The 131,732-nt window shown below is 44.7% G+C and overlaps 1 protein-coding gene and 1 long non-coding RNA gene across 5 annotated transcripts; one reads left to right on the top strand and one right to left on the bottom strand.

Moving 5' to 3' along the window:
- Window positions 1–30,413: 30,413 nt before the first annotated feature.
- Window positions 30,414–31,670, bottom strand: POU3F4 (POU class 3 homeobox 4). The gene is given in 3 exon segments (XM_075106618.1): window positions 30,414–30,935; window positions 30,937–31,254; window positions 31,256–31,670. Coding segments are annotated over 3 exon segments (1,107 nt in total). The 5' UTR covers window positions 31,613–31,670; the 3' UTR covers window positions 30,414–30,503.
- A 995-nt stretch (window positions 31,671–32,665) lies between these two features.
- LOC142063193 (uncharacterized) lies at window positions 32,666–121,662 on the top strand. Of its 4 annotated transcripts, XR_012662686.1 has the most exons (9): window positions 32,666–32,973; window positions 58,166–58,303; window positions 76,960–77,072; window positions 83,798–83,873; window positions 85,611–85,696; window positions 113,231–113,294; window positions 115,746–115,829; window positions 119,263–119,462; window positions 120,517–121,662. It is a non-coding gene; the product is annotated as an uncharacterized LOC142063193 (long non-coding RNA). The 4 variants fall into 4 exon arrangements; XR_012662684.1 differs by having other exon boundaries at window positions 115,746–119,462; XR_012662685.1 differs by having other exon boundaries at window positions 85,611–85,700; window positions 115,746–119,462.
- The last annotated feature ends 10,070 nt before the right edge of the window (window positions 121,663–131,732 follow it).

Genomic DNA, 131,732 nt, shown 5'->3' with positions numbered 1-131,732 from the left:
TAAGCCCGGCTCGGCTGGTCCCTGGTGCAGGGTGTCCGGGTGGTGGCACCAGGGCTGTCCCCAGGACACACTGCCAGCGGCCGGCCAGGCGCTCCCTTCGGCTGCTGATCGACTGCGCCAGCACGGGGGAAAGCTGGCGTCACCCGTGCCCTGCGTCGGGCTCCTAAAATCTTATTTCTCAGGTCATGTAGAGCAGTGAAGTCCTAACACGTGTGAGCGGTAGGTAGAAATGTTATCAGTCACCTAACAGAGCCAAACGTGAAGGGAATAGCCTTTGGGCAGTTTTTGCCTCTTATTTAAGTACAACAAAGCTTTAATCTTGAAGAAAGTAAGTTAGAAAAAATAAGGACTTCAGTAGAAAAGAAAGGTCATCGCTTGCAAAGACAAATGATTTCTGGAGTTAACAATGCACTATATTAGAATGACTTCAGTCGAAAGGATGCCTCTGTTGTTAAGCAGAAACAGTGAGGTGTTTTAATGCTTTAACAGCCTTAACTCACCCTTAAAATGACATATTACAGAAATTTATCAAATGTTACCAATAACAATATTAAATTATAATATAATAGAGTCCAAACATTGGTTTTTAATGTGATTGTGCCAACTAGTATGTTTTAATATTTGAATTTATGCTTTTTCGTTGCCACGATATGAGGCTGCTTTGAGGTTATTGGCTGCAGCGACACGACGGCTGCAGCACAGGCAGCATGTAGCACCTCAGATCCTGGCAAAATGCTCCCAAAACAGATTTGTGATTGGCTTGTTTGGTGGTCAGGGCTTACGGGAAAGTTAGTCTGGAGGTTCCAGCAGCCTGGGGAAAATCCCAGCGGGTTTCTGCGCCGCTCTGCGCAGCACTTCAGCAGGCAAAACGGATTATATCATTCAATAGAAATCAGTGCTGAGGGTTATGGTCTGAATTCCTAGCAAGAGGCACTGTGCAGCGGTAACAGGTCTGCCTGAAGTATTCAAACAGGCTTGATTTCTTAGCTTCAAATCAATAAAAGCGAAGTCAAACTTCCAAGGTTGCTCAAAGTTTTCTCTGAGAAAGAGCTGAGTTATAAAGCACAAAACCCAACTGAAATAATGTTAGGTGCAGCTGAGAACCTGATTCCGGGTTTTGTGTGCACCATCCCCACGCCAGCACCAAACACACTTAAAACGTTATCTTTCTTGCCCGTGGCTGGAAAGGGAGCGCGGTCATTGCACGGGGAGAGCGGGGCCTGCCTGCGGCCGTGCAGTGCTGCTCGCAGTGCGGTAGGTGGCAATGCTCCACCGGCGCTGCGCGGTGCCGCCGAGCCCCGCACCCCGGCACCGCGCACCCCAGCACCGCGCACCCCAGCACCGCCGCCGGTGCACCCCTGCACCGCGCACCCCAGCACCGTGCACCCCTGCACCGCGCACCCCAGCACCGCCGCCGGTGCACCCCTGCACCGCGCATCCCAGCACCGCGCACCCCAGCACCGCCGCCGGTGCACCCCTGCACCGCGCACCGCGCACCCCTGCACCGCGCACCCCAGCACCGCCGCCGGTGCACCCCTGCACCGCGCACCCCAGCACCGCCGCCGGTGCACCCCTGCACCGCGCACCCCAGCACCGCGCACCCCAGCACCGCCGCCGGTGCACCCCAGCACCGCGCACCCCAGCACCGCGCACCCCAGCACCGCCGCCGGTGCACCCCAGCACCGCGCATCCCAGCACCGCGCGTCCCAGCACCGCCGCCGGTGCACCCCTGCACCGCGCGTCCCAGCACCGCCGCCGGTGCACCCCAGCACCGCGCATCCCAGCACCGCCGCCGGTGCACCCCAGCACCGCGCACCCCAGCACCGCGCACCCCAGCACCGCCGCCGGTGCACCCCTGCACCGCGCATCCCAGCACCGCCGGTGCACCCCAGCACCGCGCACCCCAGCACCGCCGCCGGTGCACCCCTGCACCGCGCATCCCAGCACCGCCGGTGCACCCCTGCACCGCGCATCCCAGCACCGCCGGTGCACCCCTGCACCGCGCATCCCAGCACCGCCGCCGGTGCACCCCAGCACCGTGCGTCCCAGCACCACCGCCGGTGCACCCCAGCACCGTGCGTCCCAGCACCACCGCCGGTGCACCCCAGCACCGTGCGTCCCAGCACTGCCGGTGCACTCCAGCACCGTGTGTCCCAGCACCGCCGTGGGTGCATCCCTGCACCGCGCACCCCAGCACTGCCGTTGTACCCCAGCACCGCCGCTGCTGAGCCCTATTGCCCTCTCCTGCCACGGCTGCTTGGTCACCGAGGGCTCCACTCCTACACTGGGGGCATGTAGGGCTTGAGGCATTCACCCTGGTCTGGGCGCAGCGGTGACCCCGAGCTCTGGGGAGAGGAGCATTGCTTTCACTGGTGGTGCGGTGTGACAGAGGGGGAGAAGTGCGGTTGTACCTCTGTGCCCACGTATTTTTACTGACAGTGTAACTGTGGTGGTGCTGCTTACCTTTCCGTATGTCCTCTCCGATCCAGTGCAGGGCAGGACCCAAGTGGCACGAGATGCCCCAGAGCCACGCAGTGCGTCACCAGGTCGTGCAGGATATGCCCGCGGCACCGTCCATGGCACTGTCTGACCTTAAATATGGGGCTGTAAAACTCAGTGAAAACCTAGGACAAAACAGGCAAAACCACGCCGAGCCCCAGTAGGAATTTTATTGACAATAACAAAGTCTTTTGGCCTCTCTTACAGGAGAGGGGAACGTGTCAAGCATGGTACTAGTTAACATTGCCTGAGACAACAGTTTGAGAGTACTGAAGGTAAGACCCTGTGGACTGAGCTATATTTCATCACAAATAGAGCCCTTTAACCACCAAACTTGTTCTGGGAAACTTTCCAATTCAGACAATCCCTTGCGTTGTGGGGTGGTGGGATCTCTCATGCTAGGAGCATCAAAGGAGTCTCCGGAGATGTTTTAAAAGAGGACAGGAGCCTGGGAGGGAGACTTCAAAATCCTGGCAAGTGTACAAATAAAACACTTTGGTCCTAAATTAATGTAAAATATTATGAAACTGTCTCTCAGAGATTATTCCCAATGTGGAGTTAAAAACCAACCAAACAAACAAAAACAAAAAAAACCAACCCTGGATTATGTCCATGAAGAACAAGTGCTGTGGTTCCCAACCTCTGAACAATGCTAACCTCCAAAAATCACCTCTCTGGGAAGATTCCACATCACCACGCTTTATCTGCATCCTCTGTTTAAAAAAGCCAAAGACACATCCCAGGTCTCTGCAAAAAAAGAACTTGTCCCTCGACCTAGAACGCCAATTTATGCGAAGGCATCCGCTGGCAAAGCCTGTCTGTGCCCTGCCGGGGCTGTATCCGCTCCCCGGAGCAGCGCCGCTCCTTCAGCAGTTGCGGGGCTCCATCAGAGTGCGGCTTTGCTGCTCCAGGCTCATCCTGAATAGCAAAGCTGAGCTGGGAAACCCGGCTCTCCCCCTCCAGGGCCTCCATATGGCTGGAGAGCAAAGATGGGCTGTGTTTGTCTCAGGAAGCAAGCAAGAAAAGCAAAGGGAGAGAAGAAGAACGACCAACCAGCAAATAGAGCCTGAGCAGAGAAGGAATTAGAAGAAAAGATGATAATAATAATATTAATAATGACAAAATTTAATTAATAGGCCACTAATGAATTTTATAAGCACCATAAAATTGCCATAACAGCCTAATTGCTTTGCTTCTCTTGCCAACAGCCAGTGAGAAGATGAAGTGTTATAATCCCCGGGATTTCGATGTGGGAGGCGGCGATCAAGGGGACCTGCTGGGGTGCGGGGGCCTGCACGGGCAGTGTCACCGTGCCAGGAACTGGCCCGTTCCCCAGCGACGTGGCTTGCTGTCGTCTGAACGGCTGCCGCCGCGGAGGAGCGCAGCTGGGGGCAGCTTCATGGCGTTGGCAAGGGGAAACCAGCGGTGCGGCGGCTTTGCCCAAAGCGTGGATATAGTGACAACAAATGGTTTGTAAATGAATTTCCGCTTTGTCGTAACTCCGGAAAAAATATGGAGGAACCGTGGGTTTATTGCAGCTGTTTTCATGCTCTCCTTCAAGCCCTCTCACCCTCTTATTGCCCTTTGAAAGTAGTTTTTGACTTTAAGCCAGCACAGATAATTTTTTTTTTTCAAATGCTTGCTTGCTCTTTGTAATAACCACGTCCTTACAGAAAATTACTTACAGTAACTCGGGCTGTAGAGTCACCAGTTCCCAAAGTGTGGCAGGTTGTCCCTGGCTGGATGCCGGGTGCCCACCCAGCGGCTCTATCGCTCCTCTCCTCAGCTGGACAGGGGAGAGAAAATACAGCCAAAGGCTTGTGCGTCAAGATAAGGACAGAGAGGGATCGTTCACCAGTTACCATCACGAGCAAAACGGGCTTCGAGATGGACCCGTTCCTGGCCAAGGCTGAGCCCCTCAGCGACGGTGGTAGTGCCTCTGGGGTAACATACTTAAGAAGGGGGGGAAAGAAGCCCTGCACAAAGAAACTGCAGCTGAAGAGAGGATTGAGAATATGAGAGAGAGAAGCAGCTCTGCAGACACCAAGGTCAGCGGAGAAGGGGGGGGAAGAGGTCTTTGAGCCAGCCGGCATTGGCGCTGTCGGACATAGGGGAAGCTTCTAGCAGCTTCTCACACAAGCCACCCCTGTAGCCCCGCCACTACAAAAACCTCGCCGCCGAACCCAACGCACCGAAGTCACAGGAGCTCCCATTCCTCGTCACTGCTTGAGGCCCTTTAGAAAAGCCCCCCAACAGAGAGATACACGATAACTCCTGGGGTTCATTTGGCTGGGGCTGCCTGGTGCGGGTGCGCACCTCTCCTGTCCCAGGGCACTACCCGGGCGGCATCATGGGCACGCTTGAAATAGTTATTCAGCGGGATGGGTGTTCTGCTTGTGCTGTCTCTGGCAGTGGTTCACACTTGCCATCAGTCCTGTGACGAGCAATTTGGATTTATCTGCACTGACCCCTCTTGTTTAGGGATGGGGAAAGGCTGCTGTTATGTGCAGGGTCTGTTTTCAGGAATTAGTCCTTTCTTTTGTAAAAGTGGTGATCAAGCGAGAGCACATCATCGTTTGCCATTATCTCTTTGCTATAACCTCTGGAGAGAAAAATGAATAGCTGTTTGGGGTGGTATGGGTTCTGTATGGTACAGCACAAATTCTTCACCTTTTATTTCACATAATTTGTGCTGCTGACTTTTCTGTCTTTACATATTTATATTCCTTCGTTCTTAACAAACAAGGTTTTTTCAGCAATTCTTTGTCATAAGGATGATGAGGATTAACTAAATGCATCTAAACAAACCATAAAAAAGGGGAAAAACACGCTGCATGAGCAAACCTGATACTCTTCCCAGTTCATTAGAATTTAATGAAGAAATACTCAGTGCCCAACAGGGGAATCCTAATTCATTATGTCTTTTGAATTCTCATTAAGCATATGTACGGTGACTACTAGAAAACTGCACCCTTTAAGCTTGGTTGTCCATTACACTGACTAATAAATATCCATTATACTTAAATACTGATGGTAAGAGAAACTCGTGGAAGTTTTATTCCTGTAATTAGTTTTCACTGGTTAACTTCTGACTTTCCAGTGTTTTACTGGTGGGTGTATCAAAATTATCGCACTGATGAGGTTAGAGAGAAGCTGCTCTAAAAAAATGTTTGAAGATGGAGAAGGAGATGGACCACGGCCAAACCTTCCTGCAACGGCTGCCTTCTCCCTGCCTCAAGGATATCGCTTTAGAGTCGAGGGGCTCTGCTGCTCTGTTATTTAGGGAAAAGCTTGTAATCCGTTTAAATGGTGTCAACCGATTTTGGCCCAGTATCTGAACGATGATAGAAATTTTCTACTCGTATCCAAGAGGTAATGCTTTGCACCGTTTTCCACCACTCTTGGGTGAACACAAAAAGGAAGCCTGTGGCAGAAAACATGATCTTAATAAATGCTTCTGAGTTATTATTTAGCTTAAGGCAACTTAATCACTGAGAGGTATATTTTAGTTGCATTATTGTAAGTGGCAAAGGGGTGGTTCATTCCTATATCTCTTCACAGTTATTAATACTTTTGTCTTTTACCTGTGTTACTAAAAATGGCTAATGGCACTGAAATAAGGCATCTCTTGGGGTGTTAGTCAAGAAATGTCTGATTCTATTACAGCTGCTTTCCAGAGGACTCTTTGCTGCTGCTCCTTGCAGCCCAGCTTTGGTAGTGCGTGAGGAATGTATAGGAGGCTTTTGCCTGTCAGCTGCTCCGTGGGGGATGCCAGCCCCAGCAAAATCCCCAGCTCGTGATGTCTTGATGATGAAACTGTCAGAAATGGTTCACTGGTGTAGGAGAGGGCCTGGGCTCGGGGGTAGGGCAGAGGTTCCTCCACGCGGGAATCAGGATCCGTGCTGACTGAGGTGATCACTGGTGGTTTGGGGTCAGAAAAGCAGCTGATAGACTTGAAATCGGAGTCGGGGTGGTCTTAACCGCACCATCCAGGAGCTACAGCTTCCCTGAAACATGGGATGAACCATCCCTCGCGATCCTGGCCCCAAAAGGAGCGAGGGGTGAGGCGAGGAACGCTTGTGGCGTTATTTACGACCGAAGCGCGGCGCTCCGGCCGCTTGTTTGCAATGACTTGCCTCTTTGGCGCTAGATCAAAGATGATTATTAAAGCAGCACAGCGGGAAAGATCAAAACGGCTGTTGCAGAGGAGCGTTTCAAGCACGCAGGCACCAAGCGCTGGGTTCCTGCTTCGACACCGGTGCTGGAGGTCGGGCCCTCGCCAGGTACGGGTGGCCGGGTGGGAGGGGAGAGCAGGACCCTGCCTCTCCCTGTGACCGTAAGAGCATCTGACGTTCTTCCATCCCTCACTGCCTTTGCAAATGTCTTATGTATACACACGTACATATATATAGTGTAACATTGTTAGTCAAATACTGGAAAATTATAACATACCATTCAAATTACCCTGATTGGAGGCTCACAGAAATTAATAGGATATTCACTGAAATTAAATCCATACTAAGAATTATTTTTTTCTGAAAGAGCCTTTTGTGTATAGCAAGAGTTCTCACAGCAGGTTCCTTACAAATTTTCTCAACAAATTTCTTCCTGATAATCATGTGTTCCCTAATTCCCTTGGGAAGATGACGTCAGCCTCCAGAAATTTTGTTCATGTCTGTTGCAGGATAACTTTTAGTCATTTAATGTTTTTACAGTGGTGTTAACTCTGTCAAAACAAAGTGCTCTTTGTTGCATGTGAAAATATCCTGTGTATCCGATCTGAAATTGATAGGAGTAATTAGAAAGTTGATCCGAAGCACGCTGAAATTAATGGGTGTCTTTCGATCAACCTCAGTGGCTTTCCCAAAGCTTCTCACCAGCCCCGTAAGAAATGCGGTGAGCTGTCTGGTGGCGATGGAGCTGTGTGCCCATTCATTGCCTGGTCCTGTCCGTATATTGTCCAAGGCTGAATTTGCTTTACCGCTTCAAATGATATCTGCTTTCCCAAGACGTGCGAATTCTTCTCAGGATTTTATTGCTTTATATTAGATTTTATTTTCCTTATAAAGGTGAAAGTGAATGGAGTAAATCTTTATATAAAAATAGACTGTATTTGTTGGTGTCTCCGAGCCTACTGACGTGCCCAAACTACACACGCACGCTCTTGCTCTCCCAGGCTTCAGAAATTAGTCATTATTTCTGTCATTCCAATGACAAGTCTCTGCTGTAATGAGGTTTCATCCTCCTAAAACAAAATAACTTTTATTAATTCCTTCAATTAATAAGTGAAGGCTTGACTTTTAAGGGGGGGCAGGTGTTTGTTGTGATTAATAGCACGCGTTCTCTGCGTATCACATAACTTTTTACTAAATCTTAGTCATGGTGTGGAGGTCAGTGTCACTGTTATTAATAGATAATTATATCTTTGGGAAGCTGTCAGAAAAGTATCTTTTGTGCGAGTCAGGGTAGTGTAAACAGACTGTACAGGCAGGCACTACCCTTTCCATCAATAGGTAAACAATCTTTGTTAAGCTCATCTCGATAGTCTTATTTTGTTGCCACATTTTAATTACTCGTCCTGTCTGTTTATATTGCGTTGCGTTTTGCTGAAGATACAAGCTTTAAAAATCATTGGTATTTAGGAAAATCCAAAGCTAGGGTGATGCATGCTCAGGTGCTAATTTATTTACATCAATTAATTTCCAGGCCCCTGATGTAAACCAATTAGTATTCAACACTTAATGGAGTCATTATCTGTCAGATTAGCTTTTAGAAATGCTTGTCACTGCTACAGGACCAGGCAGCAGAACTTTGCTAATAAAACTAGCAGAATTAATGGAGTGAACAGCATAGATAATGACTTAATGTGGAACATACAGTCTAGAAAAGAGACTGAACAACTGTCTTCAAGAAATGAAGATATCATTGAGTTAGCTACTTTATTCCAAAAGTGAACTCAGATGGCGCTCTTCAGAAACGTCAAAGATGTCTAGCTAAGCCTTTGCAAAGTTATGTTTCATAATAAATAGGTTTCGACCTCTGTGCCCTCACGTACACGCAGCCTACCTTTCCGGCTTGATGTGGCGTGCAAATAAATGTTTCACGTTGTGCCGCCCTCCTGTGACTTGAAGCTGTTATTTCCAAAGGATTTAGAGTTAAGGGGAGCGACAGTACCCGGCCTACCGAGCTGCTTCGGCGGGTGACGTCTCCAAACAGCGCGGTGTACAACGTCTCCAGGTGAGACCTGCTTTGTGAAATGCACCCGTCGCCTAACTTCAGGGCTGTGGGACACCGCAAAATAAATTGTACTTGAGAAAGTCAGGCAGGAGATCAAAATTCTCAAGGCAGGCTAGGCTGGCGTCACACCCGCAATCATCTGGCGAGTTCTGCAAACAGCAATAAGCCTCCAAAAAGCAGGGCTACCATTACGTATGTTTGCAGAAGCTTGCCTTGCGGGTGAAAGATGACAGCATTTGCCCGTTGTTTTGTTGTTCTAGGCTAAGTTAACCTTTTTGGTGTTTCACCAAGGCAGTTTCTGCAATTTTCTGTTTGTGGTTTGTGGTTAGCGGGTTATTCTAGCGCCTCAGTGACAGATTACGCCCGGCTCTGTGTCCTTGTATGGAGGGCAATCGCAAAACTTAATTCCGATTTAAGCTTTTAAAGAAGAACACAAGTGCAACTTTAAAAAATCATACATCGTATATTTGCATAGTAATTCCTGGGATTTATGCTTTCCCGAGAGCCGTGGCATGTGCTCGCATATTAGCCTGTGATAATGCTGACCTCGCTTGCTGCGGGGACAGTCCTGCACCTCCGCCCTTTCGCATGTCCAGCTTTCGGGAGTTGAAGGCTGGTTTGGGGACCTGGGAGTCATGAATATGTACTTAATTGCATGAGGAATTCCTCTGCAGTAAATATATATGATTGTATTTGAAGAAAAGAGAGTACAACTGATTATCTAAGCCATGGTGACAATGTCCGTGTTCCCAGGTGCCCTTTGCTTTCAGAGGTTTCCTTGTCACAGTACCAAAACTTGAATGCTACCATAAGAGAAGACGGAACAAAGATATTACTGTGTTATTTACTATCTTACCTAATACAGCATGCAATGTCTCACGAGCTTTTTCCCTGTGCTGCTCATCTGAGCCTGAACAACCCTTGTTCTTGCCACGTAACCAGGTTTGTTCTTATAGTTTCAGGTTATGCGTCATTTAGGTAACACTATGGGATAGTTGTCTTCAACCTCAGAGATGATTCCATGTCATACACATTTTTAAAGTCTGCCTCCTTCAGGCAGCTGCATTAGCACCTTATTCACCTCACCTGTCCTTGTACAGATGTATGTAAGCACCAATAGCCACTTACATACAGTTAATGGTTTGGGCTTTTTTTTGCAGCAGCTCTGGTTGTTCTCAGTGACAGTTTTCCACTGCCCCAGAGGGATGGTGGAAAGTTTGTGCCTGTAAAATCAACATTTATGTTTGATTTTCAGCATGGCACATCGTTAGTGAGAAATAGATAACTGTGCACAACCCTTCTCCAGAAAAACTGCCTTGCTTCAGCTCCGCTGTTCAAGAAATTTGCTCACTTTCTACACCTAAGGCTTCCTCCCAGGAGTGTCCTTCACAGAAGGGAGGCCAACTGGCTTTTTCTTTGACTTTTAGGGCATGTGGGAGGTGATGTAGTACTTTCCTAATTTCCAGTATTTAAAAAAAACAGTTGATGATAGAGCTATTCTTTGCCCATTGTATCCATCCCCCATGAAATCGTGACCAGTTGCTGTCCTAACACCTGTGTGACAGAAATTTTAGAAATATCAGTGACAGAGAATATTTGTGGATTTATTTTTTCAGCAATCACAGCAGAAAATCCTCACACACGTGACTTTCTCCTCCGACTCTTTGTCTATGTGATGCCTGGCGTGGGAGGACTTGGACCACAAGGAAGGAGACGTTTGGCCGGCCGGCCTCGGGAAGGTACCGCTGCTCACAGAGAGACATGCGACGTGTTTGGGTGAACAGGGCATCAGCTCTGGGGGGTGGAGGGCCCACAACAGCCAGAGCATCTGTGTCATTTAAGCAAGACATGGACATGAGAAACAAGCTGAACTTCTGGCTCAGCTGAACTTCATTTTAATATCTGTAAAGGAACTTAAACCCAGATTAACCTCTGCTGGACTCAGATTTCATTGTGAACATCTTTTACAGCTGTTCAGAGTTTTCTGCTGTTCTAAAGAACAATTAATTTTGGTATCAATAACCTGCTCCTTCAAAAAGTACCCATATGGCTATCAAGACAATTTGTATTTCCATAATTGAAATCATATACGACTGCTGCAGGATCCTCGAAGAGGTTGGGTTTGTCTGTGGGGTTTGCTGAATCTTTTTTTTTTCCCCCTACTATTTCACTTAGTCTTTCTTGTCAGTCTAAATAACCGCTGGTCTTACCTCTAACTGGTGATATGACCCCGCTGCCGTGCTTTGTAAATGCACAATACGAGGTGTCACGATTCAGATGCTGCTTTATGGTCCTACCTACTGGAGATGGCCTGGTGAAAGGAGAGGAAATTGCTTTTGGATAACATCACTCTCCCATCACAGCTGGTGTTGGCTGGTGCAGATACGTGTTTACATTTTCAAGCAAAATGTAAACACTAATTAAGCATTAATGTTAATAGGTCCTGGGACTGGCAGGCTGGAGACACCGCTCTGCTGCTGGCTCTGCCCTGGCTGCAGTCCATTTCACCCCACTCGCTATCTGTTTCCTGGCAGAAAATAAGGATAATTATTTATTCCTTTCCAAAGAGGGAGGGAAGGGACACCAGGAAGGGACACCGGGGAGGGTCATGTAAGGACAAAATATTGCGTTACTGTGAATAAAACTGAATCCTTCTACCAGCCCAATGAAAAAGATGGGATTGGTTTGTGATCCCCAGGTTCAGCTGTGGAAGCTGAGCAGAGAGGGGTTGTGATGTGATCCCTGAGCCCCTGGAGTGAGACAGCCTTCAGAGAAAAAAAAACCCTTTATGTTTCCTACCCTTGCTTCTTGCACCCAGACTCAGCTTTCCTAGGCAGTTTGCTGAGAAAAACTCTACGAGGTGCCAAAACCCAGGAGTAAGAGGTATCTTGTAGTTGGTGTAGTGGATATAAAGCAGCATCTGGTCCTGCTGCAGTGAAGGCAGTCCAGATTTCAGCTTTAATTCACTATATAAAAGACTTTTTTTGTTCTTGTTCCTAATGTGTTCCCTTTTTTACGTACCACTGTGGGATGAAATGGTCACTGAGGTGCCTTGCTGTTGTCTGGTCCTGGCGCGGTTTTAGCCGTGGCCATTTCAGGTCTTTGATGGCAGATTTTACACTTTTCCTTTGCTCGGCTTCGGCGTGCCTGCGAGAGCAAACAGAGGCTCTTCTAATTAGGCGAGTGTAATTTCTCACAAACTGGTGCTCTCCCTTTGCGAGCCCCTAGATTTGCAAAAAGAATGAGAGCCCTGATTGTCCTCTCCTTTCAGCCCTTCCCCTGATGAGGAGTGTTGCTACACCTAATAAATTAAAGGACACAAAGTTAATGAATTTTTCATTTGAACTCACAGCTAGGTACGGATTAGCGAGGCTGACGTTACTGAAGAGCTCAGAATTAGGAAGGGTCCTACAGGGACATTTTCCTCTTTACTGAAATCTTTTCATTCACCTTTTCAAGCATTATCTTGCTCGGTAGAAAGAGTTCTTTTCACAACATATAGCCTGTGGGGTCTGCTTTCTGTCCGCGGCACAAATGTGATCATTCATTTTGTTTGTCTAATGGATAAAAAATAAAGGGCAATGTGAGTGACATTCAGACAGCCTTTCTCCTGAAGGAGAAGGGATTCATACGATCCTGCGCAGTACTCCGGAGCAGAGCTTTACGAAGCGTAAATGGTCCCAATTCCTTTAAATTCTAGCTCCGACAGTTTACATCGGCTGAAGGTCGTCTTTCTGCTGTGAGCTGCAGAAGGCTTGGGCTTATAAATAAGACTACAATCAATTTATTTAAAAAATAATTTTAAGTTAATGTCAAAGGGCCTGGAGTATTCAGAATTATTTTCCCTCGGTCTCCCATAAATTTCAAAGGGTTGCAGCTGCTTTTAATGTGCAAACTCATTTCTGGTTCCTGAAGCCGATCCAGTGCAAACCGGCACATACACCCGTTCGAGGGAAGCTGTGCCTGAACAGTTTATCCCTATTTTTCCTGTCCACATTACAGCTTTTCCTATGAACTTCAATTTTAGTATTCGCTTGCCTTTTGAGGCTCTGAAAGAGTCCCATTAAAAGAGTGAGTCAGGTTTTTGTTAAAAATATAAGCTGTTTGAATGCAAAAGGGGCTGAGAAGGGCGGTGGGAGCGGGGCTGCCTGCTGCGGGCGCGGGGTCCCCGCTCCGCCTGGCCGGGCAGCGGGCGGCTGCCCAAAGCCCCGTGGCCGGTGGCTTACGTCCCCTCCCACGCCCGCATCCATGTGGCTGCGTTTCACAAGCTTAACTTCGGCGATTTTTCTGATCGGGTCAGAACCAAGGGGGAATCTCTTGTGATGCTGAAAGACAGGATTGGGAGGAGGGACAGAAATTACTGCCAAAATTAAAAAGAAAAAGGAAAAAAACCCATAACAACTCTCCCAGGCTCCTGTAAAACCCCTGGTGTCTGCAACCCGCGGGGGGCGTCGGCCGGGGGAGCCCGACCACCTGCAGGGAAAGGGCTGGCGGGCAGCGGGGCGGAGGTGGCGAGGGCTGCCTGCAGCAATTCCTTTGTGGGAACTTTCCCCAGTGATCGGTTTCTGGCTCTGGGCTCCCATCACCACTCATTGCTAAAGGTGTTAGTGGGCGCTTCCCCACTGGAAGTGCCGTTTGCCCCAGTCCTCTCGTTGGAATCCCAACGTGACATTATCGCTGCCTCAGTTTCTCTCACTATTCAAATAGCAAACGACATTTTTATTCAGTTTCTGCTCTAAACTTTCAAGTAATTTTGCTGAGTGCTTTTAAAATAGCTTGTATGGTGCACCTACAAGCGCATTTCAGTAGTAGATTCTTTTATGCAAAAAAATGCAAAGGCCTTTAGGAAGAATCTGGGTAAGTAATTTACAGTTATTTCTTTATTGTATGCATCATATGAGTTTGGTATAATACAGCCTGTGTTGCTGCTTTCCTTAAGCACAGCAGAGGAGCAGTTTGTGGACCAAACCTCTCATCTGGGTTCTACTATTTTTTTGTTGTTTGTTGTTGAATAAGTAATGCTGAATGTCTTGCTTTTGTGACAGATTGGAGGAAGGGCAGAGACGCCACAGATCAGCTCATAACGACAGCTACCTAGATTAGTATAAATCAACACTATAAGGCTAAAGATTTGGTTTTCTCTCTTTACTCTGTTTTCATTTCCTTGGGTTAAAAGAGGTTTTTTCCCCCTCGTAAATAACTGCTTTGTTTGGCGTATAGGAGCTTCCTCCAGAGTGTGCCAGCTCTAACGTGTAACTTTGTGGCTCAACTAAGCCCACGATGTACACTGAGGATGCTGAAAGTCTTAACCCCCAGAGATCTTGCTCTTTCTGCTGCTTATTGCACATTTCAAGCAGAAACACTCTGTGCAGGAGAGTTCTCCACTTCCTAAATAATTTGGGATCAAAGATCCTGACGCTGGGTTAGGCGAGGCTGAGCATAAATCTGGCTTTCACTGAGATTCATGCTTTCTATTAAAAAAAGAAGTTGTGAAGAACTAACCATGATTGTCTTAATAAATGATATTAATGCCCCTCAAGCAGCATAACTGATCCATCATTTTATACATGGCTCTAAAAAAGGATTAATACTGCTTATGATAGTACAGCTTTCTGAAGTTAATCAGCTCTTCAGTTAGCGTGCAGGTCCTTCTAGAAAGCACGGGCATGTTTGTACAGAGACTTGCGTTAGCAGACCAGTGCCTGTATACCTCGATTTTCATGATATGCAATGGCGTTTTGCTCACCTCATCCACCTGTTCCCAAGCTCTGCACCAGCCGTGGTGCCAAAACGCCTCCTGCGATACCGGCCAGAGCTGGTCGGAGGTTATGGCGTTCTTGGGCACACTGCAGAGCCCAACCCCGTGCCCACAGGTGTCCTGTGGGGAAAGCAAACATAGACGTTTGGTAGGAAATTACCTAAATGAAAGTTTGTAGCTCAATATTTCCTCACCCTTAGTGTAGATTGTGGAACGGGGGACTGAACGGTCACTGTCTGATGTTTCTAAACAGCTGCTTTTAACCCAGGGCTGGTTTTAGTTTAGAGTCATGAGCTGGGATTTCCGATGGCCACCCGTGCCTGGGAACTCGCTGTGTCGGCAACGACCACACTCGTACTCCAGAAGAAATGAAACCTTTCCATGTCTTCTAGCTTGTGGCAAACACCATGGGACAACTGGTGCTTCCACCAATTTCTGTCGCTCTTCACTTGTCACACAAAGATTTGAAAACCCAGCCAACGGGTAAGGCCAACTGCATGCATCCCTTTTTCCAGTACCGTGCCTACTGTGGTACCCTCCTGCCCTCTGGCTGGGTCTGGCTCTCCTAGAGCCCAGCCTTGGGAAACCCATACAAGTTAGCTGGAATTAGAATCATAGAATCACAGAATCATTAAGGTTGGAAAAGACCTTTTAGATCATCCACTCCAATCCCCAGCCCAACACCCCCAGGCCTCCTGAACCATGTCCCCACGTGCCACGTCAACATGTTTTTCGAACCCCCCCAGGGACGGTGACTCCCCCACCTCTCTGGGCAGCCTGTGCCAGGGCCTGACCGCTCTGGCAGGGAAGGCATTTTCCCTCATCTCCAACCTAAACCTCCCCTGACGCAGCTTGAGGCCGTTTCCTCTCATCCTGTCACTGGTGTCTTGGGAGAAGATTCCCACTCCCAATCACTGGGTATGGGAGAAATTCCCATACCCAATTCACTCCTGACCCATAAGCTAATGTCACCTTTCAATTCAGCCAAGTAAACACTGGAAAATAATCCCAAATAGGGGAAACTTAATTTCTGATTTTATAAACAAGTTTTAAAAAAAACCAACGTGATTGATAATGAACAGTTATTGTGCCTTTGGACTTGACTACGCTTGCAGCATATGAGAGGTGGGAGTATTTTGAAAACTTGGGGATGGAGGAAGGTGATCCCAGAGGGGAATATTTCTCTAAAGATTTATTTTCATCAAATGACACTGTGATACACTACATAATCTGATGCCCTTGTTAGTGGTGGTATAACCAAGGCCTCTCCTGCATCTCTGAGAGCGTAGCTAGCTTTAATGGCAGAGAAGATCCCCCCGGCAGATGCCGTGCCAAGAGGAATGGGCTTCCCCCAGGCTGACAGAGGCGCACACAAAAACTGCACGCCTGTTGAAAGAGGTGCACTGTTTTGCCATCGCAAAGAAATGCTTTTACAGCGAGCACTTTCTCCCAGATGCCATCTGTACACAGCGGAAAATGTTCTTCAGGTATTTGAAGGTTTCTCTCCTTTTAAATGTAAAGTTAGGGAGCAAACCAGGGTTAATTACTAGGATGGAATATCAAGCAGCGCACGGGAGAGGGGAGGCAGGTGAAGCCGGGGTTTGCCACCAGCTTGTCCTCCCTTGGGCTCAGGGAGCTCAGCAGCCCCTCACACCCCGCTTTGTGCCTTTCTTTTTCCGACAGCTTTTTCCCCCGGCATATCTTCCTTGCAGGCGCAGAGTGAAGTGCATTTTTAATCCAGAAATGGATTAAAAGTATTAGTTAAAACTAATTATAAATTATGTATCAGGGATTAAGATTTCTTTGTTTATAGAATAGGTTTAGCATTTCCTTTTGGCTTCCACCTCCCGCCATGAGAAGAAAGTTATTGCAATCTGTTGATAGGCATCAGCACGGGCCGGGACTGATATTCCAGTGTGCGCTTCTCTTGTTAAAATATTTCCAAGTGCTGTTGGTTTCCTCTTTTTCAAGGATGACTGCTCTTGCTGAGCATCTCTGTGCAGTTTTTTTTTTTTTCTGATTTTTTTTTTTAAATGAACATAACTTCTTGGATCAGACAGAATTTCAGTGTATACATTTGCTTCGTGGCACTTTCTAATCTGTCTAGGCTGATTTGCAACTCAAATACTAAGAAAATATATTTATGAATGTACTTCTTAATGGAACCAAAACAGATTTCAGAGGAAATATTCAGAGACAGCCAACATTTTTGCATCGTAAATGTGCTGTGTTTCTTATTTTCTCTATTCATTATTACACTTGCAAACAACTCATTGTTGATAATTAATATTAATTTCATACACTTAATTGTCAGTATTACCAGGGGGTGACTAGATCAGCTTCCCAGTATTAAATAATTTTTACCAATTTGTACTGCTCAGCTTGCTGCTTTGCTGATTTCCCAGTTGCTTCATCTCTTCTGCATCTACAGCCAGACACAGGGGGAATCAGAGCGGTTCAAAATCAATAGATCAGCAGCCAGAGCAAGTAGAAAGATGCGCCTTCGCTGCGTGACCGTGCGTCTCCGACAGAAGAGCGATGAGCCATGCTGTATTTGATCATCCGTCCACGCGATCCGTCTCACCACTGGCACACCAGGTGTTTGCACAATATATTGCTTGGATCCATTGCAGAGATGTTAAGTACCGTTAAGAAAGTACAAGTTTTGTCTAATCATAAGCTTGTGTGCTCAGCTCAACAGCCCTGTGTCTTCAGTACCCTGCCGTATTCTCTTCGTCACCTTGATTCAGACCAGTATATTTGCTGATCTGCTGTGGGAACACATTACATAAATACTTTCACATCCAAGCAGGACGGCAAAAATTAATGGTCAGGCTGCACTTCTCCACACCTTTGTGGAAAAGCTCAGAGACACCCCAAAAAAAGTTATGGAAGAGATTATTTGTGCTCTAGAACTGAGACCAACCATTCTGCTTTGGGTATGGGAAGGAGTGGTAGTTTTGGGGGGAAAAAACCCTCCTACTTTGGGATTTTATTTTATTTTTTTAAACAAATTGGATTTTTAAAGGGCTGGTTTTCTGTCGTACAAGAATAATTGCTCGGTAAAGGGCATTCAACGATGATGATTTTGCTACAGGGGTGGTTCTGGAGCGCAAAGACCTGCCTTAGCATGGCAGAAGCTCAGGAACCACCTGCATTACAGGCAGCAGCTCAGGAACAGCCCCAAAAAGCTGCTGCCTAAAGCCAGCACTGCCGTGCACAGCAGAGCATCCCACCGCGCTTGAGCCCACGCCCCGATTAAAGGTTTTCTGATCCCCCCCCCGTGCGCACGCAGAGCGAGCTGCACAGAAGTACACCCAGCTGAGCGCAGGGGAGGTTGAAACCTTCCCATCTCCCGGTAGACAACCTGTTTGGCTCTCCCGTTTCCCTCTTCCTCCTGCCTTAGTTTTGCAGAGCAGGAGGAATTTCAGGGCAGCGAGGGCTTGTCATCGCGGGGCTGGGATGCCACACGCAGAGCTGCCTCGCGCAAGGCGGCCGCCCGGGGGAAACCCGGCCCTAATTGGGAATTTCATGATATTTCAGCACGAGAGGTAAATGTCGGCCGCGGTCCAAGAAAGAACGTTGAACTCCTGCGACAGGATTTAAATGGCTGTGGAATTTGGTGGGACTATTTTTTTTGTAAAAACCTTGGTTTTCATGAAGCCTTTGGGACGTAAGGTTTATGATGGCCTATTTATCCATGCATCTTTCCTCATCTAACAGCCCGTCCCTCCTGTCCTCTTCCCTGCGTGGGAGTATCTCGGTCCCTCCCAGGGACTGCGTATTGCTTAACTTTAAATCATGTATTTCTATTTAAGTGATACTAATCCTGCTTCGGTGCCTAAACAATGTTTTTAATCCCTTGCAACATATAATATGTTATGTGTATGATCTTTTAATACTCTAATACAAAACAAAGAGTGATACTGCAGAAAGTAAAATAAATATCAATGACATCATTATATTTGATGGCTTTCTTTTAACTTTTCATATACTTGTAATAACTGCCATTTTAATGACCTGTTGTTTTCATTACCAACTATCAGATCAGAAGTGATTTAAAAATGAAAACATAATGCCATTTTCTCAATAAATTTGTTTTAGCTAATAGTAGGGGAAAATACATTTACTGATTTTTTTCATATTTTATTTTCACAGCTCTTTTGAAGCAGTGGTTACTTCAAGTTCAGTTTTTGAGTAGTTCACGAGAGCACAAGGCTTTTGTTTGGGAGTTTTTCTTCCTGAGTGGCTCCCGTCATTGTTTACAGCTGACAGAAAGGAGCATTACCTTTATTATTTTTCCAGGAGACTATATGTGTAAATACAGCGACTCATGGTGACAAGGAGACGTATCACAGGGGGGTAGGGTGAGACATTTAAGGCTGTTTGGCTCCCCGGGTCCTTAGGCAGCAAGACCTTGCTCTGCTGTGGTGATGGGAGCTTTAGCTTTAGCGGAAGGTTGATAGGATTGGTCCCTGCTCAATGAAATATGGGTTTTTCAAGGTTTGGGTTTTTTTTTTCATTTCTGAATGGATTCAAAACCTTGCTTGTAAGTTCATCAACAGTGATGATCCCTTCTTTAAAGAATTCACTGGTATTGCCACGACAAAACTGGGCATTAGCCAGAGGTCTATTAAGCACACTGCCTGGCAAAGAGAAAGTTGAATTTTAGAGGGCATGACTCTTGTATTTCTATGAATTCTTCTATATATTGTTTTGATATATAGGATAAAGGAATCATTAGTTCAGTTATACTTTAATCTGTAGATCTGAGTTGGTAAAATAGATTATAGCTACCTATAAACTGAATCGATTATGAACAGGAACTTGCTAAGTCTTCAAAACTGATGAAATTTCATTTTTACATGAATCTACCAACTGCAGAGTGTCTAGAATGAACAGATCCAAAATGCCCCAGGCATGACGTGATTGGTGTAAATCAGGTATCGCCTCTGATAGGAAAATACAAAGGAAACTTTCAAACAGTCCATAGTCTGGAACAGACCTTGATGGTTCATTACAAAACCACTTCTGGGTATTATTTAGGATAGGATTAAAAAAAAAAAAAGGATCTTTTAAATTAATTATTAATCAAGGGACGAGAGAAATGCATCCGCCGAGAAGTTACTTCACACGACTTGGATTTTCTTGCATCTTTCAAAAAAGGTGACGCTGGCAACTCTTGAAGATGTGGCTTAGTGGAGCGTTGGTCTGAGCTGTTGGGATTTGGTTCATACCAATGGTTTCATTAAATACAAGCACTACTTGAGTTTTGCAAGACCCATGAGTTGGTGAATAAATCCTTCCCCCTCCATCCCATATATCGGTTAGGGGCACCACTGGGGTTGTTACTGTTTGTTCTGTAACACATTCAATGTTTGTGAGCTTATCTGAATGAGGAGGGACAGTAGGGGGTTTTAATCTTTTTCTCAGTCACCAGGCATGCCGTGCTGTTTCTGAAGGGACACTTTAGCAGAATACTGCTAATACTCGTTTTTGGGCCCATCCTAAAGATGTTTTCTCATAACTTATTGGCCAATTGGTTTTTCATTTTGCAACACCACCCCCCCGACCCCCGCCGTTGTTCCATTTTTTGCCCAGTTTCCATCACCTTTCCAGGTTCCAGCAATCATCAGGAGGTCTGCAGTCACCCAGCGTTCTTATTTCTTGGTGGAACATCACCCATGCAAATATCAGGGTCTTCCAGGTAAAGCTAATGTGTGTTGGCTTCTCCTCTCTGTGTTTTAACCCTGGTCTTGCTTTTGTTCTACAGTGCAAGCTGACAGTAGCTGGGGGCAGAATGAATGAACAGATTCACTGTGTACATAGCTTTGTACGCAAAATGGGGGGTTAGAGGCTTTGGAGGTGTTTATAATACATGTAGATAAATTACAAAGATATTGGAGAGGTTGGTCTTTGTGTTCGTAGCTGGTCGTACCACAATAGGCTCCTTTGGGAAGAGCAAGCTGTCTACAGCAGCTCCAGGAGCCACAAAGTTTGTAGTTTCATGGATTTGAGGGACTCCACAATAATACCCACTGCGATTTCTCAGTAGCCCTTCTTGCTTTTCTTCTGCTGAGAGAAACGTTGAAGCATAGACCCCGCTAAAAGGGTGGAAAGTTTGCGTTTGGGTTTTTTTTCCCCTCTCTCCATCAAGGTTTGTGGCTACTCCCGGCCATCAACACCTGGTAATATGTGGGGTGCATTGAACCGAAGCCTGCTGGTATCCCACTTCTAGGGGGGCCTTTCGAAGCACCGTGAGCGCCGGCTGGACGGCCTCCAAGCCCTTCCCAGCTGCGAGCTCTCACTGCCTGTGCTTAGGCTGGTTCCTTTGATCCTCTTTGTGTTTACGTGTGCCTCTGTCTATTTATGATTTGATAGCACCATCCGTTGTAGTTCAAAAAAACTTGGTTCTCTGTTACTTTCTCCCATGTTGCCCCAACACTACCAGCAGCGGTCCTCAGATTTCTCTTTAAATTTCTCCCCTGTGGTGCCTGAGAAGATTGCTGGGGGCTAAGCTGCTGGGACGGTACGGCTGGTGCCTATTGCATCGCCCTGGCCTAAACTGTAGGGTGCTTCATCAACTTGCATGTAAAATTGGTCAGGATTAACGAAGCCTCCAGCGCACCCGCCTCTTTTTGGCTTACCAAAACCCTGCTCATGGTAGGGTAGGTAGGTGGTAAATTGCCCACGTTCATGGGTGCTCGTTAATGTACTGTAGCTGGCTTACGACACGTGGTGAAATTTAGATGCAATATATTTAGAACAGGTAAAAAGGAAAAAATATGCACAGTGTTTAATGGGCCTATAAACCCCACTGTTATGTGTAAAAGCAAAGCAGATGGCTTCTGGTGGTCTGCGCAGGCTTCGAGGAGATCGTGGGAACAGGAGTGCTGTCCCCAGCAGCACGGCTCTGTGCCAGTAGTGTCCAAGAAGTTATATTTTTTTGCACTTTAGCTTAAAAACTCTTAGGACTGAAGGAAACATCTAGTTTCTGTTTAGGTTTCGTGATTTCCACTGCAGCACCCACCGCTGCTCAGTGCTGGAGATGGGAAGCTAGCCGGGATGAGTGGCTGGTACCTGCTGGTCGGGCGATGTGTCGCTTAGTCGTGCTACGTGTGGTTTCGGTTTGTGGAGTCATCTCTTCCTTTTTGACTCTTTCAAAGGAGCGAGTTAGTATTGTGCTGGTTTTGTACTCTCGCTACAAATGTTGCCTTCGGAACAGATTCATACTTTGCCATTTTCTGTTCTCGTTACAGTGTTTGTTATGAGAATGAGATATCATAATTTTAATGCCCGGTATAGCCTGAGAAAGACTATAAACATTTAATAGACTCATAAACATAGACTTTAACCTTTTCAATATTCTGTAGCGGGATTGGCCCCCACTGCACTGCATCCCCACAGGTTACCGCTGCGAACACGAGGGATGGCCGCAGCGAGTGAATCAAACAGCAGAAATCCCGAAAAGGTCAAAGCAGCGCGGTTTACTATTATCTTCCTTAGAATATATGAGGCGTTACAATTCCGATACCACATTTTTGTGGCTGAGGCTGGGGCAAGAGGAAGAAATGGCATGGCATAAATCTCTTCTGAAGACAGTCGTTGTAATGGGGTTGGAAAGGAGCACCCACCGAACTCATCCCTTTTAACTCTCCTATGGCCGTGCTGGGTGTCTGCCCTCCTCTTGCCTGCCTCCTGGCTTGTCCTACCTTTGATATACGTAAGACGTAGCAGCAGCTCAGAACAAATTGTGCATGTGCTTTTGTTAGGAGATTAGGAAACTCCCCCTCAAGACTTTTCGGCTAAAATAGCTGTTTGGTATTCTTTCATTTGATGTGCTTTATTTTCTATAAACTAGCAAAATGTTTCTTATAGCCAAGGATGAAGACTGTTATAGAGCAGGAAATGTTCACAGTGCATTTGAAGCTTCAGACGTGGAGGAGTTGGACATCGTCTGATGTTGGCCTGCAGCACGGTAAAACATATCAGACAATGCGGGCTTGAGTTTTTAATCTGGATTTAGGATGAAGGTATTGTAATAGGTGCTCACTTCTGCTGAATTGGGTTTAAATTGCTCCACACACTATTTTTGCCCAAGGAATGGCATTTGGAGCGATTTGATAGGGCTCGTTCCTTGGAAGGAAAAAGCCCCTGCGCAGAGTTGAGAGCCAATACCAGACGTGCAGATCCCGGGGCGAAGAGCTGTGACCCGAATGAGGAGCTCTGTGGTGCCAGATGCAGGAGAGCGTAGATCGCAGGAGGGAAACACGGGACCTTACCTGGCTGCACGTTGTTCTTGCCTGAATCCAGTCTTGGGACGGCTGCAGGGGGAACAGCAGCCACCAGCCTCCCCGGCGCAGCTGGGACAGGCCCGAGTGATGCTTAGTCACAAAGGTTCTTCACCATTGGGAACTGAAAGCTCAGCAATCCAGGTCTGTAATTTTCTCATATTACCATCTTGAAAAATCTTTGAACTTCAGCTTTGTATTTGAAATCTAATCCTGTTATAACTATCTTACTATGCAACTGCATATTTTTCTGGGAAAACCGCTGCCAGTCACTTTACTGTGTATTCATTTCCGTATAGATCTTGTTACAAAGGCAGATTTTCTTTGGCTTTACTACAGCTTTACTACACTATGAAGAATACACGATAGTGAAACCTGTGCTATTACCTTTTCCATCAAAAAGTTATCATGGCTGTAAAATTCTGGGTGTGCTGCATCCTCTCTCTGCTGCGGTTATGAGAAGTTTTGGCCGAGCAGGGCAGGATTTCGTGTTTGTAAGGTGCCGTGTCGTTCCTGCACTCGTGTTGGGTTCCTTTAGCATCGCCTACAGAGAGATTTGTCTACTCTATTGAAAAGCAGGACTGTACAGAAGGATTCGACCCTGCAAAATCTTTACGTGGATGGAATTCCCACGGATTAATGGTTTCCTCCGTGAAGCAGCTTTATCAAAGGTAATAAAGTTTTAAGTCAATAATCTAAACGTACGCAGGGCTGTAATCTCCCTGTAGATTTAGTAATCCCCTGTGACACTTACAGGACAGTTTCTGCAAAGTTAAAATTCCAGCATTAAATTAGGATTTCTTAGGTCTGAGAGATCCACTATGCCCATACAGTGCGTATGGAGCAAGGAGCAGCAGAGTACCACAAACTCAGGTGTGGCAGCGGTGGTATTGACGTGTTAGCAGCTCCATTTTCTGGATCCTGGCAGGGGGAAAAAAAAAGGCTGTGGCTAATTTTCTCTGCCTGCAACTGTCTTCTGGCAGGACTCTGATTTTTCCCTTTCCCCCGTCCAGTACGGAGCCTCGGAAAGCCCCGCGCAATGCCAGCCCCTGCTTTTCCCCAGTAACTACCCAAAATTTGTGCTGCAGAGTCGGACCCCCAGCACCTGCTGGGCGCCTTTCAAGCTGCTTTAACTGGATCACAAGTTCCTAGTTGTAGATAGATGTAACAGAGACTAATCCCATAATCTAGACAGAAGTACAAGCCCTGAACGGGGAGCAGCTCGTGTTACCTCTGTTTGCGCTCCAGCCGCCACGGCAGGAGGAGTTCAGACCTTGTCGTTCCCCTCCCCGAGCCACTTTCTGGTGAGAAGGATCTGTGGGCTGCTTTGATTTGATTTGATTTTTTCCTTCCCAAAGTCTGAAGATAAATATGCGAAACAAAACTTGGTGCTTTGGCCAGAAAGGAAAACAACTTTGCTTCAGAAATGGCGTTTCAATGTTGGGTAAATATTATTTGTACTTGAGATGCAGAAGTCAAGGACTGGCATCATTTAAAAAAAATTAAAATCCAGCAGCAGAATAATGGAGCAGCATTTTCAATTCCTTAATGGTACCGAAGGGGGTGAGAAGGGCTGCTGCCCAGCTTCTCACAGTCACTGCTTGAAATATCCACATTTTTAAAAGATACTTTTGCAGCAGCAGACTCCTTGGTGTCGTTTCAGCGCTGCTCTGTGCGGGGAGAACATCGATCAGGGGCTGCACGGAGCTGCAGAGCCAGGACCCAGCAATCGATAGCACCGCAAAACCAGAGCCGGCAGAAATGATATTTACCATTAGCTTTTTAACTTCTTGTTGACAGGCTCTTACCAGTGACAGCTCTTCCTCGCTCTTCTCTTTCTATCCCCTTCCAAGATTTAACACTGCTTTACCATTTTAATTAAGGACTTGATTCTACCAATATTTACAAGCCGGCGTAGCATGTAGCGCTCGCTGTGAATCGGCGAGCCACAGACCCACATAAAAACCCCTTCACGAGCTTGTATAAACCGTGGCACCGCTCCCATCACCACCATGTAAAACAGTAGTTTTAAATCCCCTTGCTTACCCTGTTTTCCCGAATCTTAAAAACTCGACTGAAAACCCATTTGGGGGTGAGATTTCACATACCGGTCCCCAACTAGAAGTCTGGCTTTCTTTTCCTTACATTAAACCGAAAGTTATTCAGTTTGACCCTTTCCGTACCTTACAGTGTTAACAAAAATAGATGCTTATTGCTTTAATAAAGGTTTTGATTTGAAAATTATTTACCATCTAGACTTCATACACTCTAATTGCTTTTGATCCTTCAGAATATATATAATGGAAAGCAGCTGAAAGACTGGGGTTTAAAAATGGGCTCTTGCACATTTGAAGTAAACTTTATCCTGCAATCACTCATAAAGATCTTAACTGCAGCTATCGCATATCCTAAATATGTAATTGCTGTGGAGCCTTTCCAGTCTATTGGTTACAGGACGCTAGAAAAAGGGGAAAGTGAGTGCAAATGTAGGCCCTGATCTCTGTGGGCGTTTTCGGGGATACTCGGCCATCACCTGCCTAAAACCTTGCCTATATATTTCTTCTAGGATGGAGCCTCGAATAAGGCTGTGCAGGGACACAAAGGAGTCGTTTCGTTTGCATGGAGGAGCTCACTGAATTAAATAGAAGCTGCTCTGGTGAGTAACATGATGACTCGTGTCTGGGTTTTGGGATCAGACCCTTGGCTGAAGGGCATCCTCCCCCAGCCCCGCATGCTCCCCGGCTCCTGGGCGAAGGACTCGCGTTTTAAACGTGCCTCCACCTACGCGTGGCGCTGCCCTAAAAACCAGCGGCCATCTCGGTACCTTGATGCAGGCCCAATAGGACCGGCTGCTCCGCTCTGCTCCGCCTGAACCTAGGGAATCGCTACCTAAAAACAAAGAAACAAAACTCAAAACACTTAATTTCGAGGGATTTTAAATGTATCTTGGTCAAATGTGGTGTAGGTACAGCCTGACTGGTCCAAATTCTGAATGAGCTATAAAGACCGCTGTGAAGTGAGATAGCATCTCTGCTTACTTGTAGACATTCCTGCTGTCGAGCGAACCCCCGCCTGCGGTCCTGGCCCTCTCTAGAGGGGAGGAGAGCACAGCTTGAGAATACTTGAAATTTAAACCCAAAGGAAGCTTCAGGTTTCATATAACATAAGAAGCAGAGGAGATTCAAAAATTGTTAAAGATGTTTAACACTCTCCATTAAAATCACAAAAGTGGCGTAATTCATCGTTATCAGAGAAATGCTTTCTTTCAACCCTTTCTTCTTTAAAGGATGGCGTGAGATATTTCCGTACTAAATTAGTTTCCTCCATTAGTGTGAACGGCTGCTACGTGCGCACCATAAATTCTGCATAGCGGGAGACACGCGTGTGCAAAGGCTGCAGAGGCAAGGCCGCTTCGCTCCTCGAAGGAGAGCTGAGGGAGAAGCTGCTGTAAGCCCGGAGGTCTGCAGAGCCTGCGAGATAGACACGTGCTGGTGGGCAGCTTATATAAACCTCGGATGTGCTCGTTCTGGATTTACTTTATTAGAACGAAGACCAAATTTGGAGTCTCTCGTTCTTAAGATTATACCCTGTGCTTCTTTCCACCCCGTCTTGAGTTCTTTTTTTAAGAATTTCCTAAATTCAGAAGATAACCTCATCCATGACTGTGATGCTGAAGTTTCTTTCCCTGCCCTTGGTTTGGTGGGACTTTTGGGTGCTGAGCATCGCCAGCTGCCCCGCTCCGCCCGGGTGCGCTCAGCACCCCGCGGCCTCCCCGCGATGCGGCGGGTGACGGGCAGCAAGGACGACAACAGTGATCTGTACTTAACATTAGGTGGCACAAAAGAGTTTCCTTTTGCTCACAGGAATACTGAAATATATGGGCAATAATAGCAGAGATTTTCTTTTCTTTAAATGAAATTCTCCTTCCCTATTTTTTCCAGCTTTCACATGGTGTTTGAAGTACTTCTGTTTATGAACTTACCAGATTTCATTTTTTCATTGCATCTTTTTTGCCTCTTTAACATAGTTTGTTTCAAAATAACACATAACCCAGCCCTCGCTGTGGTTGTATTTACAGAACGGCCAAAGGGCTCTAAAACAGGCTAATTTCAGTGAACCGCCTTCTGTCCTTCCTCCAAACCGCTGCTGGCCGTAAGAGCGTTACCTCTCGGCACCCTGAACATTGAGAGCCAGCGTGACCACGTCGGGGATGTTTTTTAACGTGAAGCTTTTCCTCTGTGCCTTTAGCTGGGGCCGTTTACAAACCGCGGCCATTTACTCCTGGTTTGTACCCGCGCTACTTGGTGCAGCTGACCGAGAAATGTGATTTGGGGGGGTTATATTTCCTTCTCCTGTTGTAATCCTTTCCAAAACAACTTGCAGGCTGTCGTCCCGCTGCGGAGGCTTTGCTGCCCCGGCGCGGGGGCGAGCGCAGGCCGCTCACCCCGACGCCCCGGTGCCCGCGCTGTGCTGCAGCTCGCAAAGGTTTACAAAAAAAATAAATGAGATTTACGGTTAAGAAACAAAGCGTCACCCACTGTTTACGTCCCAGAGCCCTCTTGCTAACAGGTACAGCACCGTGGGTTTGTCGTAACCGGTGTGGGAAGGTGCGTGTCCGCCCGTGCCGGGTTATTACAGAGCGCTCGCTCCTCGCTCGGGTCACTTCTCAGGACTCCTGAAGGTAATTTTATTTTCCCCACCCCTGAACTATGCGCAGAAGGGCTAGTTATTGTTTTCTCCAAGGTTCAGCTTCAGAAAAGGGGAAAGAAAACAACAACAATAACAAAAGGGCCGTTTGGCTGATGATGCGGTCAAGTTTGCTGCTCCCCTACCTCCGCCCCCCCGGTACCCCCCCCCGGCCGGGGTGCGGGGACAGAGCTTCCCCGTTTCACCCCATTAGATGTGATTAACTGTTATTGTTCCTCCCGAACACGCCACTTCCCGCCCGGGGGGGGATGTTGGGGCACAGGAGCCCCCCCCCGCCGCCCCCTCCGCTCCCGCGTGGGGGGGGGAAGGATGGAACAAAAGAAACTTCCTTGGTGCCCCAATCTCTGCGGCTGGGGGGGACGGATGGACAGATGGATGGACACCCCAGCCGGGTCCCCATCGGGGGGTGGGGGGGGGGCGAGGCCAGCGCCCCCCTGCCCCATTCAGTGCTATACGCTCCATAGACACGCACACAAATATTTACATACACCGCATATAGACGCAGCGCTGCCCGTCCCCCCCGCCACCAAACCTCCTTTTTTCACCCCAAAACCGCACTTTCCGCGGCAGGTGACAGTCGGGCACAGGGCTGGGGCCCCCCCTCTTGCCCCAGAGGGCCCCGGCCCTGCCCGCGGGGGGACCCCGGGGGTGGGGGGGCAAGGCCGGGGGGTCCCCGCCGACCCCCCCCCCCCCCGCTGCCCGCACCCCCGCCTCGGCCAGAACACAAACCACGCGAGGGAATTGTTAATCTTTCCTTTTTTTTTTTTTCTTTTTTTTTTTTTTTTTGTAAAAATGTTTATTTAAACCTTTTTTAATTTTCTTTCTTTTTTTTTTACCTTTTACAACAATAAAATATTGCGTCAATATAAACCCCTTGACTAAACCCGGTCAACAACCAAACGTTACAGCGACTCGCGTGTTTCTTTAGTATTTTTTTTCTGACACCCATTTAGGCTTTTTTTTCCTCTTTCTGAAACGTTTTTTTTTTTTTTTCCCTTTTTTTTTTTTTTTAAACATAATGCGGAATTTATTGAAAATAAATAATTGTTGGCAACTGCAATAGGCAATTTTGGATAAAATAGTTGAAAAAAGCAACCTTTAATGAAAATAGCGTTTATTATACATCAGTTACTAAATGAATAAACTAAATGATCTTTCTTTAAATTAATAACTTCCAAAAAACGTTTAATATACAAAACTGTACAGTTATAAAGTTGGCAGAAATAGGCAGGTCCTCAGTGTCGAGTTTATTATTTTTTTCTTTTTTTCCTTTTTTTTTTTTAAGCGCTTACTGCAAAATACTTGAAAAATAGAAATGTCGAAAGGAAAAAAAAAAAAATCTTGAACGCCGGGGAGGGAGAGGGGCGGTGCGGGGGGAGCCGCGGTGCGGGGGGAGCCGCGGTGCGGGGCCGCACCGGGCCCGGCCCGGCCCTGGGGGGGTCCCCGGGTGCGGGGGGGAGCCCCGGGTGCGGGGGGGAGCCCGGCCCGGCGGCCCCGAGCCAGCCCGGCCGCGGGGTGGGTGCGGGTGCAGCGAGTGCGCTTGGCCGCGCAGCCGCACCCCCGCACAGCAATGCCCCCTCCGCGCGTGGGTGCGTGGGCGTTGCACCCCCCCGTCCTTGGGTACCAGGAGGAGAGGGGGCGGCTCACGCTCAGCACTTCCCCGTGCCGAAAAATGGTTACGGTTTTAGCGACTTTTCCTTTGTTTTTCTCCTTATTCGTTTTGGTTTTGTTGGGGTTTTTTTTTTGTTTGTTTTTTAAATAAAAGCTTTTCAACAAATCCAGCATCTCCCTGTGGCGCGGAAATAAGCTCAGCGTGAACCAAATGCGGGCGTTTTCTGTCGCTCTTCCCCCCCCCCCGCCCCCCCCAAATTCATGAGCCACCCCTTTCCTCTTCACCCCCGAAACAAAAATACAGAGAAACCGATTTCCGAAGCCAAAGCGCAGAAGTATCAAGGTGTTTTACTACAGACCTCTCAGTCTGGCGCTGCTCAAAAAGCCCAACTCATCTTCGGAAAGAAAAGGACTGGCCAATGCCACGGGTTTGGTTGTGATGCTTAATTTGGGATAAATCTCTTAGAAATAATTATTTCTATTTTTTTTTTCCTTTGGAAGAAGGGGAGGGGTGTCAGGATTGTACCCCGACCGTTTTACCGTGTTGGGAAGTTGTTGAAAAGGCGGGGGGGGGGGGGGGGGGGGGGGACAAAACAACAACAAACCAGCTGCAACAAATAAGCCTGTTCTTCACGACGGTGCGCGGGGCTCCGCGGGGCTCCGCGGGCGCGGAGGGAGCCCCGTTTCTTCGGGGGGGTGGGGGGCGGAGGAAGGGCCACGGCCACCCTGCCCCGTCCCCGGCGGGTGACATTGCCGGTGCGAGGGGAAGGGAGAACCGTTTGGACTGCTCAATTCGATACAAATTAGGTCACAAATATTGTGTACAGTTTGTAGTAAAACACCTCAGACATTTAAAAACGCTATATAAGTCTTTAAAAATGCAAAACTAGTCTATTGTAAAACAGATTCACCTGAAATACAGCTGATATAACCAAGGCGCTGGAAGGTTATTCATAGGCACACATCTGTCTTTCCTTTTCTGTCGGGTTTTTTTTTTTCCTTATTTTTTTTCTTTTTTTTTTCCGTGGGTTTTCTTTTTTCCTTTTTTTTTTTTTTTTGCTTTTTTTTCTCTTTTTTTTAAAATTTTTTTTCCTTCGTCCTAGCGGAGACCGAAAAAAAACCAAAACAAACCTTGTCTGCGAGTAAACACACCGTGTACCGATCAGCGGAAAGGTCAGAGAGAGGAAGAAAAAAAAAAAAAACCAAATATATATATATATATATATTGCCCAGGCGGCGAGCGGGGAGCCCCCGCTCCACGTCTCCCGCCTCTCGGAAACCATAAGTTAAAGCCCCCGGCGGAAAAAAAAAAAAAAAAAAGAAAAAAAAAAGAAAAAAAAAAAAAAGGAAAAAACCAAAAGGCTATATCCGCGCAGTCCTGCCTGCCGGGGCAGCCCCGGTCAGAGGTCGTGGCAGGCCGTGTCCGTTTTCACGCCGTGGGAGAACACGTCGTGCTGCGGCTGCTCCCCCGGCGGGGTCATGCGCTTCTCCTTCTGCCGCCGGTTGCAGAACCAGACCCGCACCACCTCCTTCTCCAGCTGCAGGCTGTCTGCCAGCGAGGAGATCTCCTGGGCGGCCGGCTTGGGGCACTTGAGAAAGTGCGTTTCCAGCACGCCCTTGACACTCACCTCGATGGAGGTCCGCTTCTTCCTCTTCCTCCCCTGCGCCGCGATCTTATCGATGCTGGTGGGGCTGCCGGTGGAGGAGTCGGCCTCCTCCAGCCACTTGTTCAGCAGCGGCTTCAGCTTGCACATGTTCTTGAAGCTGAGCTGCAGGGCCTCGAAGCGGCAGATGGTGGTCTGCGAGAAGACGTTGCCGTAGAGGGTCCCCAGGGGCCAAGCCCACGTCGGCCTGGGTGAAGCCCAGCTTGATGCGCCGCTGTTTGAACTGCTTGGCGAACTGCTCCAGCTCGTCCGAGGTCGGCGTCTCCTCATCCGAGTGGTCCTGGCAGTGGTGCCCGCCCAGCTCGCCGTGCTCCCCGCCACCCTCGCCCCGCAGCCCCGGGTGCAAGCCCTGCGCGGCGGCGGCGGCGGGCGGCGGGGTCATCCCGCCGTGCTCCAGCATCCCGCCCACCGCGAAACCGGCCTGCGAGTACACGTTGAGGGGTTGCCCGGTGGCGGCGGCGGGGGGGGGCGGCCAGCGAGGCGCTGTGGGCCGGGCTGGCGCCCCAAGCGCTGGGGTGGTTGGCGTGGGGCGAGTGGTGGGAGACGTGGGGCGAGCGGTGGTGGATGATGGCGCCCAGCTGCAGGTCCTCCCGGCCCGGTTTGACGTCGGGCTGCTCCAGCGGGCCGCCGGCCAGCGCCGAGGGCCAGGGCCCGCCGTCGCTGAGGCTGGTCACCCAGTGGTGCCCCAGCGGGTGCCCATTGCCGGGGACGCCCTGCAGGTACTCGCTCTGCAGCAGCTTCTGCGGGTTGCGGAAGGGGCTCCCCTGCTGCATGCCCGCGCCGTCCGCATGGGCGAGCGAGCCGGAGCCGAGGAGGCTGTAGGGGTTGGAGGCGGCTGTGGCCATGGCCGCCGCGCAGCCCCCACGAGTTATACTGTGGCGGCGCCGCCGCTTCAGCCTTTGACATCCACCGGCACGGCGGACCGGGCAGCGGCCCACCGCCGACTGGCAGCCGCGCCGCCCAATGGGGCCGCGCCGCCGGCGGGGCCGCGCCGGGCGGGCCAATGGGAGGGACGAGGAGGCCGGCCGCGGCGGAGGTGGGGCGGGGCGAGGGTGCCGGGCGCGCCGCGCGGGACCGAGGCAGGAAGTGAATCACTCCGCCGGCACCGGGGGCCGGGCGCGAGGCGGCCCCGCCGCTTAACTCCTTCCGCGCCGCGCACGGCGCCGGGCGGGGAGGGGAGCGGAGCGGAGCGGAGCGGGGCGGGGAGGGGGGGGACACACGCGGGGCACGGCTTAAATGGGGAGCGATTAGCGCCGGGGGAGAGCGCGGCAGAGGTTAAACGGCGGCGCCCGGGCGGGACCACCCCGGTGCGGTGCGGTGCGGTGCGGTGTGGAGCAGGGCAGGGCAGCCCGGCCCCCGCCGCGCCCCCGAGACCCCGCCGGTCCGCTCAGGTCCGGGAGGGCTGCGCCGCTCCTCTCCTCTGCCTCGGCGGCTGCCGCTGCTCCGCTGCCCCGAGCCGCGCGTGTCCCGCGGTGCGAGCTGAGGAGCAAAAAAAAAAAAAACCCCAAACAAAACCCCACCAAACCCCCCAAAATAATAATTTAAAAAAGCCCCAAAAGGCGCTGGCCGTCCTCCCCGTCGGTAAATCTCGGTGGTGCCTCCTCAAAGTTTGCAGCCCGAAGCACACGGGCGCCGCCGGTGCGCGCCTGGCGTGCGGTCTGCGGGGGGAGGGGGGGATCACAAAAAGAAAAAGCGGGGGAAAAGGGAAAATCAAGGGGGAAAAGGCGCGTGCGGCCCTCAGGCCCCACCGGGGGGGGGTCGGGGGGAGGAGCGCCGTGCCCCCCCCTCCGGGGCTGCCCGGGGCCCGGCGGGGAGAGCCAGAGCCCCGCACCCGCCCCGCACCCGCCGTGCCCCGCCGGGGCGGCTGCGGGGCTCCGGCGGGGAGAGCCAGAGCCCCGGTACCTCCGAACCGCTCCCGAGTTAAAAAAATGACCTTTCCCTGCATAATTTTGGAGGTAACCTAGCTGCGTAATTATATTTGCACTTACAGAAGACTGCATCAGAGTTCCCTTATTGGTTTGAAATTCCATTAAATATATTGCAAGAGCTCCTAGGTTAAGCTTGATTTAAATTTGCATACATTTTCATATATTTAGCAGAAATAAAAGAAGGCTTGCAGCTACCAGAAAGTCATTAAGGCATTAGTTTCTCTGAGAAGACAGATCTGAAGAAAATTCAAGAAAATGAGAAAATAGATATAAATAAGGTGAGCGCTCCTCTGATTCCTTTATAGCCGGGTGGCAGCGTCGCTTTCCTCATTATAATAATAATAATAATAACAATTATCGCAATAATTTCGGGCCGGGGCTCGGGCAGGGCGCAGCCTGCGAGACGGGGCGAAGGCAGGGCTGGCCGTTCAGCAGCCGAGCGGGGGGGGGGGGGGGGGGTGCGTTGCTGGAGGCAAATCGCGATATATCGGGAGAGGTTGCGGGTCTCCGGGCGCGTCCCCGGGGCGGGCGGCCGCTGCCCTGCGCACCCGCGCCCGCTCCGCGCCTCCCGCAGCCCCCCCTCCCCGCCACCCCGGGGGTGATGGGGGTGGGGGGGGAGATAACTTGGGGAAAGAAATTTTAAAAATCAAGTTTGGGGGTGGAGGGGGAGCGGTGCGTGTGCGGCGGCGGGGAGCGGGGGGGGCAGAGGGAGGTCAGCGCAGGCAAAATGTCTCCGTGAGAGCTGCGGTTCCACCGGCGGGGTCCGGAGCGGGGCCGAGCCCGCCGGCGGCGCGGGGGAAGGCGGGGAGGGCAGGGAAGGAGGTAGATCAGCAGCCCTCTTTTTTTTTTTTTTTTCCCCTTTCTTCCCCTTTTTTTCCACCCCCATGATGCTCCCCCCCCACTCCGCCTTTGCAAGCTTCGCGAAACAAATATCACCCGCGGAAGGTAAAAAAAAAAAATTAAAAAATAAAAAACCCCCCGCACTGTATGAAAACGGAACTAAATTATTTAAAATTAATTTGCACTTTAACTTGCGAAACAATTTTTCAAATCCCATTGCCCGTGAAAATAGCTGTTCAGCTCCGCCGTTTAATTAAGGCAGAGTCTCGAGCAGGGAAATAAAACCCCGAACGTCCCATTTTAATATTTGTTGCAAATGTATCTAAGGCAGAGGCCGGCACTCCGCGGCGCTCCGCTCCTGAGGAGGCGGCTCGCACCTCGCCTATAGGAGAGCATGGTGGATTTTAAAGTGTTTTTATCTGCATATAGTTAAATCTTCTTGCTGTTCTAACTAATCTGCTGGAGAGGGTTTCTTTAGCTCTTTCCTGTCAGTCTAACTTCCCAAGTGTAACAGATGCCGCTCTCAAGCGGTCCTTTCTGCTGCTTTTCTTTATTCAGCCTCGCATATTTCTCCCCATGATCTGGGTTTCCATAGAGAGAGGAATAAAAGGGGGACCATGGCCACAAATCCCCTGCCCCATGCAGAATAAAAGAGCCTTATTCAATAGACGACCCCGTCTGGACATGGGAGAAAAATAAGTACATGCAAAGCTACTGTTGCAAGAATTTGTAACTTATTTTTCATACACTGAAACCCGTTAAAGTTTTTATTTTTTTTGAACAACAACAACAACAAAAGTTTCTGGGTTCGGACGGTGCGCCCCAGCCCTCTGGGTGCCTCCGCACCCCAGGGACCCCCGTTTCCCCAACAAATAACTCGCTTTAACACCGATTTTTTTTTTTTCTTCCTTTCCCCCCCCCCTCCTGCTAAATCTTTGGCATGAGAAAGATGGCACAATAGCCGAAAGCAGCCTACCGTCTTGGGGCAGCTAGAAGTCGCTATAGAGAGAAAAAAAAAAACCGCTTTGAAGTGGAGGAGCTGTAATTGTGTCGAGTCCCCCTCGGCCGGCGGAGGCACGGGAGGGATCCGGGGGGGTGGGGGGTCACCCGGGTGCGCGGCTCCGGCGTTTCCCCTTCGTGGGGAGCGGGACCCACGAGTGGAGCCGGCGGGGCAGGGCTGGAGGGCTGGTTCTCCCCGGCACCAAACCCCCAGGGTCCCCTTTAAGAGCTAGAACTAAAACGCGAACGCGGGGTGCGTCTGTGCGTGGCTGTGTTTCTAAGCCGTTCTATAGGCGCCTCTTTAGGCGTCTCTAAACGTCGGCTCCTCGGAGGAGCGAGCCCAGAAGCGGGAGGAACGGGTTTATTACCGCGGCAGGGCTGATTTTATTATATTTTAGAAATTTTCTCTCTTTTTTTTTTTTTTTTTTTTTTTTTCCTTCTCGTTCTTCATCTGCGGGAGAGTGGGGTGGGTGGGTGGGGGGAAAAGGTCTAAAAGAGGTTCGTTTTGATTGTGTTTAATACAGCATGAAGCTCGGAGCGGTAAGCTGCGGCTCGGTGTCATGACCTCTATATTGAAAACTTCACCTTCAACACAAGTTCACTTTAGAGACAGGACGAGTTAGATTGCGCTTGGTGGGAACAAGTGCAAATTTAAAACCAGAGTCAATCATAACGGGGGTGGGGGTTGGGAAAGGGCAATGTAACCGTTTCTGAAGCCAGGAGTTAAGGTTTTTTGGGTTTGGGGTCTGGTTTTTTTTTTTTTTTTTAAATTTCATTGTGCACATCGAGGCGCCGGTGCTAACGTGGAAGCCCAGGCACCCATCAGCTCAGCCAGCAGGGCTGGGAAACCAGCTCCTGGATCTCCGGAGGTGCCTTGTGAAACCCTAACCTGCATGGGGGAAGGTTAGGAGGAAAAGAGGAATTTACAGAGTATTAGCAGAAATTAGCCAATACCGACACAAGCTCAATCAGGTTTTTTTTTGTGGGTTTTTTTTTTTTTTGGGGGGGGGTGTCTCTGTTGGCTGCTCTTGAACGTGAGTAAATGCTGTGCAGGGAGAGAGGAGGGAGAGCCACAGCCACACACTGCCATCTCAGAGCCATAGCCAGGAGATGGACTGACAGATTGCAAATTAAAATAGTCCTAATGTAAGAATGAATGCAGCCCCCCCAAATCTCTCCCAGCACCAGCCCCCTTAGTAATAAGCCCGGCTCAGAGGGAGCGTTGCTGCGGCTGGGCTGGTCCTGCGCCCGGAGAAAGGCTAGGGAGGGACAATAAAGCCAGTCCCGGGCAGAGAAAAATCACAAGGTAAATAGCATTTGTATTCTCGCTCCTGCGGTTTCCAAAGAGGCTTGGGCGACTCCTCGCTCCTCTGCTCGAATCGCCTGTTATTATTATAATTATTATTTTATTTCCACGTTGTTAATATTTGAAAAATGTACTTGCTGGGGGGGTGGAAAAGAAACATGTCGTTCATTTGTGCTCTACCACGTCATGTTCAGGTCACTGTTGTTTTTTTTTTGAGCCGGGTTGGTTTGTAGCAGGTATTGTCTCGAACATTTGGTTGATTTGCAGCCGAGGGGGGGGGAGGAAGCAAACCCGACTATTCCGGGAAGTCTCTCCACAGTGCAGGTTTTTACCGTGGGGCCGGTTTTGCCGTTTATTAAATCCACGTATTGAAACGTCGGGTTTTGTTGTGGGTTTAATGGCGAAATGCGGATGGCGGGAGGCAGCCGGGGCGCGGGGCTCCGGCCCCTTCCCCGGGCGGCGGCGGCGGCGTGCGGGGTCACGGCGGGAGCTGCGGGGTGTGCCCGGCTGTGCGGGGCACGGCCCTGCGGCGCGGGCGCTGCCCCCAGCCCGCCATCCAAGCGGGCGGCGTGACGGCAATGCTTCACCCCGCACCGAAATCCCCCCGTTTTGCTTTGGCTGGGGGTTTTTGGTCGGGGCGTTGGGGGGTTGGTTTGTTTGTCTGGGATTTTGATGGTTTTTGTTTTGGTTTGGTTTGTTTGGGTTTTTTTTTTTGTTTTGTTTTTGTGTTTGTTTGTTTATTTTTCCTCCTGAAGTGTCTCCCCCCAGCAAACAGGGGCGATGGGTTTTACAGACGGACAGACAACCACAGCCCCCGTGGGCGGGGGCAGGAGCCAGATCCCCTTCCAAACCAGAGGCCGCCCTGCCCGTATCTTAGAAATAATTCAAATACAATTCCCGAACGGAGAGATTTCTGCTCAGGCGTATTTAAAGGAAAGTGGGTTGGATTTGAAACCGCACTAAATGGCATGCTATTTAACCTCTGTTGACTAATGAGACATTGAAGACAAATAGCTCTATTCCTTGGATGACAAATACCTGCATTGTTGTTTGCTCGCTTACTGAACAATTTCAATTTTTTGTTGTTGTTGTTGTTGTTGATTTGTGTTTGGTTTTTTTTTTTTCTTTTAAACTCTACATTTCCCCAGCTTTACCATTCATCCCGCAAAGCCTCCGGGGACTGTCCTGATCCCGCAAAGGGATCTCAACGCCTCCCGCACTTTGCAGCGCCTCGTCTCTCCTACATTTACATTTACAAATTCCTCGGCGGCGCTGCTAATTCTTCGTTTTCTCGCAGGCGAAACGCTTACGGCTCGGTGCAAAGTTTCCTCCCCGCTTCACTCAGGTCGCGCCAACCGAAGCTGTTATAAAAACCCCCAACTTTCAGGCCGGGCTGTGCTGCTAAAAGATGTTTCCTTCGTGGGTCGCGCGTGGGCGACGCAAGAAGGCGGGAAGGGACGTGGGGCGGTTTCGCTCAGCCTTTGCCACAGCCCCGTTTCCTCGCGTGGGGCCCGCGCAGCGCCCAAAGGCTTTGCCCACGCGTGAGCCGGGACCCTCCCGGGGGGGAAGCCCGAGCCCTCCTTGCCCCGCAGGCTGGGGGTGCCTCCTGTCGTCCCCCCCCCTTCCACCGAGCCGGGATGAGCCTCCGGGGGTCCCGGCGCACCTCGGGCGGGCAGGTGATTGCCGGGCCGGGGGACCCCCCTCCTTGCACTTCGAGGTGTGCCCCCGCCCCCCCCCCCCCGCAATAACCCCGGCCCCCGCAGAAAGAACCTGCTGGGGCTTAACCCCCGCCTCCGCAAGCCGCTTCTCCCCTGGCACCTCCTCTCTCCCCCCGCGGCTGCAGGAGAAGCCTGGTTCAAGCCTCTGGAAGCTACAACACCCCTTCCCCGGACCTTCTCCTCTCTGCCTTCCCTGGGCGGGGGGGCTGCGGGGTGTCCCGGGCCCGGCGGGGGCTGCGTGGGGACGGGGGGGAGGAAGGCAGGCAATAAATCAGCTCGGGTCCCCAGGACGCAAACGGACGCTCACACGGGAGAGTGGCCATCAAAGGGGAAAGAGGCAGCCCCTCGCCTGCGAGAAATACCTAGGAGTAAATCAAAGTCGGGGTGCTCGGAGGGGGGGCGGGCAGGGGGCTGCGGGCGGGGCGGGGGGGGGGGGGGCCGGTGTGCCGGGGGGTGCCGTCCCTGCCTTGCCCGGGAGCGCTGGGTCAGAGCCGGGGAAAGGCACTCTGCAAACTTCTAAACAAATCACCGGCCGTCTCGATGTTTGGTTTGGTTTTTATCCTGCTTCAGGCGTTGGAAATTGTCCCTCTTGGGGGTGGCGGGGGAGGAGGGAGCGGAGCAACGCCAGCGCTGTCGGACGTGGAGTTATTTCATATTTTAGCAAATAAACGGCGGGCGGGAGGCTCCCCCAGAGAGCGAGGGGGCTCCGAGCCAGCCCCTAAAGTTGGGGGTTTGGCGATGCAGGAGTCGCAGGTAGCCCTTTGCAGGCCCTTCGTGGACCTGTGGGAACTCGCAGCCGGGGGAGGGGGACGGGGACACCCCATGCCTGGGCTGGCTGATGAAGAGCCCCCAGGAGAGCCGGCTCCCCCCCTCGGACAGCACAGTTTTGAAGTGCCACATTCAAGGCTTTCCTATTTGCTTCTTCTCCAAACTGTTTAGAAATTACTAGTAGCGGATAAGTAAATTGCAAGTAAACCTAGTGAATTAGGATGATTCTCTATCAGTTTAATTTATGTTTTATAGTTAGTTTAGCCTTCTGATTTGATTGCCTTAGTAATGTGAATTGCCTACAGCTGCTGATGATACAGCTTTAATTCTGTTTTAAAGGTCATGTAAACATGTGCCTGTAGCATAAGGAATGCAAATTCAATTCCCTTTTAATGCTTCCTCACATTCACTTCACAGCCTTCACCTAGAAAATTAGCAGGATTTAATAGAAAACTGTTTGAATGCTCGGATTTCATTAAAAGCCCCTCTCCCTCCCAGGCGTGGCTCTCCCTGGGCCCCCCCACGCCCGTGACGCCACCACCCACGCGCTTCCCACGCCCGTTTTGGGGAAGAACAAGGCGGTTCCCGCCCCGGGATGGAATCCTTATCTTCACCCCGGAGCTTTGTTTAGCTGTAGGTAAACGCCACCCGACCGGACAAGCCGGCGACACCGCGAGTTACCCCCCCAAAAAAGGGGGCGAGAGCGTGGTGCAGGTGTAGAGCTGTGCGTTAGGCTGGCAGGCAGCTGCGCGCTTCCCTTACGTCACGGTGAAAGATGGTGCTGGGAATGAGAAATTGGGTTAAAATAGTTGGTTTCGGCCGAGGTGGAAGGCAGAGGCTCTCCGCATCAGCGGGGGGAGAAGCCGTGCCCAGAGGCCAAGGTGAGAGGCTTAAATGCGAGACGCCTGCGCCTTGGGGACAAGATATTTTCAGATTAATTTTTGAACACAGCCGGCCCTGAGTTGGTGAGGGATTGCTTCACCCCACTGTGCTCCGGGAAAAAAAGAAGGAAAAGCAAAAAAAAAAAAAAAAAAAATCATCTCCACCTTTTCCCCACGTTTCAAAGGGTTTTAGGGAAGTTGCGGGGAAGTTTAGCCGGGGAAGCCTTTGAAGGGACCGGCTCTAACGAGCGGGGAAGAGCGTCAAAAAAAAAAAAAAATCCAGACTCTGGAGGCGCTTTGAAAAGGGAACGAGCTGCAACTGCACAGGGAAACCGGCGATTTCGGCGGCCCCTCCCGCGGCGGGGACCCGGGCGGCTCCGGGCGAGCGGGGCCGGCTGCCCCGCACCCCGCCCGGGGCAGCTCCCTCCTCCCCGCCCCGGGGGGAGCCCCGCACCACCAGCCCCGCACCATCCCGGGAGCCCCGGCGGGACGGGCCCGGCGCTCGGGGGCGGGGGGGGGGGCTTGTGCCGTCCCTAAAAGCCTCCCGACCGCCGGCGTGGCCCGGGCTGCACCCCCGCCCCCACTTCCCTCCATCCCTCCCCTTCCCTCCACAACCCCCCCCGCCTTCCTCCGGCCAGGGCTGCCTCCATCCCCACGGGCCCTTCCTCCCCCTCCCTGCCACCCCACTTGCTGGGGTAACGGTGCGTTCGCCCCCGGGGCCCCCACGGAGGCGAAAGGAGCGGGGGTGCGGGAAGGCACCTGCCCCCCCCCGCGGCGCTGGGGAACCCAAGCTGCGCCCGCCTCTCTCCTGCGCGGAAAAGAGCGATTTTTTTTTTTTTTTGCAAAAATCTTAATACGCGTAGTAACAGCTCATTGGTGATTCTGTTAATGTCGCACACCTCATTAAATAGCCCCAAACATAAGGAGGTTTAAATGACTTTATTGAATTAAAAATAGCATAGGAAATCACCTATGGTACTTTCATCAAATAATTAATGTAAACTATATACATATAGTGAGAGATTCCTCTTAACAAATCTATTCATAAAACGCGCGGGGGTTTGCTTAATGGCTGACATAACTTAGAGCAGCACAACTCGCTCGAAACGTTGAGCCACACTCGTGCGCTTCCTAATACGTTCCTGTATGTTTCCCTGAGTGTTTTTCTTCCTTATCTTTTTTTATATCTGAAGTTCTATTCCCCTCCTCTGCTCCATGTATTTGATCATTTTTTCAAGTCCCTTGGCTGAACCAATCTCTTTTCATGCAGAGGATAAAAAGAGAAAAACTTCAAAGTAGGTTCAGGTAATTAACAGCTGAGGGGAATATAATCTAAACCATAGGCCCTGCTTTGCACCCAGGTCTGCTTTCAGAGCCAGCCGGCAAGGGAGTGCCTATTCCCTATAGCATCCAAATCTGCTTCCTCTGAACAGCTTTGCCAGGCCTCCAGTTATCACATCTGCATTTCAAACACCATGTCTCTGGCATTAATTATTAATTAGCCTACAGTCACCCCAGAGGATTTAAGTTCCAGCCTGCACATACTTATTCATTGACCTCTATCTTAGTTTTTGTTGGAAAAAACCCACTAGAATGCTTAATAATTTCCTTTCTCTCAGACCCTCTGTTCTAGTTTCACGGAAGGGAAACAGTATATTTTCAGAGATGGAAAATCACAGGGTTGTCTAGAAATTTGTTTAGAGCAAAACGCTATGTCAAGAGTTTGAACAAACCGTTTCAAAAGAATTAGAAGGAATTTTTGCATGAGTATTTTTGCCTTTGACAAATGAATTTATGGACTTCCCAGAACTGAGGGGCGGCGGATACAAATACAGCGCGGTTTGGCTCTATGCGGAATATCACTTTAAAAATACAAACTGGGTTGAATTACCGGGTAGCACACTTATATGATCAAACTAATGCAAACGTTTATTTGAAGGCTTGGGGGTTACGCTGCTGTTGACACTAGTGAGAATTAAAAAAAAAAAGCCTTTGCGAGGCACATTAAGTACTCGGGCATTAAATGCGCGCTCCGGCCTCGGGAATATGGAACCGAAGAAGTACCTTTTGCAACCGTCTTGCATCATTCCCAAGGTAGTTTGGAAGATGCTCTTTTGCCATTAGAATAAGTCTGTATCTTACTACTGCTTCCTTGGCCATCGCGTATTAAGGTTCCAGAGGTAAAAAGATTGGAGTAATCGGGTAGGAATTAGGTTATATGATTCTCTTTTTTGCAATGCGACGTGAAGTTCAAAGTGATCGTTGCGGTTTGGATGAGTTGTGTGCTGGATACTGCCTTTTGCTGACGTGTTTTAATACTACAATGTCCCAACCCCCTGAACGAGTCTTATTTTAATGCCTCGTGCAATTATCCGGAGATAAACTTCCTTATATATATTGCCATGGCTTCTCAGCTTTCTATGTGGTGGAACTATCGCAAATAATCATTGAAACATAAAATATTCCTCCGCTTTGTTTCCTAAGGAAGTGTTTAGTCTGTAACCACGAGGTCAGACTGGTTAACTTCCATGCCAGCCTAGAATTGATTTTTGAAAGCGTTTAATCTACGCCTAAGACTCTTTTGAATTTCTATTTAGTGAAGAATATGGAAAAGAGGTTGGATGCACAAACACACGTAGTTAAACGTAAAAGGCTACCTCGGTAAACACAAATGCATTTGTCCAAAATTGCAGCTAAACCAACCCTTTCTGTAAAATCGTAAGCCTTGCGTGCCTGCGCTTCAGCAAACAAACGCCTGAAAATAGATGAGGGACCAGCGCTGTTGACTTCCATGAGGGATCTCCCTGAGAATTCTGAAGGTTTGCCTTGTTGTATTATTTTCCCATTTTATGAGCAGATCTGGGGAGCGTTCCGCATTAAATAGTAAATATTTTTGCCTCTGCTTCAAATATTCAGAATAAATCTTACATACAATTTTAACAGCAAAAGTACCTCTGTTTCAGAAGGGACAGAGGAATTGGCAATGCTTCCAATTTAATTTCCAGAAAGATTATTCCCGTCTATAAAATAACAGAATGTATCTTGATGCTGAAGAGGGGAGTAGATCTAGACTATTTTAATAAGAAGTCCAGGACCTTTTAATCACTTCTACAGTGATACTAATACCAGTAATAACAGTGATAATGGAAAAAAAACCTAGTGCGAAACCAGGGCTGGAATCTGTTCTTCGTAAATGTCAGAATGTTTCTGAAATTAAAACTTAGCTGTTAATGTAGCCCTGTACCTTATGAATATTAAAGAGGAGCAAGGACTAAATTTCTTCCGCAGCAGAGCAGAGTGAGGTGTTGTTTTAGCAAACAGATCACATGGCAGCTTGCTTTGCAGGGATGGGTCTGGTGTGTTTTTAAAGGACGGCTCAGACTAAGGGCTGCTGGGTTGGGATCTTGCTGGTTCGAGCCCCCTGACGCTGCCTTCCCCTCTTTTCTCTTGTTTTCAGTTACTGACTGGGACTGCAGGATTAACAAGGTTCTTGAGATGCAGATTCCATAGCCCAAGACAGGAAAACTCCTGTTACGAGTGCTGTTAAGTCACCTTTTTTGTGGTTATAGTGCCAGGAGTGAGGAAAGCACGAACGTACGCATACAGGGGGTTTGACATGTTATGAAATATTTGTACCGTTCTCGTTGAGAGACATGAATTTCCACAAGAAGCCTATTTTACGGCTCATTTTATATGTATTTGCATTTATAGTTTTCCATTAAAGCTTAAATGTTTTACTCCATTGGTAAGACCTAACCCTTGGCAGGTCTGGACCCCTGTTCTTATTATACCGTTGATTTCTTGGGTGTTCAAAGTCCATGGACCTCTCTTGGTAAAGCCCTGGTTGCTGTGTTGAAGGAGTCCTGCCCACCTGTGCACTTCTAGGTGGAAAAACCTTATACGAAGAGGAGTAGGTGAAGGTGGAGATCAGGGTAAATATTGCTGTGTTAGCAGAAACGGGTTCTTACTAGGTTAAGAAGAGTCTGTAGGGCCAGAGCTTCGGCTGACATAAATGGGCACAGTAGGATTGACATTTGGGGGGCTAGGCTGAGCTACCTGAACTGGAGGTTTGCTTAGTCTAAGCAAAAGATTGTGTGAGTGATACCGGAATTATTCTGTGTAAGATCTGAAATAATCTAAGCCCATCTATGATAGTTCGCCTTCTTGATGGTGCAGTGTAACGGTGCGACCTGAGCTCCGATGTGCAGAGGGTGAGGTGTACCTAAGGAAAGGAGTGCGTGAACAGAGATTTTCAGTGAGGCGTCAACAAACACCCGTGACACAGGAGGTGTCACAGATATTCAGACTGTGAGACAACAGCGCGCATGGTGACTTTTGCGCGGCGGCCGTTACCTGAGGTGTCTCTGCAAGCGCCGCGTGTGAACCGAGAGCGCCGTATTCCACCTTGGACCCTCTGTAAGACCGTAACATGACTGTACTCCTAAACTTCGCTTTTAGCCATCTCAATCCTAAAACCCCCTAAATTTAACGCTGACCCCAGCCTGGCATTTCATGGCCTGGCATAAAAACTGGCATGCTTTAACTCTTCCTAAAGAAGCGATGAAGCGCTCCCGGGCTCCGCCTGGCAGCGGTCCAGCCCGCAGCCCCCCTGCTTGCTATGAGAGCAACCTGCAGCCGGGTTTGTGCGATGGTTCCTGCCAGGCAGCGCCTCGGTGCAGACCTATCGATCCTGCCTCTTGACCCGCCAGCGCCACCCCGAAACACGCGGTCGTGGTGCCCGGTGCGGAGGGCTTTCAGGGCAGCGCTGCGGCAATCCTCCGCAGCCCTCCCCTGCCTGGAGGCTCCCTTCTTGGCAGTGCCTGTGTGTAAAGTTTTAAAAGAGTTTATGGAGTTTCCCTTCCTCCACCGTATATGTTTTCCTCTTTTTTTTTCCTTTTATTTTTCTTCTGTTTTCTACTTTATTTTTTTCCCCTTCGTGCATAAATCCCTGGGGCTTCATTTACTGCCTTTGCCGTGGGCTTGAGTTTGTTGCAGAATGAGTTAGTGGGACGAGGCTGATGCTGAAGGTAAATGGCCACAGGTCGGGTGACTTTCCGTCAGCTGGGAATCTGACCCACTGGTTGCAAATAACATGCTTACTGCAATTAAACATTGCCAGAATGTGAGCAGCATACTTAAAAATTGTTTGTATACATAAAACAGTGCACACAATCCAAAGAATAAGAATTATCTTTGGGAATTTTTGCCTATTATTATTATAAGTTTTTAATCATAAAACAGAGTGTATGTGTGTGCCATGTAGCTGCTACAACCAAATCACATGTAACACTCAACGGTAATTGTGCTCATAATTATGGAGTTAATTGAATTTCTGTAATAGTAAAAACTGGCATATAAAAAGTCTCTCAAGATTAAATGTTTTAGTTGGGGAAGAATACATTCATTTGGAATATTTATTAAAAAGAAAGTAGTTCTCATGTGCAGGTGAGTTTAAGATTAACAAAATAATCTCCCAAAATTAATCTTCTCCACAAATGCTCTTCCAAACAAAATGTGGCATCCCACAAAAAACCTGTGCTTTCTTGCAACGCTCCTATGTTGCCCTCTGAAGGAAAAGCAGCGTGCACTGAGGTATTTGCAAGCTGGAGAGATGTGTTAAGGGAGCCTTCTGCTGCAGCTTCAACATCTGCATCTGCCAAGCTTAAAAGGTATTACAAGTGCACTGGAAATGCACTGTGGCAAAATTAGCACCGCTGTTAGCAGTTTAATACTGTAACAACACCGTGTTAGGAAGTCAACTTCTGCTTATAGTGTTTGACCTTAAAGAATTGGTATAGTTCTCTGTGTCTCTTTTTGTGATCCATTAGGTGGTTTAGTGCCACTTTAGGCCAACTTCAGGGCTGATTTACGCCTCACCGATTCCACAGGGGAGTCACAAGATGTAGGACAATACAGAATGTGGACCTGTGTGTCTGCTACCTTTGTCCTGTATGTTATCAACTGATTTATTTTTCAAGAAAAAAGAATAAGGGTAAGAATTCCCAATCTGTAAGATATTAAACCTGTATATCTAACCACGGGCAGAGTCACCCTCCTGAAAATGAGAAAAGGATTGGTAAAATGTATTGGAACTCCTCTCTTCTCTTCTCTTCTCTTCTCTTCTCTTCTCTTCTCTTCTCTTCTCTTCTCTTCTCTTCTCTTCTCTTCTCTTCTCTTCTCTTCTCTTCTCTTCTCCTCTCTTCTCTTCTCGAAGTTAAAACATAAGGGGAAAACATTGCTTTACCTGTTACAGCTCTAAATTCAGCTCTAATTTAGCATCACTAAGGAAAATAACTACTTCTTTTCCTAGGCAGGAAAGTCTTTTTCTAAAGTGTACTTAGTGCAAGAACAGTGGCAGTTGGGCATTTTTAACAATGAGATAATATACAGTTTGAAAAAAGAGCCTCAAATATCAGCTAACAATGTAATGACCTGGCCCTGTAGGAAATCCAGCTTTAATACCCCTTTTCCAAAAGATCATGTACTGAGTTTCATTATTTTCCACTAAGATTCGCAGGAGACTGTTTCTTTTAATATCCTATTTTTACCTACTGAAGAGATTGGCTTGAGCGCATAAAATAGGAAATATTGGTAATTAGACCTCAGTTCCCTCATCTTTGGTAACACAGAGTTTCCTTTCACTGTTCTTTTTGATAAAAAGTCGCCTGTTCCTATCCAGTTACTACACTATATTTTAAATATTATCAATGTGAGTTGATGTAATTAAAAAAATGTAAAGTCCCCCTAAACTCACGCAAAGTGCAGGGGCTTTATTTTTGTTATTTCTCCCTTCCAAGAGTCGCTCCCCTCCCCCAGCAGCCGCACTACAAAGCTTGTTGTACAGGGACTCCATTAATCCTACATTTCCTAGATGGTATCTGAGGCACAGTGGGTTTCCACAGAAATTAATTTGTCCTGACAACAGGCCTAAAGATTGGAGTCCAGGGATCACTTGGCAAATTCCCTTTAAACTGAGCACAATAATAAACAGAAAGCTGATAACGACAGTTCTGAAAGACCACACAGAGGAAGGACCCCGAGTCGAGTCGGTCGGTGTGGATCTGCGAATACCTCCGATAACCGGCAGCCAGGAGCTTTATGCTCGATAGGAGAATGAGTGCACTGATTTATGCACATTTTAATATCACAGCACCGGGCAGAACCAGCTTCGTCTAGTACCGTACATTTTTAACTCTTTTCTGGAATTGTAATAGAAGTCCAGGACCGATCTGTTTTAGACCATTCTTATTTAATATTTGTATTGATAGCTCTGTGGCCATTTTTTCCTGTCTTTCGTGTTGTAAAGTAGCTCTGATTTTCTCAGTACATCTTATATGTGTAAACATTAAAAAAAAAGTTGAAGAGCGGGTAACAGCATTTCAAGGAATGCATCTGGAAAGTTCGCCATCTCTTCTAAATATATTTTCTTTGTAACCTTCGAGATTGTGCTAGATTTTGGGTTCAGCCATCTTCTATGTAGTAATTCTTTATTAGGAAGAGTAGAAAGCATTTTAGGCAGCATTATTGCCTCTTTGTTTTATTTATCTTTGCCTTTGGTGCATATATAAATGCCCTTGTTTTCCCAAAGTTAAGGTATGGAAAAAGGCTGTGCTGGAAATATATAGTCATAGAGCAAGCAAATAAACAAACGCTCATTGCATATTTGAGGGCTTGTCTAGGTAAGAGCATTTCAACCGCTGATTTTTGTCAATATAGAATTTAGCATTTTAACGATAATTAGGATTTATGGCGTGTCAGCAAACCTCTGCCCGTTACATTTCTGAAAAAAACCATCATAATATTAAGAGTTTGGACTGATAGAGGGATGTTAAGTAAGATATATGCCGCCTAACTTTTCACCGCTTAAGTATAGGGTACGCAACAATTTACGTAACGATTTAAAAAAGGAGAACAATTTAAAAACGCGTGCAGGAAATGGATTTTGGTTATTGAAAGGCACGTTGAAAGTAGAGTCTAATTTTGGTTTCGATGTCCAAAATACATTATGAAATAACAGCCTCTCGATACAGAGAGGACTATGTAACTCTGCTAAAAGGAGGCAACCAGTGGGCTCGGCAGGTCTGGTTGTACACCTAACCAGCAGGAGTGACGTTTGATCACTTTTAATAGCTGAAAATTTTCTCTTAGGATGGAAATTTGGCAGTGGAGTTCTCCACGATATATCCAAACCCAGCAACAACCCTTAACTGCAATGCCTCCTCCGCAAACTTCCACGGGCAGAAATCCGCCCAGGCTGGAGGTGAGCAGCAATAGCGGAGCGGGGAAGGCAGGAGCAGGAGGGGGACCCAGCTCCCGTCCCCTCCATCTCCGCTCCGCGGTGGGGTGGCAGGATGCCAGCGGCCGGGTAGTTACGGGCTTGGAATGACGCTGCCCTTGGCATTTGTGATACAGACAGTTTAATATAAAAAAAGTTCTGTCTTCGTGCTTTTCCGGCACGGCTAATGACAAAACTGCCATTGACTTTGGTGAGGGCAGCATCAGGCTCACTATTTAAGAGCTTAACGAGCTGAGAGGTGGGGCTCTATTATACTGCTGGAGTCGGGTGTGGGTACCACACCTCCCTGCTGAAAAATAAAATCTTTTGCTCTCCTTATTGGCTTTAAATTAGTTTGTACACTACGAATCAATCAATTACAGCCAACGCACTTTGGAAATGGAATTCAGGATGAGTAGCGCAATTTGTATTTGTCACACTTAAAGAACTCTATTGTACTGAGATGTGGAGGATTTGAAAACAACTAGTTTTAATGCTCTCTAGCTCCTCTTTCTAGAGTCTCATGCAAGAACAAATTGACTTGCTATGCCTTTTAGTTCTGTAAAAGAACAAACCAAAATACTCCCCTCCACTTTTTCTATCAAAATCACTCCATGCGTTTCAGCGCAGGAGCTATTAGTTTTTTTGAATTTGGATCAAATCAGGCATTTCCCCCCAGCAAATAGTTCTCGTGCATGCTTTATACATTTGATTCGAAGGACTGTGTATTATTTGATGTTCTTAGGAGATAAACAATAAACTTTTGAATATGTTTTTTCCATTTGAATACAAGCCTAGGGATGCTTCACCCTGCATCCTAAAGCCTGATTTCCCCTGGGACTCATTATCATGCAGCTCACGTGTTCAGTCACCTACACTGTTGAACTTACTATCAAATAACCTTCGAAATGTTACTAGTTATTACGTGTCAGAGGGCAGATTTATGATAAACTAACTTTGAAACAAAATAATGAATTCGCAGCGCTCTGTTTCCAGCAGCGTTTCTGGTAATTTTGCTGGATTTAAATTTTAAGAGAGTAAGTTGCCTTTTTCTCTTATTCTATCATATAACACAGCTCCCTCCCCTCATGAAATTTCTCCCTCCTTAAATATGGTTTATGATGTTTCGAGCACCTCCTATAAAGAATAAAAATGAGAACATTTGTCTGTGAGCTACCAAACTGCCCGCTGGAGTTCATCTGTGATTAAACTCGCACGGTTTTCTAACTTGCTGCAAGTTAAATTAACTTAACCCTTAGCATAGTCTGCCAGTGTCCAAAATACAGCTGTGCAATAGGTGTTGCTGAGCAGAACTCTCTTCTCCTTGCGCTTTTTACTGCCAGTATGTTGAGGTTTCAAGCGAGGTTCTTGCATTGGGATGACAAAAATCAACAGTGTCGTCTCCTCAGAAAACAGAAACGTGGTTTACAGCAGATCACAAAGGCTGCCCAAAATGGTTTTCCAAAAGGGGATCCTGAATTTCAGCCCCCAAAGTCTGTGTTTAGGGCTATAAATAACTGCCCAATTTTCAAGAAGGCTGAGCATGGCTTCAGGGGGTCTGTCGGCACTTGGCTTCTCTTAAATGGTAGCCAGGGTGATTGTGACTTTTAATGAAATCATATCACAGGAAGGAAATTCAGGTAGATAAATGCTATGTAATCATTTTGGAGGTGATTAGAATAGCAAACATCTGCAGGCGAAATTTAAAGGTATACAATGTCAGCAATTACTTCTGGCTAATTTGGAGAAAAATCTGTAGCTCTTCTCGGTATCAATGGGAATTTTTTGGGGCGGTATTTCAGATGAGTATCAGGCAGATTAATGTCTACAGGATTTTCATCTCCTACTAGACAAAGTCTAGGCTTTGAGATATTGCTCATCTGCGCTACTGCATGGAAAGCGCCTGACCTAGGGTAGCTCTGTGAAGCTGGGGGATAGAGCCACCATCTTCAGCGCACTCTCTCATCTCTTTTGCTCCACTCGCCGTGATTATGGTTCTCCAAGGGCATTACGGGCAAAAGTTCCTTATCAGGCTGTCTATTAATATTTATGCAGCAATTCAGGAGGTAATGCATTGTTAAAATACAAGTTGGAAATGCAACAAATTTAATCACTTTTAGTACTAGAAATTACCTATTTCTACATCAGATACAAGGGGAGGAGGGGCTGTCATTACCACAATTATTTTTTTTAAACCAAGATATTTGCCAGTTCTAAAATGGCTTGAATTAAAAGGGTGATGAACGCTACTGTGTAGACAAAGTTTTTGAAAGGAGTGCAAGCTATATATGTGAAATTTAATGTGAAGTGCTAAAAGCATTTAAAGCAACTCCATACTACTTTGCTGTGCCCACTGGTCAGTAGAGCCGTGTCGGTCAGTCGCCGTAAGGACCGCTTACCTGCGCAGAGGCTGGCGGGATTTGCCCTGCGCTACTATGCGATTGCTCCTGCCTAAACCTAGAAAGAATATTTTTATCGCTGATATCTCTTCATTTTTGCAGCTGTCTGCTCGCATCAGGTTAGTAATATAAACTCTGTCAAAGACCAATCTCTCCCTTCCACCGGCTACAAAACCTACAATTATTATTTAGAGTTAACCTTCTAAGAAAGTGTTTGTTATTTAAACTGTTCAACCCCAAAAAGAATTGTTAGCTATTGTTATCTGAGGACCTGCGACAGTCTTCCCTTGGCCAGATAAGGCTCCTTTTGTTTTCAGTTGGAGTTTTTTTCTGAGAACAAGCTCCGAGCTTTCATGCAAGCAAAATAAATCCAGTGAAAGTAAAAAATTAATTAAAATGTATTAAAAAAAATAAAAAGGAAAATGTTCAAAAAGAGCATAGTGCTCAAATAGAGTACTTTTTTTTTTTTTTCAGGTCACTCGGCTTTCTGATGTCATTTCTGGCAGATTCGTTAGCCTGGCTCCATCACGTTCTGTTCTGAACCATAACGTGATGGGAGATGATCAAAGTGAGAATGCTAAAGGCTCAGGACATTTAAAAAAATGTTCTATTCTGGAAATTGTTCTAAAACTATAAACAGATTACATTAAAAATCCGTGTTGCTGAACATGGTTGCTCATCAGCCTTTTTTAGAAGGAGCTCTTGAGAAGTTTGGGTAAACAGCCTTGAAGTCTTTATGATGGCAGGCTGGAAATTTCTCCAGAGTTTTAGGCAGCCCGAGCCTCTCTGAAATGTAATATAACACATTTCTACTGTTAGGCGTGTTGTTTTAATCTTTATACTTGAAAGTGGTAAGCATATGGGTCAGATCACCCACTCCTGCTAATGGACACAATTCCGTGGACTTCGGTGTCCAATTATGCCAGCTAAAGATCTGACCGTTGCTGGGTTTTATTTCCTTATTTTTGTTCTCTTCCTGATCTTTGACCCTTTATCAAAGGAATGCCGTCTATAATATGATAATCATATGAAATTCTGAGCTCCCTTTCTAACAATATATATCCCAAAGAATTGTAAAGATGCTCACCTTTATACGAAAAGCAGCTGATGAGCGGTTTCAGCCTTGCGATCGGCTTTGCTTGGCACAGGGGCCAGGCTCAGGTACCTCTGCCTGGCGTTGCAGTGGAATATTAAACATTTTTGCATTTCCATGAAACAGTTGCTCTGTGGGATGAGTGAGTAAATAAACTCATTGGCAAGTCAACAAAATGACAGGAGGCCATTTTTCCTAATTCTGGACGCATTTTAGTGCTCAGGAAAGTGAGAAATTCTTGAGTTTTTAAGGGCTATGCACTCTGGTGCTCTCAATCAGTGCTAGGACGTGGCTGAAGCTGGAGGCAGAAATATGTAGGCAGTGTGACACCTCAGGTACATAATGGAGCTACACAAGAGTATAAGAAGGATTTAGATCTATAAGCAGGATTTGACTATCTATTTTGATTTATGGGCTGAATAGAAGTGTGTATTTTAAGGAGCCATTAGAGTTTGTGATTTGAAATAAGCAGAGAGCAGGCTTCCCCTCAGCCTCGTGCAGGAAAGGGCGACGCAGGCTCCTCGCACAGGCACACATACTTCTTTGTAGTAGAGAAAATGGCAGCAAATAGTCTGTAGCAAGAAAACCCTTTGCTTCAGACTCTCTACACCAAATAAGTGATGGAGTGGTCAGGAATGGCATGATCCATCACTCACTGCGGCGCTGGCTGAGAAAGCAGGAAAGGAAAAAGAGACAGGGAATACCTATGCTGTGCTTCGCTGTGAAGTGTGTATATTCCAGGTGTATTTTTAATGTAAATTAGTGTTGTCGCTGTTGATAGGGCCACACAAATGCTTGAGAAGAGCTGGGACTTGTAAGTGCAAATAAAGGCGTAGCAGGAAGGAGGAGCTGCTGGGGCACTCGGCCAGAGCGTGGCTAGAAACTCGGCTGTACAAGATGTTGTGACAGGCATTCTGGGGCAATCGCCTGAAAACTGTAGCGAGAGATTTGGTCACCTCCAACCTCCCTGTCCCCCATCCTGCTGCAGACGTGTAGCTCTTCTTGGGTGGCAGCAGCAGTTGCAGCTGATGACCCTCATTTGGTGCCCTCTGGGCTCTGCCTTTGCTACACCTCTTATCATTTGGACAAATGCTGCTCTTGTTTACAGCAATGTAAATTTGGAGCAACCCCTCTGCCATTTCTCTAGTGCAAATATTGCACTCTGTGTAATTCCCATCTCCTCCTTCACACAGATGGAACCTGGGAGGCGAGGGAGGAAGGCTGCTCTTTCCAAATATCCGTGCATCGACCTTTTCGGCTGCAAGCCCCAGGTGACTGTGCCGGCCATGTGGTCAATCTATGTAGACATGGGAGCCGCTCTTGGTCTTTTTTTTCCCCTCTCGACTAACAGCACTTCCTTTCCCAGCTCTAAATCCAGCTGTAATGCAGGAACCATGGATGCAGCCCGCAGTTTCTTTACTGCACCTCATTACTGCTGCTCCAGCCCTGAGAAAAGGCTGCCTGGCCATGACAAACTGTGTGCTGGCTCTGTGATTTGTGTAAGCTCAAATTTTCCACTAATTCACTTATATATACTAGATGGAAAACACAGCCTCAGGGCTGCTATAAACCATGCTGCTGTAGCCACAAAGGGCCGTCCTGCCAGCTGGGGAATCGCTGGAGCATGCTGTGTGCCGGAGGAAGGAGTGAAATCGAGTTTATGCACTTGCCAGAGGAGCTGCGGTGTGGGAGCGGACCCGGCCCCTCCGTGCAGCGGTTGCAGCCCCGACGGCACCCCGGCGGCACAGCCCTGTCACCTCGGGTCCTTGCACCTGAGCTGGTGCAGCAACGTGCTGGTTTGATCGCGGGCAGGAGCAAATGCTGCGTCCTGGCCACCGCGCCGGCTCTGGGTGAACGTTGACTGCCTAAAACCAGCCTCTGTTTTGGGCTGCTCGTTGGAAAAAGTCGTGGCTTGCTCTCCTTTGCTCTCCTGCAGCCTCGATCCGCCCTAGTGCTTTGTTTCGTGCTGTGGTGTAATTCTGCAGCTTTAATTTTCTGTGTAACACACCAACAGATAATTTAAGAGCGTTTTCTTTTAAGAACAGCAAGAGTGCCGCATCGGCTGACTCCCCAAACGATTGCTTGTCTTGTTACAGAGAGCTGTTGACCTGTTCCTTTAATGTTACAAGTCTGCATCTAACTGCTCTCTTAAGCCAACCTACTTCCTTCTTTTTAATGAAATTGTCCCTTTAGCCTTTTTCCCGGGCTGGCTTTTCAACAATAACATTAGAAACAGTCTGCTCAGTTCTTTCCTCTGCTAACACCTTGCCCAGAGCTAACTTGCAGCTTCACTCTGTCAGCTGTAAGATATAGATATACTGTTGTCTTAATTACTCATATTTCTCCTGCTGCTCATAATTCTGCTTGTTCCACCAAAGAGCTCTTCAGAGAGCTTTACTGCTTCCCTTTCCCTTTCTTTGGGGGTTTAAAGGTTGTCAGATATATAAACGATCCTTGTTGCAGAGCTTTGGTGGTGACAGTGTCCTTTGTGGAGAAGATTTAGGGGGATGGGAGAACTAAATACGAATGCTGTTCGACTACATCTCTGCGGAAGGAGAGAATACACATAGTACTACCTTGCATAACAGAGCATCAGGGAGTGTGTTTGGCAAATCCCTTCTCTAATGAACAGCTAGGCAGCTGTTTCTTCTGCAGCTTAAAGTGTAGACACTGATTGTCAGGAGCAGGGTTTTCTTTCTCTCTCTCCTCTACTGATTATCCATGGCTGTATCTGGCCGACTGCTATTCCTCTAAAAATACTGTTGAAAAGGGACTGGATGCTGAAAATAATACTGCTGTGCCATAGGGAAACTGTAGTCCTTTGTGGTTTCAGTGCTCTCTTTTATGATTATATGCTACTGTTTCTGTTATCTATGTTAATTAATCTGTCTGCTACTGCCAGTATTGCCTGTGGAGTAACGGAGAGCAGACCAATACCATGACATCCATGGTTTTTTGGCAAAGCTTTGAACAAGTTTTATTGTAGAAGTGAGCTCTCCCGTGGGTTACGCCTTTGGTCAATGTCCTTCCCTCCTGGCTATTTGGGGTCCACCCTCAATTTTAACAGACCTCATCTCTAAGCAGTAAGATAGTTCAGTGGCAGAATATATCTTAGTATTCAGCTGGTTGTCTTGGTTAGCTGACTGACAGGTTCAGGAAGCAGTACTGCAAGTTTAATGTTAATTTAATAAATTACGAGCCTGTCAAACTGCTGTGGTCGAGCCTATTGCTATCATAAAGCTCGCTATCATAAAGTGGGACTGAGCAGGCTGTGCTTTCCACAAGTGGGGCTTAAGCCCTCCACTCCAGGTTTTGTTGTGGTTGCTTTTTTAATAATTATCTGGTGAAAATGCTGTGCAAGTATATAGGAAGAAATGTTTTAGCATCAGAGCAGTGAGAGATGGCAACACCAAAGACAACACACAACCCTTCAAGGTTTAAACTGAGCTAACAGCAGTAATAGGCAAATAAACAAGAGGCTTCAGTAAGTCATGACCAAACTCTTCCATAGCACAGATGTGACTTGAGTCTGTTAGAGGAAGCAAATGGAAATAGATGAGAGAACTCGGTGAGAAGAATTAGAAAGAGTAACTCTGTTCTGTGTGGAGGCATAGCATGGAGAAAATAGCTCTTCAAGTTAGCGTCTGCTCTTGAAGAGCTGAAAGGGATCAGAGTAGCTGTCCTGGACAAGTCCAGTTTCAGGCAGGGCCACATGAGTTAGGACACATGGGAAATCCATGCAAGTGATGGCTCATTTCAGGCCACCATCTATAGGAAGCTCATGGTCAGGGAATACCATCTGAATAGCACAGAGTGCAACTCCAGCCCCAAGACTAGAAAAGAGGACTGGTGAAGTTGGCCCTGATAAATATCCAGGTTCCCTGACATTCGCCACAGAAATCTGTTTGTTGCCGAGCAAACGGGCACATGGTCCCTGACGCTCGGCACGGGCATCTGCGCCGCTCCCATCTGCGGGGCGAGCTCTGCCTAGGGGCAGGCCGCCCAAACACCTCACGTGCCTTTGCAGAAGAAGGCACCAGGACTCCACCAGGATGGACTCTGGGAAGCTGGCGAGGCGCCGGGGCCGTCAGTTCGGCCTGATGCTACGGTGAGGGCTGATGGCGGAGCAGGAGGCTGCGGAGTGCAGGTGGCGAGCAGGGATTTCGCTCTGTTTGTCCAAGGTTTCCTCTTGGAGTTCCAGCACTCTCTCCTGAGAGCGGCTCTGAGGGCATGGTGGCTGGTTAAGTAGGTGGTCATGCAGCTGCTTTGGCAGCTAGTCCGTTCTGGCAGCTACGCCGCAGTGAGCAATTTCCTGCCCTGTACATTTTCTGCAGTGAGGTTGGACAAACGACTTGACCTTGTGCCTCAGCTCTTCAAACGCAAGGATGTTTCCCTATTAACTCCTCTCTACAAACCCAAGGACTGTTAAAAGAAGTAGGTCTCATGACTGTGTGGTACTTGGATGCCATGGTAATGTAATTAGCTGTACCGCAATCTTACTAAAAATGTCCTTGGTGGAGGAGAGGACGGGGTGGGGGGACTCGTTTAGAGGATGGATGTTAAAGGGGAGGAAGTTTCCAGACCTGTGGCTTCACCACAACCTGACTGTATAACACAGGTCCTCCAATACAGATGTGAAGGCAGCGGTTCAAAGCATCATGTTTACTACACGTGTCTGTGAGAGATATAGTGCAGCACAAAATATTTGAAGTGTTAATAGATTATATAACAGCTTTCCACCCCCAGCAAGCCTTTTGAAATTTTTATATGGTATCTTGGGCTGAAAATCTTTTTGAGCTGATGCATGACTTGCAGGAAACTTCAGGGAAGTGTTCCTGATGCCATTACTTTCCCTTTTTCTCACTCTTTCTCTTCAAAGGTATATATGGACCCAGGAACTTCTGGGCTCCTTAATCCAAAGGAGAGAGGCACAGGGTTCTGCGTGGAAAGCTGAAAGCCTCGGTGCAGAAAAGCTAGGCTGATGATTAGTTCATCTCTGTTACTCTGCCAAACCCCCAGACTTTGGCAGCCTGGGTCATTTTTTGCCTTTTTATATCCGTTAGGTCTTTTTCCTCCCTACCCTCAGAATGACCTCTGTAGCGATGGTTGCCCAATGTTACCTGTGTTAAATACATGGATGCGTATCAGCATCCATGAGGCTCTCGAGCTGTTAAACCCTTCTACTGGAGCAGCAGCCTGAGAATTGTCTGAAGGTTTCGGAGTTAACACTTTAGTCCTGGGTAGCTGCAAGTTATTGTAGAATCATGTCACCAAATTCTTTTCTCAGCTGTATCCTCGCTACTCCAGCGAGGAAGGAATTTGTTTCTGTCGCTTATGGTTAACCCTACCGGACACTTACACAACAATTTCTTGGTTAAATGGAGACCAAACATAGTCATCAAAAGTAAGGTTTCACAACAGTATTGAGAGTATTTTTTAAAAATTAGGTGAAATAATGCAGTGATGTAATGAAGGGCAAACTTGAATTGGGTGGGATTTTGGTGGATTTCTTTGTTCAGACGTTGTTCTTTATTTGGATTTTCTTGCACTCTAGGACAAGGTGTGGCCAGCCATATTTTCCCTCCTGATGAATGAAACAGAGCTCAAGGAGTTTAGCTGAGATTCGCTTCCCCTGCAAGAAAGATTGCTCTTTGTTGCCTGAATCATAATTTTAAGGCACGAAAACTATTCATCAGGAAAGCAGCACTTTAACTCCTTACAACTTCCAGCCTGATCTTTGCAGAGTGAAAAAAAAAAATCCTCAGCCACTGAAGTTGATCAGAGTTTGCTCTGGGTTGTAATAAGTCTGTAAGGTCACCTTGATTACTGTACATCAATGAGGTCCTGACAGTACGGTCTTGATAAGACAGCCCATTGTCGTGATTTAATCCAAATCTGTTTAATCATATATAATCCACATAATTCAAATATACTCACCAAGGATCCAGTTTTGTAGCTGTACTGAGGGGAGGGAAATCTTGTGCTGTCACAAGCCATGCTGACATCAGTGGGGTTTCTTATTGATGTAGGACTCAGTGCTGGCACATGCAATTACAGCAAAATTTGGGGTTTAGCATATTTGCGATTTGATGTATTTTTAGGAGGCATTTGCTCTGAGGTAAGTGAGTAAATGAACTCTGGGCCATGTCCAACAAAATCTCTGTCCGAGAGTTGCGCCCGGTGGTCATGTCAGGGAACGTATGTACAATAATCTGGAATTATTGGTTGTGCAGTTAAGAAATCATAAATGTTTCATTTGTATTTTTGGCTTAGAAATTTCACTTTATGCAAACTATATTAAAAACAGCCGGCGCTCCGCCCAAGGCATTCTTTATCGTTTCAGTAATGTTTCAACAACAACAAAAAGACGTTTGTCAGCATACGTAATGCACAGACATTATTGCAGTGTTACTGGTTACGATTTTCATGTTCAAGATACCAGTATCAGATCACACTCCATTTGCATCGCCGTTCGTTAAGGTGATGCACCTCTGTGGCCCAGTGCCTTATAGCCCTGAATTTAAAAACCCTGCTCAAACCCATGGGTAACGGTAAACATCTGAGTAATCCTGTTGAAGTCAGTCCATGCATTTGTTAACTCTGCAAACTAATCCTTAAAAAAATTATGAAAAGGGCAAAAAAAGAAAACACCATGCTTTCCAAGCCAATGAAACTCCATACGTGCTTAAAGTTAAATACTGGAATAAATAAAGAGCGCGTGATCTGAAAGACTGGAGCCGTACTCGTAGCCACGTTTTATCCAGAGAAAACACAGCATAAGGTGAACTTTTTTCAGCTTGCATACTATAGCCCTTCTGATGCATTTCTGACTTGATTTTTTTTTCTTTGTGGCCATTTTGCAATTTTCTATGGATTTGTTTTGACTGTAAATAGGCATACGCATTAGCTAAAGCCAGATAATTTCTTCTGGCCAGCTTTGCCAGTAAATCACTGAGCTATGTAATTGGGTTTGTATCAAATTATGCGTTGTGAACTTGGGAATAAGTAAAACAGAAACAAAAAAGTTGATTTTTGTAAACAGTATAGTTTTTTTGTGCAAAACTTTTGTTTTGACCCCATTCTTCTACTCCCTAACATGATCATTTTCATTGCTCTTTCAACATTGAATGAAAAGCAAACTACAGAACAAATTGAAGTAAAACTGGTAATAATTTCTGGTTTGGCTTGTAGGTGGAGTTGAATACAATGCCCGCGTTTGTGGTTAACTGCAGACAATACATTATGAAGACGATGGTATTCAGACACATACCCACACAATTTGATTCAGACAAATTGGATACAAGACTTTGACCAGCGTGAGAAGGACAGGTGAGAACCCTTGAGAGTGAAGCTGAAGTAATAAGTATTCTGATGGTCAGGAAAAATATTTCTCCGGTAGCACAAGAGATCTTCTATTGGAAACTCAAAATACTAATTACAATCTGCCTAAAGACTTATTATAAATGAAGTGGAGATAGAAACATGTTTATATTATGGGGAGGCTTATTTGCAGATAAGCAGGAAAGCAGTCACACATCTTCACAAACATAATTTTAGCGCTTTAATTAGCAGGTTTGCTTTGATTTAATTTAATTCAGTGATTCCTTCTATCTTTACCGACACATGTGCAAATAAAATGTGCTGACCTGACTTTTGACATCCAGTTTCCTTTTTCATTTCTGTTTTTGTTGTTGTTGATTTCGGCAGTGTTTACAGTGAAATGACGGGGTCAACACTTCCTAACGGCATGGCCAACAGATGTAGCGTGGGGATGACAACTGTACATTTGAGCGGTCTTTTGTTACCCCGGCACTGACTGATTGCTGAGGTGCTGAAAGCCAGGGTGTCAAAGGCCATCAGAAGTCCTAATAGCCTCTAGATCCCAATTCTATCAAGGGTCGGAATGACAAAAAATAGGCCTTTTTGTGCAGTTGCGTGTAAAAGTGCAGCGAGCTTTTGTGCTAGAGAATGAGACCCTAGAAAGAAGGCCCATGTATGCCTTTAGCAGCTTATTGTAGCATGTGCATCAACTTTGGGTTGAAAAGCAAGGTTTAAAAGCTCTCAGAATTCATATATTTAATGTTTGGAGATTTGGTATTTTTATTTAACAGTGAAACTAGTTATTGAGAGAATGAAACCGCGTAGTCCAGAATAAAAATACCACGTTAATGTACTGACAATTAAAATCTGTGTTGACTTTGCTGAGCTTTCTGTTGGTTTGAGTGCTTGGAAACTATTTTTTCTTCTTTATGTCAGAAGAACAATTGCTAATAGACCAGGTGTTGTTCTCCTTGCTCTCCCCACCCCTCCCTTTTGCAGTGTCTCACAGCTGTATGATAGGTAATTAAAACAATCACCGAAATGTTTCAAAGCTGTTGTAGCCTTTAGTTGACTTTTAAAATTCATATTTGAAGAAGAATGGTAAAATTAATTTGTAGCTGGCTCAGAAAAGTGCTCTTTACTTGAGCAATAGACTTTACGGCATTGCCAACAAAAAGAATGAAATTCATATTATACTTGCTTTTATCTAGGGTTATTCAGTTAACTGTTTTATGCTGGAAATTAATGTCAATATCATACAGGCGTCTACAAGTCATGAATGCAGCAGTTCTAGCATGCAGTCAGATAGCTTTTCTACTTCATAATCGTGGTAAAAATAATAATTCAAAACGAGTAAACTTGCCAGGACAATTAAATGATTCTGCCCCTACACAATGCAAAGACGAAGTTTGTATTACTGGACTGTAAAATATGTAAGAATGAGAAGTGTTATTAAAGAAGTATTATGTGGTTGTTTTGAAAAGAACAGTGATTTTACAGGTCCACCTTTCTACCTAGAAAAAATACTTTAGAGACTATGAGAAATGGAGACTTCTGGATAGGCGTATTTTTGGTGTTGAAACGCTCCTCTGTTTTATTTCCCTGTCTCTTTTTTTTTTTGCATTTCAGTTCCCTGCTTTGGTAGTGGGCTTTAGAAAACTCGTGATTCATTCATTACGGAATGCTTGGTCTGTGGGACAGGATTTTACTCTTAAAATAAGCTTCCTTATAATATATTCTTCTTGATCCTTAAAAAAACCCCTCATCTTTACCAATGAATGTGTTACGACAATGTGAAGTGGATCCGTTTCGCCCTTTTCGTCCCCCTCCCCTCCTTTCCTGGTGCGTCCCTCTTCCGAGGTCGGGACTTCCCTGGCATGCGCAGGAGCGGCGGCAACTGCCGCATGCAGAAAAGGCAAGTTCAGGAATTTTCAGTATGAATGGAATTGGTTCAGGCTTCAAAATTACTAATTAAAAAAAAAAAAAAGCGCTGCAGGATGAAAGGTTTTGCGTATCCCTCATTGGTTTGTGGGGAATCCTTGCCTGGTATGTATGTCAATACGCATATAGAGCAAGTGTTTTTTCATGTGTACTTTAGAAAATCTGACAGATACCGGGGAGCAGAGCACAAACCGAAAATATCAATACTGACACATCAAAATAATGACTCTTCCCCATTAATTTAAAAATAAACACCTATTGCTATTTGTGCAAATATTTCCTGTTGATTAAAGACAGCATAATCTCTTCCTCTTTCTCTGCTCCTTTGTGAATGTTTCTAACCACACGCAGGTATTGCAAACAAATTTACAAACGTGGATAAAAATAAGACTTCAATACTCATCTGCATCTTTGCGTCAACACAACTCAATTTGACAGTATATTTTTGCCAGGTGGAACAAAGAGCAATAAATTAGTTTTGAACATTTATGATCTTGCATTATAAAGACTGCAACAGACTGTGTTCAAAATCAATTGTCAGAGTGATGCGGGATTAATAACTCTGGTACTGTAACCTTTTACGTGTCTGCAGACCGGGTAAGGGCACATTTCAAGATCTGCTGCCATATTTCATTATTGCAACTTATATTTGAAAGGCCTTTTTGATGCTCAAAAAAGGAACAGATTAGTTTTTAGTAGAGCTGGATGAATAACTCATAATTAATAATTCATTCAGTGAATTTTGCCTTTTACTCTGTGGGAAGATAAAAAAATATTTGTCAAAATTTTTCATGAGTTCTATTGAGTAGTTTTTTTTTTTAATAAAAAGTAGAAGTCAGAATTCAGGGTGTGTTACTTATTTGTGATTGATAAGTCACGTGGTATTGGTTTAATTCCCCAATTAGCTGAGGACAAACATGCAAATACACTTAATGATTAAATGTTTGAGGAGAGCATCTTTAAAAATCCCTTCCTACATGCATGCAAGCTTAAAACCAGTGTTTGAAAGCGCTATTGAAAGTAAAAATTCAGGTGTTTGCAAATTGGTGGCAAGGAAATGCAACTGAGGCAGGAATATGGCCAAACCAAGTTCATTACAAGACACAGATTAATTTCTGTAGACTTCTCCAGTGTCTTCCAGCGGTAGTTTTCCCTCCTTATGTCCAGCACCGTTTTGAGAGAAGACCACTAAATACTGGGAGTAAATATGGGCGCAGGGTAGATGAGGCCTTTTTTGAATTTCCCTAGCTCCCAGCCACTGCATTGTACTTTGTGGCAGTGAAATGTTTTATAATTGTGAAACCACATGAAGAGTTGTCATCTTTTGGCTTTCTTCGCCTCTCAGCTGGCAAGTTTTCAATCACGCCAATGCAAGCCCTGCTGGGCTTAGAGGCATCTATGGATTCTGCCGCTTTTTTTTTTTTTCATATATGCACTTTATTTTGGTTTCTTCCTAAATAGAGGTGAAACAGTAAAATATTTCCCAACAAAACACACATATGTAATCTCAAGGGCAGTGCATACCATCTAACTGTCATTTCCTTTGATTAACCTTCACCTGACCTCCCTCCCTGAGGCAGTTTCAGATCCTTTTGTTCCTCCATTGAAGTATTGCACTCTATCAGGTGAGTACATCTGTCACTCAAGAGCTGGCCGTTTGACCAGAGAACTCGGTGGAGATGTCGGAATGGAAAAGTCTGTGCAGAGTCTGTCCCAGATTAGACAAGACAGTCTAACATGCAGAGCTGGTATCACTTGCTGGGCGCATCTAGAAAGGAAAAGGAAGCAGAGCTTGCATAAACACGGTTGAAGATGGCCGAATTTTAAGAGCGTATATTAATTGCTTTATGAATGGTATTAAATATTTAAGATCAGAAAAGGATCATGACTGAGATCAACAGGACTTTTCTGTTGCAACTCCGTCACGTTGTCAGGAAGTGCCAGGTTTGTGGAGAATAAAATTGCGAACAGGAGAGGATCGGAGTTAATGAATCACCTCCTTTACAACAGTAGAGCTTGGGAAGTGCCACGGTACTTGATTTTAGCATTTTGGAACCCAACAGGTCTGTGTTTCATCTCATTTTTTTTTATCTACAGATAGCAAGAAAATGAAAATTACAAAGGCCAGAAGAAATAAAACATTTTGAAATAAGTTGTGTCTATAAATTTCAGTTGATCCAAACTGCACTTTTTTTGGATGGCAGTTTGCAAGCAATGTTGAAGCTTTGTGTCACGACTTGGGACGTGTTGTTTGTTTGTTTGTTTGTTTTTTTGTTTTTTTTTAAGGTCCTGAAAATTCATCTAGGGTGAATAATATGAAACTAAGATATTATGAATCCAGTCAGATCACACTTTTGGCTGACAGCAATGAAGAGCAAAGCCTCCATTGAATGCATAGCTTCTGCTTATGTTATAGAATATTTTTTTGAATGATAATAGAGGCCGTGTGTGATGAAGGATCTTGTCATCCCAAAGTACGCTGGTCCAGTGTCTCGTGGTGGTTCCTACCGGCTAGAACTATGCACCTTGATTCCAGGCTTAATTTGACTATTGAATCTCATATCTTTTCCTGATAGATTGAAAGTGTCTTATCAGAAGCCTCTGCATCATATAAATTCTTATGCATGAGGATTGAATCACCCCTTTAGCCAGTCTTTGATGAACTAAATAGGTCAGACTTCCTTAATATTTCATCATCAGGCATATTTTACAGATCTGATGATTTTTGTAGATTTTTTTTGCCTTTTCCCAGTTTGTCCCTTTTTTATTATACAGTTTAAATTTGAAGAACAGTCTAAATATGCAACATTTCGTAATTTCTACTCACCCGCCAAGATCGTGAGACTCATTGAGAAAGAGTGCATTTTTAAATAATAAAGAATTGTACTATAAGGTTTCTGTACAAACCTTGAACGCTGGATCCATTCCTTCTGCAGAGAGTTTATAATCTATTTTTTAAGCTTTTATTCATGCTGGCTTTTTTCCCATTCTAGTGGGGAAGTTACATTTTATAACTCGTGCGGAAGCCAACAGGGTTACAGACGCAGCGCAGAGACGTTGGTGAAAACCGTCAGCAGGACGGGGCTGGTAAGTCCGTACCAGCCAGCAGCACCGAGGTCCTGTTCTGGTGCAAACTGGCGGCGTTTGCTCGATTATGTTTTAACTAACACCTAGAAAAAGTCATTATATAATTCCACAGGGACTGTAAAAATCCCTGTTTTGGAGTAAACGTGACCTGTTATTCTCCCTGTTAAGGTTCTTGTAAATGATTCTCCAGAGCAAACGTTTTCTATGAAATCCTCTCTGAAACCCATCTGCTCTCCGTGAATGTTCTGTAGTGACAGAGATGTACTCACCTGGTGTACTGAAGAATTTAAATGGAAGAACAAAAAGAAACTGAAATTGCCTTAGGGATTGAGGTCAGGTGAAGGTTAATCAAAGGAAATGACAGTAAAATGGCATTCATGGCTCTTGGTACATTTTTAATCATTCCCCTCTCTCTCTCTCTCATAAAAGACACAAAAGATGTACAAGTTTCTACCGTTTTATTTAGTTAGGGGCGATTCTTATTTTTGTCTTGGTTATTTTAACCTATCTTTTCTTTTAGATTTCTCTCATAGATTTAGCTCCTGAAAACTTGCATTGCAGTGCCTTGAAAATGTGTGTGGGAAATCAAGAATGTGTGTGTGTGGGGGGAAGAAGAATGTTAAGAAAAGGGAGTAATTTTCCCCATAATATCTCTCATTTTATCTTCTCCTTCTAATGTGATAGATTTTGAAGGATTTCTAGAAGTCATGAGAGTAGGGAATAAATACTCAGAAAAGCTAAATATTCACGTTATTGCACAAGTGCCAGGCTAAATGAAGTCCACAAATGCAGCTACTGGAAACAAGAATGGTTTCTTTCAGACTCTGCTGATCTACAAGTAATTACTCTGGGTTTAAGTACAGATGTTTTGTGTATTTTAAAGAAATATCTCAGAATAATCCTTACGATTACACTGAAATTTTGAAGTCATGTCTTAGGTTGTGGGCTGTTGGTTATATTCTGATTTTGTGTATGTGAAGAGGCCCCATTTAGGAACCTTTATTTTCTGAGTTTGGAGTTGTCACTTGATGCTAGTCACCTCAGGTAACTTTGGCATAACTACAACAGGAACAGGAGCAACTTTATGTAACTTATAAGGGCCTGAGGCAGCTTTTAAAAAATGTGAGCAATGCATCTTTTTTTATTTTTTTTTTTCCCAAGTCTGTCTGTATAGCTCCCTTCCCCCGTAATGCAGAGGATCCTGAAGGGTATATGTATTAAACCCAGCCAGCTCTCAGCTGGGGTAACTTGGCTGTAGCAAATGCAGTCTCCCTGCTCTCTAGATCATGCGCCACGAAACGTTGCGCGAGTACCTTCCGCGGCGCAGCGGGGAGCCGAGCTTAGGCGAGACCTTGTGGTGTTAAGCCTTTGGAGAGGAATGGGTGGCTTAAACAAAACATCTTACTGCAGGCCCGTGCTATATTAGCACCACTGCGAGTTGCAGTAAGAAATGTGGTGTTTTTTTACATACGCTTTCTCCACACCCCGGGGGGCGGCGGGAGGGAATGGTCTGGAAGTCATTTCTTTGTGTGTCGTTGCGCTGTTTATGGCCGTGATTGCTACTGGTAATGTGGCACTTTTCTGCCAAATCCCACATAGCAAATGCTGTCACATGGATGCCAGATGGGCTGTTTGCCAGGGAGCCGGGGGAGGAGGGAAAGCCCTGCTCCACCCTGCAAACGCCGCCGAGAAAAAGCCTGCCAGGCAATTATTGGAAAAAATAGAGAATTGGTCAAAAATGGGAAAAAAACTGTATCTGAAATAATTGGGTGGAGGTTGAGTCGAGTTTACCTCTCAGAAGCCAGGGCTCTTCAGCTATGCGGGGAAGGGAAGAGAAACGCGGCTGGGAGGGCTGAGCTCCGGAGGTTGGGGGGTAGCAGCGCACAGCAACAAGTGATTGGCTTTGCAGACGCAGATAGATGAGTAACTCAAGTATTTTCACATTTACAGGATTTGACTCTGTGATTTTATGATGCTGTAACAGTGTCAATGTTATGTTCATGGAGGGCATTTTTCAAAGGTACTCGGCATCAGCCCGGATGGCTGATTATCTCACCCATAACTTTGCTGTCCTGTAAAACTTCTCTATTAATAATAGGAATACAAATAAGTTTTCATGTATCTTTGGCAAAACAGGAATATCTGTTTAAGGGAAAGAAGAGTAAAACATGAGAGAGAGAATTTTAAATGAAAACTGCATATTTGAGTTGAAGACAGCATTAACTACTGACAACTGTAAAACTATTGGACTAAGAGAATATGATTTTTTTCATAAACAACAATATGACCTCAGAATTTTTCTGAAGTAAAGACTAAAGAACTGTAGCCACATCATATATCTATTTTTAAAGCTTACAATAAAAATATTTGAACTACTATATGCCTGCATACCCAAATTATTCAAATACAGGAAGTATTAAGCTGGATTGAGCATTTTTATTCCAACTGTTCAGACCGGCTTCCAGAACGTAATTAGTAACTTTCTTTAAAGGTTTATTTTTAAAAGTGGCTGAATTTCTTTAGTGTTTCGTTTTCCAGAAAACCAGAGTTGACTGGAAAAAGTACCGAGTCTAATGTTCGGTGGAAGAAACCGAGGCTGAAACGAAATCTGCCAAACGCGGCGTCGGAACGCGCTTAGCCGCTGTGCCGTGTGCCCGCCTGGGCTGGCAGTCGAGGTAAGGGGGGCTGGCAATGGCATCAGCCCCGTGCCTCTGGCTCAGTATCGCAGGGAGAACCCCGCGCTCGTGGGGTGGGAGGACCACTGGGGTCGTCGCTCCCTCGCCCACCCATGGCTCCCAGCCCAGATCAGGGCTGCCTATGAGGACAAGAGCTTTGCACCTGAATGAAGCTGGAGTAATGTTGTCGGGCGTTGTCCGTGTCGCCAAATGACCGCGGGACAAAATATCAGCGTTTACAGTTTCCCCTGTGGGCAGAAAGGGGGGGTTTGTGTTCGGTCTTTGCTGAAGCTGCGGTGGAGGCGGTGAAGCAGCTGAAGACCAGAGGGGAAGCTCTGCTCGGTGACTCGCGGTTTTGCAGGCTGGTTTTCACATCTTGTACCAGATTAATAGCGCACCAACCCTGAGAGGGGGCTTTCAGAGTGAGGAGTCTCATCTGAGCGTCGAAGTAACATGATTGAAAATGATGGAAGAACAGCAATAACCGACGCTTTTGCATTTCCTTTTGCTCTCTGTTTTTGGAGAGGAACCTTCTATGCAGGTATTCTCAGGTGATGTGTTGGTTTCTGTTGGAATAAATTGGTTTTCTCAGTTTGATCCCCAAGTCTTCTGATAAAAATAACATTTTTTTGTACCTTATTAGTAGCCTCGTTGAGTCCAAACCCTGACAGATCTTTGCTGCGTGTGAGGGATCATCGTAGGTCAGTGGTGTACTGAGTACAGAGGCTCGCGTGCCCGTGCTGTAGGTGTCCTGCTGATAAACAGAGGGGTTTATTTCTGGTGTTCTCAGATTTCCACCTTCATGTTTGCAATCTTCCACCAAGATGCAGGGATGCTTAGGAAGAAATTAATGCTGTCTAATTTTAGACACCCAATTTAGGTTGCTTCTGGCTGTAGCAAAGCACAAGCTCTGCTTGCTGCAAGTCCAGAAGCGTTCCTTCAACTGCAGAGTCAGCTTCTTGCTTAAGCCTAACTCTGGGTACACAAAGCACGGTGAGGAGCGCCCTTACGCGACGTCGCAGCCGAGGCTCTTCCCCTGCCGCGGCTCCTGCTGGGCAGCTGGGCTCTAACCTGAGCACCTAAATCAGACCCCTTGTGGGGGCAGAACCAGTCGCTTCAGGGCAGATCTTTTTTTGTAAGGGTTTCTGTGATAAATCCTCAGTATAATCAAGGTTTGAAATAGAAATAAACCAAAGTCCACGACAGCTTTTCTAAGTGGGCAAAGTTTCGCGCTGTCTTTGGGTGAACCACAGGCTTCACCAGATGCCAAGTCAGTTGGGAATAAGCTGTGTGATAACCTTCTGCCAGCTGGGTCATAGCTGGTCGGATGGAGGCTTCTGCAGGTGCTTTGCACCAGGGCTCCTTGCAACACTAGGAACAGCCAGAAGCCGAAGGTAGCCAACTCTTGTCAAATTAGGCGAGGTAGACACCTTTCTGGAGGTTATTTGTTGTATCATGGGAGGGTAATTGTAATGCTTAACACATGTCAAAAGGGAGGCTAACCTCTTTTGAGAGATTGTAATCTGAAAATGCACTTAGAGCAGTTACTGCCTTCCATTCTCTGCTGCAGAAGGATGGGCATTATCTGAAAGAGGGTGTTAAAAACGGTGACATTTCTTTATGGGGTTAGTTTAGAAACATGAACTGCAGCGAGATCTGGTTGGAAGGAGATACCTTTGCATTCAGGGATGTGGTCTGTACCAGAATCATCAGAAATTCAGGAGAGTCGTGGCTGCCTGGGCAGCCCTGAGAGGCTTTGGACAATTTGCTGTGGCCACCTGCGGTTATTAGTTTAGAAAATGTGTCACTATTTTACCCTGGCATCTGTTCAAAGTACTAATTCCGTGGATCAGTGTCTTTCAGATGAAGAAAGTGAAATCCTTTTTTGCCCCTGGTGTCTGAGTAAATTGATATCAAATACTCTAATGAAAAGGCAACTGTTGTCAGCAGAGGCAAGCAACAAGAAAATCTGGGACAGGAGGTAACTTCATGATGGATTCTACATCCTCAGGGACTTTTTGGGCTCTGAGGATTAATTTTCTATTACATCCACGTGTGGGGCTTTTCTTAAATACACTTCCACTAACAACTTAATACTTTTTTTCAATTACAATATCATAAAACGCTACAACTTTTTGACATTCTGCCACTTAGAGGACAGTGCTTTCATCGTTGTGACGGTTCTTGTCACCTTTCACTTTTCCTTAAATGAAGGATCTTTTTGCTGCCCCACTGAAGCCGTGCTTTGGAAGAGAAGGGTTACCCTGCACAGGGAAACAGCCCCCTTGGGAACTGCACTTCTCTTTGTTAGTGACCTCTCGTTTCCATGATAGCCGGCGTGCCCTCCTGCAAATACCCCTTATGGACTTGAGAAACCTCCACCAGAAGTGCTTCTTCTCATTATTTTAGTTCAGTTGGTTCAGATTATTTTATTACATTTATTTTATTAGTTTCATTTCTATATTATTTATTTTATTATATTTATTTCATGTATAGTAACTCTAAGAATGAATTCACAAAACTGCGCACATTTTTACCGCCAGAATGTCCCACAGACTTGACAACAACAGGAGATAGAGCAAGAGTCTGCTGCAACAACCTTGTACTGCACATAAAAATGAATTGTACAGGGTACGACAGCATATGGGCCAATGCTTTATAAGCAAGTTGGATTTGGATTTGGGTAACAATGGGTTACAGCCTATTGCAGGAGAGTGGTCAGTAGCTAAAATAGCTTGGAGTTCTCCATCCAGAAGAGTAGTGTGTTGGACAAGGGAAAATAGATAGCAGAAAACGCCTGAAAATTACCTGTGCACTTCTGGAAGATGGATCAGTGTTGCCAGTCACACAATATCACTTCTGCCAGAACAAGGCTTTAGAGGGCTTCTTCGCCTGGGGACTTACTGAGCCGTTTTGACTTTGTTGGCACTGATGAGGACGGGGTGCATGGAGTTTGCAAGTCAGCTCAGAATTCTTTTATTTGGGAAATACTAAAGTAGTGTCCGTCGTGTCCCCCCCCCCCCCCCCCCCCAATAGTAACTTGTTTGGGTTTTTTTCTTAATGGTTTTATAGCAATCTGTATTTTTAAATCCGGAACAAGGTGAATTGAGAAGTTGGAGACAATGCCTGTAGAAGGGGCTGGGCAGATACGGAGGTGCCCGTGGGAGAGCTTGCTGTTCCTCTGGGCAGAGCAGAGGTTCCTTGTGCAGGCAAAGGGCAGGCTGGGATCAGGATCTGCATCCCCCAGCTGGGATAAGGACAGGTCAATGGAACAGTTGGTATCTGCTGGAAAATAAGGCTGCCCAGCTGCTTTCCCGCACATTTTCTACCTTCTACAGGTAAAATTCTTTCTGTGGCAATGTTCATAAGAAATAGCATCATCGTGTGTCAGCGTTCAGAACATAAACTGATCTGAGTGAATCTCGGTTTTCTTCTGCACCTCCATTTTATAAAATAAAATTGGAAGAAAATTATGGTCACCAAACCTGATTTTTTGCCTCAGTTCTGGTCTTCAGTACAGAACTACCTGACAATTAATATTTGTGTATAGCTTTTGAAATATCTGACCTTTGTGGAGTTGACAGAGGTATAATATTAGTCTTTGTATGCTAGCCTGGCTTTTAAACTCCCTGCCTAGTGGATGTAAGTTCAGTGGATACAGATCTGAAACTTGATTTCCTCAGTATGGCTGCATTAGCATTCAGCTGTGGGTATGTAAGATAATAGTATTAAAAGCAACCTTCCATCCTGTTGTCATGGATGCAGCACAGCCCAATCCTGGTAGCAGTATACCACCAGTCTTTGTACAATCTCATTTTTATCTACAAATTTTAATTTAATTATAGCAGAAATTCTGTAGCGGTATATAATATATGATTTTATTTTCTGTTTTTAAACATTAAAATGTAAGAATTGAGCAGCTCGTGTTCTTTGTCCAGTGCTCATTTTTTTTTTGCATTCCAAGTATCTGTCAGTATTAGTTATGAGACTGTGTGAAATAAGTAGCCATGAAAGATGCCTGCTTTTATGACAGAATGAGTGGTTTCATGAATTTTAAAGGAGCACATTTGTATTTTCTGTTCTTGAACTACATGGGCTACTCACAAATATGACAGAAGATAATTGTTTGAGGAATTACGATGCCTTTCAAGATTTTGCAGGATATTACTATTTTCATAATCTTTCATTTATCAGGTTATATGGCTTGATTTATTTATGTATGTAATTTGGAAATTAAAGTACTCCCCTTCTGTCAGCATAGGTACATGTTTTCTTCGTATAGCTCATACTCCTGCTAGCAAAAATAATGAATGTGCTAATTTTTTTGTCAGTTACTAAAGAAACGTGTCAGAATCGGAGGGTAGTCAGGTATTATTCTGGGCCACGTGAGACAGTATGGAACGGTACGTATCGCTCCGCCACTGCCTTAGGATGGCGGGAGCGCGCATTTCAATATAGGGCACTGACTGTGCCACCAGGCAGTGCGTGCACTGCAGTTTGTTAAGATTTAAATGAATGCATTGTTAGCGCCGACTTCGACAGGGATTCTGTGTGAGTGAGTAAAGGCTTCAAGCCTCTAATTGACTAAGAAAATCTTTTTAGTTGTGATTAGAGGGACAGATACTCAGCTGGTGAGAACTGATGGTGCTCCATTGAATCAATTTTCATACCCTGTCTGAAGTCAATGGAGCAGTGCTCATTTATAACCCGGTACCTGGCCCGTTATTATTAAAAAAAAACGTTTCAAGTCTGATATTTGAGTGGTACGGTAACCTTTTATCGGGGAGCTGCTTGACTTGATTTAAAAAATTTCATCAAAATCAGTGATAAAATCCCTGGGCTAATAAATTCAGTGTCATGAGCTATTTTCATTCAGTTGGGAGTTTGAGTGTAGAAACCTACGGTTCTGTCCTCTTTGGCTGAAAGCACGGTGGTCTCTCTGCCATACTTTCACATTTAGCCTACGGTTGTCTCTTTAAAGACTAAAATAAGGCATCTCTCTATCGGTATGAAGCACGTCTATATCTATATGAAGCATCTCTGTATCTGTACGAAGCATCTTTTCAAGACTAAATGAAGCATCTCTATACCCTTTTCTGTTTTAGTCATGAAGTATTGGTATTTTTTCTCTTGGTAATTTTATCTCACTTTGCATCCTGTGATAACAGCATAGTGGGATTTTATTTTATGGAAAAAAAAAAAATCCTGAACATCTTTATGTATTAAACTTGTTCATAACATCTGAATTTTGTTGCTGAAAATCCCCTCTCAAAATTCTGTGCACGCCCATAATTAAACTACTCTGAAGGTGCAGTCAGGGAAACCAGGCACCAACATTATGGAGTGAAAATTAAAGAGGCAAAACATCAGAGTGTCTACTGTATGTGCCTGCTGTTAGACACTCAAGCATGGAGAACAGGATACACCTCTATGGATGGATAGCTTTCCTTATTAAAAAAACACAGTAGGATGCACAGTAGGGGAACACACTAAAACAAGGCTTTGTAGTAATTTCCTTGAAAGAAATTTCCCAAGATAGCAACTTGAAAAGCTTTTAATCTTACGACTGGCTATATAGTGAGTTTTACTGTAGGTGGTATAAAAAAGACCATTAGGTTACAGCTGATCTGGTAGAGTTGGTCTAAAGCCTCTTCCCTTCCAGCCTTCCTTCTCAAGAAAAGGATTAAACTTCTCTTGCACCAAAAAGAGGGTTGAATACATTGACGTGACTTCCGGCATATTTAAGAGCTTTAAATACGTGCCCTTCAAATTTGAAATTTTGTTAGAAAATAGGAAGCCCAGCTTCACCGCCTGAAACCCTCGATCACATGCTGCTTTGTGACGCTGAACCGAGCCATTAGGTAAGGGTTCTGCCGCATACCTAAAGCTGAAACCGCTGCCACTTGTATTCTTGAGCCGATATTTTAGTCTGGGTCTCTGAACAGCGTCCCTTACTACTTGGGAGGAAGAGAAAGCATTTCTCAAACTCCTGAGGAAGCGCCCTGCACAACCCTGTCCTGCAGCAGCTCGGCGCGCTGCAGCGTACCAGCAGCTTTCTCGCTGGGCTTTGCCTGATTTGTGCTATCTGTTCCACACGACTATTAGACCTCAAAGTAAAAAAGAAAAAAAAAACAACCCGAAAATATCCGGAGAAATTCCCGGGCGCATACACTGGAGGGCTGTCACGTGCGTTATGGTTACCTGATAACCCTTAAACCAGCGCGGCTGTGGACTCGGTGCCTGTTTACGTGTCAAGGGCCGTGCTCGGAAATCCTGCAGCTTTTTCTCAGCCGCATCCTCCCCCGTTTTGGTGTCGTGGCCGCAGAAGTTCGGTACGAGGAGCTGGAGGCCGGCGGTGCAGCAGGTGCTGCCCAGGCTCTCCTCCCACCGGAGCCGGCCGGGACCAGGGAGCCAGTGCCTACGTGTGCGAGCCTCGGCGGAGGAGCCTTAACATCTTGTACCGATCTTGTGTCAGCCACTGTGAGCTGAGAACAGGGAACGAACATGTCTGATAATGTGTTTCACATTGAAATAATTAAAGAGAATTGTTGCTGGAGGGAAATGTACCTTTAAAAATTAACCCTGACATCTCTCTGACAATTTGGCTTATTACAAGGGATTCTTTTTTTTTTCCCCCTCTTTTTTTTTTTTGGTTTTAACTAAACTTGATATGCATTTTTCAGCACCTTAGAAAATGTAGAGCCTTTGAAAACTTCCGTATATGAGTGCTCTATACTTACATGAGCAGTCCCATCTATTTTCCACTGAACTACTCGTAGGACTGATGTTTAAAGGATAGGGTCTGCAGTAAATGACATATTCTGCTATGCCCTGGAGCCTGCACTAGTTATTATTGTTTGAATCTATCTCTTGATTGCATATATTGCAGTCTTCTATCACACTGGGTGCCAGTTCTGAAATCTGAATGCTGTTCCTCAAGTAGCTATCGAGCCGCTTGCTTTTTTATTTCTTCCCATGGTGAAGCAAGTCCTCGGAAATCAAAAGTGTTAATTTCCATAAAGCATTAAAAGGTTAAACCTGTGTTTCTCGGTGGAGCTAGAGTATTCGTGAATAAACTTAAAAGTCTATAACAGTGGTATGGTTTATTTTTAAAATTCTAGATGTGACAACAACAGTTATGGTAACTTTTTTGTGACCTATGTGATCTATGGGAAGTTCTATACAACCAGGTATTGGTGTTCAGGAAGTCTGGCTTCATTATATTGTGGCTGTAAGAGTTATTTACCAGTTCAAGAATTGTGCAGCTTTTCATTGGGGTGAATTCCAGTATTTTCAGTTCTCCATCTGATCAAAGCTTGTCAGTCCAGGGATAGGAAATTTTGGGTTTCTCCAGATTGTTTCATCATTTTCTAACTAATTTTAACCCGCCTTTAGCATGTATAAAAAGGGTGTACGAGGTGGCGGAACGGGGTGCCTGATGCCTTTCATCTGTCTGATGTTGCTGGAACTGCCTCGGACCGTGTGTGTTTAAAGGCTCTCTTCCTCCTGTACGGCTGTCAGTCCACAGGAAGATTTCGAGTGCGTTATTCCAGCCGCGATGGTTTGGAACTGTGCGGTTCCCTGGCCTGAGGAGTGGCTGTGGTGCTGCTAAGGCATTTCTCACTTTCAGTTCTGCAACTAAGAAAATAGACATGAAAATTTTCCTTCAGATGCTTAAAAGCTTTGGTGGTTTGTGTTGGGTTTTTTTTTTTGTTTTGTTTTGTTTTTCGTTTGTTTGTTTTCTTTTGAAAGATGTCTGACCTCAAGGGAGGAAAACACAGTAAAATATACAGGAGCAAGTACATACTTTTAATCTGTATTCTGCAGTTCTCCATTTGCAGGGTGGATTCCTGGTTGACGGGATCTGCGTCCGTTGGTGCACCCAGTTTAGGGTAATGCTGGTTTATGCCGGTGGAGAATTTGATTGCAGGAGCCGAACCCTCCTTCCTTCCTTAGTCAAGGGGAAAAGATTCAGTCCCGTATTTCCCCTTCCACTGAACTTTTAACAATTTGGTGACCTTGGGCACAATCCTTCAGGATGCTGAGTACCCCCGTGGGTGCTTAAATCAGGAGAGCAGATGGCTCGTGGTACTTCTTAGAACTGGGTGCTTCATTAGCTGAAATCTAAAACATAAAATACTTTAAGAACACTTCTCAAAAACATTTTTATTGGCTCTGGAAGGATTTTTATCCTTTTTGTAAAAACAGCAACAGAAATATCTGTTAGGTACTGTGGCATTTGCTATAAACCTAGCTGTACTCAGCATTGCTGGTATGCTCTTTCTGGCTATTAAAGGCTCATTAAAAAAATTAGAGTCTCCACAATTTACAATATTTTCCATTGAAATAGCATGTTAACACATTTCTTTAATCAGTGTGTAACTGTCAAGGGAAAGAACAATTCATCTAGTATATGCATACATTAGAAAAAAAAATGATCAGATTTAATTTTATTTGTTTTATATTCAAGGCTTTTTTGAAGGAATTCCTGCAGGGAAATGGTTAATCTATTTTTAACTAAAGCTTACTTTTGTAATCTATCCAGTGCTTAGAGTTCTGTCATTGATCTATGATTTATGTGATTTAAACCACCTCTTGGCTGTAACATTGGTTTCTATCCAAGATGCTGAGCTGAATACTAATTACGAGATCAAATTTATGCTGTTGGGCTAAGCAGCTGAAGGAGCTTTCCATGCAGGACTCCCTTAAACCATGCCACCATTGAGCATTAGTGAAATATTTGGCAGGGGGCGGGGGGGAGGGGGAAAAATGCTGGAAAGGGGAAAAAATATTGCAGGAAAACTGAAGTGTCCTTTGAAAGCTTTATTTTTAGTTCTCTTGAATGACTGTACAGTGCTATATGCAGATATTCAGTGTGTATAAGCCTGTGAATATGCACATGGTTATGTTTTTACAGCAGAATCTCACTAATTCACCCTAACGATTGGGAAACCCACTGAGAAAAGCCAAATGGCATGAGTGAGCAAACAAATAAATAAGATTGAGGATATTTTATTCCAAGATGTATTTTATGCCTTTATTTTGACAAGTATCATGTTGTCAGAATGATTTATGGTATTTCATAGCATACCAGTAAATGCACTGTAGTATGGTTCCTTACAGTAAGAAAGTCGTAGTAACAATAGCTTTGCTTTACGTCTCCTTAAAGCATTTTTGTTGAGAAATAAGCCGAGACCTCCAATTTTAAAGAAAACATAGGTCTTAGGCTTTCCTTCGGTACGAATGAGTAACACTCTTCCATTCGCCTGCATCCCCTTTGCAGAGGAGGTCAGGGTGGCAGCAGTTTTCTTGGGTGTAGGTAGTGAAAACATGATCAAACAGCTCTGAATCCAAAATCCAGTTTGAATGAAAATGAAATTTTCTATAGGAATTTTGTTGATTATAATGAGTTGTGAGAGAAAAACGTGTTCCAGTGCATCCTTTGACTTCGACCTCGGTTGGTATAATGTTGAAGTGTTTCCTTTTGATGTTGCTGAAATGTCTTAATTTGATCAGGTTTCTCGTTTGTTTGGTTTTTTTTAAATTAGTTTTATACTGTAGTGCTCATGTTAACTGTATGCTTTGTCCCATACTTGGTTACATTCCGGTAATTTTAACGTTTTCAGACTATCACTGCATATTATTAAAATGTACCATTTCCCTAAAATGTTTTCATAACTTCGATTTTGCAGGACTCTTTTAAGGTTTCATTTCCCTTGTGTGCTTGTGAAAATACTGGAACTTCTCACAGAATAGAAATTCCAGGTTGCGACTATTTCTCCTGCCTTTTTTACTTTGGAGTAGTGCGTCGTCCTGCCCTCAGGGGTCTGGAGATGCAATCTTGGCCAGCAGATTGATGTATAGGATTCCGGTGGCGTCATCAGACGTACCCAAGGAGAAGGATTCGGAGCCTCTTTGGTTTTCCCTGTGGCATCTGCGTTGCCATCGGTGAGAATCGTTGCCTGGAACCTCGTTCAGCGGCATGTGTGGGCTCACATGCCTTCCCCCTCGCAGAGGTTACCGCGTGGTGGCTGGAGTCAGCAGGCCATCCCGCTTGGTCCCTAGGAGGCCCTTTAGTGGGAATGAGTTTCCTTTTATCCTTATTCTTGCTTACTTTAAAAACAAAACCCAAAACAAATAAAAAAACCCAACGAGAAACAGAAATCAAAAAAGGAGAAAACCTTGAAAAAGTTTCTTCCAAGGGCATTTTTAGATGGACGCTTGCTGTTTGTGTATCTATTGCTTGCTATCTTCCTCATTGCTTATTTCTGTCATTTTCTAGCGTGGAGAAACTCATATTTCAGTTAGATTTTTTTTTTTTGCATTTTAAAAATTATATTGATTTCTATTCCACTCGATGTCATATTTGCTTTTTAATGTGCATCGTTGTTATCAATTTGCAATGCAAATAGTACACATTGCTCACATTTGGGTAAAAGTTTTTGAATATATGCATGTAGAGGTAACACTGGAGTGGGATGTGCTTGGGAACACTTTTATTAAGAGGAGCCACAGTTCACAATCCCATCTGTGTATGCCGTTCTCCTGTGACGCCGTCCTTGCCTGCCTCACCTATAGGTGCAGCAGGTTGCGTATCTAAATGCTGCCAGTAGTAAACACAATGAATTGCCTTATGGTCTTATGCCAGCGAAATGGAGGCTATTAAAAAAATCAGGATGAGCCCAGGGACATTGATGAAACTACACACTGTGGCTGTAATTGCAATGAGGTCACTTTGCCAGCTGACTGTAACCGCTGGATGTGAGACACATTCCCTTGCTGCTTATGCAGGGAAATAATTTGCACCATCAGTGACGTTGTTGATCTTGAATAAGGGTAGGTAAAACAACAAAAGTGAAGATGGGTCTTGAGTTAATTGCTGTCATGGTCTGAGGGACTTCAAAGGAATTATTTTACCGGAAGCCTTATTAAATGGATTGGATGTTTTGCTGTGCTGAACAGGTGGCTGAAGTGCTCCAACGGGAAGCGTTTGAAGATGGCAACCACCGCCGGGACTCTCTGTACCCATGAAGCTGCCAGGGCGGCGGGGAGCTCCAGCTCCAGGGACGCCTAAGGTGGGCCATGGGGTGGCCGTGCGCCAGGGACGTTTGTGGGAGCTGCAGACCCCAAGCCACCCCAGAGGGATCCATATCCTGAGCAGGTCCTTCCCCGCTTTGTTGTTTCTTTGAAGCGTGGGCTCGCGGGACTGGTGCTGTGGATGCTGCACAGGGCTTGTGTGGCCTCGGGGTGGCCGTGCTGCTTGGCCGGGGCTCTGGGTGTGGTGGGAGCCTTTCCTCCCTGCGCCAGGGCTTGCTCTGACTTACACCATGCCTCTTCCACTGCTTCTACAGAGCAAAAAGTCGTCGAGGAAAAGTGCTATGTAAAATCTAATAAAGTAACGTTCTAGAGGAAACATGTACAATATTTTGAATACACATATATATATATATGCTAAATATTTGTTCTGCTTTTCATTTTCTTTATTTGCAGTAGAACTGTTAAATTAACAATCGTGGTTTTGACAGTAATGTGGGGGGATTTCCACTGAAAGTACAAAAACTAAAATAACGTTGATCTAACAAGGGCAGGTGCTTACACATATATATTTAAAATGTGATTGATGCATGTGAGATAAGTGGATATTTTGTCTGCCTTCATATATGTAAGTATATAAATAGTACGCAAGGTAAGTTATGGGAGGGGAGAGCATTTTGGAAAACTGCTGTGGATTGCAGTTAATTGGTGCTGCCTGTCGTCTGAATGCTCAGAGGTGGTTGGGTACCCTCAGGAGAGCCCCATTAAGGGGAATATGGCTGCAGCCCTTTTGGGGATTCTTGCTCAGCTTTGTAGCTACACGACGCGCACACACGCCGGGACGTGCTTGCTGGTTGCAGCCAGGAAGTCTTGTGCGGACATCAAATGTCCCATGGCTCCATCATCCCTCTAAAATGTTACCCTGTTCCTCTCAGAAGCCCCATGTACCTGAGCTCTAACGTGTCTGCTGAGACCTTTGCTGCTCTTCCCACCAAACACCAGCTCGTGGGCACAAAGCTATCCAGTCTGTGGTGACAGTTAAAGCTTTGTTGAGCTGCCACATTACCCTGTTAAAATACTGTAATTTTCTCTAGCTCACTTCAGGAAAAGCGTATCTTTGATTACGTAGGGGTGCTTACTAATCCCACAGATGTAAAACTGTTTGAAGAGTAAAAGATTTGAAGTCAACTCAGGCTGCTGAACAGCCGAAAAGAGAAAGAACCACCATACAAATCAATTGTTTGCCCTTGGGAGTGCAGTTATCGCCAACAACAAAAAAATTGCTTCTCCTTAAGTTTAAATCCCAGCAAACAGAAACAACAGAGGAATCTAAGCTACAAGCAACAAGGCAAGATTTGGGATGCCCTTCTTATGGAAGTACCAGCACCAGAAGACCTAATGTGTCCCTAAAGCACTGCTTGGTTTTCACGGAAAATGGATACAAGTTAGGACATAATTTATACATAGCGTAAGAGCTCTGTAATTTCTGCACACCAGTGAAAAATTAATAAAACCTAGGGCTAGCTATTTGATAAAACTGAGCAGACAAAGTGTGTGTAACTAGCCGTAGAGTGGCTGACATGATGAACGATGATGGTTCCAAACTCATCTGAAGTTCTTTAGGAATAATAGCAGCATCAAGTAACTTCTATAGGGTACTTAAATGTGCCTGAAACAGAACAGCGTATTGAAGATTGCATATTATGCTACGAATGACAAGTATTTACGATTGGAAGGTCTCTGTGTTGGGTTTATCAGTTTTTGTATACCTTTTCTCACTTCTTTAATCTTTTGACTTAAAGACCCATCCTGAGATTTTTTTAAAAAAAAAAAAAAAAAAGCCTGATTCCTATAATTCTGCTACAGAGATGGTAAATACCATTTTGCCTCAAGAAAATCAGCAATGCCTGATACTGCACAGGTGTTTTTCTTCTGGAGTAGTGAGCGTCCTCCTCGGGGAACAGCTGGTGAGAGAGGTGCCTGAGTGGCAGGCAGGAGGGTGGGCTACAGCTCAGCTCAGCTCAGCTCAGCTCTTTCCAATGAACGGGAAAGCAAAATCCTACCATGTAGTGCCAGTTGCGTCTAGTGAGTTTTATGTTATTGCAATTGCAGATGTTGATGAGGAAGTTTTAAAAGAAGTGGTTTTTTTTAATTTATGGTCACAGCACTTGTGGCTAAATGTGGCAGCTGAAGAAAAATATGGGTATAACACTGAGTTGTCAGCGTACTAGAAATCTGTGTAATCACAAGGGGGCTGAAGTGGAGTTTTAGAAATAAAAGGCCCGTTCTGCAGAACTTCTGCCTTCCAGTTGTCTTTGTATCTCTGGAGTGTTGTAGACTTGTTCAGAAGAGAGCGAGAGATTTTGATTAAAGGTTTTTCTAAAAGTGTGATAAGAACAATCTGCATTTGTCTCAGGTTTGGAAGAGGAGAAACTTTTGTGCAATACACAGATTGATTTGCAAGGCCTTAAGGTTTTTAGCTTTGCTAACATACTGCAGCAATCTGTTCTTTGAACGTGTTGATCCTCCTAGGTCTATAAGAGCCTTTGAGACAGAGTTAATTTTTTCAGCATTGACTATAGAGGCTTGTGATTTTAGATCTGAATGTCCCTTCTTCAACCCTGCTACCAGTGACCCACTGCATAGTAAGTGTCTCACATTATAAAGTGGTTATTCACAGAGAGCTTTGACCAACGCTATCTGGAGGGTGGGAGATGCTTTCCTGGCAATGGGATGCGAACATTGTGGGGCAGATCTTCAGCCAGGATAAAAATCCTGCTTGGTTGCTGCAGCTCAATGGGTGTCTGTTAATTCATGTGGAAAGTTTGAGACCCCAGCAAGATCACAAAGTTCAGTGTCCTCCACTGAGTGCAATACTTTGCAGTGAGGATTGAAATGTCTTGCTTCCTGTAATTGCCTTGAATTTCGATTGTTCTATAATTCCTTTAAATTGTTTCATACTAAAACCTATGATATTCTCCATGAAAGCTTTGAGAAGTCTGTGAGTTCTTCCGTTCCTTTTTATTAGGTTATTGCATTTCCATATGAGTAGGAATATCGAGCCCTGGGAGCTCACCTGGATCCCCTGCTCATAGGCTGTGTTCGTCATGTGCAGAGGTTAAACTCTGCCGGTGCTAGAATGGCCGTTACTACCGTAGTGACTATTCAGGACTTTATTTGCCTATTCTTGAAGAGCCTCAATCTTTTATTTTTAATTTAGTTACATCAAGATTTTGAGGAAAGTCTTCTAGCTGAAGGAGTGCCCTCTGACAGCCGGGGGGCTGCTTTGCCTGCCAAGGATGTGCTCTGGGCACTTTTCTCTTGCGTTTTGGTGGTGGATTGTAAGGTGGAATTGCCTTGTGCTGGAACGAATCCCCTGAGCAGAGGATTTGCAGGGCTCCTTTGCATCGGTGCTGTGTAGCCAAGCACTCTTCAGGCAGTGCAGCTTTCCTCTGCTCCTTTTGAGAGCAAGCAAGGCATTGGGAAAGATGAATCATCTGCACTTTGCGTTCAGCCTGGCACAAAATCCTTCATCCTGTTCTACGGGAGTATTTTTCTCCTTGTTGGGGCATCAGACTGCAATTAATACTGTAGTTGTCGTACACCTCTCAGGGCAAAGGTAATTTGGCTTGAATTAAAAAAACAAAACCAAGAAAGTAAGATGCTGTTAAGAAGAGCATTGACCTGGCAACAGCAGCGACCAGCAGCATCACTTTGCACTTAGGTACGTAGGAATTGGGTAGATGTGTATTAAGCTTTGCTTTGCACCAAAATGCCTGTTTTCAGCCAGTGAACAAGCCCTTTGTCCATCAGTCAAACATGTCAGCTGAGGATCTCCCTCTTCCTTTATAATCCTTGGTCCCGATCCCATCAATGCTGGAGGCAAAACTGCTGATGGCGCCGGTGATGGCAGGCGTGGAGCGCAGTCCCACGAGGCTCCCTGGCTCCTGTCTCATTAACACCTGGATTACTTCACCCTTTAATCCGGTCATTGGTACCCGAGCACAGATGTGTTTCACAGCTTTGCTATGTTTGATTGATTCTGTTATTTGTATATGCAGCTGTGCCACTGTCTTTTTTTTTATTTTTTTTTTTACTTCTTAATATATTGCACAGATGCATACAAACGTATCTCAGAGACCATCCCCTCTTCCCAGACAACTTCCCATCGTGCCTTCTCCTGGGCGGTCATGCAAAGTTATCTTCACTCGTGTGGATTTTATCAACTGGAAATCTAAACAATTAGAAAAGAAAAGAAGCAGTTCCAGGCAGCAAGGTGGCCTTTGAATGCCTCAGTCAAGTTTTGCATTTATGCACTGAATTCTTCATTTCTTTTTTACATGGTTTTCTTCCACTTGTTATTTTATGTGGGTCCATATAAAAGAGGAAATGGACTGTTGAGGAGGAAACGTGGAAGCTGTTGGAACGTAAAATGCTGCCAAATGCAGAAAGCAAGCAAATGGGCAGAGGTTTAATACTTCCCTGCGCATCGCTTCCAATCGCTTTTGTCAATTATGACTTTCCTTATTACAGCAATTGTAGATCTAGAAAACTACAGGAAAGCTTAACTTTAGAAGTCTGACTATTCAGTGTGAGTAAACTTTGCCCTTGAAAAGGTCTGTCACCTTTTATGCAAAGATTTGACTTAAAATCGATATCTGTATGGAGGTCGGTGTTGAAAAGTTGTTGGGAGCATGTCACGGTCATGAGCAGTGTGCGTTACAAATAGTTATAAGTTTATTGATAAGAAGATTTGTGGCGGTTGTTCATAAACAATCTATTGCTGTATTGGACCTCAGAAAAGACAATTAAAAAAAAGGCGTCCATTTTTCCCAGTGTTCAACAATATCTTTCATCTGTGGTGGCAGGACGTTGCTCAGCGGTGACCGGATCCTCCCCGCGCAGCTGCGGGCTGTGTGCTGTGATGAAAATCACCCCTAGCAGACATCCAGCACCTGTCGCTGGGAGGGGAACCTGCTCTCTGCTACTCACAGGTGAAAGGTGAAAACCAGTCCCTTGTGTGCTGCTGCCTTGCCCCAGGGGCGTCTCCCCCCCTCCCCATCATCCTGGCGAGTGGCATGGGACACCTGGTGAGGCCATCTCCTCTGCCTGCACTGCCTGTCTCTCGCCATCAAGTCTGTGCTCGGGGTTCGATCAAGAACCTGAAAGCCGAGTTCTGTTCCTAGCAGTAAGCCCCTCAAATATAAACCCCTGTACTTATTCGAGAGCCATTTGTGCCATTAAAAGGATACCTAAAGCCAACAATTTTTGCTGTAGGCACGTAATTACTGTTTCCCGAACATGACCCCAGAGCATGTGTTCTGCACGGCAATGCTCTCTAGGTCTTCCTCCTTTTCACAAGCAAGAAGCCTTAGCTCCAAGCCAACGTCACCCCTGCTGCCCCTCCTAGTTTACCTTGTACGATGTATTTTCTCATTCGTGCTATTTTGACCTTCTCCAGCAGAAGGTGTGGTAGCCTTGTAGTGGAGCGCTGCGGAAGTAGCCTTGGGTCCTGCTTTCTCAACCAATGGGTGCCCTGCTTGAGATGCTCCCTTTTCTGTCGGCCTAAAAATAAGAATTACATTGCTCTGTTGCAGTCACGTCTCTCGGTCAGTGAATAGAGCGTCTTGAAACCAGCAGGCTATACTGTATATTCAAGCTTCCTCGATTCCATTAACATTTTGTTAATGAAATAGTGCTTTGTCAAAGAGTCTTGAAAACTTAAAAGGGTATTTAAGCTTCTTCCATGAGTCAATACCATGTAATGTCAACATTACCACGAAGGGATAATTCAGAGATGTCACACAAAGCATGTGTTATGCCTTTTGCAGTCTAGCAAAACAGCTCAGCATTTATGTTGTTTAATCCATCTTCAAAAATCTTTTGTTCTGAAAAAGTTTGAGATCAATCTTGCCAGTATTTACTGACACCAAGCTGAAGTAAGTTGCTGTGTTCCTATTGACTTCATCTGAGTTGTAACGATTTACCCCGCCTCAAATTAAGCCCAAATTAGGCATCTGAAGAACTTGACACCAAACTTTTCAGGAGCAGAGCGCTGAATGGCACACATCCTGCAAATGGAAACCCCGGTCAAAGTAGAGCGGAGTAAATAGTTTGTATGATACTATTTGAAGAGACTTAAAGAAACGCAACGTTATCTAAAATTTTGCATTCCTCTGGTTAGAAGTAAGTAGGGAATACAGAAATAGAGAGTTGAGATCTGAGCTCTGGCAATGAGGTGGGGGATGTGGGGGCTAATTTCCAAAACGTATGTGCCGCGGTGTCCCAGGTTTATGTCACCACCGCAGCGAGTCTGGTCGAGGTGTATGAAATCCCTCCTTCCATTCCTCCTTCCTTCTTTTTTTTTAGTAATTCTAAAATACTAAAAAAAGGAATTCACCTACCATGTAAGGAATTTGTTTCATCCTACTGGACATTGCAGTAATGCTGTTTGTTCTACCTTTGTAAATTTTAAGTCTTTTCCGTGGAAGTTCTATATAATTGATATAGTTGAATGTAATGAAAGGTAGCCCCAGCTTTCTTTGAAGAAAATAGACTGCCTTAGTTCATACTTGGCTGAATCCAAAGCACTTTCCTGTGATTATTTCTTAGCTGCATTAAATCTATTTCAGTTTCAGACTTCCCAGATATATGGGGTCAATTCTGCAGCACGTAAAGTGAAGTAAAGCTCTTTAAAAATAATTTACATATTTTGGTGGCAAAGGTTTATGTTTCACTCACATTCAGGATTTTACTTTTGAACCAGGCATAGCGGAGACTGGCAGCATTACAGACCTGCTGGAGGAGCTCAGCGGGGGAAGAGCCAGCACCGCACCAACGATGTGAGTGGGGGAAAATGGTCCTAATGTTCTATTACTGCTGGTGGGTCGGGCACGCCGAGGTAATTTGCAGGTTCCTTCTGAGTAAGGGATACTTTCTGGCTTGATTGCACACAGCAGGAAGAAAAATAGTATGAGGTTCTTCATTTGTACTTTTATGCTGTTTTACAACCTGGGAAACATATAGAGCATAGACCAATTGCTCTTTTTGTGAAGACCTATGGAGGGCTTGCAGCCTCGTTGCTCCAGGTGAGGTCACTGCAAGAACAACAAAAGTGAGAATAAAATATGAAAAAAAAGGAAACACGTTGCAAATACAGGCTTTGAAACCTTCTGAAAGCAGGTTGTGCAGCATAGTGTGTGTTCGAGCAGCCTGATGGTATCAAAGGGTCTCAAAATGGTTACCTCTTCTTGAGAGATGCCTTGTAGCAAAGTAAGCTATACGTGAGTATATGTAGTACATGCATAATTTTACAATTAAATGAAATTCTGGAATTATGTCCCAGATCTCAGTGTACTTGATCAGGTGCTTTAAAGGGAAAATACACTCGCTAAGTGGGAAAATACACTCTCTAAGTAGGAAAATTTGATAAAACCCACAAATGTTATGTAAGAAGCGGTATCAGACATAAAGTTTATGATCCATCTTGGCCTGCTGTTATAAAATGAACCTGGAGTATGCACGCTGAATGAGAAATACCACAGTCAGCACTGCAGCAAAATGAAGCATGTGGCAATGGAGGCAATGTTTAAATTGAGTTTAAAAGAAAGACAAGCCCAATTATTTCTAATAATAAAACCTCAAGATACGGAGAGTAATGTATCTGTATATGTGAAGTGCCATTCAGACAAAGACTGTCCCAAAGGCTTTGCAGATTTTAATGAGACAACTACAATATATATCAGAGGAGTCTGAGAAAGGAGGATAGAGGCTGAAGCGTAGGATGCTGTGTCTTTTAACTTACTATTAAAAAAAAAAAAAAAAAGAAAAAATAAGTCCTGGAATACATTAGATACTGAAGAAGTATTACAGATGGAAGAAACCGTATACAGAATGGGTTTGTCTCTGCAGTAGTGGATGTTTGACGGAAGAGGGAGGTGGCCAGTGCCAGATGTACAATGGCAGTGGGAGCAGGGACAGACGCCGCTAACGCGGGACAGTGGGATTGAATCCCATGGAGGTAACTGCCCTCTCTCAGTAGCCAAAATGAGACTTCCTTGCAGGTGCAGAGCTATCTACACCTTATCAAAAGGCAGGTGTTACAAAGATTTAATCAGAATTGTTTTAAAAAGAAGTACCTGATACAAAGCCTCCACAGATAACCTACAAGATTATTATACTCCTGCTTCACTTAAAAATCCTCTTCTGATTTCCTTAACATCATCAGTGACATTAAACACCTCTTGATCCGCTTGTGCGTGAACCTTGCACCTCTCCTTGTCTCAGTCCTCCATGTGTAAAATGAGGAGAACAATGCTTTCTTCCATATTTTCCTATGTCTCGTAGACGATAAATTCTGGGGAAAGCAGCTATGTATTACTCTGTGTCTAGGCAGTGCCCATCCTAGCAGAGCCCTCGCGTTATCCAGGGCCTTCCAGGTCTGACCATAGAAGAGGTAATTGTAATTTCTGAACCAAGCAAAATATGTTCTCTACATGGGAATAAATCGGGTGATTAAAAGAAAGCAGTGTTCTCTATCTTGTGTTAAACAACTGCTTATTGTCATTTCCTTATCTCAGGTGGCTTGAACAGAGGTCTGTGGAGGTCCAGCTCATTGGAAACTTTTGTGCTCAAACCAGGAGGATGCTATAGATGGGGCTAATCTGTGAGTAAGTTTTCTGGGGGCCATTACGTCTCCTACAGTTTTGGGTTTTTTTCTAAAGGAGATATTACTCTATACGTGTCTGTGTGTGAGGGAGAGAGAAAAAGAGCATTGCCTAGAGGGTTTCGGTTATCACACTGTCTAAATAGCCCTTATTTTTAGTTGGAGTCTTCTGAATATGTGATCGCACTACAGGTAGGTGAAGTGACCTCTTCGCTTTTGAATCTGCTCTTCTCTGGCAGATGCAAGGCTGCATCTTTCAACAGGAACCCCCTCCTGCTCCATGCAAAGCTCTTTGAATTGCCCCTGATACGCTTCTAAGGCTCCCCGGTTGCGTGCGAGGCACTTTGAAGATGAATGCCCTGGCATAAGGAAAACATGAAACAAAACTTACTCCCTTATGTCAGAGTGTGCGGCAGATTTCTCAAAGATCTTCAGTACAATGGTTGCTCTTTGGCGGGTGGGAGGAAATAGGCTGGTTCACCAGCTCGTAAAAGCAGAACAAAATTGCACAGGGCTACCCGTTGGGTGGTAGATCAGGCAAAAGAAAGACTTTTAGGGGTCTCCACAACATTCAAGTCTGGCAAAACTTATTTCAGGTTGACTTCATTGGATCTTACTTGATGAAAACAAATTTGTTATTATTAATTTTTTCTCCCTCCTGAAATTTGCTCTGTTTTCAAGTCAACAGATATGCCTTGTCCTCTTGAGGAGGAATAGTTTTCTCTGTCTCCATGAAAATCACCACAGCCCAGCTCCTTAGGCCATATATAACCATCATAATTTTGGACTTGACCAAGAGTCCTGGGAGCTGAAGGGCCCATGGGTCTGTGGGAGAGTGGTGAAATGGTAGGCAGTTTTCTCTTATTTGTGCAATTCTGAATATTTCTGCGACAACTGGCATGAAACTATCCATTAATGTATTTTTTAAACCTGATGGATCAGTTCTTCTGGCCCAGGTGACTGGTCATGGATGACCTGAAAGTTTTCATTACCATCAGATGAATGAAAACATTTCCTTGGGAGGTTAATGGGCTTATAATGTAAAAAATTGCATTGGTGTTCCAGGAGAGAGTAGGTGTAGAAAAAGAAGGGAAGAGGGACAGTTAAAAAGATGTAAAAAAAAAAAGAGAGATTGTTGAATAGAGATTGGTGATATTCTTCTCACCTCTTTTGGACGACTACCACGATGCAGATGTGTGAACTCTCGTTAGCGTAAAAGGAGAAAAGCAGAACCCTCCGGGCCACAATTCTTTTCCATATATGATAGATCCCTCTTCCTTCCAATCAATTAATTGCTTCCTAAAAACATCTATTTCTCACCATTGACTTTAAAGGGATTTTAGATGACTAGCTCTGATATAGCTGTCTACACAGTAAGTGATTAAAGTTGGGTTAGATGAGCTGGCAGACTACATGGATTCTTTTTCTTCCTTCATGCAAACCCTAAATCAAAAGGCATCTCATCAGAGTATTATAAAATACAGCCTTCAGAGGGATAGTCTTCTACTTCCATATTCTGGCATCTGAAGGGAGGAGGGAGACTCCCATCAATTTAGAGAGAGGTAAAGATTTCATCTCCCTCTAGAAATCACGGCCGTAATGGGAAATTCAGACATTTATGAGATTTGCTTAGCCAAGGCATAGCTGTGCATGTGGATGTTTCTGTTTGTCTTTCTAGTATTATAGCAAAAGCAGAATAAAGGACTACTTCTAGGGGTTTTTTTCTCTCCCCCCCCTCCCCTTTTTTATTATGCTAATGGCCCAACATGTACCTGGGGGCCAGAGAAGGTCTGGGATGACATTATACGCTGAACTCCTTACCAGTCCTCTCCCTGTGACTGCAAAACAGGGATAAACTGCAGGTGTTTATTAATGGGAAACCTCCGCTTACCAGCCCACCAGAGAGGAATTCTCACAAAAAATTCTCACTGCAAGTTGTGCCTGGTTTATGTTTGAATTGTAAAAACAGGTACCGTTGTGATTTAAGCATGACCTACAAGGTTCTGGCAACTGGTGAATATTTTCTTTGGGTTTCAAAAGTTGACAAACCTGATACATACTTTGTATATTGTTTTAAAGCTAATATGAGTTTGAAGGACTGGAGAGAGCAAAGCACGGGATGACTTGTTTTAGTTTTACATCAGAAAGGGACTCACTGTGACACTGTGCATGTATTTGTTCCTTCTGAATGTTAATTTCTTGACATAATGGGTAAAGTATCAAATTATTATTTAAACATACAAATAAAGCGAGTGTCCCTTTTCCTATCTGTAAGCAATGCTCTTCTGCCAAATGACAGGCATGACTGTATTTTTTCCTAATTGGATCTGCATATCTTTTCCTCTGATAGTCCACTGCCGAATATTGATGGTTGCAATAATTGGCCTTTTATTGGTATATTTTCTCTGCGGTGTTTCAACTTTCTGCAGTAAATCCTTGTCAAGTTTTACTTCTTTTATTGTTTGGTACTCACAGGAGTTGCTAATTCTGGTGGAGCTGTAGGACTGTGAATAAGACTCAGTATTTTAATTTGTTGTGCAAGTCATGTATTGGTAGCTGGGATCTCTCCTTTTACCTTTTCTAGTAGAAATACCTCTGTTGTTACTGGCTATATTTAGCCAGCGAAGCCAGTCTTTCTCCTCTATCTGTTTTCTTCTATTCGTCCCTAGCTTCAAGGGTTGGTGGCGCTTGATGGTGGATAAATGCAAGGAAATCTAATAATGCCTTTCTAATATACCCATTTATCTAGTATCATATTTTATTTTAACTCTTAATGCAACTGTATAATCATTGCTCCATTGCTATAATTGGATTTGGAAGTATATTTGTGCCATTTAATTACATCTATAGTATTTCTATAAGCTTATTCAGAGTAATTAGTAATCTTATCATTTTTAGTGGAATCATATTTTATATCCACTGTGCTTATTTTTCTCTTCAAATTCTTCAACGCATTTGCGCCAATTTTGCTTTTTACACTGGAATTTCTGGCATAAATAATCATTACGATTTTTTTTTTCTACTGTGAATGTGAACAGAGTCTAATCCAGCTTTCATTGAAGTCAGTGGTAATCTTTTCATTTACTTCAGTGGAAACTGGATCAAGCTAATAGGGTGCAAACTGCATCCAAGGCAAAGCCACATCTTATCATGGAAATCATTGTGCAGCAAAGCACGGTGTAGCTGATTGTTTCCAGATTTTTCTTGCCAGATATTTTATAGATTCTCTTATCCAGCTTCATTAATTTTTAGCTCAGAAATTATAGCATTCCAGCAATTTTAAAAATATTAATTTTAACCTGATATTTCTGACAACTTAAAACCCCTTTCCAACGAACGGTTTTTGTAAAAGGGTCTAGAACTTTGCTTTCCAGATACCAAGTTCTAGCTACCTATTCATCTCAATCAGGATGCCTTGAAATTGGGCATCTTTCAGTTTTTTAAAAAAATGTTTTCCTCATTTTTAATTGAAAAACAAACATTTGATTTTTTTTTACCAGCTCTCTGTTGTGTCACTTCAGAGCTGTGTCAGTTCGTTAATATAATTGGTCCTCTTGCTGCTGAATATGAAAACCTGTAAGCACTTCCATCTAAAAGTGTAATTCTAGCAAATTACATTCCCAAGTAGGCACAAATTTATGATGTTCCCTTTTTCCAACATTTTAATTTTGCAACTGCAGAGTGCTAACTATATGTGCTAAATCAGATTTTTTTTTTTTTTAAACTATTGCAACTTGCTTGTTAAGGAGTTATTTTTCTCTTCTGTGCTGCTCCCACTCTGATGATTAGAGGTTTGCTGCTTTGGTAATGTGTCTCTCTCCTTCAGGCAGTTAATGATTACAGACAACTCTCTAACCTATAATTTTGGGGGAAGGTTATTTAGAAGGTGATATGGCAACAATTGTAATTGTTTCTGTAGCTTAGAAATGTCCTTAGTCTTTGCTGGCTGGTTATCAGGTCCTGGGTTTTAGAGTGGAAGGTGTCCAGGATTAAAGACACTTTTCTGTGTTGTTTATTCCTGAATCACACCGGTTTGTGAGGTTAGAAAAGACACTGTGAAAGATGGTCAACTCCTATTTAATTATTAATAAAAGGTCCTTGTGACCGGTGCCTATTTCATCCCAGGCAGAAGGTGACCTTCATAGGCTTGAGGACGGAGTCCCTTGGACCTCCAAGGAGAGATGCACAGCCCGTGGAGGGGTGGCCCATAACTCCTGGCACGGTTTTAGAGCCTCAGGAGCCTTTGCGAGCTGAAGCACCTTCGGTTTCAGATGGCAGGTTAACAATCATTTGTTTGTCCAACCTTTTGAATGAAAATAGATCAATTGAACAAATTGTATTGGAGATTTTGTTATTCTTCCAGCGTGGAGAAGAGTTGTTTATGAGCCTTAAATGGAAAACCCCATAACTTTAGTAATTTCAATACTAATTGTTTGAATGGAGCAGCACGAGCACCCATGCACCTGAAATTCAAATCCTAAATACTGCAGTTATTTGGATATCGTATGTAGGTGCCTTGCCATGGGAGGCACATCACGGGGACGCTCCTCATCAGAGGTTGGATTTTTCCAGTGGATGCATAGAGCAATTTGTACTGAAATTTTGTCAAAAAATGACTAGTGTTTTGCCACTTTAAAACCATGGAAACATCACAATGTTCTTTTAGAAATGACTCCACGAATTAATTGCAAATTACTTATTAATGAAACAAATATTCAGCTGTCACTTGAACTAAACTACACGATAGGCTTAATGATTATTTTTTGAGAAAACACTTTTGTGTTTGTTTGATCTGCCTAGTGTTAACAGCAGTAGAAAAAGAGGAAAGCATTTGGTGTCGGAATGGAAACTTGAAACTGGCAAAATGAAGGAGGAGAGGAAAAACATCAGCCAATAACTGCAAAATAGGTGAAAAGCCCAAAGAAATAGCAGATTCCTAAGAATTATGTTGGAAATCTGCTCCCACAGGCAGCCCTAGTTAGGTAACAACGGTAAAATATGGTGACACAGGAGAGAAAATTTGGCAGAAAAGGTTTTCACAGTAATATGAATTCAGCCGCACTCCATGTCCGTAAAATGAGCATGAGAGAATTCGCCTCATATGGGGTGGGTAAATGTTTGCAAACTGCAGAGAGACTCTCAAATGAATGCAAAATATCATCTGTAGTTCTGCAAATTATAACAAAAATAAATGCTGCCAATGAGGGAATATGGATTCCTCGTGGCTCTGGTGTTGGTCTGGGCCAGCACCGCTGAGCTTCCCTGCCCAGACCTTGCATGTCCCACTTGAACCAGCTGAGCAGTGGTGACCCCAATGGGACCTTTGTGGGTGACCGTGGTGCACGTGGGGGGATTTTTCCACAGGCAGCTTGCTGAAGCCATGCATTTTTTTCCCTTTGCTCTCCCTTGCAAGGGGCTGATATAAATAGGTAATAAAGCCTTTACACTCTCTGCTGCGCTACTGATGCTGTTTACAAGAGCAGGAACACGGGGCAGTACATGAGCGAGGCAGGTACGCCTGCATTTTGAACACATCTGAGGTGTCCTTCTGCTGGCGCTGCTAAATTATTTACCACTCAGCAAGCGTGTGCCTGCGTGAGATATTTAAAGGAGGGAATCTGAGGTGAAACCCCATCAGTTTACCTGGAGCTGACACTGGAATATTCATTATCACATTAAATCTAACCGCAGTGAAAATGAAGGCTTCTGTTGATTATGTGCTTGCATAAAAGACTTCTTCGGTGGCAAGCCTGTGTGCCAGAGACCTGAATATAACATATAGTAAGTGGAAACCATTCTCTTTATGGTTAATTTGCCTTCTTAGAAGTTATGAGACTTGGCAGGTTTAAATTATGTTATAAACCTGTGGTGGATTACATGATTTTTCTAACTGGCCACAGGAAATACTAGATGAGCAAACATCCCACATGCCCAATCCCAGCCGCAGGCATGAGTCAGGATTTCCCATATCAAGAAAAAAACTAAAGTGCAGATTTGATATCCAGAGAACTGTACATATTTATCTCGGTGTCACGTCAGTTTTGCAGGGTTGGTACAGAGGTCTCCTCTCCTGGAGTGCTGGGGCAAACATCCCTGTGTGCACACACCTGCCTTTCCTTCTCCCCCTCCACCCTGAGCTCGTGCTGGAGCAGAGTGAGCAGCACAGCTTGGAGAGGTGTTTGAGGAACCCTTTGGACTTATGACTCTGGAAAAGTTCAGTAAAATGCATGGGATTGGCCCCAAAAGAGGCACAAGGTATTTCCTCCCTCTCTTCATCCGTCCCTTCGTGTCCTCGCCTCCCCCTCTCAGAGAAGACAGTAGAAATGATGAGGTGAAGCATTTTGAAAGGCCAACTCTTGGGCAGGTTGTCCCACTGGGAAACAGGAGGGGGGGCTGGTTGTTCTAGTCTGCTTAGGTCTGTAAATGAGCTTCAAATCAAAATGGCATAGCGAGGGCTGGGTTTGGTGGAGGTGGGCATGTACAGAAATGGGAGAATAAGACCTATTTCTGTTAACGCTAAGAATGATGATTTGCTCACAATTAGTAATTTATTGAAATGAGCAATTGATTGTATTAGCACACATGATAATAATAAGAAGAAACAAATCAAGGTCCTCCAGCCCATCAATACTTAGAGCAGACTTTCTGCTTTGGCAAATATAAGAAGCCACAGGGTCAGAAGCCAGGCTTGCCTAGTCAGAAATGGATAAATTGGTAAAGCTTGGTTTGGAGCGTGGTTGCAATGAAACCATCATCTTCCAGAAAATCATGAGCTTTTTTCCTCAGAATGCTGGAGGTACTTTATGGTACATTTTCTTTTTATGCCTCCTGTTTTCATCTTTAGTTGGAAAAGTACTTAGTGAGTGAGAATAAAACATAAAAATACAGTCGATACAAAAGTGCCAAGCACCTTCAGCTTTCACTGATGCTTGCAGAGAGCATAGACGGAAACAAAATGAGCTGTAACTATTATTGAGAAGCAAAAAAACCCCCCAAAACCTATGTTTAATCAACGTTTAAAGGAGGAATTAGACGTGCCACAAATCCCCTTTTATATTGCACTTAAAATCCCCTTACCTGCCCTTTAGTTTTCATGGTTTTCCTTATCTTCAGTGTCACTTAATCATATTTCAACAGGATTTGCTTCCTCAGTGCCCATCTGCTCTTCCTTTCTAGTGCCGTGCTAATGCCAGCACACCACCCCAATAGTCTTCTTCTACCACGCTTTGATGTCAGGCACCCGGAGATTTGGATTTTTTTCATTCACGTTCAAACAGAAAAAAAACTTCTTGGTTTGTGGGAGTGACAGATACTATTTTCAAATGTAAATGTCTAGAGCGAGGGCAGGGGAATAACGGGAGGCAAACGCAACTCTTGTTTGACTCCTGTTGGCGTTGAGCGTTGGTCATGGGGGAATGGCATCGGTGGGAGCCGGTGGCCATGAGCTGCCCTGCTGCCGGCCACGGCAATGCTCCTTCTGGCCCTGGGGAGAGGATGCAGGCAGTGCGCTCGGCATCAAGGCTGTGCCGGCAGGAGGGCCAGGCTCTGAGGGTGGTAAAGGTATTAATCATTGGGCGGAGAGGGCAAGGCTGCGTTCTCCTCCGGACACCCACTTCGCTTGTGTGGGTTGCCCAGTTAGATCTGTGTTTACTGAATCAGAGGCACCATTTTGAGAGTCTTCGTGTGTTTTATTAATCTTAGAAGTACTGAATTAGTAATCTTTGTATACTTATCTGCCTTATTTTCAGAGGTAGGGAAGACCTTGTAATATTGTGTATTATTACTTTAGGAGCTTAATGGTGTGGATAGGTCTCTTTGAAAGGGAATTTTAGATCTTTTTTCAGTGTTGACAGGAACTCTCCCAAAACATTTATATGCTGCCTTCTGCAGTTACAAACTGAAAAAATAAAATATTAAAAAATCCAATCTAATTCATCATGTAAGTGTGAGTTAGTCCTTGGGTCACTGATTGGAAGATATCTGCGAGTATAGCTGGGATATTATCGTATCTCTCACATCACTATCTTTGCTGGACATTAAGGTCTCACGATAATTCTTAAGAAAGTGTATTTTTTACAGGTATTCAATGCCTGAAGTCACCAGTATTTGACGCTCTGTTCTTGAATTTTTAATTAAACATAGAGGGTTTTTTAATAAAAAAGTGCCCCAAAGTGCAGTTAATCCAAATTCTGAGGAGTCTGTGCCGGCAGAAGTCAGTCTTGCTATTTCCAAATAATTTCCAAATAATATTGGCATCAGCTCTCACAAAGCCGAGCGTGGAGCTGCCTTGCTACAGAAATCCAGAGGGTCCTCTCTGTCACAGCAGAGAGGGTCAGGAGCTCAGAAGATGCTCGTTCGTGCTCAGTTCTGTAATGGCAAAATACACCAGATCTCGGCTCTGCCAAAGAGATCACCCTGGGGCTCACCTGCCCGCAGGGCTCTGCCCTCCCCCGCTGGAGGACGACTCCTGGCTTTCTTCAGTGTGGTGTTGCGTGCACTGGCTTTGGTGGGAGCAAAGGAAAAGGAGCTGGGTACAGCCAGAGTACAGGCGAGGGGGGTGGCAGGGGGCAAGCGGGGCACAGGGCGGAGGGATGCCTGGGACGGACTCTGAAAGGACAAGTTTAGAAAGAAATGGTCGCTTGGAGGAAGATTAAGGAGGTCTTCTTCAAGACACAGATGTGACAGCAAGAGGGCAGACGTGAGGGCAGGCTGGGAAGAAGGCAGAAGCTGGTGGAGGAAGCTGAAGCAGAGGCTGTTGCTGAGTCTGACAGCCTGAAGGGTGAGAGGAAAGGGCTTGTTCGACTTTGATTTGGTTAATGCATGTGTGATGAAGAAAGAAGTGCACGGGCCGACTGACTGCGGCGGAAGAGGGAGCGTGGGGCAGATGTCTGAAGCAGATGAGAAACGACCACAATGTTGGTCATGGCACCAATAGAGATGGAGGAGTTAGAAAAGGAGAGATGGCTTTAGCGTAGAAACGGGATTTAGCAAGAAAATAGATAGTTAAGAATAGTATGAGGTGCATGGAAAGTGTTGTTGTTGTTATCATTATTATTATTATTATTTACTAAAGGCTGGTTTGTTTTGAATCTAATAAATAGCTTCTGTCAGAAAAATAGAAAACTTTTAAATGTTGGTTTTTACTTCTACTTTGTTTATTTGAGCAAAGACTGTTAGGTCTGTTTTACCAATATCTTGTAAGTAAACATAGTGAGAACATTCAGTGTGATAGAGAGAGATGATTGAGATGATTAAGGTGATTAACCATTGAAATTTGGTTCCACACTGAGCACATAAGAAGGAAGAAAAGGATGGCAATTAATACATTTCTGTAATAGAAACACTGCTAGTAGGTACTAATAATGGTTCTGTATTATTTATGGTTAATTTTCGAAGGGAGAGAGTTCATTTTTGGCCCAAAACAGTAGACACGAGCATTGAAAGAGGGGAAAAACCTTTTAACTGAGTAGAAATTTCAGTCGTGAGCTGTAAAGGGAAGTCGAGCTGCATATTGAGAAAAATTCAAAAAGATAAAAACGATTTCAGTTTGGTAGTTCTTCACTGGTTCTGCAGTTTGGCAGCTGTCAACATCTCAAAATATCATCTCACCCAAACTGTTGAAAGAAAGAAACCCTTTGATTTTTCCCTTGAGACTCCCAAGCTGAAAATGGACCCTTTGTAGTCTCAGCCTCATTTCAGACAGGTTTTTTTTTTTAAACATTCTTGCTAGCAGAAACAACTAATTCATAAATAGAGTCTCTGTTAATTAAATAAGTTTTATCGTTTTCATTTGCCTTTTAAAATGAAAAAGAAAGTAAATCTCGAACATTTTCTTCTTTATTATGAATCTTAAGAGACTAAGCATCACATTTCTTGCATCATTAATAATGCAAATTAGTTTTTGTTTGGGTCGCACGTAACTTTATAGTTCAAAGTAAATATTTAATGCACAGATCTGGGAAATCAACTCATATATAGCAGAAAGTTTACTTTATAGTTATTGAGAGTTAATGTAAGAAAGATGGGAGGCACTGTGGTTTCTGTTTATTTAACCTTTCTTGCTCTTGCTTTTCTTTCAGTAGAACTCTTTGTAACTTGTCGTTAAACACTGTTCTATTCCTACAGTATCTGTTTTTACTATCTTTACAGTAGCCACAGCGTTCAGCATTTAGTACCATTTTAAAGTAAAGGTTAAACATATATACCGTACTTAGGGCTACAAGGATTATATCTTCGGTGCTGATTATTGTCAGGAAAACCAGGTGATTATTTACAATAATATCTAACAATTTGTTGGCTTTGCAGCAGTTTTTCTTAGTTTGCTTAATGAAGCGATAGTCAGATAGCCAAATAAGATTAAACTTCACCCGGGGCCTCTATATCGTGCATAGTAATGCCTCGTGAGGGTAAAACACTTTGACTTGTTTACTTGTTAGCACAGGGGTCATCTGCAGTTAGTGTGTATAGCCTCTGTTAGGTTTTCCTGCCCTGCGTTTTTACACATTATTCCTGAAAATATTGTACGTCTCGCTGAACGAAATGTCTGTAGGAATGATACTATTGCAGACAAATTGCAGATGTTTCACCGCGACATCTGCGCCTTCTGCAGTGACTCTTTTCTTGCATGTGTGGTGGATAACAAAATATAATAAGTATCCTGTTATTTGTGCACGAAATCTGATAGTGAAAAAGAGACCAGAGAGAATTCTTTAGTGATAAAAATTTAAATAGACCCATTTATCAATATGACAGAGATTTGACCTGAAAGTTAAAGTGTTTGAAAGTTAAGTGGGGTTGTGTAAAGAAAGTTGAGGCTGCGCTACAGATAGACCGTAGGTTTTGTAAGTTATTAAATCAAAATAAAAGGTATTGACAAAACAATAAATTGCCTGTATCGCCCCATCTAATAGCTTCTGGGAGCACTAAATACATTCTCCACACTAAAGATGTGTGAAGCCTTTCCCTTTCTCATACTTTTGTTCTTCTCGAAAACATTCGCACCGTGGTTGGTTTTATAACAGACTTGGCACTAAATTGCGCCTGTGAATGCTTTGCCCGAGGACTCGCTCGGAGCGGCGGCATGGGGAGCAGGGGTGGTGGCATCGCTCTGCTATCAACAGGATTATTAAACTTTGCAGGCGGGGTCCGAATCACTTCCTTGGGGATTAAAAATAATAATAATAAAGGCACTAATATCTTTACCGGGAGAAGGGAGAGCACACTGTGGTGCTCTTTCCTCTCCTTGGGAGTCCTCAGCGCCATTTCCATGCTGGAAATCTACGGGATTCGGAGAGGGAGCAGTGTCTGGCAGTCCCCTCGAACAGGGATGCTTTGGGGAGCCAGGAGCCGTGAGGCGGCTAATGCCACCTGCTTATTGGTACCACGCAAACCCTTCGCAGTGACCGTCACCTTCTTGGGGAGGGGCTGAGTTTGCTCATGGAGGGGGAAGGCAAATGGCTGCGGGACCCGCCGGGGGTCGGGAGGCTGGGGAGCGGGGAGGGGGCAGCTCTTCGCCCCCCTGGTTCATCAGCTAGGACCTGCTTTTTCCCGTCTCCTCCAACTCCAGGGGGTTGGAGGGGCGTACCCCCTACCTACGGCTTCCCCGCCGAGGAGAGAATGAGGCTGGCTCTCTTTGGCTTGAAAACTACACAGTTTTGAGACTATTTCCCCTCCTGCAGATTTTTCCATGGAGAGGAGCATAGAAGACATTACTATTTATAGCGCACAGTACGTGTACACAGCGTGACATCCACCGGCTTTTCAAGCAAGCATCCTACCAGTTTGGAGGGGGGAGGGTTTCCATCTCGGTGTCCCCGAGATGCCCTGTCCCCGCTCCCGGGGAGGTGGGGAATCACACAGGGGTGGCACCCATCTCCCCTTGTCTATAGGTTTCTTTCACTTATTTTTAGATGAAGATACTTGCCCCCATGCTGTGGAGCTGATCATGAGATTCAAAGTCAGAACAAGTTTTCATCACAAATAACGTGAGTTTTAAGGGAAGGGAGAGGGATCGAAGGCAACAAAGGTACAAGGGGGTTGCAGAGCATCTGCAGAGTCTGGTTTGGGGATGGACAACTTGTGTGTGCGGAGGGAAATGAAGGTGGAAAAGTGCATTGGTTTAACTAAGGATTTTGGGGAGTTTTCAAGGGGATGAGGGCCAGCGGCGGCACTCGGCTTTCCCCGCTTCCCACTCCCTGCCTGACCGCTGGGTCGCACGGTGCATCTTTGTGTTCGTGTACGGGCTTGGGAAATCAGAACGTCTTCATCTAAGCTCAATTCTCGATACGGAAAAGATAGCTGACAATGGCAATAAAAAGAACAGTAAGCAGTTGGAAAGGCCCAGCTCAAATCGTGCTCTGTCAACAGCTTTGCAATCTGTATAAATACGCGCGGAAAGACAAACAACTCTGATTTCTCTTTAAGAATGTGAGTATCCATTGTCGTAGATTTAAATTAGGATGTTTTGCTTGTACTGTATGTAAATTCCTTCTTGGCAAATAACCCATGTCCACTAATGTATGTGTATTTTGGGTCTGTATAGTTTTGGTCTCTGTGAAATACAATGAAATTTGATAGCACACAGAAATACTTGCATGGAATGTCAAATTTTTTGTGTGTGCTTCTCACATATCCATAAAAGAGTTTACACATTTCTAATTACTCATTCAAAAAGAGACTTTACAGCACTTTTAAAAGAGAGCCAATTTTTTCCCTACTGTGTTCTGTTTTTACAGCTTGTGGAAAGCTTATTTAACAAAAGTTTAAGTAATCAGCGAAAGTCATTTCTGAGAAAAGACTGACAGATATGAAGCCTCTTTTCACACTTCATAAGAGGTGGAGATAGTAGCCATAAAATTTACGGCTGAATAGTGCTCTGTTTAGCTTAAGTTATAGAATTATTAGTGTTTCGGGCATGTGATAGGTTTTAGGGAGGTTAAATATTTTAAATGATTATATATGCTTCAAGTAGCTGAACTCTAAGTGTGCAATACTGATAACAGCTTACCCCTCCAAACCCAGCAACCTGCACGCTCCCACGGGGCTGACGTTGCACTAAAGATACGTGTTTGCAGCTGACTTAAATTCATGATATACTAATAAAATATTAGCGATATGTTCCCCTTACAGAGGCTCACCGCTGGCTATGAAAGTACGAATTCCTGCACTATGGAAATGAACAGATAGGCATGTTGGGTAAGAGAGGAGGCACTAGGGAGGTCACAGCCATCAGCACCTCTGTCCCAGCTCCTACACAGCAAATTTTACTGTATGAGAAACCTAGGTGTAGAATGGTTGAGAATAAGCGACGACTTCTCCAGCTGATGACCAGTTATGAGTTGAGAAGAGCTGAACAAAAGAGGAAGAACTTGGCTATATCATGAGAATGAACACTTCATGAGAAATCTTATGTAAATGGGCATGCCTTTGGGAGACAGTAATAGGCATTTGCGTGTGAATCTTTCTAGATATTATGAGATGCCCAGGCGTTATGGCAATGGGTAACACGCACAAATACTTATGGCAACATATAAATAAGAAAACAAAAGCAATTACTAAAGGCATTTGAATGCTACACTTTCTGCATCATCCTTTCAACCCATGTTTTGTTGGTAGAGCTTTAGATGTAACTGCTTACCCAGGAACACACAGCAGAAAGGCTTTCATAGTTCTTTAAAATAACATAGGTTGCGTGAGCTGGAGGCTAGTCCTGTGCAGCTACTCTGAGGTTTGCTGTTGGTTTCAACAGAACAAGGACCAAATCGGGGAGGCATCGTTCCTCCTCATCGTGGCAGCCATGGCACAACATGAACAGAATGCAGTGGCTCGCCGTACAGCTTCCATCAATATGCAGTTTAAATACGTGTAGCATAATGTTTATATATTTTTTTTATTCACTTTTATGCGAGCCTAATACAGCCAGCCTCATAAACCTCACTGTGGCACCAGATTAAAACGGTGTCTTTGTAGTATTTACTGGTTGTTCATAAATCACGGTGGCACTTTGTTACTGTCCACAGGCTGGTTTTCATGCTGAAGGATTCAATCATTAAGATGTACAGTATTATCTCAGGCATAGTTTTAGTCCTAGAGAAATTATGCTGAGAAGCACTTTTGTACGTCTGGCATTTGTGGAAAATGTGTGTGTACAGCGTGCCATGTGAAAGCTGATACACACGGTACCATTAGCTGCTGTATTAACAAGCACTTTAACTAAATATACAGGATATTCTCCTGCGTATTTATGCAACGCAGGAAAAGTACTTATCATACCAGTTTGCAAATTCCCAATGTTTCTCTCCGACATCTATTTCATCTCAATTTAAGCTTTTCTGGGTGTCGAACGCTGAGATTTCAGGTACAAATCTCAATTACAGGAGAAGTGCCTTGATTTGTCAGACCCTACAGGTTTTCAGCTTTGGTTGTTAATACCAACAATTCCTAAACCCCGTTCAGTTGACTCTGAGAACTGTATTCGGGAGGCGTTCAGTGATCCTGCATTCAAATGGTTAATTTGCACTATGTTCTGTTAAAGAAAAGGAAAACTGTCACCCTGTCATTTTAGAGTCTGACACTAAGCTTGTCAAAAGAGACAGCTGTTAAACTGAATTACTGTTGACATGCAGAGAAACGGCCCTTGCCAGATGTAAAGGACATCTGCGGCAATGAAGTGGTACAGGGTGGCTTTTAAAATGTGGTCATACTGGTATTTGAATAGAGCGTCTATGGCATTAAAACGTGGCCTTGACTCAGACAGTTTAAGGCGGCGAACCAGAGCCAATGAGAAGCACAAAGAAGTGCTGATCTGTTGCTGTATCCATACCTTACGCATGAATATGAAAACAGTGCAGTGTCAAAGCTATTAAGCTCTTATCTTGTATCCAGGAGGATGTGGGTTTAAAACACAGTAGGAAATATTTTGTATTTCTGGGTCCTTGAATGAGCGGGTAGGTGAGGTGTAAATTCATAAGGTGGATTAGGCAGGGAATGAATAGAAATAAGTCTTCTTGTCTTCGGCTAACAACTGCTCAGACAAGAATTGCAAAGGGCATTAAGCTTAGGAAGTGAGGACTGGATGTGCCTCGGCGGCGTTTCTGATAAGGCTGCCGTCGTGCAGAGCGCGTGGGTGGGTGCTGGGGAGGTTGTCCTTCAGGGAGGGGAGCAAATAAAAATGGAAATAGCTGCCCGGAGAGGCCTGTAAAATTTTGTCTGTGTATCTTACTGTGATTTACATAAAAAAAGTCGGAATACCAAGTTCATTTTGTAAAAAAATGTAGATATTATGAATATTTTATAGTTTAGCGATTGAACCAACAGTAGGGAATTCTGCACATTATATAAGTATGTGAGTCTTGGATTTGCATGTTTTTAGGGTAGAAATAAAGCTGTTTTGGAAAAAAAAAGTATCAGTTAAGCAATTTTGCTAAATGTATGAAAAATGAAATGTTATGAGATGAAGCATGTGTTCATTACGAAACGAAATTGATGTTTGAAGCTAAAAAAAAAAATATTCAGGCCAAACATCATTTTGAATATGTTAGCAGATCATATCTTGATGATTTATTTGTATGTTCAGTGGTGGCAAAAACCAAGGAGTTTGCCATCTGCGGGGAAGGAGGCAAATGATATTTCTAAATCATATAGACTAAGCTGCTTCTTTCTGCAGGAAAGCAACAACAGCAATAGCCGCAGTTTGCTCTAAGCAGCAAAAATACTGGCAGGGATGGGTGTGAGAGGTGTTCCCTTCCTTGTAAGATGAAAGTTTGCTTTCCAGGCACCTGGATTTCTCTGTGCAGAAAGGCTGATGTCGGTTGAGGTGGACCCGTTCCCCTACGCTGCCTCTAAAGGGTGATGGAAAGACCAGGGCTTGTTTAGGGCTTGAGATGATTTGAGCTGGTGCCCTGCTTTGCTCTGAGAGCACCCCTTTGCTACGGAGAGCATTTAGCATCCCGTGTTGCCCGAACTCCGTTGCTACCATTGCTCACCACCACAACGCCGAGGGGTGGAGGCCTGTGCCCGCGGGCCGGCCGGCCAGCCTCCCGGTTGCTGAAGAGATGCACGGTAGCGCGTGATGTATGGAGGTGACTCTGCGCAGCGTGGAGAGCCGCTGGGTAGTGCTGCCGCCAAATCTGACCAAAGGGCCGCCTGCACGTGTGGCCAGCGGTGCTCCCGCTGGCCCATACGGCCGTGACTGGCCCGGCCACAGCAGGAGGCAGCTTTACAACTACAAATACCTGTGATCTAACACAGCCCATCCTGAAACCACGTTTATCAACAGCTGCCAGAGGTCTGCCATGTACGAGGGAGGCAGTAAGTAGTGTCAGCATTCAACCACGGTGGCACGTGCAGCAAGCAGAGAGTAGCTGTTGTGTCTGTGCAGTCTCCAGGAGCTAGGGACGCGTGCTTTGTCCCGGTCTCTCTGGGAGGCTTTCGAGGGGGGCAGGCAGGATGACCATGCTCCCCTGGGTTGGAACGCGTGGGTACATTTTGGGGTTTGGGATGATGGGACAGTTGGTTCCTCAAGAATAACCTTTTTATGGGGACAATGTAGCTGCCTGACAACAATTCAAAGGCAAACTGATGCCAGCTAGCATCTGTGTGGGGCGTGTGCTGCAAGCCACATGTGCGAGGAAAACCTTGGTGATGATATGGCCACGTTCATGGTGCATTGTCAGATGGCTCATTTCTCACCCAGTGGGGTTTGGTAAGATCTCGGTGACAAATACAGGAAAGGAAATATAAATAAAAACATTGATTTAAAAAGTTTTGAATGGTGGTTGTCCAGCAGGACCACCACAATCTCATGTGTGTGCTCTGGGGACCACTGGAAGCCACAGGATGCTGTCCAGGAGCTTCCAGCCTGGTGGAGTAAGGGCAGGACAGACGTAGGAAGAAATCACTTTATGGTGATTTTTTGCCTTCCTGCTCAGCTGCCGTGCGTGCTGCTGTCTGTGCTGACCCAGCAACACCAGCACTGAAGTGTCTGCAAAGGCTGCGCCATGTCAAAATGGTCCCTGTGGCTTGGGTGGTTGTCTTCACCCTGCCAAACTCAGGGGAGTTATTTGGACAAATCATCACATACCTCTTCAGAAGGGTGTTGTATGCTGCGATAAAGGCGGCTGAAATCTCAATATCCACTCTTCACTCATTAGGTAGAGCTGCCGCTCAGTGTTGCAGGTTTTGTCCAGCGCAGACTCGCCTATTTACATAAGTTTAACGCTGCTGTAATTATTAACTTTTTACAAGCAAGCACAAGGTGGGACATCTAAATAAAAAGGAACAAGCTTATTATTAGATGGCAGGTTTTTCTCTGATAGTTCTTGTAATATCATTAGTTTATTGAACTTACCGTGAAAAATCTCTTCCTCCTAATCCAAGCTCTTTCATACAGCTTCTGATGTTGATTGACACCAAAATATCTAACCTACAAATTATAATGCTTTATTTAAATGATGTATACATGCACTATTTGTAAGGCATTGCAAGGATCATCGCTGTGCAACGCATGCAATTTTCAGAAAATAAAAAATATTTTACCAAGAAAATAAGGCAGAATGCAGCTTTTTTTTTTTTTTTTTTTTTTTTTTGTGAATATTCTCACCGCATACTTATAATAATTGTAATAATCAAACAAACCCGGAAAAAAGTCCTATGTCAACAGCTATTTGAACTTCATCATGTAATCGGTCCCAGATCAAAAATTAAACTCTAAGCACCCAACTTTGTGAGCTGTCACAAGCAAATTTCTATCATTGAAGTCACCCCAAAATCCAGGTTTGTGAATATGTTCCTACTCACCTGTTTGTTGATGTTGGAAAGACATCTTTCTCATGTCATTCAAGCCCCAGAAACGAAACTTCCCGAGTTTTGCGTGCTGACTGGGAGATGCTCTCTGCCTGCTGTGGGCTGACACAGCGAGCAGGGCTGAATTACTCCCGCTGAAGACCTACCCCCAGGCTCCAGCTTCCCATTTCAGTATTGCCGACAGCATGGGAACGAGGTCATTGACAAACAGCAAATAATGCACAATGGCCACCCGTTTGTTTGGGAGACCAGTGATCTCCAGCGAGGGAAAAGACTCCTTTAAATACAGTATTTCAAACTGGGGGTTCTAATTCAGCATTTATGTAGCCTGATAATGCTTCATTACTGAAAGAAGGATCTCACACAAATGGAAGTTATTCTGTCCAAGGTCATCAGTGCCGTGGGCTCAGACTTTGCTTGGAAACGCCAGCTTATAGCGTGAATGCGTATAGCGAGTGCCATTAATGTGCTTTAAATCTGCCTGTGCAAGCCCCGTGGTGGAAGATGTGGCTCTTGCCCCTAGAGGTTTGCAATGTAAAATGAGTTAATAGCACATTTTGGGCTAGATCTGAGTGCATATTATAAATGACTAATTTCTTGAATTTAGCATTTCCCCCTGCTTAGATTGTCATTTCTATGAATATTTTACTGTTTAAAGTTATTCTTTTTTCCCTCTCTTTCTCTGTGGTATGAATGGAAGGAATACATGCTTGCAAACCGAGGTGGTTGTTGCCTTTCCGTGACTGGATGTTCATGGCATGTTTCTGGCAAATACCTAAAATTCAGTTTCCAAGGCTGTAGACAGCAAAGGGCACGTCTTGCAAAGACAAAATGAGACTGATGCAAATAAATATCCTCACGGCATGATGGGAACCCTTCTCGATGTTGAAAACCATCAAAGGAGCTAAGATATGCGTGTGTGCTGCAGCTCCGTGTACGGTCAAAATATGAGGCAACATTTCCTCTGGATTTATACAGTTCAGCACTGCAGGGAGTTTGGGATCTTCAGAAACTATAACCCCGCCATCTCCTAAATATTTTTAGTGGTGCAAAATCTTTTATGATCCAAGCTAGTTTGCCATGTGACTAGTCTCAAGGTAAGGTCATGGGGAATTATATTGTTTCTTTAGTGGAGTTTTTCCGTGTGTAATTCTTGAAGGCCAGCTGCAAACTTACCCTTTGCGGACTGACTTGGTAAACCACGTCCTGCATAAATATACTGATATATACCTGATATGACTTAAGCTAGAGAAGGACCAGAGATGTGCCAAGGAGGAAGGTGGCTCCTTTTTCATCCTTGCATTGAGCATGTTTCTTGTTTCAATGCCTTTTTCATTAGAATTTAATCTTTTTGGAAGCACTGTGAAAAGCCAGGTAATATCTTTAGACTTGGCTCTTTTCCATAAAAATATTTTAAGATTAATTTCATGGGTGGAACCAGCTTCTTCAAACATCAGCCTTTTCTCTTTTTAACGATAAACGTAGGTATTCTACTCTTCCTGCTTTATTTTCTTTTTAGAAATGCTGTTTATTACACTGAACGGAGTGACCGTGCACTGAGTAGACTTTTTCTCTAAATTAAATGGAAAAGCCATTTTTTGCATATATTTTCTCATGTAATTGGCTATCATCTTGTTTTAGGTTATCTGATTTCTGACAGAGGAACAGAGTTTCAGTTATTTTTGCTTTTTCTATGGGGATTTTTCACATTTTGCCAAGCTCTAGGTATAGGTAAAGAAGAGGAAAGAGGAGTGCAGGTATTGGCAGTGTTCACCGAGTAGCTGATTTACAGATACGGGGGTCCCCTGGGGCTGAGTTGCCACCAGATGACTAACACGCTTCGCATTTTATTTATTTATCTGGCTACTTAGCACTTCTTGCTGTTTCTCTTATATAAATTAATTTACCCTGTAAAGCATTCCTTGCAATAATCAATGACTCATTACACTGAAAACCCGCAGGAAAGATTAATTATGTGAAAAGTGCGTAAGAGGAATGTTCAACTTTTGTATTCCTAGTGACCCAGATACTTGGTGCTTTCTTTACGCTGAGGTCTCATAAGTTACAGGAGAGGTTTTTACCTTGAGCCGCAGGGAGTTCAGATGGCTTAGAGTGTGGTGATATTTCCTAGACATACCAAATCCAGTTCATTTATCATCAATATCCACAGGAAATAATAATCTGTTTATACATCACATTTCTACGAGCTCTGTGAGGTTCTTGTTATGAATTCCTTCCAGCTGCTTTTCTCATTCCCACAGAAGAATTGCGTGTGAAGGGTTACTGCTTACCCATCAGTTACTCTAACAATTATTGACTGATAACCACTGGTAATCCCATCTCTCTGACAATCTTTGATAAGGATTCTGTGTAGTTATTATGCTCTGAAATGTCGCCTCGCCCATAAAGGTCTTGAACTTCAGGTTGGGTGGCTGACATAGCCACGTTTTCAGGATCCTTGAATAGAAAGAGATTAATAATATGGAACATGGAGCTTTTACAGCTATAGAAACGCCGTGTAAAACTAAGTCGGTTCAAAACTCCCACTCTCTGCCCCATGGGAGTGATTGCGTCCTGTTGCCTTTGGAGGAGTGATGCCTGCCAGTCAGCTGCAGCTTGGTAGATAGCAATCAAGGTTTCTTTTATTCTGTGTCATGAATTTTGGAGAAAGCAAGTTAAGTAAAGCCATAAATCAAAGCAATTAGAACAAGGTAAAAAAAAAACAAAAACAAACAAACCATGGCTAAGCTCATTCCCTTGACATTCTTCACACTGCTGGTTTTGCAGCACACCAGCTTTCAGTTCTGGTTTGTTCCCCCCACCAAATCACTGTTCACCTCTATTAATTTCCTCGTATCTATTGTAGGTTTGTGTTTTGTTTAAGATCAGCGGGTACCTGCATCCAGGCAGGCTCGCACCATAGCAGAGCAGATGAGCTGCTCCCATTCTAGTTTAGCAAGGGATCAAATGCAAGCCCGGGAGATCTCCCATCCTGGGGAGGGGCAAGCCACACACACCAGCAACAATTACTTTCATAGAGTCATAGAATCACAGAATCCCTAAGGTTTGAAAAGACCTCTAGGATCACCAAGTCCAACCGTCAACCCAACACTACCATGGCTCCTAAACCGTGCCCTGAAGTACTTTACTTTTAAAATAATCTGGGCAAGAGGGAAGATAAGAAAGAGAGGAATGAATTCTCTGTTCAGTTTTAAGGCAGCAAGAATTTGAGTCAATTTAGCTCAACATGTTAATTAACATTTCCAAAGAGCTGTAAAGTGTAATAATATAGAGAATGAATTCTTTAAAGTGTAGGTGGCCAACAGAAATCTGGATGAGTACATGCCACTGCCTCTGCTTTTGGTTGTCAGCAAATAAATTGCAGTAAAAATGCTGGCAATGCATTAAAGATTTTTGTAATACTTTGTTCCCAACTGCAAACACTTGTAATTGCTGTAGGGATGTTATCCCGTGCTGTAGGACAGGGAAGGCAGTACTTTAAAGCTAAGTTAGGAAAAAAAAAATTTCAATCCCAAATGGATGAAACCTGAGATATAAATGCATGTCTTAACCCCTAACTATGGGTTTTTAGGGAGAAAACAAACTAAATGCTATTAGTACTGTACTGAATCTATTTGTTCTGTGAATCAAAAGCTGGGTGCTTTCCTTACTCCTGTGTAATTTTATTGAAGTAAAATTGTAGAAAGCTTTTGCCTTAATGTTTTGGCCCAATCTTTTCAGTGCGTCAGGGGATTAATATAGGTTACAAAGCTGACTTTCAGGCTAGTTCCTCCCTCACCAGCCTTTGCAATTCAGTGGGACTGATGGATTATAACACTTTGTAAATCAGGCCCTAAATTCTGATGTCTACAAAACATAAAAGAGGTTGAATTTTTTATATTTTGCCCTCAACCTATGCTATATTCCTTGAAGACAATAGCAAAAAAAATCATACAAAATTGTCTCTTTATTTGGAGGTACTTTAATGCCAGAGGACACTTGCTTCCAGCTAAGAAAACATTTGTTAAAGAACTAAAAATGTTTGATATGCTGTTGTATCAGATAAACTTTGTTAGTGCACAGTAGCACCGTGCTGATAATTTAAGAATTCACAGGATTTTCAGCAGTAAAAGATCCCCAATGAGTGCTAAGCTCAGCGGGAAAATGCAGTACATAAATCTGCAACTAGAGGAACAGGGCAGGAAGGGAGCAGTTCTGCACTCAGTTTTGGGAACCCCCAAACCACCTTTGAAGGATGTTAGAGAGAAACAAAAGTGAAGAGAAGATATCTGGGGGCATAAATGTTAATTTCAAAGAATTTTCATGTAAAATATAATGTTGGGCAAAACCGCATCTGGAAATCCTCAACTCACTGGGGACTCCTGTTGTCGTTTGGCATAGGCGGAGATAATCTCTTTTAGGAGAGGAATCAGCCTCCAAATGCTGCGCAGTCCCAAAGTAGAGTCTGCAACGCACTGTTGTGCATTGCATTAGGTGAAGTGGTCACTGGAGGTACCAAGAAAGGTGGAAAAAGGCCCAGGCAAGAAAAGCATGGCCAAAGTTGATGGATAAAATGATTTCATGTGATGGGATGAAGAACAACAACTTGTAAAGAGGAACTGGTGCTTAAGATGAAGGGTTGTCACATCTGGAGTCAGCCAGCCCTGGGTGATTTCAGAAGTAATTATGAAGTTGAATGTGGGAAGAGCCGGAGAGGGAACGGCAAAGCCCCAGAGAAAGGCAGCAGAGGAATTTGACAACAAAGCCTAGAGAGAAACCACAGTGCCATGAAGGGGGAGGACTCTCGGGCACCTGTTGTGACAGCTGTGACTAAGCATACAATGACCAGATCAGGGTGAATAATGAGAGAATCTGCTCATTTAAGAGTGTATATACAAACCCAGCAGGGACATGAAACTGTTTTGCTTTGTTTTACTGATAATGTGTTATTGGAGTCATGTCTCTGACTGTGTCCTAGAGTGGGTTCAAAACAATTACTTATATAACACAGGATATATCTGAGTCAGGGAGGACTGGGAAGGGAGAAATGCGCGTATCTTAATTTCTGGTTAAGAAGCAAAATGAAATTATGTTTTTTACTGAATAGATTTATTGATTTCTGGTTTTCTGACACAGGGGTATCCTTCTCAAGGCCTGGATGCCCCTTGCAAAATTTGAACTGTAAAGTAATTGACGAATGAGATTAAGCCCTGTATACATCTCTTGCCAGCTGCTGGTTCACGCCCTAACCTGAACTGCATTATTCTAAAACGTAAACTCCTTAAAAATAAGCTCGGTCATTGCCCGATGGGCCCCACCTCTGGATGGCTCCAGCCTGGTCCATGGTGGCCGGGGCTCGCCGCCAGCTGGCCAGCCAGGTAGTCCATGGCCCAGCCCCTGGCATGCCGCCTTCTTGTAGTGCTCTGCTTTAGGAGTAGGTAAGCACCTTCTGGCTCCGCTTTGGGGTTAAAGAGCCTGACTTTGAAGTGACAAATACATGGCTCTAGCAAAATTTAATCTGTATGTGAAAGAAATTTGCATTTGCTGCTCACTTACTGGGCAGAGTAATATGCAGGACAGCATCAGGGAAAACAGAAGGACAAATAAAACTCAACAGAGCTGTTCTTTGGGCACCAAGAAACAGCACGGTCCAACGCAGCTGCCTGCACTGCAAACCAGATTCACAAATAATGGCATTCTATGCAAGAATAACCACTGCTACATTAATTTAAAATGAAAACCATATTGAGAAACTTTGAAAACAATGACAAGATTTGTGGAATGTAAATACCTGGTGGGTGCAGCCAACCAGCACAAAATATATTTAGAGGGAGCTGGAGCTCAGTCCCTACTAGAGTGCACTGTGCTTACCGATCATCATGTACAAGGAATAAATTACAGCAAGGTTTGTCAACTAATTTGGTGGAGGTATGAATTCTTTATCTATTAATCAATGTAGGGAAGCATGAAGCACCTATAAACCATTCATCTCACTTTAGCTTCTTGTTTAAATTTAATTAGAGTTGTTCTGATTTGATTGGAAAAAATGGAGTTACCTTTGAATATAGAGGTGTCAGATGGAGTATCTTGGCTAGCGCTTACTGCTGTGAGATCCTCAGGGCAAGGGTCAAATAGTTTGGACATTTTTCCAAAAGGAACAGCCATAAAAACTCCCTCCAGGGTAAGACCCCTAACTCACAAGTAAATAAAGAAGATGCTCGTGGTGCCAGCACCTCACCGACGAAGTTTGTAACAGTGCGGACTAGTTAATTTCTCTCTCACGCCTGCAGAGTTTTCCCCTCTTTCACCAGAGTCTCCATTCCTTTATTGTTATACAGATATGTACAATGGGCATATTTAAGAGGGAGACTTAATTTCTTCACCTTTTATTCTTATCCTAACTTTTTCTACTGTTGTTACTGTTAAAAATTTCATTAACCACAGTAGAAGCGGAGTCAGATCAATGCTTTTTTGTTTTAAATCCCTCACAAAATTGTTTACCTTTTCTTCCCATAATTTTGAAGGGGATTATAGACAAGACTATAGCACCTGTACACAGTTATGGTATGTTTTACACTGCGCAGGTAGTATCTGACGCAGACAGTTGCAACTTCAGGCATAGAAATTCCCAGTGGGTCCCCTGCAATTAATTTTATTTTAGTTTGACTTTAAATCGGTGATATTTGCTTCTTGTTTTTTATAAAAGAATTCTTCAAAATGTTTTTTTAAAAAAGAAAATTAATTGCTAAACCTTAGAGTCCTACACACAAGGCTTGAAAACTGCCGCTTCACTAAAAACCATGCACTAAATGTGATGTATATTGATGTATGCTTATTATAGATAAATATTGTTCTCTAGGTAGTGCCTAGAAAATTTAATTAATTTCAGATATGCCCTATTTTTGTCCATGTATGCAGATTTCAAATCTGTGCCTTCGTTGGTTTTGACACTGTGCAATGATGTATCTGAGCTTTCAGATGTCTGGCTCTTAGAGTTGTGAAACGATAAAACAAACAAACCCAACCGTCTCAGCCTTGTCAATCTAGTTCTCAGTGGACAGATGCCCTGGTGCTAGAAAAGCATCGTCCCTTGCAATACCTCATGGCAGTGTCTAAAAAAAGCCAGAGATCTTCTAGATGCGAGAGTAAGACTGGCTTCTCATCTCAAAAGAAATCGTGTTTATGGCCACACTGAAGCTCCTGGGTAAGGCTGCATGGGGAAACACGTATAACCTCTGCGCCTGCTGTTTGTGCATGAGTAGGTGGTTTCTGGTGTCTCAGATAATCAATCTGAGCTGCTTCTGGAGCAAGTTTCCTCTGGACAGCGGTGATTTAATGGGTAAAGGTCCAGGTTTGTGCATTGAGGTTTCTGAATGAACTGGGTTCAATGTTAGTTTGTGGATTGCATCATTTAATAATTAAATAATATCGTTAAGGATGGATTTAAATATTTTATTGGATGCTTATCCAGTGGGGATTGACTAAACTTTCTAAGGAAATGCGAGGTTTTGCGTTTCTTTGACACATCAGCAGCGACAGCCCTGTCTGCCATGTTGAGGGGGCTGGGGGGGTTTAGCCTGGAGAAGAGGGGGCTGAGGGGAGCCCTTCTCGCTCTCTGCAGCTGCCTGAGAGGGGCTGGAGTGAGGGGGGGGTCGGTCTCTGCTCCCAAGTCACCAGTGACAGGATGAGAGGAAACGGCCTCAAGCTGCGTCAGGGGAGGTTTGGGTTGGAGATGAGGGAAAATGTCTTCCCTGCCAGAGCGGTCAGGCCCTGGCACAGGCTGCCCAGAGAGGTGGGGGAGTCACCGTCCCTGGGGGGCGTTCAAAAAACATGTAGACGTGGCACTTCAGGGCATGGTTTAGGAGGCCAGGGGGTGTTGGGTTGACGGTTGGACTTGATGATCCTCGAGGTCTTTTACAACCTTCATGGTTCTGTGATTCTGTGATTCTATATGGCCCTGGATCTGTACCCTTGAAGGCCACTGCTGGAGGCCCCAGCACAGCTCTCCTTGAGCAGAGCCGGGGAGGGGGATGAGGTGTCAGGCTGGACTCCTGCCCACCTAGTCAGTCGAGGTCCGGCTGAGCAGCTGGGGGTGTGACAGCCTCGGAGGGCAGAGCTCCAACACAGCCCAGCCTGGTGGGGCAGCACCTGCCGTGGGGCGCAGCATCAGCCTCAAAGTCTCGTGAGATGGGTTTAAAAGCATGCAGAACCCCCTGAATTCATCGTATGGACAACTGGCTATGGCTGGGAAAGAAGACGGCAAATTGTTTTGGCACAGACGAGGTTTTCTTTTGGCTAATGGTTTGTTTTTAATGTCACACATGGTATTATGAGAAGTTGCAACATTTGGGCATTTTTAATGAATTCGTATCGTTTGCATATTAGTAGGAATATTTCCACTGCAGCAAACACCATAAACAGTTTCCACACTGTGGTATGTTATACTGCCACCAGAATTGGTTCTTCTGATGGTTCATTTCTTTTATGCTGAGAATTCAGGACCAATTCAGCTTGGTTTTATGCATCATTAGAGATTTACAATTACTTTGCTATAGTTTCTTTCTGGAAGCCTGTCTCTCATGGTTAATGCTATGGGAGCCCTGTTGTGTAGAGGCTGGTATTAGCCACCTTATAGCAATAAAGCGTTTGAGAAGGATTTAGAATTATGAGTGGCTAAATTCTCCGTGCAGCGACTGTAATACTGTTATCCCTTGCTGAGCCTGGGTTGAAACATTTTTTTTTCTCTTCTCCTCCAATTAGAAAAAAATGTTGTTTCTTCAAGACGTTTTGAATCATTTACATGTAATTTTTTGTTGAACTGCTGCAGTCAGAATGAGGAATTGTGAGAAATTCCATTTGGATTTCATGATGCTTAAAATACATTTAGATTGTATTAGTATATAATGAAAAGAAGGCCTCCTCATTTTTTATTGTGCTTTTAAAAAGTGTAATCATTATTTGGGCTTTCTTTTGATTTTTAGATTTTACATGTGTTGCTAAAGTAATAAATTTCACAGGCTTTGCCTTTGGACAATAAGCAGTGGATCTGTATGTGTTATAATCCACATAATTCCCGTTTTAGATAAGTGCACTATTGCACTGAAACAAACATGATATGCAGTGAGTGATACGAGCCCGATCTAAAGGCCATTAAAATCAATGAAAAGATTTCAAATTAACTTTTATAGCCTTTAGATCAGGCTCTAAATGGGCAAATTACAGTTATGGAGTTTCCCATTTACATACCTGTGTGCTGCATTTAATATATTTTATGGAATTGAAATTACTTGCTACTCTTTTTCATGCTTTTTTAGGATAAGAATTTGCCAAGGGCATCAACAGCAGTTTTCCCAGGCTTCAGCACAAGGATTATACAGTCAATCCACAAATGACTCAAATCTCTGAAAAAATGGACATGGTTATCAGAGAGGCTTTGACGACAGCAAGGATGGGAGCGCTATCTGGCGTAGTCCATCAGAGATCCTCATCCCCGCTCATTAACTTACTCGGGGCACCAGCACTGGCCATCGGTCCCAGGGGAATTGCTTAAAACTTTTGAGGGAATACACGCAAAAATCTCAGCCCTGCATTACTTTAAATAGCTCAAACCAGTTTTGTCTTGTGTAAGGTTAGGAGAAAGACTGGGGCATGGTAGCATTAGGGGAGAGATTCAAAGGCTGCAGGGCATTTCAAATCCCTTGTTACAACTTGGTAACCTTCCTTCCTTTACAGGGTTCTTCAATCCCACCGAGGATGCACAGAGCTGATCTCCAAGTTGGTGATATCTGCTGCTGCTGTAAGTATGAAAAAGAGAAGCCTCTACCTGCTCTTTCTGAGTGCCCTGTAATGAAAAACCCTTTTGGAGCAACACTGGAAATAAGCCATCACGATATCTGATTAAATTTCTTAGGAAACTGTCACTAATCACCTTCTCTGCTCTTGATGGAATATATTTATGCATTATAAATACACTTACTAGGTGTGTGTGCTCCATAAATCACATTCAGCACTTGTATGTGATGTATAAGCATATTCTATGGAATACACACAAATACAGATGCCAAACTCCCACAGAGTTCATCACTGGAAAAATGTTTGAAGGATCTGATCCTTAATATTTAATGAGAAAGATGCTATTTCCTTCCTCAGCTTTTATCTCTGGTTTGGCATAGTCATTAAATTTGTTGTTTCCTTGCAAGGTTATATAATTTATGACCTAATTTTAGACTTTTGTGTAACCACACCGAAATACTCATAGCGTATCTGGATTTCTTCATCTGGAGTGTTTCAGCATTAGGCACCAGCTAGAACATGACTGCTCAGCTATGAGCTTCCCATCAGCAAGGAGTTACGAGCATTAAAGGAAAACAGCCCAACAATATTCAGATAGCATTAGAGGATTAGATTGTGGTTTTTTTTTTCCTTCTAAAGATATGATTTAGCAGCACTTCCAAAGCCCGCCGTATGCGGCAGTTGGCAGGAATCCCCAGGTAACGCAGTAATCACCCAGCAACTCCTATTACTTAAAATATTTTCATGTAGCAGCTTCTGACTTTCAGACCGCTCTGGGACAAATGCATGCTGCCTTCATCGCAGGGAGGGATGTACGGCGCTGGGGAAAGCAGGTGAAGAATGACACTTAGCGCTTTAAAGTGACTGCCACCCCCTCGCCCTCTGGAAGAACACATTTGCTTTGCAGCACTAGCCTGGCTGGGGTAATTTTTTGCTGCACAAGGTGTTGCCAGATAACTCCTAAATGAATTACGCTACAGCTGCAGCCGCATTTTTTTGTGTCTTCTGTGTGTCCAGGGTAATTCACTGGTGTCATAAATAGTGCCATGGGTTTCAGGTATTTTGTCAATTCAAACCATATTGTTTGGATCAGCCTTTAATCAAATTTAATATATTGGCTATTGCATTAATGTGTTTTGAGAGCACTTTATTCTCGTGTTTAAGAGGGAAGCGGTTGAGGACGAGGTTAGATGCTTGCTTTGTGCCTGCAGCACAGTTACGAGGCTTTTTTCCTCTTTTCCCACCTCACCCCGAGGTATCTAACGCGGATGACAGAGGTGGGGTGCTGCATCCTCAGACCAGCACCCAGCGCGGCAGGGCTCACGTAGGTGCAGCTCAATGCACCCCTCCGACATGGCAGCTTAATGCAGCGTACGGGGTGAGGGGCGTGTCTACGTGAAAGAAAAATAATCCCTACGAAAGGGTGACATTATTTCTTGGAATAAGAGAGATTGGAGAGTGTATCTGCTTGGCTTTAATGGGGCAGTTACAGGAAAGCAGCGGCCATCAAAGTGTTTTCAGTATCACATAATTCAAGAGTAAAATCATAATTCCAATTACCATTTCAGCCATTTCTGGCCTTGGGAAACCTATGCTAATATTTATTATTATATGATTGACCTATGATTTCTTCATCATTTACATTAGCAACTATGATATTCATAGTAACGTCCTTTAAATCATATAAGCAGATGTCAACAGTGCACGATGAAGTCACATCCTGCTGATTTTTTATTTACTTAGCCCATTTTTTTCCTGGTAAAATAACATTGTGAGATGCATAATCTCACCTCCCTGAGGCCTCTAGGGGCGTATATAATCACAGAATGCATTTTCTATAATCTCACAAAATGAGGCAATTCCATCTCAGGCACAAACAGATATACAAAGTCAGTATTTCACTTCCATCATGGCCTGACATCATCTTCCACACAGCGCAGGAAAATATTTACTTAGCTCTTTGACATGAATTGCCAAAAGCCTTTGGAACAAAATATTGAGGAAAGCGAGGAATTAAAATGGAATAACTTGATTTAAAGAATTTAGCCCCTTTTCTGGGTGCAGGATTTAGATTTGTAACTTTGTCAGGTGCTTTCTTATAAAGCCCAGCCTGGGCCTAGACGCCTCTAATCTCTGCTCTCCAGCGAAGCGCCTGTGCACGAATCAGAGAGTTGCCCAGAGTATCCCAGGCTGGAAGCCGATCCTCTTTCTTCATCATCTCAATATTTCCCTGGCACAAGTGAGCATTTGTCTGTGTGAATTAAGCTACTGCATTGATTTTCCAGGCAGTTTCCTGAGGCGCGTTGTTTCTGACGCTTTTCCGTGCAAAGCGCTGCGGAGCAGGCAATACTTAACAATAATCTCCCTGAAAACAGCCTATTGTTCTATACAGGCATTATCAGCTGTAATTCTTATTAGCTTTAAAATCACATTTTATTCTTTCTGCCCTCCCCAGCACAGGAGACGGCACCGACAGGCTCTTTGGAGTCGGGCCGGTGAATTCCCAGCCGGGGAGCACAGCCGCTTCTGCACCGTGCAGGTGAGGTGCCGAGGGCAGCCTGGGGCTTGGCACTGCCTTCAAGAAGGGTTCATATAATTGTGTTTATCCACAAAGGGACAGTAAATTCTTTTTTTTTCAAATTGTTCTTGTGGCGTGTCAAAAAGTTTTAATTCTCTGTTTTTCCTCTGTACCTACTACTTGTCTCCCTGCCTCAATCCAGCTCCTACTTTTGCTCACCTCCAGAGAGCACAGCCAGGTGCTTTTCAGCATCTCCTCGGGAAACGTGCCACATCCATGGAGCTCAGGAAAGCGGGACCCATCGGGGCCAGCTGGAGAGAGCTGTCTTTGATCGTCTTAATCTCTCATCCATCACTTTTTTACTGAAGTTAAATAATTCTGAACTTACATTGCCTTAAAGGGTTTACCTGGCTCAGCAGGTGCCAGGTTTAGGATGTTTCAGAGGGTTTTTGGATCATTTTGGATGTTTTTTTAAGGTTCGTGGGCCTGATATGGCCTGTCAGGCAGGTGGACTCCTTTCTACTCTCTGGGCATGTAGCCCTGAAAACACCCTCTCATTTCTAGATGTAAGGCGAGGTAAAAAGGTCAGAATAGACCTGGATCATGTTTCTGAAGATTGGCAGTGTATAATAATTATTAACAGTTTCTGTAACGGTGCAGGTTACAGACACGGGACCAAACACCTGCAGTGAACCTCCTCAGGCGAAATTCTCCTCGGCTTCAATCACGTCTTTTCCGGAGATGAGACCGCTGGCTGCGCTCAGGGCGATCCGCCCGCTCCTGGCTTAAGAGGCACTTATAATCTACTGCTAAGAGACTTATTAGCAATGTAAAAATGAATTTGAAGCAAGAAAAGTATTCTTCCTAGAAGAAATATATTTTTTGTAAAATTAGTTTTGCTGACAGAAGTAATTGGGCTAACTCCTTGCGACTATGGATGTTATTTGTTGCCCCTTATCTTACCAAAGCAAAGGGTGCCAAAGACTTTGAACTTTGTAAATAATTGTTTCCAAAGTGATTTTTTTTTCTCTATATAAAGTCTTTAGAGAAAAGCTGGCTTCTAATCCTTTCTCTTCCAAAGCTCTTACAGCTCAGCTTCTTCCCACTCCAGATATCTTTTATTTTCCCTCTTTGTGTTTTAATATTTTTTAGATATTAAAAATGTCTCTTTTAAGGGTGAATCTAGAGCTTTTGCTCAGATTGGAAAAGTCATTCCTAAAGCTTTAATAGACTGGAGAGAGAGAGAGAGAAAAAAAAAAACCAAAAAGAACTTCATTTCAAACTGCCACAGATGCTGGGGCTGGGGCTTGGAGACGAGCATCTGAGCGCCTGACTGGTGCCCTGAGCAGGGGCCCTGGCCATCAGCCTTGCCGTTTTTTCTTGCTCCAGGTACCTGGCTGGTGCAAACAGCTGGCAGAAGGGTTGGCCCTTTGCTGGTTGTTCACGTCTTCTGGACTGGATGGGAGCCGGGAGATGCTCTGCCCCCTCCGTCCCACCCCACTGGTGCTCGCTGTCCCCTCCTGTGCCAAAGAGAGGGGCATGGTTTTCTGGCAAACACAATTTCTCTTGGTTTTATTTCACTTTTACAGCCACAGCAACAAATATTAACCCAGAAACAGGACAGAAAGCTCTCCCAGAGTGCGTGCTATTAAAGCAGTGTCACAGGCCTGCAGGAAATCCATGCTTATTATTTGCATAAAACAAGCAAATTCACGGATGTGGGAAAACTGAACTGCTGGAAAAGCAAGGCATGACTTGCTCCATCATCCTGGAAAGTTGGACGCGACCGTTTTTACTTACCTGTCTATCTGCTATCTATCTCTTTGTTTACTTATTTTGGCCGAAGACACAAATAATGAGAAATGTGTGTCTCTAACTGGAGCTGTTACCTTGCCTTGGGTTCCCAAAGGTGACAAGGATGGGTAGGGCAGACCTGTAGAGCCGAGAAAAATAAATGACAGCTTCCCATGCCTGCATTGCCACTGGAGCAGGAATGGGTGTTAAATTCCAAGCTTCAGCCTAAGGCAGCGACCTAAACCAGGGAGCAGCAAACCCAGGCATCTGTGGGGAACTTCTGCAGTAGCCAGTGCTTCATAGCGATCCCAAAGGAAGGATGCTTGTTGAGACACCTTGTTGAATCAGACTCAGAGCGAGCACACAAAACCCAGGGTAGGGCTCATCAGCACTTCTCCTAGTCAAGACCCAGCTGCCGTTGAGGGATGCTGCCTTGATGTCTTGTGTTTGCACCGTGGTGCCATTCCCCAGCTGTCCTCCAACACCAAGGCGGGGAAAGCAATTCCTGTTAAGCCCAGCTGTGAGACTGACTTCCTGAGTCTTCAGGTAAGGACTTGATGGTAGGATGCTTCCACCAAGACTGTTCTTCCTTCCTCCTCCTCCTCCAAAGCCAGCGGTTTCAGGTCTCCGACGCCACCAGCAGCTCCCCAGGCACTTGGTTGATGGCTTGCTCGCTGACCCAGCTGAAGCGGGAAGGAATTGAAAATCTCCAGTATTTTCCTTCTGAGAAAACAAAGAAAAGTTTATGATTTTTAAGAAAGCACCTCACAGCAGAGCCCAAACGGGAATGTTTGCATTCGAAAGCATCCATCGATTCCAAGCTCCAGAGGGAGCGGCTCCTCCGGCTCCTCGAGCCACAGTGGACAGAAGGAGCTGTCAGGGAGCCGCGTGCGGCCGCCGCGCTGGCAGAGATCCCTTCCGCACAGGGGATTTCTGCACTGACAATTTTTGGCTCCTTTAGGTTACTTTGGAGCTGCACAGAATATGTAATGTTCTGCACTCGCAGAGGGGCTGACAGGGAACTTAAATACAGATTGCAAAGATAGATCATCTCCCAGCATCACTTTGTTTTCTGCTGCTCTAAAATCATTTTACTTGTTCCTGCAGCTCCTATAAAGCCAGAAGAGCTCTCTATATTTGCTTCCCGGATGCCTTTTTCTCCTCTGCTTACAACTATAAAAGCAGCTTTTCATGCTCCAAATCAGAGATAAATTGAAATCGCTGCTGAAGAAATAAAACACAAGGCTAATCAAATTGTAGCGCAGGAAGCAGCCTTCAGCCAGTGCATTTTTTGAGAGCTATTTTTAGAATATATTTTTATTTTGTCACTCCATATGGGAAGTCAAACCCATATGGTTTGGGAGAATGGAAGGTTGTGCTTTTATAGAGATCTCGCAAACCACCCCTGCTCAGCCACATACTTGAACACGTGCTTAAATCCAATTGTCTGCGATGGGACTGAAGCACATAAACTCCTCGTGACTGGGGCCTCGGGCGCCGTCTGAGGTTGTAACCGTATTACTCCCTCCCGAGATGTAAAACTATTCTATATTCGTCAAATCAGTCTCCAGTTAACTTGGCTCTCCTTAATTATGCCATTTCTCATTCATACACCTTCCTTTTTTTTTTTAATTTCTTCTCCACGGTTCGGCTGCCCCAGTGAGTGCGTTTGGTCCAGTACCAGCCGGGATGCGAAGCTGAACATCCATAGCCATCACTCTCTTGCTCTTTACAGTAGATGTTGCTACTTCTCAAATATCAAGATTAATATTGGTGGTGTTGGGGAAAACGACTGTATTCTGCCCACAGCTCCATGGCACCCTCCGAGCATGCTGATGAAGCAATAATTGACTAGAAAAGGTATTGTATTTCTGATAAACTAAACGTATAAAATTAGAAACACAACCCCAGTGTTAACCCACCAGATTATCCATTTTACTTGTGTTTTAGGATGTTCCATGGGACCTAACCAAAAACTACGTTTCTTTTAAGGAATTTTGTGGGATGGTTAAAAACATCGACAGAAAGTTTCTAACCTGCTAAATTCCAGAGGATCATTTTATGAGTATTTTCTGTTGTAATCCTTGACCTTCTTCCCTGTGCATTTTCTCAGAAGGTGAAATTAAAAAACCAAACTATTTAAAATATATGTTATTTATTACAGTTTGAAAGGCAAAATTTACCTGAGCCTGTGTTCCTTGTGCTCCCAACCCTACCAGTGACCGTGGCACAAGGTACCATTTCCACAAGCAAGTAGGATGCCCTAAAGCTGTAGTACATGTGATAACAGCCATGGGGGGACTTGAGTTTTTCAGTCTTACCAAGTCCTTAGAGGTGTGAGTGTCTGGATCAGCCTGGCGGTTACTGACTGCCCAAATCTATAATTAAGAATCACCTTTGAAACTCAAAGGGCTCCCGAGGTGCTCGGTAGGCAGGCTTTCGCTGCCTGGGCTCCCCCCCAAGCTGGCAGGCAAGAGAAATGCAAAGCGGGGAGGGTTTTGTCCTGTGGTTCACCCCAGCCGTATGCACGGAAAGCCAAGCAGCGCTGTGTGACAGGCAAGTGGCACGGTTAAATTGCGCGTCAGTTAGTATGAAATGCTTAAATAACTGTTTTAATATGTCTGAGATGATAGCTGACTTTGTCTACAAGTGCTCTGCAAGACATCACGAAATGCGGCTGGATGCTTTCATATGTAGTATAATGAGCAGAGGCTCAGAAATTTAGGCAGTGGGAATTGCACAGGTTCAGTGCAGCAAACACCCTGCAGGACTGCTTTCCGACTGAAGGAGAAGTCATTTTCTGTGTTACTTTTGATTCAAGAGTTGCGTTTGGCCTCAACATGGAAGAAGAGCTAAAGAAAGAGCAGGGTATTGGTAGTTAATATTCTTATGCTGCTTTTTTTTTCCCCCTTAGGAAACAGTTCTCCACTGTTTTTCTTGGATAAAGGTCATTGGGATTAGGACCGCACAGTGGAGAATTCAGCGTGGCAGAAGGATGGGAAGCACGGAGGTTTCTGAGGTGGTTCGGGTGCTGCTTCCGCCAAGCAGAAGGGATGTTTTACTAAAATTGTTGATGGAAAGTGAGACCTCATGTTGATTATTTTATTGGAAAGTCAAGCAACAACCACTGATATTTTTTTCCCCACAAATATAAACCAGAGATATTGTGTAAGAGGCAAGAATGTTAAAATAACCAAGCACCAGAAGGGGCTGCAAGGAAAGCCTGAGGTTATAGCAGAAAGAAACAGTCATAAGTTTTAAAAGAAATATTATGAAGCCATATTTAGAATCATAGAATCATTTATGTTGGAAAAGACCTCCAAGATCATCAAGTCCAAACGTAGCACTTCATCTTCCAAATCTATGACCATTTTGAAATCAAAATAACTGCTGTTAAATTATTCGCTCAAAGTAGCTTTATAGTGAGGAAAACCCTATCGCTTTTATCCCACTTTAAAAAATACATTCTCTACAATTTTGAAATCCCAAAAGACAGTAAAATATACCTGGATTTATGACGTGTAGGTGTATTGGAATTAGATGCAAGTTGCTGGGTTTTCCCAGAAATGTTACTTTGGAATATTTGAGAAACTCAGCTGTTGGACCAGGTTTTGGGCTGTGTGGCCACTATGAGGTGGGCTCGTGATTTTGCTGTGTTTCCCCTACGCCACTCGTCACAGCTGAACATGGTGGGCCCAGTAAAGCCAACCAAGAGTTTGCCCGTGACCTCAGCGGGGCCCGGATTTCATCCCAGGCCGGGAGCAGCTGACGGAGAGTGCCACGGGCTGGTGACCCGGAGCAATTTCAAGTCAGTGACGTCGGAGTGAAAAAATTCCTTGTCACATAAGTGATCTCATCGGCAACCCAGGGTACTCGAATTCCACTTCGGATTTTCTGCAGAGTTTCTGTTCACATTGCAACTATGTAGATATCATGTTAAGGCAGTTTTCTTAAAAACCCAAAGAATTAATTTCTTTAAGAGATGGGTGATTTGTAGAAGGCATTTGTGTAATTTTGCATTCTAACTGTGATTTATATTTATAAATAAATTTGCATAAAATCTCCAACACTCGATGTCACAGTTCTATTTTATCTTTAATTCAGATGCTCAAGAAATGTAAATTATTTTTACAGCTAAATAAAAGCTATACAAAGCTGCCAGGAAAGAATAATGAGATACACATTGTGCCATGCAGCCATGATAAATCCAGCAGCACCATGGTTACAGTCAAAATGCGAGGCCATCAGCAACTAGAGAATATCAGCACATATAGATTCCTCTGACTAGATTTAGCAAACTGATCTTAGCTGGCAAAGCTCATGCCATTAGGTCAGCAAGAGAAAGTGACAGACAGACAGGCACCTAAACTGAGGAGGAACGGTTGGTTTATATGGCAAGGGTTAATTATAAATTAAAAGCATCAGCTGTGGTTGGGCAGCCTCTGTGCATTTGCTTTGTAGAAATAAAGATATCAACACTCCTGTAACACAGCAAGGGCTGCAAATTATTGGTGGGTTGGCTAATGACAGTGTGGGATTATAAAATGCAGCTTGGCCATGAGGTTGGCACCAGTGAGAAGGTGTGTTTGCACCCCCTTGGTCATTGTGGTGAAAGGCTCCAGTGCCCTGGCTCTGGATTGACTAATTGATTAAGAAATGGATTCCCCTCATTAGAAATTAACTCAAACATGAGGAGATAATTATACCAAATGAGGGTGTGAGGAGCCTCAGCTGATGGTAGTCAAGGGACAGTAAATAAAAAGTGCACCGAGTTCAGCTGCCCCTTTCCCAGTGAGGAGGCTGTTGGGGTAATTTGCCTGGGCTTTCAAGAGGATGAACCTTGCTTTCCATGACTTGCTGTGACTCATGCAGGTAGGTCTCCCCACTCTTTGTTTTTGTCTTGTCTCTATTTCCCAATAATACTTGTTTTGTGATGTGTATTTTTGCTGTTTGTTTGCTGCTGGAAGTGTCTTAATCCACCCTGCTCTTTGAAGTTTGCATAAAATGAACTAAAGCTGGTATGCACAGCGCTGTTGACTTGTTGCTATTCACTGTTTGCTGAATCACTGTGGCCTTGCTTTAATTAAGCTCAGTATTGAGGTCAAACAGCTCCAAGAGTGGCTTCCCAGGAGCTAGGTGACTGCTCCAAAGCTCTTTGCAGGAGGAGGTATACAGAAGGCCAGGCAGTGATGATGGGGTGCGTTCAGTGTTTTCTGGATGACCAGTTATGCGGGACCTTTAGAGGAAGCAGCTGGGATGAGCTTCCCTGTAGACCCAAAATTGTGCAGAATTTATTTGCTCTAGGGCTGTCACTATCAAATTTTACATTGTGGCAAAGTGATTGGGCTGTATAGCAAACCTTGTGGTTTGGAATCTGCTCGTTTCCTCTTCTGGACGAAAGAGAAGCAACAGGTTTGTGAGAAGTTTTATGCTGACACCAGACAGGACACTGCACGATGCTGAGCACCCCACCGGGGAGGTGCTGAGCCTTTTAAGCCCTGGGGGTTTAAAGGCTGCTGGATCCTCAGCATCCTGAAGAACTGAACCCTGCGATGCTCAGTTTTCCCAAGCGCGTGGACAACAGTTTGCTGTGAATAGGGACAGCCTAAAACTTGCGTCAAAAGAAACGCTTTGTTTTGCTGAATCAGGGCGGTGAATGCATGTGCATCTCGGAGAGGGTGGACAGGCCTGTTGACTTCTAAGGACCACTCATGTGCCTTAATTGACTATGTGCATGAATGCTTAACTGGTTGGGATCAGCATAAACATCCATGAATGTCAAGCTCTCTTCTGTGTCTGTTTTGTAAAGCTAATGACCACCAGGCGCTAAAAACCTCGCTCTGGTCTTTGGAGATGCTGAGGCATCTTATTTCATATTTCTAAAGGTGAATGCTTTCACCTTAAAATAAAATGTCTTTATTTCAGAGACATTGGAGCAGAGGAAAAATGGAGAGCTGTAAACTTAATGTCCTTGGAAGCTTAAGATTTTTTTTAAAAATGTCCATAACTTAAAAAAGGAACCAAATAATGCTGCTTAGAAACACTTAAAAACAAAAAAATCATGCTCAGCAGATAACTCTTATGACAAGGCTCTGCCCAGAGTGAATTTTTATGCTTGAGTTATAAACCCTTGAAAAATGGGGATCCTAATGCAAAAGCTGACACAGCTTTGACTAAAGCAGCTCTAGTAAGTGCTGCTATAATTATTTGCTCATTAATTACAAATTTTGCAAGACACGAGAGTAACACAAATTGGAAAATAGGAATAATTATCAGTAATAATGCCACAGAAGCCGGACACATTGGAAGTATCTTCCTCTTTAAATTTAATAATAGCAAGACAGCTAGGAAATTAATAAGAAATACATAATTGAAAATTAACCTTGCAAATCTGCTGTTAATAAACCATGGTACTCTTGCGTTACAATAATTTTACAGAGCCGTTAATTTACATTTGAAGTGTTATTCCAGGTAATACTTTGTGCGTTCGCAACAATTAGTCCGTCTCTGAATTGAAACAAAAGTGCGCAGGTAGGATTTAGTATAGCTGAAGAGTACAGGATAGTATATACTGTAGTTTTTACTAGCTCAGAGCTCGAATGATTGGAAACCAAATGTACAATGGTGATTTTTGTGCCTGCTGTTATGCCTGAATGCTGTTTTGTTATCGTTGAATTCGAGTATTGTAGTGTTCTGGGCTTTCATCCTTAGCTTGTGTAAATATCCCAGTTGGGCTGCTGGATCACTTGCACTTTCTCATCCTCCGAGGTGTGAGGTTTGATTACTTGGGGATGCTTGAAAACATCCAGTGTGTCGCTAACAGGTAGCGTGTGGTCCTTGAAATACTCCGCTATAGCGCGTGCTTTTACCATCCTGTTTGAGGGGGTTTAATGGCTCTAATGGGGGCGGGCTGCTGGAGGCACTGGGGTTTGCTGGGCAGGGTAAGTCAGCGTAGCCTGGGGTTTCATGGAAAGGTGCCGCTCCGCGGGTTGGCAGCTTGTGCCTGAGGTTTGCCTGTGGTTCTCCATTCAAAGGGAAACCGCGCTTCCTTACGGATGTTTTATATATGTTGCCAACTGACAGAAGTCTCTAAAAAAAACCCCTGTTAAATCAATCAATATGCAAGTACGGATGAAGAGAATTGTTTAGTCAAAATTCAGACTGAGTCAACAGCTCTTGCTAAATATCTCCCACTCATAAAATAAACCTGATGCACATTGCTGCCTGCTCCATGTGTTCAGTCACAGAAAACTTGCACGTTTGCAGCCAAGGAGTGTTTAATAATTTTGGAGCTCGCATCCACCGAGCTCTGAGCGCTCAGCTCCGAAAAAAGAAGATGGACTGTAACAAAGAGGAATGCCCCTGTCTGCAGACTCGTGCTTATATTGCAGTGTTAATGGCAGTGGAGGTATAGACAGGGTTTCAAAGTTGTGTATGGCCAAGCAGCTTAAAAAAAAAAAAAAACCCAAAATAACCCGGAGACCTACAGTGTTTGGCATCAGAGAGGAGGAACATTGTACACAAACAATCGGGTTAAGAGTGTGCACTCCAAAGTGTTTCTGCACAATTCCAAACTCCATCGAGGGCTGCATGTAAAATGTTGGCTTCTTTGTGCAAACCCACAAATCCTAGGGAAAAGGCCATTAGGGGTCAGCAATTCAGCTGTTTGTCTGTTCACTTTATGTAAGAGGTTAGCAGCAGTATGCTTTTTGTCCAAAGCCAGCAATAGCAGGAACAGCTTGTTTCTGAAAGGGCTGTGGCTCCCCTAGTAGTGATAGAAGAAGGGGTCCTGAAATAAACCTTGACTGTGGATAGTCTTTGATTTGACCTTTTGTCCATTTATTTGGCTATAACCGTATGCTTAGCGCAGCATTTGACTCCTGTCACTCCCTTCCCTAACGCCCTATATAGCTCCGTCACTACCAGCACAGATATTTTTCCTCCATTTTGGTAGGTTTCAGGGAGTTTGGAAAACATTGCAAGGTGGCACAATAAGGTGTTTTGGTTGCTCAAGCTCTTCCTGCAGAGTTGCTCAGGACGTTGTGTGGAAAAAGCAAACCTCCCATCCCCTCGCAGCCTCTGGATGAAGTGCTGAGAGCACTGCAAATCTCAGTGGCTTCGGCCCGCAGGAGGAGAGGATGGCGGCGTCCCCCTCCAAACGCCTTTGAAAGCAGTTTTCATTTTTGTGTTTAAGATGTCAACTGACTTTAGTGTCTCCTGCTTTGAGGGCAAACCATGGAAAGCTCTCAAAGCAGTGGAGTGGAGTTTATTTGCATGAATTCATTGTGGTCGTGTCTGACTTGAAACGTGCTGGTGTGAGGAGAGCTTCACTTGGTCCGTGAAGCTTTGTTGTGGAAATGGAGCAGGGCGAGGATGGGTTTCCCTGAGCTTCACCCCAGTCGGGCTGTAACTATTGCATTTGTGAACGTAAGAATTAAAAGCATGGAGTTAAGAGACGACCCAGTGAAGGACTGCTGAAGACCTTTCAGATGCAGCTTCCGTCCCGTGTAGGTCCTGTTGGCAGCTCCCTGCAAGACCACAGCAAGTGCTGGGGCCACGCTGGATTTCCCGTGGGAGATTGGGAGCTCGGCCAGCCTCCCAGCCCGAGAGAGGCACTGAGCAGAGCTTTCTGTGTGGGCAGAGGCATGTCTTGGGTAGAGAAAGCCTTGAGAGTCATGGGGATGAAAAGGAGAGGGAGCGGGCAGTCCTTGCTCCAACCTTGAGAAAAAGGAGATTGGAACATGCCCTCTCCTCTGTCTGAAACACAGGAGGCTCTGGGAGAAATGTGCCTCTTAATGGTGCTCCTGAGGCAGCCTCTGCTAGCGATTCCCAATCAGTATTCTGTTCATCACGGCTTTCTCAAGGAAAGACATAAAGGAACAACTTAGCCAAAAGGAAGCTATTTTTAGAAGATGGAGAGATGAATTTTTTTCTAACCGTTCTGCTGTTATTTATGTTGTGTAGTTCTTGAGTTATTTATTTCAGTGGGAGTTGATGCAAAGTGGGGCGGTGTTTAATGTGTGGAAAGATGGTGAGATCCATCCTACAGCTGTCCTTGCTATTTCAGGGCTGGGCTTTGGTAGTCTTCCCAAACTGCAAATTGGGCGGCAGGTTTTGGACATTACCAAGGGGTTGCTGGCTGCGAGGGGTGTTTGTCTCCTGTCCCTTTGGCTTCCAGCGCGCTGACCATGCTTCTGCAGTTTGTCACTGCTGCATATTCTAGCCTGCCACTTGACTCACCCATATGCATTTTTAAAACACTAAAAAGCAACCGATAATTCAAAGTGTGCTCCAAGGTAAAAATAAAAAGCGTTAATACTTTTCATCGATCGAAGCTAATTTATGCGAACCGGGCTCTGCTGGCAACTGCAGCAAGGTATAGATGGTGACATCATTGAGCATGAGCTCTGCCAACCTGAGTTAGTGTTGGAGTGACAATGGAGTGATTTAACTATTATGATCTCACTTAATATTTCATACTTAAAACGCAGCCGAACCTGTAATTCAGGGTTATATGAAGTACATGTTGCAGAGTTGTTTCAGAACAGATTTTGACACAAACTTTGCAGTTAAAGGAAAAGTCTGAGTGACATACATAGCACATATGCTGTCACTCTGTAAGGCTGGTGGAAATCCCGTCAGAAAGGAAAATTTACTGTGGAATGTTTTCTATTTTTTATATATATGTGTGCTTGTAAATAGACACATGCGCACAAAAGGGGGGGAAAAAATCTGGAATGTTGTCTTAAGCTTTCTGATATGAAATCATCACAGGAGAAGAAAATCACTCGGAGCAAACAAACAGCCGCAGTTTTTAAATCCCAAGTCCCACCATCCTCACAATTATGACAACAACAAAATACTGTAGGTGCGATGGGTGATGAGTTAGAACTTTTAACACCAATTTTAGTTTCCAGCCTTTTTTACAGAAACAGTGCTAAAGTGACCTCGGGTTCAGTGAGGGAGATATTGCAGCTGGTCTGAAAAAGCATCGAGTAAAGCAGCAGGAAAAGAAAAGCTTGTTTTACTTGATGCTTTGGCTCCCCAGGTGTGCGGCTGATGGGGGAAGATGTGCTTCCCCCCCTCTGTGCCTCAGTGCCAGCCTCTGCAGGTGGAAGTCTTAGTTGGTTTGCTCACTTAAGTTTTTTTTTATCTGTGTGAGGATTAGAATAACAAGGTTTTCCTAGTTTAGTGCATGGTGAGGAGAGACAGAGCTTAGGCTGAGTGTGATAATAGAGAACAATATCTAAGCTAACAACACCTGAACTATAGGACAGTCTGACAAAAGAGCAAACGGTGAGTGCTAGCTTTCCAGTCAAAACTGTGCAGGCAAGATACTTGCTCAGTGGACATAGGAGGGATTAGCTGCTAACCTTGGCCACTGCAGTAGGAGGTTGGGGCTGATAAGCCAAGAAAATATTTTCCTATTTGTGTGGGTTTAGTCTGTCTTCTGCCTCTGGCACTGTACCAAAGAGGTTTATGGCTCTCAAGACGTGAGATTGGTGTAGGGGTGACACCAAACTGGGGGAAGTAGTCAATAGTCAAAGGACAGGACTGCTTTCCAACTTGGTCTTAGCAGGCTGGAGAAATGGGCTGGCAGCCCTCATGAAGGTCATCACAGACAATGCCAAGTCCTGCACCTGGTTCGGAGTAACTCCATACAACCGTACAGGCTGGGGACTGGCTGAGGGGCAGCTTGGCAGGCAAAGACCTGGGGGCCCTGCGGGAAAAGCTGAACATGAGTCGCCAGTGTGTCCTTGCAGTGAAGAAGTAAATACTCAAAGCCTAAATGGAAGAGGCTCTGCCTTTGAAGTTGGCCCTGTTTTCAACAAAGGGTCCAACCAGAGAGCCTTCAGAAACCCTTTCCAAGCAAAGCTATTCCATGATCAGTTGACAGAGCTGCTTTGCAACTGCCTTTAAGGGATAGGAAGGAATAATTTTGGGGTAAGTTTTTCCCCTAGGAATGTGGTATTGTTTGCACCTGCGGTTCAATTAAGTCTAAGATTTTCAAAGATTCATTCTTCTTGACCTTAAGGGTCAGTGTTGCTGCTCTTTTTTGTAGAGAAAAAGGACAATGAGTATCCCAGAAAGAATGTGGTCAAGGCTTGAATCTGCAGACTGCCCCGTTGTCTGGGAAAATGGCCTTTTTTTCCCCTCTAAGACTGTCATGATCTGTGTCATGAAGCCAGGTCTGGTTGCTCATTGCTGGCCACCAGCAGCCTATATTTGAAAGCACATTTCAGTGGTTACTCAGCGTGTCTGAGGCTGAGACATTTTGTACTTAGGGAGGGAGAGAGGGTGGATTTAATTGGGCAAAGTGTTTTGCGCCCATGTTGGAAAGTGTTTTGCAAAGACACTTTCCATACCAGTGGAATGACCTTGTCACTGCTATAAATACTTATCAAAAGCAATCATTATTAGTTCAAGTGTTTAAAATATAGTGACACAAGAAGTATTCATCAATATGAGTCTTGCAGTTGAATTAGGATAAGAAAAGGAAGGTGAGGGTTGCAAATCCAGAATTCTAGAATTTTTATTTTATTTAAATGCTACTTTAGGATTTTTTCCAGTCCAGAATGAATTTCCAGCGTTCCTTACAGCTAATAGAAAATTTTGTTTTTTCAGTGAGAATTGGTTTAAAGCCACTAGAAAACATCCTTTGTTCCGATATTGATAGAAACCCAGTATTCTGTGATTCTTTTCCTTTCTTCCTGTTTGGCCTGCCCTGCCCTGGATGCAATGGGAGTAAACACAGTGGAAGGATTTGTATTACCAACAAAGAAGAACAATTGCAGCAGTGTTTAAATTCACAAGGTTTGAAGATTATAATTGCAGTTTATTTGGGGAGGGGGGAGGAATGTTTATCCCACTTTATTCTTAGAGGCTCTCCATTTGCATTACCTGTCCTTACCGCAAATGGACAAACATTTTTACATATAACAGAAATATTTCTGGTTCAATTCCAAAAATAGCCTAGAAGCCATGGGATCCCAGGAATAGGTTTCTCCCTCTAGTGGTAGCAGAAGGGAAGATACAGGGCTCTCAGGCCAGGTAGCTTCTATTTTTCAGAGAAGCGTATGAGTTAAAAGACCTGCTTTTTGTTTACAGCTTCAAAGAAAGATTCAGATGAGGCACGAAATATCTACAACTTCATGGTTCTCCTTAGTCACTGAAATACTTGTAAAACCAAGATACTGAAACAAAGATGTTTCTCTAGTATTTAAAATGACCTTGAGGCTCAAAGTAAAACTGAGGCAACTTGATAAACACAAAAGCTAATGAGTTTGGTGTCCTACCCTCTCCTGCTGGAGAACCATGGAGCAGATACTGTACTTGGGAGTAACTGCTGGAGCTGGCTCAGCTCCCGCCCCTGCAAATATTGCCTGGCGCTGGCTGCAGAGAGGGAGGGATGGGTGATCTTCAGAGAATTGCCTTGGTGAGCGTTTGAATCGCGTTTAAGGCTACCCTGCTAGTTCAACATGTAAAAACGTAAACCCGTGTCTTCTCAGTGACTAAATTACTCCTTGTGCCTTTACAGGTAAGGGGGAAATTATTTTATAGGCAGAAGATCCTCACCACCACCTGTAAGCCAAAAACAAGCACAGTGAACCAAATCTACTACTTCTGTCCTATTTCTGCACTCTGTCTCCTGCTGATGCCTTTCCTGCCTGAGAAGGGCATAAACCCACTAATACTTGTTTTAGACTTGGGCAGAACGGTTGATCTGTGGAGGGAGGCTGGCTGAAACGCTTGATCCCTAGCTGGCTTCTGAATCTCTGTCGTCAGTGTTTTAGTCCCCATGACTCAGTCACTGCTTCTTGTGAGTCTATTCAAGTAAAGTCTTAGTTTAATAGGAGAGATTATGTGAATGAAAGGAAAGGTTGAAACAGTGTCTTAAATTCAGGGAGAATGTGTCCTTCAAGCTTTATAGTGCTGAAAATCCTCTTCCACTAAAGGATGTGAGCTGTTTTCAAAACACAGTAAGGCACCTCCAGCCCCCCTGTGGCTGGGGTGCAGCTGATGGCACACACCAGGCAGTGGAGGTGACCTTCTGATGTGGGGCAGTAGCAGAGGTGCCCTTTGCTGGGTTGGGGGTAGCACGTGTGCAAGCTTGCCTGCCCTTTTGCTAAGCTCTGCCTGGGCTATGCGAGCGAAGAGCTCTGTCTTGGGAAGGCCCAAGGAGGAAAATTATGGCCAGTGTCTGTGGTGCACCTTATTACATGCATGGTGTCCCCCGGGACACAGGAAACATCTACCTGACCGCTAAGGTCATGTGTGTTAGTCCATGAATTTGGAAGTCTTCCATCAGGGAGAAACTTAGCGATTTCAAGTGAAATGCAGACTCTGTTCTTTCTGGTTGTGCTTGTGAATTAGCAAGGCAGTCTAATTCTTTCTGTGGGTGTTATCAGTATCTCTTTTGCCTTTTCTAAAGGCTGTTGCTTTGGAGCCTGCTTCATGTTGGAGCTTCCTGAGGAAAGGACTTACCGTAGGAAGTCTTGATTCCGACAGGCCTGTGTGTGCCTGCTGGATGGCTGCAGCTGCCTGAGCTCGCTGGGGTTAGGAGACCTCCTGGCAAAGGGTCACATTGGCCTGTCACCTTGTCCTCAGGACCAGGTCAGCCTGTTGCAGATGTTTGCCCAGCAGCCGTCATGCTGCCTGGGAGGTTCCTTAGGACATTAATTACCAACGGTACGGAAAACACATTGGGACTTATTTCTTCCATGCTGTCTTCTGTGAGAAGGTTTAAATCTTGCTTTACTTTCCAAATCATAAAGCAATAATTCAACCTTTTACCACGGTCACTTCTTTGGATAATATCTTGCCCTTGCTCTGGCAGATACCCGGGCTGCTTTTCCAGCTCCTTGTTTCTGCACTGTACCTGAAAACTGTTCTAATTTTATTTCACCTCCCTGTAAAGTTTCCTTTCATTCACTGCCTTTGCTTTTCTTATCACTTTTTATGCTCTCAACTTCATTATGCAATTGTTCCGATCCTGCTCTGTATTTGATGTTTTATAACTCGTGTCTGCCTTTTTTTTCCACTGTTGATTACTTTTACATTTCTCTGTTCCTTCACACTGGCTTTAAAAATAAAATAGAAAAAACAACTTGAACATTCCCTGTGCAATTA

This window comes from Phalacrocorax aristotelis, chromosome 11 (assembly GCF_949628215.1).
Source record: "Phalacrocorax aristotelis chromosome 11, bGulAri2.1, whole genome shotgun sequence".
Lineage (NCBI taxonomy): Eukaryota > Metazoa > Chordata > Aves > Suliformes > Phalacrocoracidae > Phalacrocorax > Phalacrocorax aristotelis.
Note: the sequence above shows the minus strand (reverse complement) of the source record. Positions and strands in the feature narration are given on the sequence as shown.